This window comes from Schistocerca serialis, chromosome 2 (genome assembly GCF_023864345.2).
Source record: "Schistocerca serialis cubense isolate TAMUIC-IGC-003099 chromosome 2, iqSchSeri2.2, whole genome shotgun sequence".
Taxonomy (NCBI): domain Eukaryota; kingdom Metazoa; phylum Arthropoda; class Insecta; order Orthoptera; family Acrididae; genus Schistocerca; species Schistocerca serialis.
Window position 1 is genome coordinate 910,943,226 of NC_064639.1, and position 144,179 is coordinate 911,087,404.

At 40.7% G+C, this 144,179-nt stretch overlaps 1 protein-coding gene across 1 annotated transcript; it reads left to right on the forward strand.

Moving 5' to 3' along the window:
- Positions 1–15,439: 15,439 nt before the first annotated feature.
- On the forward strand, positions 15,440–99,451 carry LOC126458269 (esterase E4-like). Its single transcript, XM_050095195.1, has 10 exons — positions 15,440–15,777; positions 46,152–46,289; positions 56,496–56,658; positions 60,400–60,585; positions 65,779–65,969; positions 66,086–66,260; positions 66,387–66,565; positions 66,658–66,805; positions 67,091–67,226; positions 99,153–99,451. Exons 1-10 carry the CDS (start codon positions 15,571–15,573, stop codon positions 99,313–99,315), a joined length of 1,686 nt encoding a protein of 561 aa, XP_049951152.1. The 5' UTR covers positions 15,440–15,570; the 3' UTR covers positions 99,316–99,451.
- Positions 99,452–144,179: the final 44,728 nt, after the last annotated feature.

The following is a 144,179-nucleotide window of genomic DNA, read 5'->3' on the forward strand; positions in this document are numbered from 1 at the left end:
AGAAATTTGTTACCATCGAGTATAGATTTAAATGTCAGGAAGTCGTTTCTGAAAGTATTTGTATGGAGTGTAGCCATGTATGGAAGTGAAACGTGGACGATAAATAGTTTAGACAAGAAGAGAATATAAGCTTTCGAAATGTTATGCTACAGAAGAATGCTGAAGATTAGATGGGTAGATCACATAACTAATGAGGAGATATTGAATAGAATTGGGGAGAAGAGGAGCTTGTGGCACAACTTGACTAGAAGAAGGGATCTGTTGGTAGGACATGTTCTGAGACATCGAGGGATCACCAATTTAGTATTGGAGGGCAGCGTGGAGGGTAAAAATCGTAGAGAGAGACCAAGAGATGAATACACTAAGCAGATTCAGAAGGATGTAGGCTGCAGTAAGTACTGGGAGATGAAGAACCTTGCAAAGGATAGAGTAGCATGGAGAGCTGCATCAAACCAGTCTCAGGACTGAAGACCACAGCAACAACAATGGGACTTAACTTCTGAGGTCATCAGTCCCCTACAACTTAGAACTACTTAAACCTAACTAACCTAAGGACATCAGACACATCCATCCCCGAGGCAGGGTTCGAACCTGCGACCGTAACAGTCGCGCGTTTCCAGACTGTAGCGCCTAGAACCGCTCGGCCACTACGGCCGGCTGAAATCAAATGTTCTGCGAGTTCACACATTGACAAGTTAAAATGGTTCAAATGACTCTAAGTACTATGGGATTTAACATCAGAGGTCATCAGTCCATTAAACTACTTAAACCTAACTAACCTAAGGACAGCACATACATCCATGTACGAGGCAGGATCGAAACTGCGACCATAGCAGCAGCGCGGTTCCGGAATGAAGCACCTCGAACCGCTCTGGCACAGCGGCCGGCTTGACAAGTTCATCATATGGAAGTACACAGGGTGAATCACCTAAAACTTGCACTGCAGATGTTATGAAAAAGTAAAGTGCTATTTGTCGTGTCACCGCCAGGCACCACACTTGCTAGGTGGTAGCCTTTAAATCGGCCGCGGTCCGTTAGTATACGTAGGACCCGCGTGTCGCCACTATGTGATTGCAAACCGAGCGCCGCCACACGGCAGGCCTAGTCTAGAGAGACTCCCTAGCACTCGCCCAGTTGTACAGCCGACTTTGCTAGCGATGGTTCACTGTCTACAAACGCTCTCATTTGCAGAGACGACAGTTTAGCATAGCCTTCAGCTACGTCATTTACTATGACCTAGCAAGTGCCATTTTCAGTTACTATAATTACTATCTTCAAGAATGTATTCTGAACAGATAATGTTGTGAATCATGTACCGTCAAGAGCGACGTTCATCATTCATGGATTAAAGTTAAGTATCAAACTAATTATGTCCACTTTCTGAATTCTCATTCCTTGTCATGTTCCAGACCTCACGTCAGTATAGTTCTTCCCTCCTCACGCCACTAGGCGTGAGCTAAAACGCATGCATTTCAGCCTCCACTCGTAACACAGTGTTGGCTCTTCTCCTAACACAAAACTATTGAGGTGCGGTTTTCACATAATGTATTAGCAGTCAGGCGCTCGTATTGTTGACCAATAAACAGATTGTAATAATACTCAGACAGTGTATTTTTCATGCAAACATACTTTTATAAATGCAACAATGCCTATTGACGTTAACGAACTAAAAGTAAGGTAAATTAGTATGTCAATCGTGTTTGTTGCAGGAGTCTAGTGCGAGTCGTTTACGAGATATCGTATTGTCCAAAGTTTCCATACCGTCACTTGTTTGTGTCATTCAACCTGCGTAGCTGCTAGGTACGACGTTGTTAAGTTTGCTTAAGCGTGCTTGTGTGTTCCATGGGTGCACTGAGACGTGCTAGTTACTTAGTGCTTTACAGTCCAAGCAGTAGGGCAACAATGGACGATGGGATTTACCAGTGGAGGAAAAGCCGACATGTTCATGTTATATGGAGAGTGTAGGAAGAATGCAGTTCGTCCTTCTATGGTGTATGCGGCAAAATATCCCAATAGAGCCGGCCGCTGGTGGCCGAGCGGTTCTAGGCGCTTCAGTCTGGAACCGCCAGACCGCTACGGTCGCAGGTCCGAATCCTGCCTCGGGCATGGATGTGTGTGATGTCCTTAGGTTAGTTAGGTTTAAGTAGTTCTAAGTTCTAGGGGACTGATGACCACAGATGTTAAGTCCCATAGTGCTCAGAGCCATTTGTACCATTTGAGCCATCCCAATAGACGTCAACCAAATGATTCAAATGGCTCTAAGCACTATGGGACTTAATATCTGAGGTCATCAGCCCCCTAGACTTAGAACTACTTAAACTTAACTAACCTAAGGACATCAAACACATCCATGCCCGAGGCAGGATTCGAACCTGCGATCGTAGCAGCAGCGCGGTTCCGGACTGAAGCGACTAGAACCGCTCGGCCACAGCGGCCGGCAGACATCAACCATCTCGGCAATTAGTTATCAGCCAGTTACATGAAAGTGGCAGGGTTACACCTAGACAATGTCAAAGAATGAAACAAGTGACGACAGAAGAGGGGAAAATTAATGTTCGTGGCGCTGTTGCAGTTGATCCGCACGTTACTGTCCATGCAATCTCACGTGGAAGTGGCATGAGTCAGGCAAGGTTCCATCACAGTCACATCTCTCTCCATCAAAAGCTGCATGGAAACGATTCTGAAAATCGTGTTAAATCCTGTACGTGAGTACTAAGACGCGATACTCCAGATGCATCGTGTATCTTGTTTAGTGTTGAAGCCACATTTCACAGTCATGCCAAGTAAACCGCCGAAACCTGCATTATTGAACTGTTGACAACCCCGTTGGCTTTATCAGCGCCTGTGGCGTGTCAGTGGGTGGTTTGTGATAATCAACCATAGACCCGTTTTTCATACACGGCAGACTTAACCTGTACAAGTATCGCAGCCTCCTAGCAGACCATATTCCACGGGTGCTAGAAGATTGTCCTCTGCAGACTAGGAGAAATCTGTGGTATCAACATGTTGGCTGTCCCAACCATAACGCACGAAGTACTACAGTAAGTCTTCACGAATTGTTTCCAAGTCGTTGGGTTGGACGCTGAAAATCTGTACATTGACCGGTCCGTTCTCCGGTCTGTAGACTTTATGTGTGGGGGAAGCTGAAAGATGGTGTCTACAAGGACTTTCAAACTACACCCGATGATACGCAGCAACGTCATCGGTCGGGTATATCCTCTGAAATGCTAGCACGTGTGGTGCAGCAGTCGTTCCATACCAGACTCGAAAGCGTGTATTGCCGCTGTCGGTGGTGGTTTTGAACACAGTCTGTGATTCTCAGTTTTCTTGTTACTGGTAAGAATCGAAATGACTAGTTTATGTACTTGTGTTGTTATTCAGTGTTTGCTGCCACAGGTATTGAACAAGTGCCTTTTCAAGTACCTTTTCAAAACACGATATCTCGGAAAAGACTCGCGCTAGAATTCTGCAATAAAGACCACTGACATTCTAATTTGCCCTACTTTTAGTTTCTTAACGTCAGTAGGCGTTGTACCATTTAAAAAGTATATGTTTGCACAAAAATATCCTTTCTAAGTATTATTACGATCTGTTGATTGGCTACCAATTCATTCTGTGAAAATCGCACATCAGTAGCACTTTCCATTTCCGCAATATTTGTGGCGCAAGTTTTAGGTGATCCACTCTGTATATGAAAGCTAAGTAAAAGTTTCTTGCATCTGAAATAAATGACACATCATCAAACGAAAATTTATATCTCAAAAGAAAATTCTGTACATTCAGAAGTGTAGCTTCTTTCCAATCCTACTACAATAAGCTGTTCTCTTGGCAGACGAAATTAACCTCTGAATAATTTGAAAAGCGAGTGTCTGAAGTGTAACTGTATTCCAGCAGCACTCACATGATCGAATACTACACTTTAACATCTGCGATGTCCTGATTAGTTTAACTTTAAACTCTCTGGCACCTTCCAACACTATCCACCGTTATTATACGAAGGTTACAAATTATCTGTTTGTGTTGGGAACACATTTCTCTCTCTCTCTCTCTCTCTCTCTCTCTTTTACTTTCATTATTTCCCACACTTTCCAATTGTACAGATAGTGCGTGCCAATAAAAGAATATAAATTCTAAATTCAAGGACATATAGCTACTTTTATTTAACTTTATGATACAGTTTTACAGAGCGATCACAGAGAACATATAAAACGTAAAACGATACTGGGTCCTTTTTATTAATCAACACAACTAATGAACATCTAATCTGTTAATAATTGCATCAGGCGTACCATTAGTTTCGTACTGTTGAGGATACATTGTTTACCAATTAGTTCATTTCCTTGAACCTGTCGTCTTGATCGTATTTTTATCTTCATATTATTCATCTCCAATGACAATTCATTAATTCCTGGGCATCAAAATCATTTCAGGTTCATCTTTCCCACCAAAACCAGTGAAGAACCACTTTCTTCTTGCCACATGTTCATCACGCACACGTCTGCTGCACGGCAAAATTTTCAAATTATCTGTTTCGATATGCGTGCTACCCAGTCTCCACCAGTGAAATCGTACTGCATAAGCTTCTGTTTCAGTAAGTTATATAAGGTCAAAACAGGGTGACCAGACGTCCGGATTAATCCGGACATGTCCTGCTTTTTAGTTCCTTGTTCGGGGTCTGGGCGGATTTTTACAGTGTCCGGCTTTTTCGCAAAGTTGAGCGTAATACAGTTAAATTCACAATTCACCCCGTTCTATTGCTCTTTTCTTAAATACACTCCTGGAAATTGAAATAAGAACACCGTGAATTCATTGTCCCAGGAAGGGGAAACTTTATTGACACATTCCTGGGGTCAGATACATCACATGATCACACTGACAGAACCACAGGCACATAGACACAGGCAACAGAGCATGCACAATGTCGGCACTAGTACAGTGTATATCCACCTTTCGCAGCAATGCAGGCTGCTATTCTCCCATGGAGACGATCGTAGAGATGCTGGATGTAGTCCTGTGGAACGGCTTGCCATGCCATTTCCACCTGGCGCCTCAGTTGGACCAGCGTTCGTGCTGGACGTGCAGACCGCGTGAGACGATGCTTCATCCAGTCCCAAACATGCTCAATGGGGGACAGATCCGGAGATCTTGCTGGCCAGGGTAGTTGACTTACACCTTCTAGAGCACGTTGGGTGGCACGGGATACATGCGGACGTGCATTGTCCTGTTGGAACAGCAAGTTCCCTTGCCGGTCTAGGAATGGTAGAACGATGGGTTCGATGACGGTTTGGATGTACCGTGCACTATTCAGCGTCCCCTCGACGATCACCAGTGGTGTACGGCCAGTGTAGGAGATCGCTCACCACACCATGATGCCGGGTGTTGGCCCTGTGTGCCTCGGTCGTATGCAGTCCTGATTGTGGCGCTCACCTGCACGGCGCCAAACACGCATACGACCATCATTGGCACCAAGGCAGAAGCGACTCTCATCGCTGAAGACGACACGTCTCCATTCGTCCCTCCATTCACGCCTGTCGCGACACCACTGGAGGCGGGCTGCACGATGTTGGGGCGTGAGCGGAAGACGGCCTAACGGTGTGCGGGACCGTAGCCCAATTTCATGGAGACGGTTGCGAATGGTCCTCGCCGATACCCCAGGAGCAACAGTGTCCCTGATTTGCTGGGAAGTGGCGGTGCGGTCCCCTACGGCACTGCGTAGGATCCTACGGTCTTGGCGTGCATCCGTGCGTCGCTGCGGTCCGGTCCCAGGTCGACGGGCACGTGCACCTTCCGCCGACCACTGGCGACAACATCGATGTACTGTGGAGACCTCACGCCCCACGTGTTGAGCAATTCGGCGGTACGTCCACCCGGCCTTCCGCATGCCCACTATACGCCCTCGCTCAAAGTCCGTCAACTGCACATACGGTTCACGTCCACGCTGTCGCGGCATGCTACCAGTGTTAAAGACTGCGATGGAGCTCCGTATGCCACGGCAAACTGGCTGACACTGACGGTGCACAAATGCTGCGCAGCTAGCGCCATTCGACGGCCAACACCGCGGTTCCTGGTGTGTCCGCTGTGCCATGCGTGTGATCAGTGCTTGTACAGCCCTCTCGCAGTGTCCGGAGCAAGTATGGTGGGTCTGACACACCGGTGTCAATGTGTTCTTTTTTCCATTTCCAGGAGTGTACTTTAACTACTGGCACAGCCTTCGTGATAAACACGCACGAAGGTGGTGTTAGTAGGTGGCATCAGGATCGTCGATATTATCGTTGATAAACCTATAAGCGAATGCAAATATCAATTATTTAAAATTTTCGTAAAAAATATTGTTCTCGGAATCACCAACTGACCACCACTAACAATTAACTACTAGTTTTACCGGTAATTCCCGGCTGTCACGTGACTTGTCCAAAGCTGACGGGTGGTATCCTCATCTGCAGTTGACCCGTTTGATGTGTCCTCTTTTTTCTTCCTTTGTCCTCCTTTTTGAAGCAGTTTGTCCTCCTTTTTAAACAATTGCATCTGGTCACCCTAGGTCAAAAGATTTCAGTTCATTCGCTTTCTGCACTCGTAAAACTAACATTGGCACAGCAACAATTATAATGTATAGAAAGGAAATACTTCCATTTCTGAGTCGTATTTAGATTCTCAGCATCAGAAAATACTGTAGCTCTCGTACACTGAGGATACCTATGGTCTATGGTACTTCCATCTATCTGTAGGGCATGCAAGTGTCGGAATTTCATGATAGCTATAGTAGTACTCTAAACTGCAGGAAGGTGGCTCCGCAGGCGCCCACAGTCGTGTAAGGCATTATTTTAACAAACAGATCCAGCACACAGTCACAGTCGCTACAGCTCTCATTAAAATGTCTGAAATCGTGTTACTAAACTAAGTCATCCTTTTCTGCAGTCCGTCATCTTGGGAATATTTTATTAGCTGGCGTTCAGAAAGCTGAAATCATGCGGATCTTCTTCTCTGGTGGTTATTTATTTTCGAAACATGTTGATCCGTTCTGAACCGCTGAAAAATTGTTTTTCGGCTTAAATTTGTCTACCAAATTCATCTGTTCATCAATTAGGCGCACAGTAAACCCGGGGTACTAGCCACTGATTTGTTGTCTATCTTACAGTGTAAATCTGTACTTGGGCTTCAAATTAATCAAATTTTTTTCATCTCTTTCTTTGTAAGACTGAACAAAATGATCGCTGGGACTACTCAACGTAGGTGCATATGTATGCTAGAAAGTCTGCTGTTTATGAGTTGTATTTGGAGAGGCGGAAAACGGAGAAACTCATCTGCATAAATCAAGGACATTGCTGAAACGAACTCGTTTATGGGTGGAAGGAAGGAACTATTTTCGGCAAAGAACTGGAAGATCCTTAGTTTTCTGTTGCTGTGACTTATTTCCAGGAGTACCTGTGAGGTGGTAAATTTGTTACCGAGACTTAGAAAAGTTTTAGCAACTAGTTAAGATAAGAAGTCGGAACTGCTGGGCAATAATCAAATAGTGCTACTCTGAATTTAAATTTAATAGACTCACTTCACTCTAAATTTGTACTAGTGTGTCCTCATTAATAGTCAGACTTTTATTTCTTTAAAGTATTATCAGACATTTTTTGTTGTCGGTACATGAGAGTGCGGTCTTCAACATTTGTGTGCGGCAGATGTAAGTGAACCGAAGAGTTGTTCACTTGATTCGATTCACTGTTGTGCACTTTCCGGCGTTGATATCCCTATAGTTCGCCACTCGGGAGGCCCTGCTGAGTCGCAGCTAGTAAATTACCCTTGTCTCACGACGTCAACTTTTTGTATCGAAGCTGGCGACCCAATTATTTACAATTATCTGCGTTGGAAAGGTTAGTATTAAAGGCAGCCGAAAGCAATCAACTTTCCTTAGGTAACTAAGTAAAGGGGTAGTAAGTGTGAGTTTTGGCAATAAGAAAAATTTTAAGGCAGAAAGAAAGTCAGCATCGGTCATAATATCTTCTGGTTTTTTTTTTTTTTTCTTTGCAGACCTAGATTTCAACAAACAGTGCAGTTCTAATCAGTGCTATCAATACAAAAATAATACAGGAATCAGACATTGAAAAAGCATACTAACCAGAATCATTTCATAGTTGTACAAAACGCCAATTGCATCATTACATACGGCTATGGGCAGCCATGGAGACGCAGCATATTTATGACGACACGTGTTATAATATCTAACTTTGACATGTACAAGCATCAGTCAAACAAAGTGGGTATAAAATTTATAGGTACAGATAAAATGAATTCATATAACAACTACAGTATGTTACAAATATAGCTTATATGTCTTCCGACATATTTCTAATTTACTATAATTATTAAATGAATTCATATTCTTCGTATGTACAAATTTTTACCCACTTTTATACATGGACAATGGAAATAGATGGCGTTGATCATCCAACATGGAGCAAACCAAGGTTAACTGTATTGGTCTGTAAAAAGGATCATCAGTTTGACTGAAGCTTGTACATGCCAAAGTTATATTATAACATGTGTCGTTCTAACTATTCCCTGTCTGCATGACTTCCTATAAAGATATGCAATGACGCAATTGGCGTTTTGTACAACAGTGACATGGTTCTCTGTTAGCGTGCTGTTTCAAAGTCTGATTCCAGTGTTATTTTGTGTTTATAGTACTGATTATAGCTGCACTGATGGTTGAAATCTTGATCTGCAATTAAATTCAGAAGATATTACGACCGATTCTGACCTTATTTCTGTCCTGAATTACGTCACGGTCGTTGGACACAGTTATTCCGAAGGAATGAAACCTGATAAGAAAAGTTTAGATTGTGTTCTAGCTGATAAAAAGTTTATGTTTAATGAATAAAAAGTCCGGATGAATGAATGACAACACAGACGTCCAAATAACGAAGAAAAAGGCAGTGAAAATAAAGGAAACTAATGCTGGAACGAAAGTATATACACTACTGGCCATTTAAATTGCTACACCACGAAGATGACGTGCTACAGGCGCGAAATTTAATCAACAGGAAGAAGATGCTGTGATATGCAAATAATTAGCTTTTCAGAGCATTCACACAAGGTAGGCGCCGGTGGCGACACCTACAACGTGCTGACATGAGGACAGTTTCCAACCGATTTCTCATACACAAACAGCAGTTGACTGGCGTTGCCTGGTGAAACGTTGTTGTGATGCCTCGTGTAAGGAGGAGAAATGCGTACCATCACGTTTCCGACTTTGATAAAGATCGGATTGTAGCCTATCGCGATTGCGGTTTATCGTATCGCGAGATTGCTCCTCGCGTTGGTCGAGATCCAACGACTGTTAGCAGAATATGGAATCGGTGGGTTCAGGAGGGTAATACGGAACGCCGTGCTGGATCCCAACGGCCTCGTATCACTCGCAGTCGAGATAACAAGCATCATATCCGCATGGCTGTAACGGATCGTGCAGCCACGTCTCGATCCCTGAGTCAACAGATGGGGACGTTTGCAAGACAACAACCATCTGCACGAACAGTTCGACGACGACGTTTGCAGCAGCATGGACTATCAGCTCGGAGACCATGGCTGCGGTTACCCTTGACGCGGCATCACAAAGAGGAGCACCTGCGATGGTGTACTCAACGACGAACAGGGGTGCACGAATGGCAAAACGTCATTTTTTCCGATGAATCCATGATCTGTTTACAGCATCATGATGGTCGCATCCGTGTTTGGCGACATCGCGGTGAAAGCACATTGGAAGCGTGTATTCGTCATCGCCATACTGGCGTATCACCCGGCGTGATGGTATGGGCTGCCATTGGTTACACGTCTCGGTCACCTCTTGTTCGCATTGACGGCACTTTGAACAGTGGACGTTACATTTCAGATGTGTTACCACCCGTGGCTCTACCCTTCATTCGATTCCTGCAAAACCCTACATTTCAGCAGGATAATACACGACCGCATGTTGCAGATCCTGCACGGGCCTTTCCTGATACAGAAATTGTTAAACTGCTGCCCTGGCCAGCACATTCTCCAGACCTCTCACCTATTGAAAACGTCTGGTCAATGGTGGCCGAGCAACTGGCTCATCACAATACGCCAGTCACTACTCTTGAGCCGGCCGATGTGGCCGTGCGGTTCTAGGCGCTTCAGTCTGGAACCGCGTGACCGCTACGGTCGCAGATTCGAATCCTGCCTAGGGCATGGATGTGTGTGCTGTTCTTAGGTTAGTTAGGTTTAAGTAGTTCTAAGTTCTAGGGGACTGATGACCCATAGTGCTCAGAGCCATTTGAACCATTTGAACTACTCTTGATGAACTGTAGTATCGTGTTGAAAATGCATGGGCAGCTGTACCTGTACACGCCATCCAAGCTCTGTTTGACACAATGCTCAGGCGTATTAAGGCCGTTATGACGGCCAGAGATCGTTGTTCTGGATACTGATTTCTCATGATCTATGCACCCAAATTGCGTGAAAATGTAATCACATGTCAGTTCTAGTATAATATATTTGTCCAATGAATACCCGTTTATCATCTGCATTTCTTCTTGGTGTAGCAATTTTAATGGCCAGTAGTGTAATTATTTGAAATCGTTGTGTGCACTGCTAGAACTCGTCTGGAAAGCAGAAGACAAGCAGACAATGACGCTATTGGAGGGCTGTGGCCAAACCACAAATCGTAACAATGTTTAGGATTTCTCTGGGAGAAGGAAGCACAGCATAATCAATATCCACGGTATTGGGATTCAAAGGGCTCTGAGCACTATGGGACTTAACATCTATGGTCATCAGTCCCCTAGAACTTAGAACTACTTAAACCTAACTAACCTAAGGACAGCACACAACACCCAGTCATCACGAGGCGGAGAAAATCCCTGACCCCGCCGGGAATCGAACCCGGGAACCCGGGCGTGGGAAGCGAGAACGCTACCGCACGACCACGAGCTGCGGACATCCACGGTATTCCAACTAGGTATGGAAAACACCTACCGATTAAAACTGGTACCAGTATTTTTGTCCTGAATAAGCGATATTTTCCGGTATTTGTTTGATCTCGGTTATAGCAGGCTCTTTAATTTTTTTACTGATAACCGGGTAAAAAAATCGGCATATCAATTTGCCATAGCAGGACTGCTAATATTTTCGGTTTTTAAATAAAACAGTTTTGAAAAACGAGTAAAGTTTATTCGTAGAATTACCATTGCTTCGAATTATCGTGTTATTATAGAAAGTGGTCAGAATTCCGAGCGGGAAGGAGCGCCTGGTCCTCGGCACGAATCCGCCCGGCGGATTTGGGTCGAGGTCCGGTGAACCGGCCAGTCTGTGGATGGTTTTTAGGCGGTTTTCCATCTGCCCCGGCGAATGCGGGCTGGTTCCCCTTATTCCACCTCAGTTACACTATGTCGACGATTGCTGCGCAAACAAGTTCTCCACGTACGCGTACACCACCATTACTCTACCACGCAAACATAGGGGCTACACTCGTCTCATGTGAGACGTTCCCTGGTGGGGTCCACCGGGTGCCGAGCCGCACAATAACCCTGGGTTCGGTGTGGGGCGGCGGAGGGATGTAGTGGACTGCGGTAGTCGTCGTGGAGTTGTGGACCACTGCGGCTGCAGTGGGGACGGAGCCTCTCCGTCGTTTCTAGGTCCCCGGTTAACATACAATACAATGCAACACATACAACTGGTCAGAACTATTTCAATAACAACTCTTACAGTTAGACGTAGGCATTGTGGACCGTGAGTCCCCCATTCGGGGAAGTTCGGCAGCCGAGGGCAAGTACTTATTGCATTCGACGCCACATTGGGCGACTTCCGCGTCGGAGATGGTGATGAAATGATGATGACGACAATACAACACCCAGTCCCTGAGCGGAGAAAATCTCCTGTCCCAGCCGGGAATCGAACCCGGGCCCCTTGACGTGGCATTCCGCTGCACTGACCACTCAGCTAACAGGGGCGGCCAGAGATTGGCAATAAAGACGTGTCATATGACTCGGGACAGCATTGCAGAGAGAATAATGGTCGTGTTACCGTGTGTATGGCATGGCCTGATGATGGTATTCGTGTAGTGCAGTGTGCCAGACTTGGCCCCACCTGCCCTATACGGTAGTTTCTCGCAGTTGCAGAATCTTCAGGTTTGTTTCCATCAGCAGTGCTCCACGACCCTACTGATGAAACCCAAGATCGAAGGAACGTCGGTCGTAATTTTTTTTAATATCGATTGATAGCTCCACAGCAGCTGAAATCTATTTGCAATAAAGAGATTAAAAATTTACGACCGATTCTACCCTTCCACCGATCTTGAATCGTGTGGCAGAGTGGTGCCATCTCTAGTTTGCGTGCATTTTGCGAAGCACGGTAGAAATGTAGTACAATGTTCCATTTGCTTAAAAGTTAAAAAAAGCGGGAGAAGGCAGAACAGACTCGCAACACCATATACAGAGAAAAGGAGAAAACATCTACAATGTACCTTGGAAGGGAAGGTTTTGTAAACCCTAGTCGTCAGTTTTGTAAAGGCCTCGCCGCTACTGCTGTTGTGGCCGAGCTGCCACTGTAATTATGGTAGGCCGAGTTTGTGATTTCGTGAAACGGCTTCTCGTGCAGCTATGACGAGGGTCAGGTAACAGAATAGGAGAACGAAGGTTCTACAACACTCCAACCAATTAGTAACAAAGCCACACAACTGAGTTAAAAGGCGGGGTCAGGGATTTTCTCTGCCTCGTGATGAGTGGGTGTTGTGTGATGTCCTTAGGTTAGTTAGGTTTAAGTAGTTCTAAGTTATAGGGGACTAATGACCATAGATGTTAAGTCCCCTAGTGCTCAGAGCCATTTGAGTTAAAAGGTTTACTTATCTTTGTGTCTGGACGAATAAGAAATTCGCACCACTGCTTGTAATATAACACAAAAAGACCCTCAATAGTTAAGTGAAACAATCGTAGGTAAACTTCGCAGTACATAGCAAATGCAATTTACAGCAACTGTCTGCTCACTTCTAAGAGTTCACTAAACGACGTTCCCTGTGTAAGTCAGCCCTGGACGAGGATCTATAACCAAGTGCGTGAGAGCTGCTCTTCTGTCTTCCGAGTAGGCTTCTGTCCATTGTCGTCCGGTCGTTGGCGGATTGTACTCGGCCGGCAGTTGCCCGAGGCGATGTCAATATCTTCATCTTCAGCGCAGCCCGTGACCTTGTGGAACTCGACCAAGTGGCGAGTCTCTATGCACTGGCACCAGCTCGCATCTTCGCGCCTTTGGTGCTTTTGCCCTTGCTGTGTCTTGTTCGGACGACACAGCAGAAGGCAAATTCGATTGATAGACATACAACTTTATTAATGTGCTAAAAATTTGGGATTATAATTGAACCCTCAATTTTGTGGTTGCTTTGGGGAAAAAACTGATACCATCCAAAAGTGACGACGCAGGGAACAGCTTGCGACCTTTCAATCTCCTGTTGCCGCTCCGGTTTCCTTCGCCATCTCTGCTGGAGACAACAAGACTGCCACAGCCTCAATCCCATATCGACCGTGTTCCCCTCCTGCTTCACCTTCATCGGAATTTTTCAATCTTTGTTCGAAATCTACATTCATTATTGGAAGTAATACGAGTGTCACTCCAAAAGAGATACACACTATTTTTTTTTAATCCACCTTTTATTCTACATGTTTGAAAGTTTTACAGTGTGTAAATACATCCTATAGGAACAATATTTTCATTTCTCCATATAATTTCCATCCCTCTCAACTGCCTTACGCCATCTTGGAACCAGTGCCCGTATAACCGACGGTAAAATTCTGGACCAACTTGTGGGAGCCACTGTTTGGCAGCGTGCACAATGGAGTCATCATCTTCAAACCTTGTTCCACGAAGAGAGTCTTTCAGTTTCCCAAAGAGATGATAGTCACATGGAGCCAGATCAGGACTGTAAGGCGGGTGTTTCAGTTTTGTCCATCCGAGTTTTGTGATCGCTTCCATGGTTTTTTGACTGACATGTGGCCGTGCATTGTTGTGCAACAGAAAAATACCCTGCTTTTGCCGATGTGGTCGAACACGACTCAGTCGAGCTTGAAGTTTCTTCAGAGTCGTCGCATATGCATCAGAATTTATGGTGGTTCCACTTGGCATGATGTCCACAAGCTAGAGTGCTTTGGAATCGAAAAACACCGTAGCCATAACTTTTCCAGCAGAAGATGTGGTTTTGAATTTTTTTTTCCTTGGATGAATTTGGATGGTGCCACTTCATTGATTGCCCCTTCGTCTCTAATGAAAAATGATGGAGCCATGTTTCATCACCTGTCACAATTCTTCCAAGAAATTGACCTCCACCATTCTCGTACTGTTCCAAAAGTTCGCTGCATACGGTTTTTCTTGTTTCTTTGTGAGCCACTGTTAACATCCTGAGAACCCACCTGGCACAAACCTTTCTTAACGCCAACACTTTCAGTTCAAAATGGTTCAAATGGCTCTGAGCACTATGGGACTTAACATCTGAGGTCATCAGTACCCTAGAACTTAGAACAACTTAAACCTAACTAACCTAAGGACATCACACACATCCATGCCCGAGGCAGGATTCGAACCTGCGGCCGTAGCAGTCGCGCGGCTCCAGACTGAAGCTCCTAGAACCGCTCGGCCACCGAGGCCGGCTCACTTTCAGTATTCTGCAAACACTTCCTTCCCCTATCCCAACGTAGCGCGATAATTCGTTCACTATGATGCGTCTGTCAACAGTCACCAATTCGTCAACTCTCTGCAGATTGTCTGGAGTGTGTGCAGTACGAGACCTGCCGCTGCGAGGACAATCCTCAATATTGCGTGCCCGCTTTCATCACGTAACCTGCTTGCTGACCGACTAACTGCACTGCGATCGACAGCAGCATCTCCATACACCGTTTTCAACCTCTTGTGGATGTTTCCCACTGTCTCGTTTTCACAGCACAGGAATTCTATGACAGCACGTTGCTTCTGACGAACGTCAAGTGTAGCAACCATCTGGAAGACATGCTGTGACGGCGCCACTCACGGGAACAGGTTGAACTAAGTTTGAAAACAAGCGGGAAGGATGTATCTACAGACTGTAAACCATTTCACACATGCAGAATAAAAACTGTATTTTTACAAAAATAGTGTGCATTTCTTTTGGAGTGACCCTCGTAGCAAGAAATAGTCGAAAATCTGTTATTTGACAAACTCGTTATTTTGAGCAGTTTTACCCGTCAGGTTAAATCGGATGCGAGAAGAAACGGTGTAACGGAAAACCGGTTGTTTCAACATAACCGCCATCCCTAGTTCCAGCTCTGTTGTTTGAAATCAGTTCCAACAACTGCGGCACGTTTACTCACGTAATATGTTCGGTGTTCAGTTATCTGTACAAGGAAAAGATTGCACGTCTCTTCCGGCTGTTACTGGGTCGCTGCACCTCTATCGTGTAAACAGGCGACGCGGTTGCCCAACACCGGCAGAGTGACGCGGTCGTCGCCGCGCGGGACATCCCTGCGTTTCGGCTGCGGCTGCGCCAGGCGGCGCGGCCGGCGGTCACAGCACATACGCCGAGCCTTCAGTAGCGTCGCAGCCGCGATGGCAGTGCAGCTGTGGTGCTTGCTGTTCGGCGTGCTCGTCGCTCTTCCAGAGCGACTGAACGGTTCGCACCGCGACGACGTCGTGGTCGAAACGGATCTGGGCAGGCTGCGTGGCTCCATCATCAAGTCGCGCAGCGGCCGGGACATTTACTCTTTCAGAGGCGTGCGTTTCGCCAAGCCTCCCGTGGGCGATTTGCGTTTCAAGGTAAGGTATAAGGCTTTGAAATAGTTTTTCCTCGAGAGTTCCTCTCTTATACATAGGATTCGTCTCTTTAATTTTGCTGCTGTCTCAATCTAGACTGTGTCAATGTTTTCTGTAGTCAGATGACTTTCGTCATATAGAAAGTGATATTTGTCGACACATACATCATCTACATACGTAGTCTGCAAACCAGCGTGAAGTGCATGGCACAAGGTATTTTGCAGTGTACAAACAACCGGACATACCCTGAACAACGTTGAGGCCAATCTCTCAACGGCTGAATCTTCCACCACCATAGACACTACAACGCTATGCTCTAAACGTAGAATAACGAGAACACATTATTCAATGTGAAGTCGACAGCATATATCGAGAAATTCTGATTAAGAAAAATGAAACAAATCTACCAACCTTTCACCTATAGTCTCCTGTAAATTTGCATATTAGGTGCAAGAATTCTGCAAACCACTGTGAAGTGCGTGGCAGAGAGTATTTTGCAGTGTACATGTCATGGGTTTTTATATTTCAATGATGTATGAAGCGCCGGAATAAAGACTACTTAAAGCGACTGTAAGCGCTGTAATTACTCTAACCTTGTCTTCGCTATCGCCGGCCGGTGTGACCGAGCGGTTCCAGGCGCTTCAGTCTTGAACCGCGCGACCGCTACGGTCGCAGGTTCGAATCCTGCCTCGGGCATGGATGTGTGTGGTGTCCTTAGGTTAGTTAGGTTTCAGTAGTTCTAAGTTCTAGTCCCATAGTGCTCAGAGCCATTTGAATCTTCGCTATCCATACGGAAGAAGTGCACAGTGGACTGAGGTATAGTTGTGGATTCTTCACTTAAGTCTGATTCTACAAGCTTTGTAAACAATAGGCCTACTTCGCGAGATAGTTTGGGGTGTATCTACAAGCACCCGCCAGTTGTGTTTTTCAGTATGCTTTTCCCCACAAGTCAAACGCACCTGTTCGTGCTGCCCTTCTTTGAATACCTTCCGTATCCACTGTTAGTACCATATAGTTCGGGTCCCATACACTTGAGCAATACTGTAATGTAGGACAAGTGTTTTGCGAACAGTCTCACTTGTTACCTGAATGCGTTTCTCCCGCATCCTGCCACCGAACGCTGTCTTCTACCTGTTTTACACACAACTGTGCTATGTGATCATTTCATAGCCACACAAATTACTACACCAAGGTATGTGTGAAGTGACTGATTTTCATTGTTTTCATGAATTGCATTTTAACCAGTAGCTATTTATTTGTCCCATGTGTCATCTGCCGGTGTCGGTTATTAACCAGCATCCAGGATGTCTATCAACATCAACATTTAAAAAAATTATGAAAATACAGTGCATACAAAAGTAGCAAAACTCAACAAATGTATAGGTACAAAATTCCATTTGTATATTTAAAGGGTACAAGAGATTAGTTGAAAGCATCCCTTATTCCTTTGAAGCTGAAAAATACCGAAGATATCCAGTGAAATTTACAAACACCTGACATAATTTGTCTAAGAATACTGACAATCACACCTCACGTGAAACAGACAGACAGACAAAGTGAAACTTTAGAGTAACATTATTGCTTTTATTAAGTAACTTGTTATGCGCCCTGAATCAGGTGTCCACAGTTGTTGTAAACATATCTAGTTTCACCGATATGAGGTTCCACTCTTATCTTGTGACTGTTTTTACTGTAACTTTCAGTATTAATGTTTCTCTCTTTTTGCTTACGTTCGGCCAGTGATGTTGGTAAAGATGTTCTGTTCCTGCACTTTACCACTGATGCAAAAGTATGTTGTTATGTTACCTATGCAGTACAAATTTACTGTTTTTGATAGAACGTGACTGCTGAGGCATTCTTCCAGTAATTGTTCGTCTTGTTTTTTCTGGATGTCTATTTGACATGGGATATAACTGTCAGTATTCTAAGTCGAATTGTCAAGTGTTCTTACAATTTCATTGGATATTTTCGATATTGTTCAGCTTCAAAGGAATATGGGATGCTTTTAACAAATCTGTTGTCCCCTGTAAGTATACAAATAGAATTTTGCACTCATATATTTGTTGAGTTTTGCTATTTTTGTATGTATTGTACTTTCATAATTTTTAATGTTGATAGACATCCTGGATGATGGTTGTTGTGTCTAGACAAGACAGCCTAGACACAATAGAGGAAGCCGAAAGGCACGCGCTAAGCTAAAGCAGGATGGCGTGAGGTCTGAAACAGGATACGTAATGAATGCTATAAAGAAAAGTACTAGCTTCTGGAATACTTAACTTTAATCCATCCTTTTGGTACATCTGGAGATTGTGGCGATACAAGTGAGACTCTTAGATACATGCAATGTTACTAATGGCGCTTGCTAGGTCGTAGCCATGGACTTAGCTGAAGGCTATTCTATCTGCTCTGCAAATCAGCGAGGCTTCGTCAGTGTGCATCGCTAGCTACGTCGTCCGTACAACTGGGGCGAGTGCTATTCCGTATCTCGAGACCTGCCTCGTGGTGGCGCTCGGTCTGCGATCACACAGTGGCGACACGCGGGTCCGACATGTACTAATGGACCGCGGCCGATTTAAAACTACCACCTAGCAAGTGTGGTGTCTGGCGGTGACACCACAATGGTTAATATCTAAAACTGGTAGACGAATAATGGGAAAAATAAACAGCTAATGGTTAAAATGCATTTTATACACTTTACGACTGTAACATGATTTGTAGGGCGGGCAACCACAGCCAAACTTCGACATTTTTCCAAAGAAAATTTCACACTGGCTGTATCAATGATTTTTATTAAATCTGCGACCGCTTTCACCAGATGACGGTATATTGGACGTGAATGGTGGAGAGTGGCTACAGGGCAATGTTCAACGTCACCATGTTATAAATAACGTATATTGCCTGAGGATGCACTTTACGACTGTGTACAGGTACAGGTACAGCTGCCCATGCAGCTTCAACACGACACCACAGTTCATCAAGAGTAGTGACTGACGTGTTGTGACGAGCCAGTTACTCGGCCACCATTGACCAGACGTTTTCAATTGGTGAGAGATCTGAAGAGTGTGCTGGTAAGGGGCAGCAGTCGCACATTTTCTGTACCCAGAAAGGCCCGTACAGGACCTGCAACATGAGGTCGTGTATTATCCTGCTGAAATGTAGGGTTTCGCAGGGATCGAATAAAGGGTAGCGCCACGGGTCGTAACACATCTGAAATGTAACGTCCACTGTTCAAAGTGCCGTCAGTGCGAACGAAAGGTGACCGAGACGTGTAACCAATGGTACCCCATACCATCTCACCGGGTGATACGCCAGTATGGCGATGACAAATACACGCTTCCAATGTGCGTTCACCGCGACGTCGCCAAACACGGATGCGACCATCATGATGGTGTAAACAGACCATGGATTCACCAAAAAAATGCCGTTTTGCCATTCGTCCACCCAGGTTCGTCGTTGAGTACACCATCGCAGGCGGTCCTGTCTGTGATGCAGCGTCAAGAGTAACCGCAGCCACGGTCTCCGAGTGGATAGTCCATGTTGCTGGAAACGTCGTCGAACTGTTCGTGCAGATGATTGTTGTCTTGCAAACGTCCCCATCTGTTGACTCAGGGATCGAGAAGTGGCTGCACGATCCGTTACAGCCATGCGGATAAGATGCTTGTCATCTCGACTGCTAGTGATTCGAGGCCGTTGGGATCCAGCACGGCTTTCCGTATTACCCTCCTGAACCCACCGATTCCATATTCTGCCAACAGTCATTGGATCTCGACCAACGTGAGCAGCAATGTCGCGATACGACAAACCGCAATCGCGATAGACTACAATCCGACTTTTATCAAAGTCGGAATGGTGATGGTACGCATTTCTCCTCCTTACACGAGGCATCACAACAACGTTTCACCAGGCAACGCCGGTCAACTGCTGTGTGTTTATCAGAAATCGGTTGCAAACTTTCCTCATGTCAGCATGTTGTAGGTGTCGCCAATCTTGTGTGAATGCTCTGAAAAGCTAATCATTTGCGTATCACAGCATCTTCTTCCTGTCGGTTATTTTCGCGTCTGTAGCACGTCATCTTCGTGGTGTAGCAATTTTAATGGCCAGTAGTGTACATTCTCAGCAAAGGTCCCTACACTTTTCCCTCTGGGACTCCTGAAATCGATGACTTTCCATCCAGAAAAAACAAGTTGCATCCTCCCTATCATGAAATACACAAATTCAGTCACAAATTTCAATGCATGCCCCACACGATCGTTCTTCTGTTAATGTACATTGATTTGGTTCCGAGTCGAATGTTTTTAAAAAGTCAAGAAATACTGTATCCATCTGAAGAAAAAGCCACGTTGCCGATACTCAACCTTAAAAGCTGATTCTAGTTTTGCTTAAGTTCTTGGCTGATATCGAAAGTCGACAACCCATGCTAACGGGGTGACGATCGACCCTGAGATAGCCAGTTGGTGCCATAATCGTACAAAAAATTTGGCAGCTATATTGTAGGATTTGACCAAAAGAGAGGAGGACGCGAAGGCGGTGGCGTATTATTCCTCGTCATCAAATTGTAAACCAGCGTCCTGGGTTAAATTCCAAACTCTGTGCGCTGTGTTGAATCCATCCATCAGTGTCGTCGTTGAGCTCGTCAGCCTCCTTGCTGCTACTCGATACGAGTAGAAGGCAGACAGCGTGGTAACACCGGATTACAGTCTCCTCTTTCGTCATCACCATCACACCCACAATAAACTACACTGCTCCCGCTCTCTAATCGCCAGTTCTAAGTAAGCACAATGAGAGGCAAAAAGAGTGCCAGGTCCGAATAATTTGGAGTCCAAGAACAATGCACTGAGCGTGCCCAGGTTCAGAAGTTTCAGTGTTCAGAACTCCAGCAGTCTGTGGAGCTTACATCACAGCAAGGATACAGAATATGTCGATTGTCGATCTTCATTGATACCCTATGTAATCAAAAGTATCCGGACACCCCCAATAACATAAGTTTTTCATATTAGGTGAATTGTGCTGCCACCTACTCTCGGGCACTCCGTATCAGTGGCCTTTGTAATCATTAGACATCGTGAGAGAGCAGAATGGGGCGCTCCGCGGAAGTCACGGACTTCGAACGTGGGCAGATGATCGGGTGTCACTTGTGTCATACGTCTGTACGCGAGATTTCCACACTTCTAAACATCCCTGCGTCCACTGTTTCCGATATGATAGCGAAACGGAAACGTGAAGGGACACGTACAGTACAAGAGCGTACAGGCCGACCTCGTAGGTTGACTGACAGAGACCGCCGACAGCTGAAGAGGGTCGTAATATATTATTGGCAGACATCTATCCAGACTATCACGCAGGAATTCCAAACTACATCAGGATCCACTGCAAGTACTATGACAGTTAGGCGGGAGATGAGAAAACTTGGCTTTCATGGTCGAGCGGCTGTTCATAAGCGACACATCACGCCGGTAAATGCCAAAAGACGCCTCGCTTAGTGTAAGGAGCGTAAAAATTGGACGACTGAACAGCGGAAAAACGTTGTGTGGAGTGACGAATCACGATACACAATGTGGCGATCCGATGGCAGGGTGTGGGTATGCCGAATGCCCGGTGAACGTCATCCGCCAGCGTGTGTAATGCCAACAGTAAAATTCGGAGGCGGTGGTGTTATGGTGTGGTCGTGTTTTTCGTGGAGAGGACTTGCCCCCTTTGTTGTTTTGCGAGGCACTGTCACAGCACAGGCCTACATTGATGTTTTAACCACCTTCTTGCTTCCCACTGTTGAAGAGCAATTCGGGGATGGTGACTGAATCTTTCAACACGATCGAGCACCTGTTCATAATGCACGGCCTGTGGCAGAGCTGTTACACGACAGTAACATCCCTGTAATGGACTGGCCAGCACAGCGTCCTTACCTGAATCTTATAGAGCACCTTTGGGATGTTTTGGAACTCCAAATTCGTGCCAGGCCTCACCGACCGACATCAATACCTCTCCTCAGCGCAGCACTCCGTGAAGAATGGGCTGCCGTTCCCCAAAAAACCTTCCAGCGCCTGATTGAACGTAAGCCTGCGAGAGTGGAAGCTGTCATCAAGCCTAGGGGTGGGCCAACACCATATTGAATCCCAGCATTACGGATGGAGAGCGCCCCTAACTTGTAAGTCATTTTTAGCCAGATGTCTGGGTACTTTTGATCACATAGTGTGTTTAACTCACAGTATCATTTCTTTCGAAAATCATTACTCGAGCCCGTAAACACGGTTGAAACATAAGAATTCAACATCGGTAGAATTACTACAATGAAGAGCGTTTTACATCTGTTGCAATGGCTGATTGGATAGGCTGACGGTTTACGAACGTAAAGGGCGAGCCTTCGAATCTAGCTACAGACAACTGTCACTTTCTGTTAATTTAGACCTATGCAGCTAATATTTTAAACCTTAATTCGCTACAAATTGTGCAACTGTAGGTAGCTTCATGCAACACTATGGGCAGTGGCCTTTTGCGAATTGTCCGTATCCAACTGCCCATTACATGCAGTTCCCTTCGCTGTGTTCAGCTGGAAGCCGGTTGAGATGAACCAGGATTCCATTTTTACTAGTATTGAAACCGATTATCGTTTATTTATTTAATCGTATCAGAAACACACTGTCACTTACAAGAGATCAAAAACATAACAATAGAATGAGATTTTCACTCTGCAGCGGAGTGTGCGCTGATATGAAACTTCCTGGCAGATTAAAACTGTGTGCCCGACCGAGACTCGAACTCGGGACCTTTGCCTTTCGCGGGCAAGTGCTCTACCATCTGAGCTACCGAAGCACAACTCACGCCCGGTACTCACAGCTTTACTTCTGCCAGTATCTCGTCTCCTACCTTCCAAACTTTACAGAAGCTCTCCTGCGAACCTTGGAGAACTAGCATTCCTGAAAGAAAGGATATAGCGGAGACATGCTTAGCCACAGCCTGGGGGATGTTTCCAGAATGAGATTTTCACTCTGCAGCGGAGTGTGCGCTGATATGAAACTTCCTGGCAGATTAAAACTGTGTTCCCGACCGAGACTCGAACTCGGGACCTTTGCCTTTCGCGGGCAAGTGCTCTACCATCTGAGCTACCGAAGCACAACTCACGCCCGGTACTCACAGCTTTACTTCTGCCAGTATCTCGACTCCTACCTTCCAAACTTTACAGAAGCTCTCCTGCGAACCTTGGAGAACTAGCACTCCTGAAAGAAAGGATATAGCGGAGACATGGCTTAGCCACAGCCTGGGGGATGTTTCCAGAATGAGATACTGGCAGAAGTAAAGCTGTGAGTACCGGGCGTGAGTTGTGCTTCGGTAGCTCAGATGGTAGAGCACTTGCCCGCGAAAGGCAAAGTTCCCGAGTTCGAGTCTCGGTCGGGCACACAGTTTTAATCTGCCAGGAAGTAACATAACAATACTCCAAATTGATTCTTCAGCCTTCACACCTTTTGGGTCAAATTGAATCAGGTGCTGTAGTAGGTCCACAACCGATTATATTGAGATAGGGAACTAATGCTCAGAAATGCAAATTTTTTTGTGTTGTGGACATACACAGCGTACACTGCATAACAACAAAGTACCTCATAGTCCTTGTTAAAAGTGACGACCATCAGTCTCAACACATGCATGGCAATGGTGCATGAAGTTCTGCCACACTCTCTCGAAGACCATAGCGTCTGTTGTACCAGGAGACAGGCAGCTTTGATCCTAACAAGCAGCTCTTCATCCATTTCTATGGGGATTTCATACGCCAGCGACCTACATAATCCTAGAGGAAAAATTCCGGAGGTATGAGATTCGGCGATCGCGCTGGGCATGGAAAGGACCTCCTGTTCTAATCCAACGATGAGAGTACGGGTTGTTCAGGCGCTCACGGACATTAACATCCAAGTGGACTAGTGCGCTGTCGTAGTGGAACGACAACCTCTCGCGGACTATAAAGGGGTGCAGTCTGAAAGAACTGTGGCAGCACATCTCACAGAAACATCAGGTAAAGAGGAATAGTCAAACGAAGTAGTAGCAAATAAGGTCCTATGAGGTGATCATGGACAATGCCCGCCCATATGCTGACACAGTCGTTGCTGGCGGCCACCGATATGGGTGGCTAGGAATTCTCCTCACGCCATACATGCGCCGTTGCAATACAGCCATTGAGACTGCCTGTCGTCGCTTTGAACAATGACTATGAGCTATGTTGTTGTTGCGTGGTCTACGCTGTATGTCCATAACACACTAACTATGCATTTTCGACCATTGGTTCCTTATCTGAATATAGACGGCTGCGGACCTACTGTCACCTCTTCAATTTGACACAAAAGGTTTGACACGCCCTGTATAAGCTCTATAGTTTCTAACGAAGTAGGAAGGACATAAAATGTAGACTGGCAATGTCAAGAAAAGCGTTTCTGAAGAGGAGAAACTTATGAACATCAAATACAGATTCAAGTGTTAACGGATCTTTTATAAAGGTATTTGTCAGTAGTGTAACCTCGTATGGAAGCGAAAAATGGACGATAGATAGTCCAGACAAGAAGAGAACAGAAACTTTTGAAATGTGGGGCTACAGCTGAATGATCAAGATTAGATGGGTGGACCATTTAATTAATGAGGAGGTACTGAATACAACTGGAGGAAAATAAATTTGTGGCACAACTTGACTAAAATAATTGGCTAGTCGATCGGACACATTCTGAGACATTAGTGGATCACCAATTTAGTATTGGGGGGAAGTCTGGGGGATAAAAATTGCAGGAGGAGATCAAGAGACGAGTAAAGTAAGTAGATTCGAATAGGTGTCTGTTGCAGGAGTTATCGGAGATGGAAAGACTTGTACGGGATAATCACGGAGAGCTGTATCAAACCAGTCTTCTGACTGAAGAGCACAACACAACAAGAATGGAATCGGCTAATAGCGTGCTACACAAATACGTACTGAATATGGTGTGGCCACTATGCAGCTAACGCCCTCTCGGTAGTATGAATCAAGTCCTGGTGAGAGCATGTAGTTGGTTACTACCTTCAGACAAGCAGATGGTTCATCGTCTCTTTTTCACCACATTCGCATAATGCAGAGTCACTGGCAAATCCCCGTTTTCTGACGCTGGATTTCGTTCTCCCACTCCAAGGCGCAGTCTGTCGAACGTCTTCATTGTAGACCAATTTTCCTCCTGGGCTGAAGGGAGGCTTTCAGTAGGCAGCATTCATCCTGCAAGGCGGATGGGTCTGGAATGTCATGTCATGACTGAGGGCAGTACACCATCCCTTGTATACAGTTTAGAAAGTGCACGTGGGTACAGCAACAAATCGGGAAACTTCATTCACGGTCCGGTCATAGGCATGTCGAAAAACGATAGTTAATTTCTGGCAATCCGTCACGTCATATTGTTCACCCATCTTACTGCTTTGGTTCCACACAAGTCGCATCGCACACATGTGGCACAACTTGCCATGACATACGTCAGTAGTGGAGGGTCACATGACCGCCTGGTACTTAGTTCTGCAGCATCTTCAGTGCTCCAAGGTGACCTCTGGGCCCTTCAATAGTGGTAATTGATAAAAGAGGCAGTCAAATAAAAAGGAAACAGCGTGGTAGACGCTTTAAACTCAACTAAATACTTAGGGATTACAATTACCAATAACATAGTTGGAACGATCGCATAGATAATGTTGTGGGGAAATCAAGCCAAGGACTGCGATTTTTTGACAGAACATTTAGACAAGAAGAGAATAGAGGCTTTCGAAATGTCGTGTTACATAAGAATGCTGAAGATTAGATGGATAGATCACGTAACTAATTAGGAGGTACTGAACAGAATTGGGGAGAAGAGGAATTTGTGGCACAACTTGACTAAAAGAAGGCATCGGTTGGTAGGACACATTCTGCGGCATCAAGGGACCACCAATTTAGAATTGGAAGGCAGCGTGGAGGGTGAAAATCGTAGAGGGAGACCAAGAGATGAATGCACTAAGCAGATTCAGAAGGTTGTAGGTCGCAGCAAGTATTTCGAAATGAAGAAGCTTGCACAGGGTAGGGTAGCATGGAGAGCTGCATCAAACCAATCTCTGTACTGAAGACCACAACAGCAGCATTTAGAAAATGTAGCAATCTACTAAAGAGATTGCTTACACTACGCTTGTTCGCCGTCTTCTGGAGTATTGCTGTGTAGTGTGGGATCCGCATCAGATAGGATTGACGGAGAACATCGAAAAAGTTCAAAGAAGGGCAGCTCGTTTTGTATTATCGCGAGACAAGAGACAGAGTGTCACGGATATCACTAAAGAATTTGGGTTACAGTCATTAAAACAAAGGCGTTTTTCGTTGCAGCAGGTCCTTATCATGAAACTTCAATCACCAACTTTATCCTCAGAGTGTGAAAATATTTTGATAGCGCCCACCTACATAGGTAGAAACGATCATCACAATGAAATAAAAGAAATCAGAGCACCTTCGTAAAGATATAAGCGTTCGTTTTTCCCTCGCACTTTTTGAGATTGGAACGGTAGAGAATCAGCTTAAAGGTGGTCTGACGACCCATCTGCCAGGCACCTAACTGTGAACTGTAGAGTAATAATTTAGACGTAGATGTAGATGTTTATTGTTTCAACAGCACTGGCCACAGCTGTTAAAACATTTGTCCCACTGTGCGACAATACGCTCAATGGCTTCATGGAAAAATATTCATGGTTGCCAGGCGTGCACAACTTCGTCGGAAGCGAATCGACTGCCACAAATATCATTCTTCAGGGCACCAAAAATATGAAAATCGTATGGGGAGAGATCGTGACTGCATGGAGACTGCGTAAGGAATTTCCAGCGAAATTTCTGCAGCGTAATTGAAACAACATGTGGGCTCGCCAATTTTGCTTCGGACTAAGAGGTGTACCTCTGGGTACAATCATGGTTACGTAGGCAACTGGGAACATTTTTCCGTGGAGGCATTGGCCGTCTTGTCTCTCAGTGGGATAAATCTAGTAACATATGTGGTCATTACTTTTTAAATAATGAACAGTTTACTTATTTTTTTCCACCTCTCTCTTTTTCATTTCACTGACCTTATACTTTTCTGTCCAGTGAGCTTACTTGCTCCAATTGTAATAGACAGGAATAACACATGTAATGCAGAGCTGCTCTATCTCCACTACTGGCCATTAAAATTGCTACACCAAGAAGAAATGCAGATGATAAATGGGTATTCATTGGACAAATATATTATACTAGAACTGACATGTGATTACATTTTCACGCAATTTGGGTGCATAGATCCTGAGAAATCGGTACCCAGAACAACCACCACTGGCTGTAGTAACGACCTTGATACGCCTGGGCATTGAGTGAGACAGAGCTTGGATGGCGTGTACAGGTACAACTGCCCATGCAGCTTCAACACGATACCACAGTTCATCAAGAGTAGTGATTGGCGTATTGTGACGAGTCAGTTGCTCGGCCAGCATTGACCAGACGTTTTCAATTGGTGAGAGATCTGGAGAATGTGCCGTCCAGGGCAGGAGTCGAACATTTTCTGTATCCAGAACCGCCCGTACAGGAGCTGCAACATGCGATCATGCATTACCCTGCTGAAATGTAGGGTTTCGCAGGAATCGAATGAAGGGTAGAGCTACGGGTCGTAACACATCTGAAATGTAACGTCCACTGTTCAAAGTGCCATCAATGCGAACAAGAGGTGACCGAGACGTGTAACCAGTGGCACCCATACCATCACGCCGGGTGATCCGCCAGTAAGGCGATGACGAATACACGCTTCCAATGTGCGTTCACCGCGATGTCGCCAAACACGGATGCGACCATCATGATGCTGTAAACAGAACCTGGATTCATCCGAAAAAATTACGTTTTGCCATTCGTGCACCCAGGTTCGTCGTCGAGTACACCATCGCAGGCGCTCCTGTCCGTGATGCAGCGTCAAGGGTAACCGCAGCCATGGTCTCGCAAACGTTCCAATCTGTTGACTCAGGGATCGAACCGTGGCTGCACGATCCGTCACAGCCATGCGCATAAGATGCCTGTCATCTCGACTGCTAGTGATACGAGGCCGTTGGGATCCAGCACGGCGTTCCGTATTACCATCCTGAACCCACCGATTCCATATTCTGCTAACAGTCGTTGGATCTCGACGAACGCGAGTAGCAATGTCGAGATACGATAAACCGCAATCGCGATGGCTACAATCCGACCTTTATCAAAGTCGGAAACGTGATGGTACGCATTTCTCCTCGTTATACGAGGCATCACAACAACGTTTCACCAGGCAACACCGGTCAACTGCTGTTTGTGTGTGAGAAATCGGTAGGAAACTTATCTCATGTCAGCAGGTTGTAGGTGTCGCCACCGGCTCCAATCTTGTATGAATGCTCTGAAAAGCTAATCATTTGCATATCACAACATCTTCTTCCTGTCGGTTTAATTTCGCGTCTGTAGCACGTCATCTTCGTGGTGTAGCAATTTTAATGGCCAATAGTGTAAAACGCTGTATATAATGTTTGGCCGCTTCAGACGTTTCGTGTGCCTTATATCACATTTTCGTATCCTAAATACACTGCCTGACAAAAAGAGTGTCGCACTCCGTAGACATGGTCGGATATCAGTGTAACTAACCATCGGCGGGTATGTAAGTGACTAGAGCTGCAATTTTCTGCGACAGGTAGAACGCCCACCAGAGTTGCTTGGACTGCATTGCCGCCAAGGCCAGTCGTCAGTGGTAGGGTCAGTGGCAGGCCACTGCCTCCACAGCGCGCCAAACAAAAACACACGACTTCCGAGCCGCGTTGGACACGTTCCCAGTGCTTATCGGAGATCTTATTAGTCGACCGCAGTATCGTTGCACCGGGGAGTGAGGGCGTTTCGTTCGCCTTATCGTCGGTTTTTATCGTGAGTTTTCACGAAGACACACTGAACCACTTGATAGTACATGCACAACTGTCTTAAAATCATTCACAGTGCGATGCGTTTTCCTCAGTCACCACTGTACCTGTTTGCTGTAGCGTTACAGCGGGTTTCTGATAACAGCCACGGGAGGCCAAGTGTAATTTATCGTGGTCGGATAATAGTTTACCGTACGAAGCACATGCTCTTCTTTCACCGTATTATCTGTTTTCTAGCACACCTGTTGGGGTACATAGCCCTTAAGTCGTTATTGCACTCCACTGGACAAAAAGGTGAGGTGTATGTCCTCATAAAAGATGGCAACCAGCGGAAGATAGTCATCATTACTGCCCATATGGACGACGCCATCCAGTTGAATACCCGAGAACATTTCAAAATCGTCATACTCTGGGAAAGCCTACAATCATGCACACATCTTCGTAGTACTCGTTCGAGATGGCTTCATAATATATTGCAAGTTAAGTTGTTTGTAAAACGTGTTTATTAAACAAGAATTAATGATGACTCGCATAGAACAAGAAGTACAGGTTGGATACACTTAATCTTTCGCTACTTCGGCCAGTGTAGACGGAAAATTACACACATCAAAAAAAGTTTTGCATCACCCCGGTTCCGAGAGTTCCGGACGTGTATAGAAAATTGGAATAGAGATCAACATAAACATCACTTCTGCCCTTCCCATTGGTCATGAAAACCACACATTGCATGTTGTATCACCATACAGCGAGACCTTCAGAGGTGGTGGTCCAGACTGCTGTACACACCGGGCCGCGCGGTATTAGACGAGTGGTCTACGGCGCTGCAGTCATGGACTGTGCGGCTGATCCCGGCGGAGGTTCGAGTCCTCCCTCGGTCATGGATGTGTGTGTTTGTCCTTAGTATAATTTAGGTTAAAGTAGTGTGTAAGCTTAGGGCCTGATGACCTTAGCAGTTAAGTCCCATAAGATTTCACACACATTTGAACATTTTTTTGTACACTCCGGTACCTCTAATAGCTAGTAGCGCGTCTTTTTGCATTGATGCATGCCTGTATTTGTCGTGGCATACTATCCACAAGTTCATCAAGGCACTGTTGGTCCAGTTTGTCACACTCCTTAACGGCAATTCGGCGTAGATCCCTCAGAGTGGATGGTGGCTCACGTCGTCATTAAACAGCCCATTTCAATTTATCCGAGGCATGTTCGATAGGGTTCATATCTGGAGAACATGCTGGCCACTCTAGTGGAGCGATGTCGTTCTCCTGAAGGAGTCATTCACAAGATGTGCACGATGGGGGCGCGCATTGTCGTGCATGAAGACGAATGCCTCGCCAAAATGCTGCCGATATGGTTGCGCTATCGGTCGGAGGATGACATTCACGTATCGAACAGCCGTTACGGCGCCTTCCATGACCACCAGCGGCGTACGTCGGCCCCACATAATGCCACCCCAAAACAGCAGGGAACCTCCACCTTGCTACACTCGCTGGACAGGCATTCAGCCTGACTGGGTTGCCTCCAAACACGTCTCCGACAATTGTCTGGTTGAAGGCATATGCGACACTCATCGGTGAACAGAACGTGATGCCGATCCTGAGCAGTCGATTCGGCATGTTGTTGGGCCCATCTGTACCGCGCTGCATGGTGTGGTTGCAAAAGATGGGCCTCGCCATGCACGTCGCTAGTAAGTTGCGCTTCATGCAGCCTACTGTGCACAGTTTGAGTGATAACACGACGTCCTGCGGCTGCGTGAAAAGCATTATTCAATGTGGTGTCGTTGGTGTCAGGGTTCCGCCGAGCCATAATACGTAGGTAGCGGTCGTCCACTGCTGTAGTAGCCCTAGGGCGGCCAGAGCGAGGCATTTCAGCGACAGTTCCTGTCTCTCTGTATCTCCTCCATGTCCGAACAACGTCGCTTTGGTTCACTCCGAGGCGCCTGGTCCTTTCCCCTGTTGAGAGCCCTTCCTGGGACAAAGTAACAATGCGGACGCGATCGAACCATGGTACTGACCGTCCAGGCATGGTTGAACCACAGACAACAAGAGCCGTGTACCCCCTTCCTCGTGGAATGACTGAAACTGATCGGCTGTTGGACCCCCTCCGTCTAATAGGCGCTGCTCATTCATGGTTGTTTACATCTTTGGGCTGGTTTAGTGACACCTCTGAACAGTCAAAGGGACTGTGTCTGCGGTACAATATCCACAGTCAACGTCTATATTCAGGAGTTCTGGGAACTGGGGTGATCAAAACTTTTTTTCATGTGTGTATTTACCGTTTGAATACCCAACTGTGGACTATGCGCTGCAGGATTTATTAACACTGATACGGCGACGTAAGGTTAAAACACAAGCATCACTGTGCATTTGTGTTGCAGACAGTCAACATGGGTCTGGACAAGGTGTGCAGGCCTTTATTCGTAAAGATATTTTATGCGAACAACTGCAAACAGTGCTGCTGCTCTTCACAAGTGTCGACACATTAAGGAAGTTCGGAGAGATCCTCATTTCGCGCAGGGGTTCAAGAATATGATTCGGAAGGAACTGCTCCTGGGAGAGGCCGACAGCCTAATGCAACACAAATTGTTGAAGAAGTAACTGTTGCCATTGCTGAGAATTCCGGACGCAATGTGCGAGCTTGTGTCACCTCACGAGCTGTCTCACCGTTGTTTCGGGTAGTAGTAGAGCAGTTTTTTGTGTCCTTCCAGGTTTCATGGATACAGAAGGTTGTCAGATCGAGGAATGTTTGCAACCTAGAGCGTAAATATGGTAGGCAGTTAACAAATGTTACCCTCTGATGTGGGAATTAAAATGTTTCTTTCAATGGTTTATTCGCTATTTCTCTTCAGCCTGTCCTTACAAATGTTTCCGTGAAGTTTCATTGTTCTAGGTTCACTCGTTTTTCATGAGGGCGTTCCAAAGTCGCGAAAGTTTAATTATAACCACTCTGTACACCACACTCTCCCTATCGGTCCTCGAGTAATGTAGCCGACCACAGTTCATGAAGTAGCGTGTTTTTTAAGTCCTAATAAATATTCACGTCTTCCGCGTGTGGCGTTCGCTGTGTTATTCGGTGGCTTGGTATTTAACAAATTTGTAAATGGAAAGGATAATCTTATTTTATTACACTGAGTAATTACTAAATAATTTTTCTCCCGGCTAAAGATTTGATCAAGTTGCTAAAGAACTCCAAGTTAACGTCGTGTTAAAGTGTTGTGTGTAAGTTGTGTATCACTAAATCACAGTTCATACAGCTACTGATTATGATGGAAGCAGTTATCTTCAGCAAAATGATCATTAAAACCACCGAATATCAGCCGCGCACAACACTGACGTATGTTACCTGAAACAATATTCTTCGCAACTCGTGCGTAATTAATTTCGGTTCCATACATCAGCTAGAAAAGTTTGTTATAAGGATCGTGCTATGAGAACTGTTTTTAAATAACCAATCTGATTCGAATTATTTTCATTAAAATGAGTTCGGAACCACCGGTGCACATTTATTTTTACACATTTGTATTACGTTCGGCATTTATGTCTGCAGAGTTGCATAATTTGAAATTGCCGCTGAGATAATTGTTAAGATGGCGGCAGACAATTTATAGAGACTTTCTATTGTTATAGTGAATAAGTAAGTATTTGAAATGCTTATTAAACTCTATAAACTGTACTTTCGTATTGTGCACTATTTAGACTTCATCAGGCAAACATTTGATTTGTTTCTAAGGAAAACACAGACAAAAACGCGATACAAATCGCTATCAATAATTAACACAGATAATGCTTACTGAGAGAGGAATTAAAGTTACAAATAATTATTCACTCATATTTATAATAATAATGAACTCTATTCTGAAGTAATAATTAACAAATAATTACAATTTCTTAACAGACCTCAGTTTGACATGCGTCCGCAACCCACAAAAACCAACCAACATAAAGGTAAAAACAAAGGAAGACAAACGCAGATCATAAAAGGAATTTACAATTATCATTGTCTTTGTATGATACACATCGATATGTCCAATTACATCATAGAATATTATATAAATATTTATCATCGTTTTCACTATTTTTTTATATGTCGAATAGATAATGTTTATAATTGTTACAGGCATAATTTCCTCTCGTCGCACTGTAGCTAAAATTTATCTCGTGGATGTTGCACGCGACTGCAACATTCTTCGTTTTCGTGACAAGGCTGTATGCATAACATAATACACTGAGGTGACAAAAGTCATGGGATAGCTCCTAATATCGTGTTGGAGTTCCTTTTGCCCGGCCTAGTGCAGCATTACACTGACTTAACAAGTCGTTGGAAGTCCCCTGCAGAAACATTCAGCCACGCTGACTCTATAGTCGTCCATAATTGCTAAAGTGTTGCCCGTGCAGTATTTTGTGCACTTACTGTCTCATAATTGTACAATGGGATTCGTGTCGGCCGATCTGTGAGGCCGAATCATTCGCTCGAACTGTCCAGAATGTTCTTCAAACAAATCGCGATCAACTGTGGCCCAATATCGTGGCGCGTTGTGGTCCATATAAATTTCATCTTTGTTTAGGAAAATGAAGTCCGTGAATGGCTGCAAATCGTCTCCAGGTAGCCGAAAATAACCATTTGCGGACAATGACCAGTTCTGTTGGACCAGGGGACCCAGTAAATTCCAGCTCAGTAGCTCAGTATTATGGAGCCACCACCGGCTTGCACTGTGGCTAGTTGGCAGTTTGGCTCCATGGCTTCGTGGGGTCTGTGCCACACTCGAACGCTGTCGTCAGTGCTTGCCAACTGAAACGGGGTCTCATTTCTCCAGGCCACATTTTCCAGTCGTCTAGGGTGCAATCGATGTGGTCACGAGCCCAGGAGAGACGTGCAGGCCATGTCATACTGTTAAAAAAGGCATTTGCGTCGGTCGTTTTCTGCGACAGCCAATTAACGCTAAATTTCGCCTCACTGTCCTAAAGCATACGTTCGCCGTACGTCTCACGCTGCGATTATTTCACGCAGTGTTGATTGCTCTTAGCACTGACAACTCTACGCAAATGCCGCTGCTCTCGGTCGTTAAGTGATGATCGTCAGCCACTGCATTGTCTGTAGTGAGAGGCAATGCCTGAAGTTTAGTATTCTCGACACACTCTTGACATTGTGTATCTCGGAATACTGAATTCCCTAATGATTCTGAAATGGAATGTCCCATGCATCTAGCTCCAACTAACATCCCTCGTTCAAAAACTGTCAGTTCCCGCCGTGCAGACATAATCACTTCGGAAACCTTTTCACAAGAATTTCCTGAGTACAAATGACAGCTCCGCCAAAGCACTGCCCTTTTGTTCTTTGTGTACGCGATTCTACCGCCAATCTGTATATGCGCATATCGCTATCCAGTGCCTTCTGTCAACTCTGTACAGTTTCGTGTAAAAACTTTGTATCTCTGTGTTATTCTGACTTCTAGTTTTTAACGTCAGACAGTTATTTCAATTTTGGCGCAGATTAGAGCACCAATACATACATTGTTGACTCAAAACATCACCACCACACGCTTAATAGTGTGCTGGTCCAACTTTGGAAGGCAAAACAGCAGCGATTATGTTGGCACCGATTCGACAAGCCCTTGCTAGATTTCCGGAGTTAGGTCTGTGCTGTATCCTTAGTGGATAAGCAGAGCAAAAGTGTGGGTTCAATTCGAGGAAGTTTTCCAGGATGTGAGGATATGCAACACAAAGCAAACAATTAGTAATAACTTGTATCAAGAGAAATAAACACATTACATAACTTCTGATATGTTGAGCGAAGCAAAGTACAGGATACAATGTTCATAGATAACTGATTCTTCTCCGCTGGCTAGCTGGTGTACGTCTGCTGTACGGCTCGTCGTCTTCTCAGCAGGAAGACTCGGTGCTCTTCTTCTATTGGCTGCGGCGTGGCGGGGTGCCCTCGTGGCGGCCAGCAGCAACTTTGCTGCCAACCTGCGTTTCGTCTCGTGGCAGTCTCAGTATCGCAGCTATCGATACTGCAGTCCCATCTGCATTATGTTTTCAGCTACATGAATACTCTGCAAATCACACTTAAGCACCTGGCAGAGAATTCATCGAACCACCTTCACAATAATTCTGTGGTATTCCTATCTCGAACAGCGCGCGGATAAAACGGAAACCTATATCTTTCTATGCGAACTCTGATTTCCCTTATTTTATTGCGATGATCATTTCTCCCTGTGTAGATCGGCGTCAACAAAATATTCTCCCATTCGGAGGAGAAAGTTGGCGATTGAAATTTGGTGAGAAGATTCCTCCGCAACGAAAAAAGCCTTTGTTTTCATGATGTCAAACCAAATCCTGTATCATGTCAGTGACTCTCTCTCCCCTATTTCTCGATAATACGAAACGTGCTGCGCTTCTGTGAACCTTCTCGATGTCTACGCAGTTCTGCTGGAAGATAACATCACCATTGAGGACGACAGGAAGCAAGCAGAGATGCAGGTGGTCCGAAATAATGTTCGCTTAGTCTACAGCTGGCATGGTGCCTTCGATTACTATCACAGGCCCTGTCGAAGCCCGGCTGAACGTCCAACATGGGGCACTGCTGGTCCCACCGAGTTGCGTCTATGGGGTGGTGCCTGTTGCTAGCAACCGCTCGTCTAGGTGACGGGATGTGCAGACACGACAATCGACGCAGTTGAACGGGAAAAGCTATTCATCCAACGAGGCGACACATTTAAATTGATGCTTAGTCCAGTTTCGATATTCCCGTGCACACAGCAACCGTAATTGGTTGGTTGGTTGATGTGTGGGAGGGGACTAAACAGCGAGGTCATCGGTCCCATCGGATTAGGGAAGGATGAGGAAGGAAGTCGGCCGTGTCCTTTCAAAGGAACCATCCCGGCATTTGCCTGAAGCGATTTAGAGAAATCGCGGAAAACCTAAACCAGGATGGCCGGACGTAGCTTTGAACCGTCGTCCTCCCGAATGCGAGTCCAGTGTACTAACCATTGTGGCACCTCGCTCGGTGCAATCGTAATTCACGATATCGTTTGGTCGACATGGGAACACGTAGGGGTCGTCTGTTGCGTGGCGCCACGTTCAACAGAGTGCGCTAAACGGTGCGCTGTGGAACACTCGTGCCTGTACCAGCAGTGTGCTCTGTCGCCAGATCTGACACAGATCGCCCCAAGAACAGTTTACAGAGCGGGCAAGTGCCGGACCTCCATGTTCTGTGATGAGTAGAGCTTCCGTTTTTATGTAATTACATATCATTCTTCTTGGCTCTTATGCACGTGAAAATTGTATATGTTCATGAATTATGTTGCCAGCGTTGTATACGCGGTCTGTTCAAAAAATTCCGGAACATTCGTAATGGCGTCTTGTCACGGACGGAGGTTCGAGTCCTCCCTCTGGCATGGGCGTGTGTGTCGTACTTAGCGTAAGTTAGTTTAAGTTAGTTAAATAGTGTGTAAGCTTAGGGACCGATGACCTCAGCAGTTTGGTCCCATAAGACCTTATCACAAATATCCAAAAAACATTCGTAATTTCGCGCCGACGGTGTGTTGGAGCGAAATGAGGTTGGCACCACAGCATACGCCGGTGTTTAATGTGTAACTTCCTAAAGTTTCATTGTTGTATGTGATGATATACCTTCTATATTCATCGATATGATGATCAACTGTGGTCCTGAAAACGACCAAGATGATGTTTCTGGTGTGAAAGGATCAGCCGCCAGAGAAACCTGACGCCCAGGGTACGCCCGATTGCAAGTCTTATCTTGGCCGCAAATCATTTCAATCTTCGTGGAGGCTCCTTTCATGCCGAATATGCTTCTCCAGTCTGGTACAGGTCATCTCATGCCAGACAAGTAGACATTACTCTCAACGAAACCTGCAGGTTGACTACAGGTTGCTTAAGACCTACCCCAACTGATAAGCTCTACTGCCTGGCTGGAATAGCGCCACCATGGGTACGCAGAACAGTGGCTGCCAACAAGGAGAGACTGAAAGTGGAACAGGACAGTGCCCATCCACTGCACGGACATAATCCACCACAGCAACGGATGAGATCGCGAAAGAGCTTCCTGAGAACATCCGAGAAGCTCACCATTTCACCAAGAGAGGCAAGGCTGGAGTTATGGAAGAAGTCGACGCCTCACCTGCAGACGCCGGAGGCTGAAGAACTACCACCTGGACACAACAAGAGCTGGCTGGTGTGGAAATCTTTAAACAGATTACGATCAGGAGTTGGACGATCCAGAGACAACCTGAAGAGATGGGGCTTCATAACAGAAGATACGTCCTGTGATTGTGGACAGGAACAAACCACAAGCCACATGCTCCAGTGCCTTTTGTGCCCTACATCCCGTGCGAAGATTGATCTCCTGCAAGCCACTCCAAGCGCCTTGAAGGCTGCAAAGTACTGGGCACATGATGTGTATGGCTACTGTAAATTTGTATGTTTCTGACTCGAGAATTATAATTGTTGTATGTCTGTTATTGTTCAGTGTTGTATTGAGTAGAACGTTGTGTTGCACAGTTTGCGAATTTCGAGATCGCTGAGTTAGAGTAGCAACACGTCTGGATTTTCTTTTTTTTTTTTGTGAAATTCAAGAAAACCTTTGCAGAGACATACCAAATGTTTCAGGGAGCCTACGGTGATGAGTGCTTAAACTATACATGGTGTTACGAACGGTTCACACGGTTTAAAAATGGCAGGACGCCCTTCGACGTCTACCGACGACGCTCATGTCAGGAATGTGAATGAAATTGTGCGTGCTAATCGAAGATTGACTGTCAGAGAGGTTGCAGAGGAATGCAACGTTTCAGTTGGATAATGTCATGAAATCCTGACGCAACATTTTGAAATGCATCCTGTTGCCACCAAGTTCGTCCCACGGCTCATGAGTCAAGACCAGAAAGATCTTCGCCTCGCAATCTATGAAGAGCTTTTGGATCGCGCAAATGAGAACCAGATGTTCCTTCAAAGAATCATAAGTGACGATGAGAACAAGGTCCAATCTTCGCTATGGGTCGGGAGAGGTTCTCCAAGACCAAAAGGAGCTCGTCAGGTCAGTCAAATGTCAAAGCCATGCTGATAGTTTTCTTTGACTTTGAAGGATTCGTGCCACAGGGACAAACTGTTAATCGACGGTACTATCGGGACGTATTGCGACGCCTGCGAGAAAATGTGAGAACGAAACGATCTGAAATGTGGCGACAATTTTTCATCACGATAACGCACCCGCACATTCATTCTTGTTGGTGTGTGATTACTGCACAAAAAACGAAATCATCTTCCGTGTACTCTCCAGGCCTGGCACTTGCGAACTTTTCTTTTAATTTTAAATTTGAAAACCCCCTTGGAAGGACGAAGATTTGCAAAGATAGACGAGATAAAAGAAAATTCACAGACGGCGCTTCGCGCGATCCAGCAAGAGGCGTACCAAGACTGCTTCCGGAAGTGGAAACGGCGATGTATCAATAGTGGAGGAAAGTGTTTCGAAGAAGACCACGCACAATAAGCGTAACAAGAATTTTGTGAACGAAGTTCCGCAATGTTTCGAACAGATCTCGTATTTCATTTTAATATTACATATTCACTATAAGTACTCTATATGTTTTTACATATTTGAACTTCATGATGCATAAAATTACGTGTTACTGTTATATTACGTTTCTTCGTATTTTCCTACAGCCTACACCCTAAGTAAGCCACTCTCTCGGAAAAATATACGAGGACATCTTGAGTTGGATTATGAAGGCTGTGCTCCTACCTAATTTTTTAAGATTCAGGACTTCAGCTCTCAAAAGCAAAGCAGGTACAACAACAATAGCAAATGCAGCACTATGTGTAGTAAATAGGTTTGTGTACTTCGGGGTTGGGAGTGGGACAAACAGAAGGCCAATGACCCGAAGTTTTCCGCCTACTAGAGATCAAATCGTTCAAATGGCTCTGAGCACTATGGGACTTAACATCTGAGGTCATCGGTCCCCTAGAACTTAGAACTACTCAAACCTAACTAACTTAAGGACAACACACACATCCATGCCCGAGGCAGGATTCGAATCTGCGACCGTAGCAGTCGCGCGGTTCCAGACAAACGCCTAGAACCACTCGACCACCGCGGCCGGCAACTAGAGAACTATAGGGAGATTAAGCGCCAAGGAAAGGGTGTAAAGAGTTCAGGATTATTGGTGTTGATCATGCCCCCTGTTGCATCAAAATCATCATCTAAATTAAGGTCGTGGGTTACGATGGACAACGCTTTCACTACTGATGAACAGGTAGTCAAAGTTAAAGCGTGCAAAAAGCAGATCTGATACTCTACGAAGTCCCAACTAGCAACGCGTATCTGTTTCACCCACACACAAAGAACAAAGTAGTGCTTCGTATAAGCAGCAAATTTTATTGACGCAAATATGCAAAAGACTCCAAACTTCGCAAATGAATTTTTCTATGATATGTGCTTGACTTGTAATTGCGGATGTGCCCTGACTTAACAACAATGCCCTCTCACATTCAAAGTTTCGACCCACGAATCAAATTTACTAATGCGATCTGGCAGCAAAGAAATCCTAGAAAGTTGTTTAGGCAGTGAACGCCTACTTCATTAGCAGAACGATTCACAGTGCGCATAGAAGAGCAAAATTAAATTTAAGTGAACGTGAGCAATCACATCAAATATCTCACCACGCATAAAAGTGTTTAAGCGATTGTTACAATAACACACAAATACTGGGTGTCCCAAAATGAATGACCCGATTTTAACTTGTAATAATATTGAGACAAATGTCACTACGTAACTGAAACAGTGCTAGATGTAATCGGCATGGTCTACAGTATCAGAAAAAAATCTGCTAGATGTCGCTACGAGCGCTGACCTGGAGCGTGCAGCCAGTCTCGCACAATATGGCGTCCGCGCAACAGAAGGCGTATTCTGTTATTGAATTTAGTCGTACTCAATCAGTGATCGCAGTTCAGCGGGCGTTTCATATTCGATTTCGTGCTAAACCACCATCACCAAAGAACATTCGAGGGTGGTATAAACAGTTTGAAGAAACAGGGTGCCTCTGTAAAGGCGAAAGTCCTGGCTGGCCACGCGTTTCTGAACAAACAGTGTAACAAATCCGACGAGCAAATCTACGCGTCGTGCTAGCCAAGAGCGTGCGATACCGCACATGATAGTGTGGCGTGTGTTACGGCGTCGTTTAGCCCTCAAACCATACCAACTGGTACAGGCTCTTCGAGATACTGACAAAGTGAAGCGAGTAGACTTTAGCAGTGCTATTCTAGAGGACATGGAAGATGACACTTTTATGTCACAGTTGATATTCAGCAAAGAGGCAACTTTCCATATTAGCGGTAAGGTTCATTGTCATAATGTGCTTATATGGGGGCTCGAAAATCCTCATGAATCAATTGAACACGAACGGCATTCACCAAAAGTGAATGTTTTTTGTGCCATTTCGCAAAGCAAGGTTTATGGACCCTACTTTTTTGAGGAAGAAACCGTAGCAGGACAATCATATCTTGCAATGCTATGGAACTGGTTATTCCCACAACCTGACTCTGACAATTTCATCTATCAGCAAGATGGAGCACTGCCGCACTGGCACAACAACGTGCACAGCTTCCTCAATGCCAACGTGCCTCAAAGTTGGATAGGGCGTACAGGACCGCGAGACCAGGCTTTACACTCTTGGCCTCCTAGGTCCCCTGACTTAACACCATGTGATTTCTTCCTGTGGGGATATGTTAAACAAGGTGTTTATGTTCCTCCCTTACCTCCTGACATTGATGAACTAAGAACCAGAATATCAGCTGCTGTAGCTTGAGTGACAGAAGACACAATCAGTTTGGGATGAATTCAGCTATCAGCTACATGTCGTCCGTGCAGCCAATGGAGGACACTTTGAACATTTATGATGGATTTTTATAAACTTCTGTCTTTTCTGAGTAAGTTAGTGTGCATTTTGTTTGTGTTAAGGCCTTCTTCCTAATAAATAATTATATTTAAAATCGGGTCATTTTTTTTGGGGCACCCTGTAGAATGCAAAGAAACGTGAAGTATGTTATTCACAGTGATTGCAACGACAGACTATCAGATGCTACGAGTAACTGCTGAAGGCAAATTGTACATTTCACACTGTTTGATTGTGTACTGACTACGGAATAAAAGACAGCCTCATTTGTTTAAACAGGAAGATGAGTGGCAAGGAAAATTAAATTTAATGAATATTTGAATGTAAACTCATATAAATGACCTCTGAAAGTACTGATAAATGCTGGGCCTCTTTAAGGACAAAGTGCCATGCTGAGACGGATCCCAGAGGTGCCACGATGGTAAGATTTCTACACAGAACGTATCGCAATTAGTAGCCTGCCACTTCATGAGCCAGACTGAGAATGGCGCTCAAGTGCAAGATTTTTATACAGTGCGAATCACAATTAGTTGCGAAAACTGACTATGTCCAAGAGAAAAGGGAGAGGGGTGTGGCGCCAAATTATAAGTCGATTGTATGGAAAAATGTTCTCGAGCCGGTCCTGGGTAATGAAATCATAGTAACACATGTACTACAGGTGTCCGAGCAACACGTGACACACAGAGTTCCAATACGCAACAAAATCAGACAAACCAAGCTCAATACAAGTCCCAAGGCTTCTACAAATGGAAATGAAATGAGCGTGTGGCATCGTTGGCCGGGAGGCCCCATCCGGGGAAGTTCGGCCGCCAACTGCAAGTCTTGTTTCAGTCGACGCCACAGTGGGCGATCTGCACGCCGGTGATGAGGATGAAATGATGATGAAGACAACACAACACCCGGACACGAGCGGAGAAAAACTCCAACGTGGCCGGGAATCGAACCCGGGCCCACTTGCATGGGAGGCGAGCACGTTACCACCCAGCTAAGCAGGCGGGCGCATCTACAATGATTCATTGACAGGGAGGGGACGAAATTTCCGAGTTTTAATAGTGGAGGAACAAAACACTTTCACTGAACTTAAAAGCGAAAACACTGTTCTGTACATTCATAGCAACTTCGGCTTCTTTCCTGGAAGAATTGAACGATTAATATCTATGGGGTTGCCTTTGCAGAAATCATTATAAATGCTTCAGGACCGTATGCCAAATGCAAGCCGACTGATGTTAAAGATGATATGGAGCAGAGGGAAATGACTAGAGATAGGTTGTTCGCGAACCAACAGGTCCAAAGGAACGGTTCACCAAGATCAACGGAAGGAGCGAGGAACAAATCATAGTTCACTTCGGTGGCAGCTTTCTACTTGTAGTTCCTGGGAACGGGAAACGATCGGTCTCGTTCCCGCAACGGCACATCAGCAGGTCTCATCCAGCCTCGGTCCCGTTCCCGTCTGTCTCGGTCTTGTCTCGCTCGGCTGGACTCATCATTCTTCACGTGGCCACTCGTCGCAGTTCCACTGCCGACTGTTCCTATTTCAGTATCGAGTTGTTCGTTTCGTTCGCTGTGCACGCCCATTTCATTTCTGTTTCAAACCTATTTTGAACTCTGGACTTCTGGTTCTTTTCCTATTCTAATCAGCATCCACAAACGGTAACTAAAATGTATTTTATAATTATGTAAATTACATAAAAATTACGTGCTCTGTAATAATACATCTTTTCAGGTAACAAAAGTGCATATCAGCTTACTTCACTATATTAATAAACAGCAGAAGACATACTTATAAAAAGGCAAGTTGTTTTGTTATTACAAATGCAAAGGAAGTCGGCATGGCACTCACGAGTGGCTATTTTCCGCCTTTTTTTTTATCCAAGATAAAACGGCATGTTCATTTTTACAGAAGGCAGATCGACTTACAACCGAATGAAGCCCGCGCTCCATAATCAAGTGTATGGTGTCACATTTTGTAAAAAAAAAAAAAATACGATAACTTCTAAAATATTATTTCATTGGTACAGGGTGGCGCACGAAAAATCGGCCCCGAGCACTAGACTGCTCATTATCGCCCACCAATCGTCTTTTATTGTTTCGAAGTTGTTGCTTGCATTAGCTTATTTGTTATTTCTTTACTGGCTAATATTACGTGTTTATCTACTCTACTCGTAGCGGTCAACAAATCGTGCGTAATTGGCGAGTAGTCTGTTACTCGGGGCCGGTTTTTCGTGCGCCACCTTATATTATTTCACTGCAATCAGCCACGTAACACAACAGTGGCTAAATGAGACGTTTTGCAGAATCACGAATATTACTTTACAAGTGTGTGAGAATTCTGTAATGAATAATAACTCTGTACTCCAAAGGAGAGACAAGTGTCCCCTCTTGGCGCCTTCTATCTTCAGTCACCTATGCTACTAATTTTCCATTTTTCATAAGAATCATACAGCCTACCATGCACATATGAACGGTGAACGAATAAACATGAACGGTTCCCAAAAAAAGAGCGATCACCAGTGAACTAGTTCCCAAGGATCAACGAGTTTGCCCATCTCTAGTACGGAGCAAGCTTGACGCTGTTTTGACAAGAAATCCAGGCTGTTCGACTTTTGCTTCCGTCTACAATATCCTCAATGATCGGCGACGTTTTGTGACTGCAGAGAATTTAGAGAAGTATCTGTTTATTCATTGCGCTTCAAAATGAGAGTCAACGTATGGTAACTTTGTAATTTCACAGAAGATGGACATTTTAGTAAACGGAAATACCTAAACCCACTTAATTATTTTGTGTTAAATCTATATAAATAAAAATCAGTCGCCGCATGTGGGAAACATCTTCACTTGAGAATAGCTTGACAGCTTTTATTTTTGTCAGGACAATATGTGTATGAAAGAAAATTTTTGGAAAATCCAACGATAAAGTCGGAAATTAACATCAATTGCCGCATGTATGAAATATCATCAATTAAGAACGGTTCGACAGATATGGCTGATTTTTGTCTTTTCGCAAATGTCAGGATAAGGTTATACGAAAGAAATTTTTTCGAAAATCCACCCGAAAAAGTCAGAAACTAAAATCAATTGTTTAAAAAAAGAGAGCACAAGGAAAGAACGTACTTTGTCCACTGTTTGAAACCGAATTTCGTAGGTACTAATGGATAAAATTAATGAATACTAAAGTCATTTGTAAGCAAATATTATATACGTTAAATTTAATATAAACTCATACCTTAAATGTTCAAATTGTAGTTTTATTGGAAAGTAATGACATGCGTTACAAGGAAAAAACGTGTTACTTGTACATAGTGGAAGAGAATATTTGCAAGTAAAAACGCATTTTCTGTTAAACGTTAGGCGTCAAGTATTTCGCAATGAATAACAATGTTTGAAATAATAAAGATACTTTTTGTTAAATAATTTTTCTTTGCCATTTTAACATCATGTGTTAAAGTGGTAATAAGAATAAAATATATCACTTAATGCCAGCATGCCCTTTTCAGCCTAGCCCTTCTGGAGGTCCTGATACTTTCGATATTGCCAGAGGACCTGCAAAGACATTATTATTATTATTATTATTATATAAAATTATTTTTAAGTCATATTATATTTTTATATTTTACCACTGAACGCAAAAGATGGGTATTCTCCAGACAGTTATTCTTGAAGTCGCTGTGTAGCTCTCACCATCTACAAAATCCAAGCTCCCTATAAGTTTCTCGATGTTGAATGAGGTAGGTATGTTTTTTTGTGTTGACTATCTCTCTGATGGGCCTTGTTAGCTATGGGCATTTCTTCAAATATTGCTTTCCCAAGAATGACACCCACTGACTGGCCACCACAACATCAAAAAGCTTAGGTTTAACATCAAGCCTTAACCATTTCCTGCACCCAGTCCACTGGAATTTCTGCTACTGTTATTGCGTTAATCAGTCCTATATTCGTACCACAGTCCATAAAAGTGTGCCCTCTAAAAAGGAAAATTACTTTCACTGTCTCCAAAAGTTTCAGTTCACTCAGAACAGTGTAATTCTTGTTCTGGGCTCAGCACAAATCACAAAAAGCTTCAAAATGTTTAACTTTTTTATCCAATAATTCTGTCACAAAGTGATTTAAAAAGGAAGCAACTTCATTGGCCCCTTTTCTTCCAATATCTTCATTTTATGTGTAAAACGCTTAAGTTGCATTTGAAAGCTGGTAAATATTGAAAGAGTAAACAGACAACTGCCTTTTATAATAGACATCATAACATACTGAACTCATGTGTTCTGCCATTGCTGAAGCTTCTGGTGTAAGATCAATGTAAGTAAGACCTTGCTAATGTATCAGGTTTCTCTAGTGTGAATGAAAGCTCTGACGCACCCAGACACAGCCAATATCTCGACTTCTTTCCTAATCAATGAGCTAAATGACTTTCTTGTATAAAATCTCACTGGACAGTCTGTTTCATTGCTCATCATCTGTATTAAACCTACTTACAAAACTACAAAATATTCTAAACCAGCGTAGAAAAAACTGCAGAAAGCTAGATGCAAATTGGGGAAGGTTTGGGAGAGGGAGGACGCACAACTTCTTTAGTTCCAAAAGATCACAGGATCACTTTTTTAAGTTTCCAAACATTAAAAACATTCTGTTCATCACTAATATCGATTACAGCTCAAAGGCTGGATGGCTTTGCATTTCAGTTTCTGAATCTTTACTGATAGCACAGTTGTCATTTTATTATCCTCGACTGTTCAAAATGTACTTCTTCTCTTATTGCATAGCATAATGTGCACAACATATAGTCTGAACAGATTGTAGATCCCCAGAATTAATTTTTTCCAATTTTCTTTTCATTATCTCTATGCTTAGAAATTATAAATTTCTTTTGCATATAATGTGGCAGTTCAGCCCCCTGGAATTATTATATTTTATTATTTTTTCACCTGCTTGTGTGTATTGGATGTTCTGCATTCACCTGACTTCAATGTCCATTAATCTCTGCCTTCTTGCATTTTGTCATGGCCGCTGTCCTGTTTCAGCCTATCTGAGTGTCCATTTAGTCACTTTCTGTTTCACCTTTTGTGAGCTGCACTACATTTAAATTTCTTTGTGAATTGGCATTTCAGTGAGTCAAGTGGTAGAGGTCAGCTGACATCCAATTGTAGTTCTTTCATGAGCACCATGTACTCACTGTGTTGTCTGTTTTGTAGGAACACACAGTGTCTTGTTTTGGGTTGGCTGCATTGCATGCCAGCAGTATTCCCCCCCCCCCCCCCCCTCCCCCACCAACACCACCACCACTTCAATCTTCAATCTGTCTGTCACAAAGTGGTAATTTTAACTGGAGTATAGCTTTTCAATCTCCCTTTTTCTAATTTAGATCATGAAGACTGTGTGCACTGAAAGATCCTTTATTGCTTTATGCAGTAATTTGTAACTCTTTTACCTGTCTCAAGCTGCTTAGCATTGTTGACTTCCATCTTTGCTAGCTGTTTCATACCCAACATCATATTGATGGTTGGAGGGCATTTTCTGTCTTCTGTTTCTAAAGCAAGCCTTAGAATTAGTAATTATGAATGGTTACTTCATCTTAATTTTTGCTCTGTCATAGGCTCCTCAACCATTAGAACCATGGGAGGGCATAGTTAATGCAACAGAAGATGGATATGCTTGTCTGCAGCCAGTTCCTAACTCAATCATCAGGCCCTCATCTGAAGATTGTTTATTCTTAAATGTCTACACAACACAGGTATGATGTATTACATGATTATTCTACGTGTTAGAAGTAAACATATTTTGAAAAAGTAATGCAAGGTACACCACAAATTAACATCATAAACCAAGATATTTTATTACTGTAGTAATGGAGAGTTCTGGATGTAATTAAATAATAAGAAATTTTTTAGAACATTTCTCATGGAGAACAGTGGTGTGGCAAAAAGTACTTTAGAAATAGTCATAAACAGTCTTGACTACAAAAAGATTTATTTTGATGGTAACTGCTTTGTGTCAGCTTTTCACCATCCTCAGACCCTCATAACATGATGGTAGACAGTGGTGATGAATGGAGCAGATGTTGTAACTTCATGATCGCTCTTGGAGTTACAACACCCACTCCATTCACTGCCACCACCAACTATCATATTATGAGGGTCTGAGGATGGTCAAAAACTGACACAGACTGGTTACCATCAAAATAAATGTTTTTGTGGTCGAGAGTATTTATGTCCATTTTTAAAGTACCTAAGTAATGATCAGGAAGTCTGTACTCAGTAACCAAAAATTACTATTGACATGTAAAACTTTCTTTATTGGAGCAAAGAGAAGTTCAGATAAACAAAAACACATGTACACTACGTGTAACTAGTGTATGGCATGATCAAGGCTGAGAATTATGGGAAGGCAACATGTATGGAGGAAAGGTAGAAGTCATAATGGATTTGGTAAAGATTTGGGAACAGGGAGAGGAATGAGGCACTGTATAGAATACAGAATAAGGCCAAAAGCAAGTGAAGTCAGCAACTGTGTTTTCATAAGAAGAAAACATTGGCATAGAACAAACGAAGAAATGGAGAGCAACATGAAGAAAATAGATTAATCAAGATTAAATAAAATTAAGAAGAGACTGGTAAGTACAGAAATAAATGTTGATCTGGGCCAGGAGAGTAGTAATGGACATAGGGTATATGCTAGGAGAGTAGTAATGGACATAGGGTATATGAGAGGGACTAACACACTGGTAATACAGAATGATGTGCTAGAGGGAAAATTCTCACTTGCATAGTTCTGTGAGAATGGTCTCCATCATCATCATCATCTTATTTCGTTTTTTCTCTTTCTTTCTCCCGTATTACCCCAGTATTTACTACACTGTCTGGCATGTTTAGACTTCTACTTCATATTGATGGATTTCGTTTTCATATTCTCCTTTGTTATCACAAAACTTTTTGTACAAGATGAAAGTAAACCAATGTATGTAAACAATTTATCTGTTTTGTTGTACAGAACAATGTGTAATTTCCACCAGTAAAAATTGGATTTTCTAGATTAACTGTTAGAGAGATCAGAGAAATGATTAAACCATTGAAAAGCAGAAACTCCTCTTGCTATGGTGACATTTCAGCCAATGTATTGAAATCACTAAAATTGACTGTACTTTGTAATCGATTGATGAGTCAATATGCCTTTCATGAAAGACTGAAATATCCAGTTGTAATGGACATTTATAAGAGTTGAGATCAGCAAGTGATCTCTAGCTATAAATTCATCTCCTTCTTCCCGCAACTTGGAACTTTTTGAGAAAGTATATGAGAATAGAATATTGCCCAGTTCTCTGACAAAACCTTTTTACTACTCATTTCGGCTTCTGTAACAGATTCTCTTCAGAGAAAGCAAAATATAATCTCACAATCTAAGTTCTGGTAAAACTGAATATGAACATTTACCCAGAATGAAATTTTCTCTCTGCAGAGGAGTGTGTACTGACATGAAACTCATTGCCAGATTAAAACTCTGTGCTGGACCAAGACTCAAACTTAGGACCTTTGCATCTCATGGGCAAGTGCTCTACCAACTGTGCTACGCAAGCACAACTCATGACCCATCCTCACAGCTTTATTTCCTCTAGTACCTCATCTCCTAACTCCTAGGAGACAAGGTACTGGTCGAAGTAAAGCAGTGATGACGGCTCATGAATCATGCCTGGGTAGCTCAGTTCGTAGAGCACTTGCCTGCAAAAGGTAAAGGTTCTGAGTTTGAGTCTCAGTCTGGCACACTATTTTAATCTTCCAGGAAGATTCAACATTTACTCAGTTGGCATTTTATGTGACATTACATTTGAAAACGACGGTAACAAAATTCTTTCAGGGAAAGCTGTCAAAGTGGAGGTTTTGATGGTAACTGACAGGTTTGGACATACCGATGACAATTGATAGGTTTGATGTGAAGAGATGCACTGATGTAGCCATCCTCCAGTGCACGGGAAGTTCAGCATGAAAGATGGTAGCTTGTTGGATTAGGAGGATCAGGTAAAATGAACAGTAGAGAAGATGTTGACATTCTGGGTGAATGTGGATAGTGTCCTCACCCTTGGTTCATAGCATGAAGATATCATCAGTGACTATGAACCAGGTGAGAGATAATGGATGTGAGTGGTTAGGAAGGATTCCATTCGATTAATCATGAATAGGTTGACATAGGATAGCACCATGCGGATGTTCAGTGCTGCACTGTGGATTTGTTTGTATGTGATGCTTTTGCAGGAGAAGTAATTGTGGGTGAGGATATAGCTGATCATGGTGACCAGGAAGGAGACTTTAGGTTGAAAGTCAATCAGGTGTTGGGAAAGGTTTTGTTCAGTAGTAGAAAAGCCATGGGCATCGGTAATGTTACCCTTTGGCCAGTGTTAGGAGGCTATCGAGAATTGCAGGATGTCCACCTGCCTCCATATTAGGACTGACAAAAGGAGACGAAAGCTAAGTTTAATGTATTACTGCCCCCTTATCATGTTTCTAGTACCATTACTTGTTTTTGTGCTTGCATGAAAGCAATGATGACACAGGCAGAAACATAGGCAGCACTTCCAACTAGTGCCTGCTTTCTTTGCTTCACACCACTAAAATGAGTCAATTTCTTGTCACCAAACTGTAGTGTTGAGGGAAGCAACATCAACAATGATGAGCAGGGCACAGGGGGTAAAGAAACTGGTACTGTTGAGTATTGTCAGAGGAAAAACTCATAATGTGCAGTTACAAACAAATAAAATGTCTTACTGGTATGATAAATAAAGACTGATAAATTTTTTAGTTATCTAGACAGATAAAAAATTGAGGTGCCACCAGCATGTGGATAAGGTAAAAGTAAGATAAAGTTCAGCATTCAGGCCCTAGATGGACCATTCAGACCTGACCAACTACCATGTCATCCTTTGCCAACGGCGTCACTGAATGCAGTATGGAAGGGCACATAGTCAGCACACAACTCTCCCAGTCACTGTCAGGTTTCTTGACCTTTTAGGCATTACTAATCAGTCAAGTAGCTCCTCACTTGACCTCTACTGGCAATTAAAAACCAGGTTCTCGGCATGGCAATCACCCACCCTGGCTGCTCAGCTATGGAGGCAGACGGCATATGATGGATAAATTAATAAAAAAAAACAAATTCTATCTGATTTGCATTGAGAAATCTCTCTTATTACGTTGACCTGTATGCATGATTGTTGGCAAAATTTCATTCAGTACTGTCCTAAAGTCATAATCTTGTGTACTAATGTAGCTAAGCTCAAAAAAAGTATTTTGTACAGTAAGAAATTATCTACATCTACATCTATACTTGCAAACCACCATGAGGTACATGGCAGAGGGTACATCCCATTGTACCAGTTATGGTTTCTTCCTGTTCCATTCAGTATGGAGTGCAGGAAGAATTATCATTTGAATGGCTCTGTGTATGCAGTAATTATTCTAATCTTATCCTCAAGTCTCCTGTGTGAGCAATACATAGGGGATTGTAGTATTCACTAGAGTAATCATTTAAAGATGGTGCTTGAAACTTTGTCAATAGACTTTTGTGGGATAGTTTACATCCATCTTCAAGAGTTTGCCATTTCAATTCCTTCAGTATCTCTGTGACTCTCTCCCATGGATTAAACAAACCTGTGACCATTCATGCTGCCCTTCTCTGCATATGTTCAATATCCCCTGTTAGACCTATCTAGCACCTGTCCCACTACAAAGTATTTATACCCAGTGAGTCATTGATATTATAGTCATAGGATACGACTTTTGTTTTGTTTTATGAAGTGCACAATTTTACATTTCTGAACATTCAGAGCAAGTTGCAAGTCTCTCCACCCTGTTGAAATCTTATCAAGATTGGATTGAATATTTATGCAGTTTCCTTCAGAAAGTACTTCATTATAGATAACTGCATCATCTGCAAAAGGCCTGAGTTTACTATTAATATTATCTGCAAGGTCATTTATATACAACATGAACAGCAAGGGTTCCAACACACTTCCCTCGGGCACACACAAAGTTACTTCTACATCTGACAATGACTCTACATCCAAGAGAACTTTCTGTGTCCTCCCTACCAAAAAGTCCACAATCCAGTCACAAATTTCACTCGGGTACTGTAACAGGGAGAGGAAACATCATATTTACAGCACTTGTGTCCTATCAGATCCGAGTCTTAACTCTAAAAACAAAAAGTATCTCACATAGGTGTATTAGACTTTCATATAGAGTGAAACACATGGCTCTCAAAAGGAATTCAGAATAATCATCTTGAAGTTGAAGCTCTTTTGTCTGTGTTTGCTTTAACAATAACATATGTTTTTGGGTGGGGTCTGCCTTTAGCAAAACATAATTTTGTTAGTTGTCTCAGACATGTGTTTTGCTATAGGCGGACCACACCCAAAAACATAATGAATTCAGAATATAAGTTACCCATTTAAAAATTATTTTTGAATTTACCTTCATTCTTGGCAGATATATCCATTTTTAGTGTATTGAATGTGCCCAAAGAATTCTTTCAAGATACCTATAATTTCCACACACAACATTGATGGGTGTGTTTTTTTTTTTCCTCAGTCAACATCACTACCAGCTGTTCAGCAAAAAGTTGTGCAAACATATTAACTGCGGTACAGATAACTTCACCAAGCATCATTTTGAAAGTCGCGTAAGCAGTGTTACCAGTTTCCACGTGTGGAAATTTCGACTTGCATGTAATGCTACTGACGGGGGTTGCATATGCAAGTAATTCATGCCTGTGACAAACCCAGCTTTACATCAGGTGCCAATAATCAATAATTATACCTGGAGATCACTTGAAAATACTGTGTGCTGATTGATACAGAACTTCACATGCTTACTGCTGTGCACTGACTGACATGGTATGTCCATTGTTTGAAGGCTCATCTCCAACTGACGTGGAGATAATAGTGACTAACATGAAATATCACATAGTGTTTCTACTTCTTGACTGCCAGCTTCAGACTGACTATGGCACTGTACACTATGATGCCTGTTTAAAGATGCCTGGAGGACAGATATTACAAAATGTTGAAATATAAAGTTATTACATTTCTGTACAGAATACATAAACTCATTAGCTCAGTACAGTGTTTCTACATGAAATATTTGCACTACTGTAACCAGCAGACTGTAAATTTTACACTAAATAATAAAGTTTTGAAAAATACAGCTGTAAGAATTGGGAGATTTTGTATATTCACTGTGGGTCTACATGTAGAAAACAAAAAAAGGAAAAAAATATGTTTATTTATGGAGTGTGATTATAGTGAGTGAAGCTATCCTGGTGTGCTGCATTTCAGTGCCTACCACATGCAGTATTCAGAGTGATGTATTGATTTGCTAAAGGCAATAATACCTGAATTAGAAAGCAGTACAAATCACAAATTGTCATCAGAAAAAGATAATGACCAAAAAGCATCTCCAAAGCAAAAAGTAAAGCAGCCATGTCAGTTACAAGGTACTAAATGGTGTTTGATGTGTAGCCTCATCCAACACTGGAGACTGAGCTGGAGGGAGACTGTCAGGCTGTTGCACTTGGGTACTTAACAACATTACTCAGAAATGAAATATTACTACCTGAGCCGATATATGCACTGCTCAAGGAGATCATGTGATATTGACTGATCTCAACACCTGCTTCATATAATACTAAGAATGAGTGAATTTAAAATGAACTGTAACATTCACAAGCAAAATATTAGAATATTTTCTTGGTATGTGTTTTATACAGTAGACATTTTATATAATTTTATTTTTATGCAGTAGAAAAAGCAAAAATAATTTCCATCTAGAGTATGCATCCTTGTCTAAACTTCAGAATGAAGTTTCATGTTGGGGTTCAAAACTATTTGAATGCTTGAACACTCAAAACTAAATAAAAAAACCACACTTTCTGTAAATAAGACAGTATTTTACTCATGAGAGGTGTAAGTTCCATGTAATATCTATGTTCATATTTAACAGTTTTTGACTTAACCAGAATATAGACATCTAATAGTGTACTGTATAAAGCCATGTAGAAGCTTAGTGTGAAGTATTAAATAAAAAACATCGTAAGAGTGTAAGAGGAACAGCAGTGGCTTTTTTCAAAGTAATTGATTTTCATGTAATATTTATAGACTAATAAAATAGTTTAGGATTAATTCTCATAACCATAAGTAAGAATAGCATTTGTGTATGCTGCAACAGTGGTGTGCAATCAGTTCTTCATTCAATTCATGTGTAGTTTTACTCATTCCATAACCTTGAAGGCTCTCCTTTGTGGTGGGATTTATGAAAAATGGTGTGTGTGTGAGTGACTGTATACTTAAACAATGAAACAATGGAGAATCCAGGGTGGAACGTAACAATATTATGAAAAGGAAAGTTGCTACTCACCATGTAGCAGAGACGCTGAGTCCCAGACACACACAAACGCGTGCACGCATGCTCACACTCACACACACACACACACACACACACACACACACACACACACACACACACACACACACACGCGCATACATACCATACATAATCTCTCTCTCTCTCTCTCTCTCTCTCTCTCTCTCTCTCTCTCTCTCTCATGCGAATGCCACTCACACACGACTGCAGTGTGGTTTCAGTTGCCCGAGGCTGTAGTCGTGTGTGTGAGTTGCGTTTGCATTTTTGTGTGTGTGTGTGTGTGTGTGTGTGTGTGTGTGCACCTGCATGCGTGTGTCTATTGTTGATGTAGGCCAATAGCCGAAAGCTTTAACTGTGAGAGTCTTTTTTTTCTGCCTATCTGCGACTCAGCATCTCCGCTATATGGTGAGTAGCAACTTACCTTCTCATAATATTGTGACTGTATACTTATAAGCTTATACTTTAAATCTGTAATTTTGTTATTCTTTTTGCATTCCTTTTCATGTCATTCTTGTGTACCAATTCTTAAAATTTCAATTCTGTTGTCTGTAAATTTCTTTTTTCTTTCTTCTTTGTTAGAATCCATACCACATTTTCATACTGTCTCGGTTTTGAAAATTTTGTCATGATCTTTCTTCTTATTTCTTGTTTTACATTTCTGCAATGTGTGCCATCAACAAAATTGAATCATCCTATTTCAATTACAGAACCTACTCCTTCTAAGAACATACTGTGCATCTATCGAAGTTATGAGCGTGGAATGCAAAGTAATTTCCCCATCTTTGTAACATGAGGTTTTTGGAGGATATATTTCAACAAATGAATTGCAGATATAATTATTGTTAGATTGTGCTAATTAATTGGCAATGTTCACTTTTCCCCATAATCACCAGACAACTGAATATGCTTATGCCAAAAGTGAATGAGTTTTCTGAAATGGTCATAGAAGATGGCCACATACATCTTATCCTCACCAATTCTACGGAGAAACTCCTCATTCCTTATCTTATCAGCTCCTAGTTTTCAACACACTTCTGTAGCTCAACATCTCAAACAAATTGATTGTCTTTTGTTACGGCTTTCCCACAGTGAATGATTCACTACCATACAATGCTGTGCTCCAAACGTACACTCTCAGAAATTTCTTCCTCGAATTAAGGCCTATGTTTGACAATGGTAGCCGGCTGGTGTAGCCGAGCGGTTCTAGGCACTTCAGTCCGGAACCGCGCTGCTGCTACGGTCGCAGGCTCGAATCCTGCCTCAAGCATGGATGTGTGTGATGTCCTTAGGTTAGTTAGGTTTAAGTAGTTCTAAGTCTATGGGACTGATGACCTCAAATGTTAAGTCCCATAGTGCTCAGATCCATTTGAACCATTTGAGGATCATGCTCCTACTCACAAAGTAGTGTTATCAGGATTTTTAGTGCACATTTTTGTAACATGTTCCCATTCATTGCTTTATGATAGTCTGTAACTTTCATCTATTGCTATGAATAAAGAAATTTGAATTGCATGAAGAGGCACAAATGGTTATTTTGGAGAATTTCCAGATTTGCAACTCAGTAGTGGAATCTACTTCCTGCAAAAATGTTTTACAGACTTCATTGGTCTAAAAGTAGAGGTGTTGAAAAACAAGTAACTTTTGATCTAGATAACACTGTTGTACACTGCCAAACTGAGAATCTTTCAACTTACGATAATCTAAAACTTAAAGTATTGTGGATGTACTGAACCCTTGCAATACATTTAAATCATTTTCCTTATTAACATATTTCATTCCAGAAATGACTATTTATAAATGTCTGCACAAGCTATTTTTCATTTGTATGAGCTCTAGTATGACCCCCAAATGATCACTATTGACTTTTTTAAATGCTTTCATATAATGTATACATTAATTCAAATACTAGTTACCTGGAATCTGAGTAGTATGAAAAATAATATGCAGAATTCAATGTCTGATACAAGACATGCAAATAGTCATGGAGAAGATAGTACTTTCAAATATTATGTGAATGGCATAGATCACTAATGAAGTTCACGGTGGTGTGCTAGGCATTATACACCATGCTTCACAAGCCAGACAGTTACTTTACTGCCATTTGGTTTTCTTCTTAGAATGATCAGATTAATTTTGTTATTTACTAATGGCTTTCGTCTTAGAATGATAAGATTAATTTTGTTATTTACTGGTTCTGAACTTTGCATTATAGCGATTTTATCTAGCACACAGTTACAAAGTAAAGCAGGTAAACTGTTTCACTGTCTTGCACCAGTTTCTATTTCAATGGTTGATATGTTTCTCCCATAGATTTTACTGTAGCTGTTGAGTTTCACAGAAACTGATCCACATCTTTACAATACTACTTCTCCCATTTTCCTTACTGTCTCTCCATTTCTTACTCTGATTTTGCTCATTGTTTCAGATCTCAGTAAATGTTTTCAGCTAAAACAGTCAAAGAAAGGCTGTTTGTATTCATTTACATTTTTAAAATAGATTTTGAGTTTGGTTTAGTGGTCACAGATCAAATTTTTATGTATTCTCTTTGGATATGAGAAGTACCTGTGTTGAGAATTGGCATTAATAAAAACTGAATATTAAAATGTCACTGTTTTAGTTCATCTTATTTATGTTATGAGCAATTCTACTTGAAACTTCCTGGAAGATTAAAACTGTGTGCTTGGCTGTGAGTTAACCATGGCACTGTATCTCTTGTGGACATAGCATACAAAAGACAAGATTCTGAGTTCAAGTCCCAGTTCCAGCACATATTTAATCTGTCAGCAAATTTCCATAACAGCATACTCCCCTACAGAACAAAGGACTCATTCTCAAAACTTTTACTCATTAACGCTGTGTTCATATTAGTTTGGAATACTTCTTTGAATAACTGCCTGACAAGGTGGATTAAACTTTTGCTAGCAGCATGGCAATTAACAAAGCTCATTGTAAACGGGCATTTACAGTAGTCACACAGTATGACTGGTATCCTTCACAGTTACCCTGTACTCTCTTATTTATTTATTTTATAGGGCTAGTAAATCATTGTTAATAACTTGTTTGTACATATGATACAGAACCAGTCAGGGGTAACATAATTAATGTATAATTGCAGTAGTTGTTTGGTGACACTACATGATTAGCACAATCAAAGTATATAATAATATAAAGTGATGTACTACACTGTTTGTACATATGATATATGGCCCTCCTTTAACTACCATACCAGCAGTAGCAGATAACTGCAGCTACAAAGCAGTAAGCAGATTCCTCTTTACAATGTATTACCTTTCATTTTAATGACTTCTTCCAGATACCAGAAGGTTATGCTTCATGTGTGATATGCAGAACAGGATGAATGAATAAATGAATATAAGACGAATAGACAAATCATTCTTAATTCGAAACAAAATATAAAAGTGTGATTATACTCCAAAGCTGGAACAACAATGACAATGCACATGAAACTGACATATTCAATTTTCAGATCATTGAAATATTTAGAAATACATGCTAAATGACTTCTTTTTCAGCTGCCTCAAAAAGGGCACAAACATCCAAACAGGCCTGTTCTGTTCTTTATTCATCCTGGTGGATGGTACCAGTTTACTGCCATTAGCAGTTTCCTTGGACCACAATACTTTATGGATCAGGATATTGTGCTAGTTACAGCAAATTATAGACTTGGTGCTTTAGGTAAGTTTCTTTTATAACTGAAACATACTGTAGCACAATAAGTTAATGAACAAACTCTGGATAAGAAACAAAGAGTAATAATATGGTAGAGAATAAGATCTACATCATGACATTTTACGAGGGTCACTCCAAAAGAAATACACACTATTTTTTTTAAATCCATCTTTTATTCTACATTTTTGAAAGTTTTACAGTGTGTAGATACATCATTTAGGAACAATATTTTCTTTTCTCCACATAATTTCCATCCCTCTCAACTGCCTTACGCCATCTTGGAACCAGCGCACAGTAAAATTCTGGACCAACCTGTTGGAGCCATTGTTTGGCAGTGTGCACAAGGGAGTCATCATCATCAAACCTTGCTCCATGAAGAGAGTCTTTCAGTTTCCCAAAGAGATGATAGTCACATGGAACCAGGTCAGGACTGTAAGGCGGGTGTTTGTGTTGCCCATCTGGGTTTTGTGATCGCTTCCATGGTTTTTTGACTGACATGTGGCCATGCATTGTTGTGCAACAGCAAAACATCCAGCTTTTGCCAATGTGGTTAAACACGACTCATGCGAGCTTGAAGTTTCTTCAGTGTCGTCACATATGCATCAGAATTTATGGTGGTTCCACTTGGCATGATGTCCACAAGCAAGAGTCCTTCGGAATCGAAAAACACTGTAGCCATAACTTTTCCAGCAGAAGGTGTGATTTTGAATTTTTTTCTCTTGGGTGAGTTTGCATGCCACTCCATTGATTGCCTCTTCATCTCTGGTGAAAAATGATGGTGCCATGTTTCATCACCTGTCACAATTCTTCCAAGAAATTCATCTCCACCATTCTCGTACTGTTCCAAAAGTTCCCTGCATACCATTTTTCTTGTTTCTTTGTGAGCCACTGTCAACATCCTGGGAACCCACCTGGCACAAACCTTTTTTAACGCCAACACTTTCAGTATTCTGCAAACACTTCCTTCCCCTATCCCAATGTAGCATGACAGTTTGTTTACTGTGATGTGTCTGTCAGCAGTCACCAATTTGTTAACTGTCTGCAGATTGTCTGGAGTGTGTGCAGTACAAGGCCTGCTGCTGTGAGAACAATCCTCAATATTGCCGTGCCCGCTTTCATCATGTAATCTGCTTGCCCACCGACTAACTGTACTGCGATCGACAGCAGCATCTCCCTATGCCTTTTTCAACTTCTTGTGGATATTTCCCACTGTCTCGTTTTCACAGCACAGGAATTCTATGACAGCACATTGCTTCTGTGACGACGCCACTCACGGGAACAGGTTGAACTAAATTTGAAAACAAGCGGGAAGGTTGTATCTACACACTGTAAAACTTTCACACATGCAGAATGAAAACTGTATTTTTACATAAATAGTGTGCATTTCTTTTGGAGTGACCCTCGTAGTATGCATAGCAACTCTAGAATAGTTGCTCAATTCCATTTGTTCTCATTTGATCAAGTTACTCCATCATGACCTTTACTTGAAACAAAGTAATGTTGAATTACTGTGCAGTACTCATCTTCAGGAGACAACAAGTTTAGTTGTGCCAACAGATACATATGCATGTAAAAGTGATGAGACCATCATATCTTCTGTTACTAATTAGTTCCTCCTCGGTAGGAGAGAGGTATAGATTGGGGAATGTTAATGATGGAGGGCAGATCAGTCAAATGCCATGTTGAGAGGGACCCATGAACAGTTAAGATAAGGGCAAAAACAGACACATTTGTATCAAGAAAACTATTCACATATTCATGGATCCCATTTCCAACTGCTTGACTAGTCAGTATTCTGCTGGACACCAACATGGCAAGTCAGAATCCAGAGATAAGAGGAAGCTGAAATAGCAGCTCACCAGGGACACAATGCAGAAAAATATGCAGTGTCCTATGAGTTGTTTCTTTACTGTTTTGTCAGAGGGTTGTAACACATTGAGATGAAGAGTGGCTTTAAGTGGTGTAAATTAAGCTACAGTCACAGAGACAGGCTGGAGTGACATTGAACTACCTCTGTGCAGCTCATTGTCATCTTACCAGGGATTTCTACTCCAGGTGAGAGAATCCACCTGGAGTTTTCAATACACCACATTTTAACTGAGTATATATTATATTCCAGTGAGAGGGCTGCAGTAATTTTAATTCATGATGGATTGAGTGTAGTATACATTTTAAAACTTTGTGAGTTGTCTACACTCCAACATAACTCTTAGGTTGGAGGTTTTAGTGTGTTGTGGAGCATTCAATTTTATTGAGTTGTTTTATTTGATGAGGTTCAAACATGTATACAGTGAATCTAATTACATACTCCATTTAAAGATGTTTGCACTCCCTTGGTTGAATTTTCACAAAACTTTGGCATATGATTACTGACATAAATTCATGCACTCATGAGAACTACAACTGCAGTGGTTTGGTGGTTGCAGCCACCAGAGTATATTCTTAACAATAAAAACATTTACGAGTGTTATTGTCAGTCATATTTTAACTGAATTTTAAGCACACAGACTGATTGCAGAGTTATTGAAATGCACCAATGCAAACTTAATAAAATATAAACACACATTTTTCTGGCCGTAATTAAGTATATACAAAATATCAGCTTCAATTTCACAATGCACGTGTTTCTAACAATCATAAATTAACAGATTTTAATGGAACATATAATTATTTTTACCAGATTGTTACTAATATTTGTATCATAACTTTACACCATATGGAGTCATGTCACATTTTTGTGTCTATTTGGACCTAGGAAAATACTAGGAATGTAACAGCATTTATGGAAAAAATCGTATGTTTTACATAATTAAGTAAAAGTTAGGTTGATTATGCATACAAAACATTGTGATTAGTAATCAGCTTTAGTGAAAAATAAAAGTTGTAGTAGTACTCATTTGTGTACACAGTAAACGGTTAATATGATTACTAAAGTTGTGTATTGCATTCTTTAGTAGTACATCTTGATCTGTTACATTACAGGTTTTAGCATATATCCTTGTATAAAGTCCGACAATTTTATCAACAATCAATAATACAATAAAGATGAAACAGTTGTAGTTCAGGACATCTGTCAAATAACATAGGCTGATACAAAGTTTTTAAGTTAAAACCCACCATTTATTCTGCACGTAAAATTAGTTTGTGACTGATAGATCAGCCTAAGTGCTCAGTACTCACACAAGAGTTGTACAATAATAGACTGCATGCAGAAGTTCAAGTAAAACGTTCCTCTGATGATGCTGAAAGTTTTGTGAACATATGTGATCAATTCACAACTCATCCAGCACATGCACCTCTCTCAGCAACTCAGACACACATTGTCACATCCTGCATACAGGTATCTGAGCATCTGAGCAGCCCCTTCATTTCTCCCTGGAAAACCCACCATTTGAAACCACAAAGTTTATGGCTTGTAATGTCACAACACTGAACAGCTAAACAATAAAATGTAGTCCTGATCTTTGGTTTTCAGGATTTTGAGCTATTTATCCCTCCTTCCAGAATATAAAAGTTTTATCTTTTCCTATTTCCAATCAGCTCCTTTGTCATAGTGAAAGAACACTCAAAAAAACCAAACATAAAAAATTCAGCCTTTGTTATTTTAAATCTGTGTGTGTAATAGAAACAGCTCTTCTTTTTCAGGTACAGATAACATAATTTTAAAATTCATATTAATTTTATATTTTGATATTTGTGTTATGTGTTTCCATTAATTTTTCTTGGATTTCATTCATATTTTTGCAGGTCTTATAAGCACTGGTGATGGTATTTTGGAGGGAAATTATGCAATGAAGGATCAAGTAGCAGTATTGCGCTGGATAAATAAAAATATTCATTCATTCGGTGGAAATCCTTCAAGTGTAACAATTGGAGGCTACAGTGTTGGAGGAGCTAGCGTATTTCTGCATATGTTATCACCCATGACAAAAGGTTTGTATGTTATATACTAGAATGAAAATTATCATCCATAAAGGTGTACCTTATAGATCCCAAATACAAGAACATTCTCCTGTAATATTACAGACTATAAGGAGTGTAGTATGTTTGCTACTCCATGCTCTCTGTTCGTTATATTACTAATACTAATCATTTACTTTACTAATCTCTTGTCTTCTCCGGTATCCTCTATTTTCATCAGCATACAAACTGCATTCCTTTTCCAGCTGCATGTTTTTCTTCCTACAATAGTACCTTTTTGACAACTGATTAGTTATTTGTGTATGTTTGTGTTTGTTTGTGTGTCTGTCGACCTGCCAGCACTTTCATTTGGTAAGTCACATCATCTTCATTTTTAGATATATTTTTCCTACGTGGAATGTTACCCTCTATTTTTTTATATATATATATATATATATATATATATATATATATATATATATATATATATATATATATATATATATCTGTGTGTGTGTGTGTGTGTGTGTCTATATATATATATATATATATATATATATATATATAGGCCTACAACATGTAAATTAAACAATAAAATATTAGAAAATAATGATAAAATAAATAACAGTGTTAACAAAAGGAGATACTCTTAAGAATAGTACAAAATTTTTCAAAGATTAAAAATATTTTACACACATTTGCGTAGAACCACGACATGAAACGGACCAAATATTCCTATCTTTGTATACAGCAATTGAAGTGCACAAATATCTGTAACTAGTTGCATTGTTCATACTCCTACTTATTTAGAAAAAGACTGAAAAATACTACACTATAAGGAATACAGTTCTGAAAAGCAGCCTGTGACCACCAAACTGTACACACAAAACTCAGCATGTGTGTTGTGTTAATTTTAAGTGAATCTATATGATGACAGAAGTATAGTTCTCCAAAATGTATAATGTACAGACAAATAAAGTGTGTGGTCACAGATGTGCATTTCAGTTGATATTCACAGCAGTTGTGGATGGCTTTCTCATCGTTTAACTAGACACTTATATTCTCTGTCAGATTATGGTGTGCTGATTTAAGTAAACTACATACATCACTTTTTGTTGGGAATTCATATGTCAAAATATGGTGCCCCATTCAAGAGTTGTTGTAAAAATACTTACTTCTGCATGAGTAACTCAGAAGAAGTTAATACTACAGGGTCACTGGCTTCACCAAACACAGTTTGTAATACATGGCATGTAACCACTAATCATCCTATTAATACGTGACCCTTAAGTATTTTTAGTATTCTTTTTCCTTTTTAGTATTCTTTTTGTTTGTGCCTGTCTGTGACTCAATGCTTTATCTATGTCGTTAATAGCATTCTATCCTTTCCATAATGTTGTTATTCCATTCTGGACTTCCCATTGTGTAATTAAGGCATGATCAATATTATGAAAAGGAATATTGCTACTCACCATATAGCAGAGGTGCCGAGTCGCAGATAGGCACAACAAAAAGACTGTCACAAGTAAGTGTCCAGCCAACAAGGCCTTTGTTAAGAATAGACAACACACACACACACACACACACACACACACACACACACACACAGACACAAAAGGAACTCGCACATACATGGCTGCAGTCTCTGGCAGCTGAAGTCATACTTATGCATGATCGTTTGCTTTAGCAGTGCAGTGAATACTCAGGGGACACCACATTGTCCCAGAGAACGTCCTTTTCAGACCCTTTGCCCACTGCATCCACTCAGTCATTTCTTTAAACTTCCAATGCCCTGACTTTTGTGGACAGAGAAACAGATATCACATGATTACAAAGAGATTCAACAATCTGAAGCAAATGCATTTTGTGTGTGCTCCATCACTTGCAACTAAGAAACTTCAAGATAATCACTATTTTCTGGAAACTTGACAATTATTGTGTGTATCAGCTTAGAATCAAATGTGAAACTCAGAAACTTGGACTATCGAGGTATGTAATATATTGAGATGACAAAAGTCATGGGATAGCAACATGCCCATAAACAGATAGCAGCAGTATCAGTATTATGAAAAGGAAAGTTTCTACTCACCATATAGTGGAGATACAGAGTCACAGATAGGCACAACAAAAAGACTATCAAAATTAAAGCTTTCGGTCATTAAGCCCTTCATCAACAATAGAAGACACACTCATGCAAATGCAACTCGCACTCATGACTGCAGTCTCAGGCAACTGAAACGACACTGTGAGCAACAGCACCAGTGCATGATGGGAGTAGTGACTGGGTGGGGGTATGGAGGAGGTGGGACAGGGAGGGGGAGGGATATTATATTGTGGTGGAGGTGGCAGAGAGTGTAGTGCTGCAGGTTAGACGGAGGGCAGGTGAGAGATGGTGATTGGGGGTGGGGGGAGGTAGTGGCAATGGAGAGAAATAAAATAAAAAGACAGTGTGCAATGCTGGAATGATGGCTGTTTAGTGCTGGAATGCAAACAGGAAACAGGCTGTATAGGTGAAGACAGTGACTAACAAAGGTTGAGGCCAGGAGGGTTATGGGAACGTAGGATGTATTGCAGGGAAATTTCCCAACTGCGCAGTTCAGAAAAGCTGGTGTTGGTGGGAAGGATCCATATGGCACAGGCTGTGAAGCAGACACTGAAATGAAAGATATGGCAGCATGTTCAGCAACAGGGTGGTCCATTTGTTTCTTGGCCACAGTGTGTTGATGGCCATTCATGCGGACAGACAGATTGTTGGTTGCCATGCCTATATATAATGCAGCACAGTAGTTGCAGCTTAGCTTGCAGATCACATGAGTAATTTCACAGGTAGCTCTGCATTTGATGGGATAGGTGATGTTAGTGACTGAATGGGAGTAGATGGTGGTGGGAGGATGTGTGGGACAGGTCTTGGATCTAGGTCTATTATAGGGGTATGAGCCTTGAGGTAAAGGCTTGGGAGCAGGGGTTGTGTAAGGATGGAGGAGTATATTCTGTAGGTTTGGTGGACGGTGGAATACCATTGTGGGAGGGGTGGGAAGGATAGTGGGCAGGACATCTCTCATTTCAGGGCGCGATGAGAGGTAATCAAAACCCTGACGAGGATGTAATACATTTGCTCCAGTTCTGGGTGGTACTGAGTTATGAGGGAATGCTCCTCTGTGGCCGGACAGTGGGACTTTGGGAGGTGGTGGGAAACTGGAAGAATAAAGCATAGAAGATTTGTTATTGTACAAGAATGAGAGGATAATTACAGTCAATGAAGGTTGCAGTGAGATCCTCAGTATATTTTGAGAGGGACTGCTTGTCATTGCAGATGTGATGACCATGGTTAGCTAGCCTGTACAGAGGGACTTCTTGGTATGGAACGAGTGGCAGCTGTCAAAGTGGAGGTATTGTTGGTGGTTAGCAGGTTTGATTTGGACAGAGGTACTGATGTAGCCATCTTTGAGGTGGAGGCCAACATCTGGGATGGTAGTATGTTCAACAGCTGTCTTTGTTAGGACAGTGCAGTGAAATTTGTCATTAATGGGCGATGGCTCTTGGCTCGTGACCACATCGGTTGGACCCTAGACAATTGCAAAACTGGCCTGGTCAGATGAGTCCCAATTTCAGTTGGTAACAGCTAATGTTAGGCATTGTGTGTGGTGCAGATCCCACAAAATCATGGACCCAGGTTGTCAACAAGCCACTGTACAATTTGGTGGTGTTTCCATAATGGTATGGGCTATGTTTATGTAGAATGGAATGGATCCTCTGGTCCAGCTGAATTGATCATTTAGTGGAAATGGTTATGTTTGCCTACTTGGTGACCATTTGCAGTCATTCATGGACTTCATGTTCCCAAACGACAACAGAATTGTTATGGATAACAGTGTGCTTTATCACCAGCCCATAATTGGTCATGATTGATTTGAAAAACATTGTTGACAATTTGAGCAAATGATTTTGCTACCCATCAGACATTTATGTGACATAACCAAGAGGTCAGTTCATGCACAAATCCTGCTATAGCAGTACTTTCACAATTATGGACGACTATAGAGGCAGCATGGCTCAATATTCCTGCAGGGGATGTCCAACGACTTGTTGAATCCATGCCCCAGTGAGCTGCTGTTCTGTGCCAGGCAAAAGGAGGTCCAACACAATATTAGGAGGTGTCCTATGACTTTATCGGCACAGTGTACAGATGAATTAAAAATATGATGGGGTTAGTTAATATCCTTGCAGAGCACCACAACATACATTAACGATTTCTGGCATGATTGCATTGTGAAATGTGCCACAGACAGTGCTGAATCCAGTTTTCACATGGAGAAGGTGGATTTGCAAATTACATGACTGGTGGAACTGAAGACTCAATTTTCAATCAAACTGATATTTGTGCTATTCTGCAAGGCTCCATTCTAGGTGGTAATTCAAGCAAAATGTTATATTATTGTCCGGACAATATCTCCACAGTTTGTCAGCTTGTGAAGAACTTTGATTAGCTGTATTAACCCATCACAACATGATACTGAGGTGGGTAAGAATCTGTTCTCTAGCAGGTTTACCATGCTACATCATGAAATGCCTATGTGCAGAATGAATCTAAAGCATTCACTCTGAGTAATTTCATTTACATCAGTCAGGTGCACATTCTTATTAATCTGAGAAGAAAGATCATTTGCTGCCCTGAGGTGGGCCACATTATGCAAGATACACATATACTCATGTATCTTGTTAGAGATGTATCAATGCAGTCATTGTAATGAGTGATTAAATTCACATAATTGCTATTTTTCTTTCACATATGTAACATAAAGTAATCCCAAAAACAAACTTTTTATTTCGGTAAATAAAACAGAAACAGTATTTGTTTTTTTATATGTTAATGACACTGTGAGATTTAATATGAAGGGAAAGAACGAAGAGAGCAATAAAGAAGGCTAAAAGCAGAGAGTAAGAGAAAGAGAGGGGTAGGAGTGAATGCAGTTGATTCTGTTACTTTTAGATCAATAATGTGGCTCCTAGAATAATTGATACTCAATTTAATTGCATATCGTATGACAATACCTCATTATATAAGCAACCCTGAAAGATTTTCGTGTTTCAAAACTAACAAGAAAGAAAAAACTCTTATCAAAGATACAATTTCTGCAATAGGAAGCACTGCAAAAATAAATTAGAATTTTTTATGAATAGTTATAAAAATGTATTTGGTAAATCTCATTAAATCATTGTTTCCAGGTTTGTTCCATAGAGCAATTTCAATGAGTGCATCTATTGATACCAGGTGGGATATCGACCATGATCCAATAGCAATAGCAAGGAAACATGCCAGTTTACTTGGATGTCCTACTGCAACATCCCAACTGATTGCAGAATGTCTCCGTGCAAAACCAGCTAGAGACATTGCTGAATCAATTGGACTATTAAGGGTTTGTGTTATTTCAGTGTCAAGGGTTTTGCAATACAAAAAAAAGTTGCAATGAAGTCCTATTCCATTACCTATTTTATCAAGAGTGGTTATATTGACAAAAAAATTTTCAACTAGGAATGGGCTCGTGATCCAATTCTCAAATATTACCCAGTTATTGAGTCTGATCTACATGATGGGAGAGAGAGATATCTTACTGAAGAGCCTTATTTACAGCTGTTGCACAGAAATTTTACTCAGGTACCATGGCTAACAGGTTTCACTAAAGATGAATTTTCTTGGAGAGCATTGTGTAAGTATCAAAAATAAAAGAAAAAACATGTGTTCTATGAGCTAAAGTAAAACTGATTAATAATAGTACTAGTGTAAAGGAATATTATTTATACTTAACTTATTTTTAAACTTACACTATTTGTAGCTGTAACAATGAATGCAACTCTAGCCAATGACATGTATGAAAATTTTGAATTTGTTGCTCCAATTGCCTTCATGTATGAACGAGGAACAAATCAGTCACATCACATTAGCCAAGAGCTCAAAAAATTTTATCTTAAAAATCAACCAATTACCAACACTTCATTAGATGGGCTTGGAAAGGTAATATTGACTTCAATTTGCACAAATATACAATCACATCATGTCAGAAAATTGCCATCCACATTTATTTTCATTTTTATTATTTCTTGCAGCTTTATGCAGATGCCATTATTTGCTTTGGTGAAGATCGGGCCGCTAAAATAATAGCAAAAATTAGTAGGTACCCAGTCTACTTCTATAAATTTTCATATCAGGGCAGGTACAGCTTCTTTTATATTCCAGGAACAACTACACCATATGGTAAGTTTTACATATTACAGTCTAGTGTCTTACATCATACACTTATTTTTCTTTCTATTTCAGCAATCAAATTTTATTTATTCATCAATAGCCAAAATGTTATAAAATGCCTTAAAAATAAGACTATTTAGAAATAGCTTATAAAAATTTGTTGTCCTAAAAAACTGAAAAAAAAAAGAAAACGAAGATTGGCTAGTAAATGTAGTGAAATTAACCTGTTTCAAGAACTGGTTGTATTATACAGCCTAGCAGTTGTAAAAGTGAATTTTACATAATTTATTGCAGGTGTGGCACATCATGATGATCTCATGTACCTGTTTTATATCTCTTCTCTTGGATTTCCATTTTTCCAAGATGGTGAACCAGAAACACATGTCTCAGAAACACTTATTGCTATGTGGGCAAATTTTGTGAAAACTGGGTGAGTACTATTTTACTACTGTTTGAAAATCTTACTACCAACATTTTGTTTTTCATCTAAAATCTCTTAAGGGTATAATTTTGAACATGATTTACATGTCTTGTCAAATATATTAATCATCATATGATGTACGAAGATGTGTTAAGGAGGTGATAATCTTTTGGAAATACAGTGTAGACTTTACATAATTATTGAAGCAAATCAGATTTTGGGAGCAAAGATTCTTCTGCAACATTTATCACAGATTAACATGCTTTTGAATGCAGGAGGATGTACTCAAAGGTTGCCACGCACTTCAGTGGTAATGAGACACTTAGTCAGTGACAGATTGGATTTCAAAAGGGCTCTATACTGAGGAAGCTGTTTACATCTTCACTGACTACATAATAAAATTTTAGATGACTGTGTATCATTGGTTGGACTAACTGTGATTCATCAGAGGCTTTTGACTCTTTATTCATAATATTGCATTACACATTTTTTGTGGTGTACATGGGTCAATACATATGTGGTTGAGTTCCCATTCAAGAAGCAGGATGCACAAACTTCCAATAGGAATATCGATATAAACAGTGATACTATATCAACTTCATGGTGAGAAATTACAGTGGGCATTCCACAGGGCTTGATCTTGATTCGAAGTCTGTTCCTTGCTCTGTGTTAGTGATCTATCAGTTTATTTTAATGAAAGTGAAAAAATAGTCCTTTTTGCCAGTGATATGTCATTATTGTTAATCCAATCAAAGCTGCATCCACAGGGAAAATAGTAAGTTATTTGTTTGTGTATGTTATTAACTGGTTTTGCAGAAATGAACAAGATTTAAGTTTTGAAAAAACATAGCTCATCAGTTTTGTATTGTCATAAATACTCCACCTACTATAAATGTAGATTACAATCAAAAAATAATAAACAATGTGAAAGTTCAAAATTCACTGGTGTGTGTATTAATGAAAACCTAAATTAAGAACACCATTCCATACATGTGCTAAAACATTTAGGTTGTGCTACATCTCCCATGAAGCTAACTGTGAATTTTGAGGACATGCAGTCAGTAAGTGAACATAATTTTCATATTCTCGTTCACTGACATTCAACACTATAATATTCTGGGATCAGAAAAATATTCTGGGATTACTCCTCACTTATGCACAATGTATTCATTTTGTGAAAGATAGTAATTAAAATTGTGTGTGAAGTTTGTAAGCCATACTGCACTTTTTTTAATTTATAGTTGGTTATTACTTCTGAGCATATATGCCCCAGGACAACAAAGAAAAATGTGGGACTTTTTTCATCCAGAAAAATCAAGGAAAACCCAGGAATTTTTTAATACTTTTCACTTTTTAATTTTGTCTGGTAAGAACTGATGCTCTAATAAAGAATTTTACTTTAGCACACTACTGCAGAATAATATTGCAGCAATAAAACATAAGCAAGAGAATAACACCAAAATAAAACCTTAGTTGTAAATAAAATGTGCCATTTATAGCCATGAAGCACAGTGCACACACAAGCGTTTGCCAACAGCAAAATGTGTTGAAGGCTTTAGGACAAAGATTATGCAATATTTCAAAATAACAAACAGTTTTTGATGAGTGGACCATCACAACTGTTTACAGATCTAACAGGTCGCAGGAAAATATTGTGAATGGTGGTTTGAGAAGCATTACTTTTAAAGTAAATTGCCTTTTACGCAAGATGAGTTGTGTTACATGTGACAATGTGTGATGAATCTCTTAAATTATGGAGCATTTGACTCTCGCTCAAAATTTAACATGTTGAGGACCTGCCACTTAGAAACATTTTGGGCACTGAAGGCCAGCCATTTATGCCATTATTTAAAATTTTACTGGAACATTTGTGTTTGATGTATCTTAAGGGGTAACTTATGCTAAAACAGATCAAGCTTCAAGGTTAGTTTTCATATTTATTTCAGTTGTGTCATAATAATGATGGTAACAAGTGCAATTATCGAAGGTGAGCTCTTGAGCAGTTTCACACATAATTGGTTTTTCTGTGGAAAAGTCAGTGCTCAACAGATCATGCATTCAGCAATGTTCAGTGTGCAGCAGTGAGACTTATAATTGTGATTCTCAAAAATATTCAGCTGCTGCTATTTAAGCTGTGTTCTTAGGATCCTGCCTAACCACATCCTGAGGAAAAACAGCAAAAAAATTTTGACAAGCAGTTTTATATTTAAAAGCTTAGCTTTTCTTGCAGCTGTACTATATGTACGAGGGCTATCCACAAAGTACATTACGTTTTCGTTTGTGTCCGTTACGGGTGGGGCTAGCGCGGCCATCTTGGTGTCATGGCATTCCGCTGCTCCGTCGAGTTACTGTGACGGTTTGAAATGTCAGCGTTAATTGAAAATGCCGCGAAGTGTGAAGTGCGTGCTGTAATAAGGTTTCTGACTACAAAAAACTGTACACCGATAGAAATCTATTGGCAGCTTTGTGAAGTGTATGGGGACAACATAATCACTGAAGGTGGAGTGCATCAATGGGTCCTAAAATTTAAAAATGGTCGAACTAACGTTCACGACAAAGAGCGAAGTGGAAGACCCAGCATAGTGACTGCCAAACTTGCCGAAAAAGTCGATGTCACGGTCCGTGAAAACCGTAATTTCACAATAACGGAACTCTCCATGAGTTTTCCACAAATTTCATGAAGTTTGTCGCACGAAATCATTACTGAAAAGCTTGGTTATCACAAGTTTTGTGCAAGATGGATACCAAAAATCTTGACAGAGACTCACAAAAATCAGCGAATGGCTGCAGCGTTAACGTTTTTGGACGCTTACGAGAAAGATGGCGACTCATTACTCGATCGCATCGTTACTGGTGACGAAACATGGGTTAAGCATGTGAACTGCAAGACAAAATTGCAGTCAATGCAGTGGGGGCACGCAAATTCCCCCCAAAAACCCAAGAAATGCATGTAGACAATGTCGGCAAGGAAGGTGATGGCGGCTGTCTTTTGGGACAGAAAAGGTGTGATTTTTGTGGATTTCCTGGAAAGAGGCACTACAATAAACTCTCAAAGGTATTGCCAAACTCTGCACAACCTCAGAAGAGCAATACAAAACAAGCACAGGGGAAAGTTGGGCTCAAAGATCTTGCTGATTCATGACAACGCCCAGGCCCACACGGCAAATGCCACTCATGAAGTTCTCGAATCTTTTAAGTGGGAGTTGTTTCCTCATCCGCCGTACAGTCCTGACCTGGCACCAAGCGACTTCCACTTATTCCCAGCAATGAATAAGTGGTTGGCTATGCAGCGTTTTGATGACAATGCACAGCTTCAGGAAGAGGTAACCATGTGGTTGAAGGCGCAGGCGGCCAAATTTTACGACAAAGGAATTTCCAAGCTCGTCCATCGCTACGATAAGTGCCTTAATTTAAATGGCAACTATGTGGAAAAGTAGTATTTAAGTGTGGTTTTCATCTGTATATAATAAAAAATTTTCCAATTCTTTATTTATTTTTAATTCCAAAACATAATGTACTATGTGGATAGTCCTCGTATATTAATGTAAACCAAGTGTATGTGCTTCTTAACAGCAATGTTGCTGTTGGCTGACTGCATCTTATATCTTTTGCTGTGAATGTCTGCTGACATTGGCTGCTGAGATCATGTGACATGAGCTGTGACCGTGTGAAAATTAAAAAGCACATTGTGCAGCAAATGCTTCAGAAGCTAACAGTGTATTTGGTGGAATTCGTACTTATACTTCCATAATATGAAAATATGCAGTGCACATGTTTCTGCGCTTCAAAGATTTTTCCAAAATGAGTTGTTTTCTGCTGGGGTTCATTTCCTTAAGTTCTGAAAAGTTCTATCCCTGTGAACAAAACCTTTACCATTAAAAAGATTGATAAGTTTTACAGTTCTGAGGGAAAGTATATTGTCACCAAAAATGGAAAAAATCTACTTTCGACCAGGAAAATGTGTATTTTCACCCGGGAAAATTTCGGGAATTTGCCATCCCCCCATGTACACTCTGTACTTGCTATAGTCAGTGTTGTTGGAAAATTAGGTATCGGACATTCATAAGTAACCAGTTTTGGAGGACAAAATTACTCCCAAGGTACGTGCACTGAAAACTATAGTTCAGACCTTGATCCTACCCTGTCTATTCTCCCACACTGTTCTGTATTCATTCTCTTCCAAAATATTCTAACAATAATGAAGAGACAGTAATATGTGAACACTTTTCTATGATGTAGTTAATTTCTTCCACTTTAAATTCAACTATTATGTCTCCACTTGTACTGAGAGCACTCACACTACAATTGCAGCACTCATCTATCACAACCTTACACCAGGATACCTTTGATGATTCTTTACTTTACAATCAACATTTCACTGTATAACAATGCCCCCGATACAAATTAATCCTGAGCATCCAAATTCTCACTTTCCTCACACACATACATGTCGTACTCGTGTGATAGCTTGGGTGCATCTTTGTAAAAGATCTCCACAAAATATTGGTTTGATGTGTCAGTTCACTGCATTTTCCTATAAGTTTAATAAACACAACAGATACACATAACAGGACTTTAGTCATCATTAATATGTTCTCCTTCACTATTTACAACAGTCTGCCAATGTTGGGGTAACTTTTCGATTTCGTCACTGCAGAAGTCACGTGGTTTGGGCTGAAGAATTTGTTGAGCTATGATCAGAGCACTTTTTCATCCAGAAAGTAAGTTTGTTGAAGGTTGTTTGACAGAGAGCAGAAGTGTAAAATCAGGTGATTAAGGTGGGTGCAGAATAATTTCCCAACCCAGTTTCTGTATAGTGTTTTTTATCAGTGTAACAGAACACAGACGGGCATTATTATGGACTAGCAGTCTTCTTGGTTATTTTTCTTGGATTGCATCTGCAAGATGTCTCAGTTGTTGACAATAAATGTCAGCATTGTTGATTACACCTCGGGGAAGCAATTCATAGCACACCACATTGTTGCTGTTTGACCAGATGCATAGCATTATCTTTTGTGGATGCATGTAGGTCTTTGATGGGGACCTGCTGCTTTCTTTGGGTTGAACCATTCTTCTCTTTTCCTTATCAAACAGTGGAAAATCCAGGATGGAATGTAACAATATTATGAGAAAGAAAGTTGCTATTCACCGTATAGCAGAGATGCTGAGTCACAGATAGGCACAACAAAAAGACACTCTTAGTTAAAGCTTTCAGCCATTGGCTTTTGTCAACAATACACACACACACACACACACACACACACACACACACTCATGCAAATGCAGCTCACACACGACTGCAGACTCAGGCAGCTGAACTGGTTTCAGTTGCCTGTGACTACAGTCGTGTGTGTGTGTGGGGGGGGGGGGGGGGGGGGGCATATGGCCATCTGCGATTTTTGTGAATTTGGCTTAGAGCATGTTGTAACAGTACACCCAATTTTTGAATCATCCTCACTGCATGCAAATGTTGCACAACGGTGAAATAATTACAGTTCATCACATTTTACATCTCTCAGGTACACTGATGTGAATTAATGCATTTAAATGATCTTCATCAAACCCCGATGGTCTTCCTGAATGTGGAATCACTGATGTCAAACCTATCTTCCTTTCAACAAGAAAACCATATCATGCCATGCTCTGTCCAGTGGCATTATCCCCACACACAGTGCAATTTTTTCTGGCTCCCTCCACTACTGTCATTCCTCTACTGAACTCAAACAGAATATTATGTCAGAAATGTTCCGATTTCCCCACCTGGCACTCCATTTTCTGACATCCACGGTTCCAAACACTATCTCCAAATGACGTAATGACAAAATGTAAACTCAAATAGCAATACTAAATTACAAATAAAAATGACAATTGATAAATAAACCAACAGCAACCAGAATACCAACAAGGAAAACAAGAAAGCTATGAACTTATGCACAAACCTAATACTTCAGTTTTATGCATGATTACTGGAAGCACAGGCACACAGAGTCTGTCCTGCAGGCATGTTTGGCTTGACTGACTCACTCCTTCACCCCAGACAATTTCCAGATACCAAACTCTCCCTTCTAGAACTATGGGACATCACCATTAGCAGTGCCACGGTGCTGTAGCAAAGAAGCATAAGGGTAGATTCGTTCTTTTAAGTATAGGATCAATATCTGCACCCTTACAAGTTTGCACAAGTATATCTTGCAGGCATCTGTTATAACAACTGGGAATATCAACCATAGCCTCACACTATATTTACTCAGTCATGAAACTTTTTATTGATTATCCATTGCACTTTGAGAATAATAGAGATATCAGAAACACAGTAATAGAAGGAAAAATTATGTACACTTCCCTCTAGTTAATTTATATTTGGCACAGAAAAGAATGTAATATTTAGCCATAAAACTTTTGGATAACCTTTTCGTTGTAAAAGTATTTTAAAATGTAGATTAAAGTAGTTTCTCTTTAACTAATTCTCTGTAGAGCAATATTTAGCCATAAAACTTTTGGATAACCTTTTCATTGAAATAAAATATCTGAGAGACAGTAAAAGTATTTTAAAAAGTAGATTAAAAGTAGTTTCTCTTTAACAAATTCTCTCTAAGCATAGAACAATTTCTGAAAAGAAATAAGTAGTCAGTCAAAAATCTTTCAATGTTTTATATCACAAAATTTAGTGCCTACCATGAATATGAGCTACACGACTTGGAGTTAACTAACTCAAGGTTTCAGAAGCACTAGCAAACAAGTAGGGGGAGTGTGAATATATTGACACAGATATCTAAATGGAGTCAATGTAAAATTGGGTACACTGAAATGAAAGTAACATGAAGGAGAAGGACATTATAAAGAAATTCCTCAAAACATTCTGAAGGCCAGATAATTTAAACAGTTAGATAACTATTCTAGAAAATATGGGTTACAGTCTAGCACCTGCATTGTCTAAAAACTACAAATATGTATTTTTATCTTTTGTTATAATTCAGTGAAAGTATGTTTCTCAACAGATTGTAAATAAAACAAACAGGAAGCAACTAGAAAAATAGTTCAAATGATTGCTCTCATAAATAAGAAAAATATGGAATTTCATTTTATCTGATGTTAAAAAAAATCTTTGACTGAATCAACAGAGGTATTTGATGCTTGTTGTTGTTTGTGCGGTCTTCAGTTTGAAGACTAATTTGCTCCAGCTCTTCGTGCTACTCGGTCTTGTGCAAGCCTCTTCATCTGCATCTTCACTGTGCACAGTAAGAATGAGTTGTGATGAGAGTAATCAAACAGAATTATCACCTCTAGATGGTGACCAGATGGTTCTCTGAAATATTGTATCAAGATGCTTGTATGATTCAGACGCAGAAATAACAAGAATATTATCAAGAATGACTAATGATTCTTTCTGTCATTGAAGTACATAAACTAATTGTAAGATGCAAAAATTGGAAAATAAAGGAAACATTCAGTCATGTAAATGTGTTAATATGTTAAAGGAGGAAAACCAAGGAAATCATTACAGTATTGTTCAACTGCAGTAAGATTTGTACATATTCAGTCTATGGCTTACTTGAGATTTTTCTTATGAGCTACATATTTGGAATGAATCATTCTACAATTCCTGAAACCAGGAGAAATTTGCACTCAGATGATTAAACATGATAACCAGTGCATAACACTAGTATGAGGAAAGTTAACTACCCACCACATATGAGGGAATATTGAGCTGTATAAACGGACACATAAATAATGAAAAACATTCTAACAGATTAAAACTACGCTGTAAAGTGGCTCATCTCACATCTATCTACTTAGTAACTGAAGCATCCAGGTATGACCCTAAACACATTCACAGCTTCTAATTATCAGAAAGTTTCACAGCTTCTAATTATCAGAAAGTTTCACAGCACTGTCATATTCTGTAATAACCCTTTTCTCAGGACTATAGGTGCAGAATGGTATATGGGCAAGCTTCTATGGAAATTGAAAAGGATGAGCGAGGTACCGATGGAATTAAAACTGTAGGAGCTGTTTGTGAACAATACCCGGACAAGTTAGTTGTTTAGACTGTTTTTCATGAAAGCAAAAGTTTTATGTCAAGTACCAGATTGGCAGATAGTATCAATTGGTCAAGAAATCATAACACAGTCTGTTGCAGACTAAAAGATTCCTTTGTGACATAAATAAGGAGTTAAATATTATAGTAAAGATTTTGACAAAGACACATTTAGATTTACATGCACACATCTGCATCTACACACACACGCATTTGTGCACACTCATGTGCACGTGTGTCACACACACACACACACACACACACACACACACACACATATGCACATGCACACAGTAATTTAGAGTTTAAGAGTTCTTACAGACAGAATAATTCAGGTGAGATACTGATGTGATAAAGGGCAGGAGAGGGAAAGTCAGTATAGAGTTGCTGTCTTATCAAGTCATTTTTATGTTTAATAAATAGTTTTAATTGAGTGTATGGCTCTCTTCTACTTACATTTTGAAATTACACCATTGACTAAATTGCGATTTTCTGCTATTGCAGTATATATCAGTCAAAATATTAAGCAGACATATCATGAATCAATGCAGTTGGCATACTATTGATTATACCTTTTGCCTCCCATAATGATGTCACCAACAGTAGGATATTAAACATTAAATCCTCACATTAAGGAATATTTTAAGTTGTCATCAGCTAGACTATGCATTTGTTAGTTGAAAACTTACTATTGCGCTCAGATGCAATTGGGAAAATGCCTTATGTTATCCTGTAAATCACTGATCAAAAAGAATATTCTTTACTACCAGTAGAATATGTGGCATCATAGTGCTGAAAAACAAATATCCAGGATCAGCAGATTTGCCCATAGGCAGAAGTTAACAAATCACACTGAAAGTTGGGTGAAAAGTGCAGCATCTCATAATTACAGTAAGAACACTTTTTTAAAAATAAAACTTAATCTATCAAACTACTAATATATCTTAGAAGTTCAGTCAAATGTTGTTACTTAGAATTGTAGAGCACATGGTGGAGAACTTGGTGACAAACTTTTTTAGTTATTATGAGTCTTTATCAATACTGTCCTAAATACACTGCTGGAAAAGGAAAAAAGATTTTGCTCCTGGAAAGACAATGTGTGTTAATCCGATGATGGCATATGGCAACCTGGGGGAGAGTGTCTATACTGATAATGATTTCAACATTGTCAACCAACAGATAGAAAAGTTGCATAGCTATCAAAGCACCATCTTTGTCTCCCCTTTAATAGGGAATTCTCACAACCATAAAGCTCAGTGTAGTGCGAACATGTAAACCAAGCAGGCAACCATGCCTTGGAGACATACTTGTGCTTCCTACAGGCAACTAAGCAAGTTTGAAAGGGGTCAAATTGTGGGCTTCTGAGTTACGAGTTGGTCCTTGCAGAGAAGTGCCACACAAGTTGGATGTGCCTTGTCAGTTGTACAACAATGTTGGTATCAGTGGTCACGTGAACATTTTCACATCTGTAGATAAGATTATGGATGTCCACATAGCACAGACACCTGCCAGGATCATTATATTGCAAGTGGAGCAGTGGCACATTGTACAGCTACAACAGCACACATAAGAGGACTTATGAGGCCAGACATGTCAACATAAACTGTTGCAAACCAGTTGTTAGCAGTGGGACTATGAGCACGCATACCTCTAGCCTGTTTTCCTCTCTCATCACAGCATCGACATGCGCAGCCTGACTGGTGCCATCAGAGGATCACATGGAAGATGGAATGGTGCACCATGGTCTTCATTAATGAAAACAGATACTGCCCGGACACAAGTGATGGTCTTTTGTGCGTATGATGTCGACCTGGAGAGCATGGTCTCATAGATTGCATTCTTCCAAGACACACTGCCTCAAAACCAGTGTTTATGGTCTGGCCTGCAATAAGTTACAACTCTCATTCCCTGTTGGTGTTTCTGGAGGGGATGCTAACCAGTGCCTGGTAGTGCAGAATGTTGTTAGACCCATTCTTTTGCTGTTCTTTCAACAAGAAGGTGATGTGTTATCCCAACAGAATAATGCTGGGCCACATATCATCCACGAAACTCAATATGCTGTGTAATATGTGCAGCAACATCCCTGACAGCATAATGTCCGTAATTGTCTCCAATCAAGCATATATGGGATATTATGGGACGAGAAGTGACTTATGTGACTTATCAGCCAAAAATTCCTACAGAACTATGAGGACAGGTTGAGCGGGCATAGCATAACATATTCCAGGACATTCGTGATTTGTACAACTGATTGGAGCCATAGTCAGTGCTGCATTGCTGCCCATGGAGATTACATGACTCAATACCTGGTACCTCAGAACCATTTGTGCTGTTGATTTACAAATGTAATCATTTCATGTACTCCATATGAACTGTTCCAACAATAAATCTTGAGTGAAATGGATACCTCTGAAAGGGTGCAATTTTTTTGCTGGAAGTGTATTTCATCAAAATTTCATATCATCTCTGCAGTAATTGTATCAAAATTTGAAAGTTATCAATTACATCCCTCAAATAAAATAAAAATATCTATACCAGCTTCAAAGGTCAATGTTGTATTTAGCAAAATAAGTTTGAAGCCCAGCATCCAACTACAAACATCCTTCTACAGAAAAATAGTTGCTGTACAAGACAGCTGGCTTGCATGCTAGAAACTGACATGCTCACACAGCATACAATGAAAATTTCAGCCTTGAGTGATGAATGGCACATGGCTCTGTAGTTCAAGTCCTATGTGCGAAACTAAGCTAATACATTGAAAGAGAACTATGTAATGTGTAGAAGTTCAGTCTGGATTGATGCGTCTAACTGTTTATAAGTTTGACTCTGACTTAAATATCACTCAAACACATGGCATTTAAAGTTTGACAATCACTTGTTAACAGACATCTGCTGGAACTGTAGAGCGATGCAGGCAATGGACTGCAACTGTGTAAACTGCCCAAAACGCAACTGGGTGAAATGGAACTGTAGTTAAGGGCCTGCCAAGAGTGGCTTCTTGAGTGGTGAAATAATCTTGTACCTGCAACCTTATTGGAGAAACTGAATTCCAACTCAGATGATTCAGTTGCTGAACAGTTCAAAGAAACTTGAGTGTCATCTCAAACAGGTACCCCACTCATACAATTATATTTGTTGGTGACTTCAATCTACCCTTGATATGTTGATAAAAATACTTGTTCAAAGCAGGTGGTAGATATAAAACCTGGTCAGAAACTTTATTAAATGCTTGCTTTAAAATTATTTTAATCAGTTAGTTCAGGAAGTCACATCTAATGTAAATGGTTGTGTCAACATCCTTAACCTCGTAGCAACAAATGAGCAGGAGTGTATTGTGGTGGTCAGTGGAGCAGGAAACAATATAGATAGGGATCAATGGCTACAATATCGAGAGTGACCTGGTGGAAATAGATGCTGCATTGAACTTTATAAATGTTGGGTTGATGCCTGTATTCATGTGGTATGATTGGCCCCAACTGAACAGTTGTTGTTGTTGTTGTTGTTGTTGTTGTGGTCTTCAGTCCTGAGACTGGTTTGCTGCAGCTCTCCATGCTACTCTATCCTGTGCAAGCTTCTTCATCTCCCAGTACCTACTGCAACCTACATCCTTCTGAATCTGCTTAGTGTATTCATCTCTTGGTCTCCCTCTACGATTTTTACCCTCCACGCTGCCCTCCAATACTAAATTGGTAATCCCTTGATGCCTCAGAACATGTCCTACCAACCGATCCCGATGCCACAAACTTCTCTTCTCCCCAATCCTATTCAATACTTCCTCATTAGTTATGTGATCTACCCATCTAATCTTCAGCATTCTTCTGTAGCACCACATTTCGAAAGCTTCTATTCTCTTCTTGTCCAAACTATTTATCGTCCACATTTCACTTCCATACATGGCTACACTCTATACAAATACTTTCAGAAATGACGTCCTGACACTTAAATCTATACTCAGTGTTAACAAATTTCTCTTCTTCAAAAACGCTTTCCTTGCCATTGCCAGTCTACATTTTATATCCTCTCTACTTCGACCATCATCAGTTATTTTGCTCCCCAAATAGCAAAACTCCTTTACTACTTGAAGTGTCTTATTTCCTAATCTAATTCCCTCAGCATCACCCGACTTCATTCGACTACATTCCGCTATCCTCGTTTTGTTTTTGTTGATGTTCATTTTATATCCTCCTTTCAAGACACTATCCATTCCGTTCAACTGCTCTTCCAAGTCCTTTGCTGTCTCTGACAGAATTACAATGTCATCAGCGAACCTCAAAGTTTTTATTTCTTCTCCATGGATTTTAATACCTACTCCGAATTTTTCTTTTGTTTCCTTCACTGCTTGCTCAATATACAGATTGAATAACATTGGGGAGAGGCAACAACCCTGTCTCACTCCCTTCCCAACCACTGCTTCCCTTTCATGTCCCTTGACTCTCATAACTGCCATCTGGTTTCTATACAAATTGTAAATAGCCTTTCGCTCCCTGTATTTTACCCCTGTCACCTTCATAATTTGAAAGAGAGTATTCCAGTCAACATTGTCAAAAGCTTTCTCTAAGTCTACAAATGCTAGAAACGTAGGTTTGCCCTTCCTTAATCTAGCTTCTAAGATAAGTCATAGGGTCAGTATTGCCTCACGTGTTCCAACATTTCTACGGAATCCAAACTGATCTTCCCTGAGGTCGGCTTCTACCAGTTTTTCCATTCATCTGTAAAGAATTCGCATTAGTATTTTGCAGCTGTGGCTTATTAAACTGATAGTTCAGTAATTTTCACATCTGTCAACACCTGCTTTCTTTGGGATTGGAATTATTGTATTCTTCTTGAAGTCTGAGGGTATTTCGCCTGTTTCAAACATCTTGCTCACCAGATGGTAGAGTTTTGTCAGGACTGGCTCTCCCAAGGCTGTCAAAAGTTCCAATGGAATGTTGTCTACTCCGGGGGCCTTGTTTCGACTCAAGTCTTTCAGTGCTCTGTCAAATTCTTCACACAGTATCATGTCTCCCATTTTCATCTTCATCTACATCCTCTTCCATTTCCATAATATTGTCCTCAAGAACATCGCCCCTGTATAGAGCCTCCAACCTTTCTGCTTTCCATTCTTTGCTTAGAACTGGGTTTCCATCTGAGCCCTTGATGTTCATGCAAGTGGTTCTCTTATCTCCAAAGTTCTCTTTAATTTTCCTGTAGGCAGTATCTATCTTACCCCTAGTGAGAGAAACCTCTACATCCTTACTTTTGTCCTCTAGCCATCCCTGCTTAGCCATTTTGCACTTCCTGTTGATCTCATTTTTGAGACGTTTGTATTCCTTTTTGCCTGCTTCATTTACTGCATTTTTATATTTTCTCCTTTCATCAATTAAATTCAATATTTCTTCTGTTACCCAAGGATTTCTACTAGCCCTTGTCTTTTTACCTACATTATCCTCTGCTGCCTTCACTACTTCATCTCTCAAAGCTATCCATTCTTCTTCTACTGTATTTCTTTCCACCATTCCTGTCAATTGTTCTCTTATGCTCTCCCTGAAACTCTGTACAACCTCTGGTTTAGTCAGTTTATCCAGGTCCCATCTCCTTAAATTCCCACCTGTTTGCAGTTTCTTCAGTTTTAATCTACAGGTCATAACCAATGGATTGTGGTCAGAGTCCACATCTGCCCCTGGAAATGTCTTACAATTTAAAATCTGGTTCCTAAATCTCTGTCTTACCATTATATACTCTATGTGAAACCTTTTAGTATCTCCAGGGTTCTTCCATGTATACAACCTTCTTTGATGATTCTTGAACCAAGTGTTAGCTATGATTAAGTTATGCTCTGTGCAAAATTCTAACAGACGGCTTCCTCTTTAATTTCTTAGCCCCAATCCATATTCACCTACTACGTTTCCTTCTCTCCCTTTTCCTACTGTCGAATTCCAGTCACCCATGACTATTAAATTTTCGTCTCCCTTCACTATCTGAATAATTTCTTTTATTTCATCATACATTTCTTCATTTTCTTCGTCATCTGCAGAGCTAGTTGGCATATAAACTTGTACTACAGTAGTAGGCATGGGCTTTGTACCTATCTTGGCCACAATAATGCGTTCACTATGCTGTTTATAGTAGCTTACCCGCATTCCTATTTTCCTATTCGTTATTAAACCTACTCTTGCATTACCCCTATTTGATTTTGTGTTTATAACCCTGTAGTCACCTGACCAAAAGTCTTGTTCCTCCTGCCACCGAACTTCACTAATTCCCACTATATTTAACTTTAACCTATCCATTTCCCTTTTTAAATTTTCTAATCTACCTGCCCGATTAAGAGATCTGACATTCCACGCGCCGATCCATAGACCACCAGTTTTCTTTCTCCTGATAACGACATCCTCTTGAGCAGTCCCCACCCGGAGATCCGAATGGGGAACTATTATACCTCCGGAATATTGTACCCAAGAGGACGCCATCATCATCATTTAACCATACAGTAAAGCTGCATGCCCTCGGGAAAAGTTACGGGCGTAGTTTCCCCTTGCTTTCAGCCGTTCGCAGTACCAGCACAGCAAGGCTGTTTTGGTTAATATTGCAAGGCCAGATCAGTCAATCATCCAGGTTGTTGACCCTGCAACTACTGAAAAGGCTGCTGCCCCTCTTCAGGAACCATACGTTTGTCTGGCCTTTCAACTGATACCCCTCCGTTGTGGTTGCACCTACGGTACAGCTATCTGTATCGCTGAGGCATGCAAGCCTCCCCACCAACGGCAAGGTCCATGGTTCATGGGGGGGGACTGAAAACAGTAAGCTGGGTTAATGTGGAGTTAGATCAGCTGCTTTGGGTGGCTATTGGGTCAGAACATGGGTTTGGTTCCTGTTGATGCTATTGGTAGGTGGTATTTCACTAGGCATGACATACATCTCAGTAGGAAAGAGAAGGGTAAATTGGTTTGATTGATAGCAAAATCTTTACGGGGGGAGGAGGGGGGGAGGTGGCACTGAAACTCATGGGGGTACCTCACTTTTAGACTGAGATCAGTGTCCAGTAATACAACATTGAAAAGAATCTAGCTTAATGAGCTCAGACAGGCAGATATTAAAGATGTTAAAATATCACAAGATTCTCACAACAGTACAGTGAAAAATAATGTTAGTATGTTGCGTCAGAATATCAGGGGGTTAAAAAACAAAGTAAATGAGCTTTCCATTTGTTAGGAAGATTTAGAAGTGGAGGATGTTATAGATGTACTATGCCTGTCAGAACATCATATATTAATGGAAAAGGTGAATGTAAGTGGGTAAAGCTTCCAGCACATGTAAGTAGAAACAATATGTACAAAGGAGGAGTGGCCATATATGTTAAAAGTAATCCTGGTATGAAAACTTTAGAAATTAAAATTTTTTGTGTAGAGCAATATATGGATGTATGCGTCTGTGAGCTTAAACTGAATAATGGTACTTTTATTATTGTAACTGTATGTAGATCCACACTGGGAAATCGTCAGCTATTTCTGAGAAACTTGGATTCTTTTTCATGTTACCTGTCAGACAGAGGGAAGCAAATTATTATTTGTGGGGATTTCAGTGTAGATTTTGCGAAAGGGTCTGATAGGAAGAACGACTTTGAATTATCACTTAGTTCTTTCAATATGACATCAGTTACTGATTTTTCTACTCAGGTAGTACAGGAAAGCAGCAGACTGGTAGAAAATTTTTCATATACCAAGATAAACATTTATTCTGTTAAGAATAATCTTTCTGATTGTGATGTACAGCTAGTTACAGTATATTACATAGCTCCACACATTAATGCAAAACAGTCCCCCAAACTGGTGTATTCAGTTAACAATTTAACAACTGAATTACAATTTAACAATTGTAATTTTAGAGTAATCTTGCAGCAGTTATATTGGGATAGAGTATACTGGGAAACTGATGTTAACGTAAAATATAATTTATTTCATGATATGTTTGTGAGTATATTTGAAAACAGTGAAATATAATCGTAAGAAGCCATATTAAAAACCATGGATTATTGAAGGGATAAAAATATCTTGTAATGGGAAAAGAGGAATGTATCTAACAGTAAGAAAGAGTAATGACCCAGAAACAGTCAGATATTATAAAACCTACTGTATAGTATGAAGGAAAATTATAAGTCCAAGGTATGTGTCTGGGATTAGCATCCCTGACAGTAAAATGAAAACAATTTGGAATATTGTTGAAAGGAAAACAGGACAACCAAAAGCACAAGAAGACTGTATTACCATTGAACTGGATGAAAAGTCAGAAGTAGAAAATATTTTTAATAATCAATTTTTAAGTGCCACAGAGAAAACAGGATCCAAGTGCTCATTAGAAAAGGCCAAGATGTACGTAGGGAAGAGACAATACCTATGCAATTTGATACAGTTGAAATTGTACCCACCCTTCCTTCTATAATTGGGAAAACAGTAAACTCACTCAAAAGTAAAAGTATGCATGAAATTGGTGGTATTTCCAGCACAGTACTAAAACCTTGTTCGCAAAAGATAAGTAAGAATCTCAGCCATAGATCTATTAGCTCACTGAAACAGAGCATTTTTTTCTGATAGACTGAAATATACTGTTGTTGAGCCATTGCATGAAAAGTGGGATATGTCTGAGGCCAACAACTATTGCCCAATCTCATTTCTGACAGCTCTATCCAAAATTCTTTAAAAAGAAGTAAATTAAGTAATGTATTCCAGAGTAGCTCCACATAGTTGAAAAAAAGTACTAACTAAATATCAGTTTGGTTTTCAGAAAGGTATTTCAGCAGAAAATGCAATATATACTTCAATGATCAAATATTAAAGCCTCTGAATAACAGAACATCACCAACTGGGATTTTTTGTGATCTCTCAAAGACTTTTGACTGTGTGAATCATTAAATTTTTCTAGATAAACTTAAGTATTGTGGTATGAATGGGGACAGCGCAATATGGTTTAATTGATATTTTTCTGGAAAAGTGTGGAAGGTGGAAACAAACAGTTCACATAATGTGCAAACCAGCAGCGTATTCCTTGAACTCGAGAAGAATTGGATACCACAGGATTCAGTCTTGGGTCCCTAACTGTTCTTAATATACTTGTGTATTAGTGACACGCCACTCTGTATTCACAAAGATATATAAAGCTCATTCTTTTTGCATGTGATAAAAGTGTAGTAATCACACCAAACGAAAAGAATTAGTGGAGGAGATTGTGTATCATGTCTTTCAGAAAATTATTAAGTGGTTTTATGCAAATCACCTCTCATTAAATTTGGATAAAACACGGTATATACAATTCTGTATAGTAAGTGGCATAACACCATACTTTGAACAGAAATCTCTAGCAAAGGCAGTACATTCAAAAATTTTATATATGTGCATTAATGAAAGATTGTTTTGGGTGAAACACATTGATGATGTGGTGAAACATTTTACTTCAGCTGCTTATGCTATTAGAGATATTGCAAATTTCAGCAAGGTTTATTGCAAAATTTTGGCAATAAACATAACAGTAAATTAGCTCACTGTGCCTCATTTCATGTACTGCCTTTGTGTGGCACCATATTGTGGGATAATTCATCATTAAGTAAAAAAGTACTCCCACAAAAGCATGTAATTCGAATAATAGCTGGAGCCCACCTAAGATGATCTTGCAGCATTTATTTAACGAACTACGGATATTCGCAGTAGCTTCACATCATGTGTATTTCCTTATGAAATTTGTTACCAATAACCCATTCAAATTCAAAAGCAATAGCAATGTGCATAGCTACAACACTAGATGCTCTTCATTATTATGGGTTAAATCTATCTTTGGCACAGGAAAGGGTGAATTATGATGCCACAAAAATCTTTGTCAGTCTGACTGCTAGCCAACCAGCATTTAAAAACAAATTCAAAGAATTTCTGAATGACAACTCCTCCTACTCAATAGATAAATTTTTAGATATAAATTAGTCATTTTACAATCATTAAAATAAAGTTTAAAAAATTACGTTATGCCATGTAAAGAAAAAAACTGACACCTGTGCCACATCATCACAAAGTATTTTATTCATGATCTGTGGAACAAATATTAACCTAGTCTAATTCTGAGCAAATAGAGAGCATCTTGACAGATACAGAGATTAGTGACCACAAGGTCGCTGTAGCGAGACTGAACACTACACCATCCAAATCCACCAAAAGTAAATGCAGAATACATCCACCTAAAAATGCAGATAAAAATTCACTTGACTGTTTCCACTCTTTCCCAGCTGACTATGAGTGCAGACCAGATGTGGCTTAAATTCAAGGAAATACACTGACAGAAAAAAAAAATGCTGCACCAAGAAGGAGCTGTGCAAGACACAAAAATTGGTAGGCTAGTGTAAAAATTCGTTGTGCGTGTCTGAGAAAAAGTGTGAATTTTGCCGTGAAAAAGAAAAATTGTGACAGTTGTAAGGATGAAATTACAAAGCTCAGTGAACGGGTGTCTAGTTTACAATTTATTATCAGTTCCTTGAAGATGGATATCAAGAAACTTAAAGAAGAAAAAAGTGAACGGAACATGAAAAACTCGCGCCATGAAAGTACGAATATGTCGGAGAATTGGACGGAAGTGAAGTACAAAAGACGCAAACAGATAATACAAGATACAGAAAACGGCGAAAGAAACATAAATATAGTGAACGAAAATTACTTTCAAGCTCTTTCGACTACGGATTGTGAAAGTGAAGTTAACAGTGCGAGTGTACCATGTGGAAAACCAAACGACTTTGTGAATAAGGTAAAACAGGGAATATTTCAGCAGCAGTTAAGTAAAAGATCATATGCGAAAGTGCTCACGAAAAATCTTCCACCGCTAAGCTGCTCTACTGAGACAATATCGACATGTGTTAGCAAAAAAGACACAATAAATAGTGCCAAACAAGACTTTGCTTACTGCAAAGATAGGCAGGAAACAGGCAATCTCGGAACAGCAAGTACCGGTAAGATTGAACTGTATGCCGACGGCCAAGGACGAAATACAGCCGCTGAATTTCGGCGTACAAGTAGTCAGAAGTTTAGTTTTAACTGTACAATAAAACCAGGAGCAAAATTCAGTGCTGCTACGTCAATGAGTCAAGAAAAAATTTCCTCATTGAGCAAAAAGGACTTTTCCATCTTCCTGGTGGGATCAAATGATATAGCTAGGAACGAAAAAAATGATCTCTTAATCGCGCTAAAAAGAAAACTGTATGAGCTGAGAGGAAGAAGTGTTACTGTTTTTTCAGTGCCACACCGTTATGACTTGATAGAATGGTCCTGTGTAAATAAAGAAATTGAAACAGCAAATAAAGAGATGCAAAATATTTGCAAGCGGTTTGAAAATGTAACATTTGTGAACATCAGCAATTTAGGGAAAAGATTTCACACAACACATGGTTCCCATCTAAATGTACTTGGAAAAAACGTAATAGTAACCAAAATTTTAGAACTTGTAAATAAAATCTCAAATGTGCAGTGTGATGATAGAAAAGTCATACCTCTCATGGACTGGAAGTGTGTGTATCCTGTAGAATCCAATGTGAAATCTGCTATCAGTGAAGCTACACCTCTCCAAGACAAATGTGAAATTTTATTAATGCAAGTGAACACTCCAAATGTTAATAATTCACAGAAAGGCACAGCAGTTATGGAACAACAAACACCAGAAATAAGTGAAACAGCAGCAGCACCATCATTATCAGCAGAAGCAGCAGTAGTAACAGAACCAACAACGACTGGAGCAGCAACACAGCAATGCTTAAGGAGGAGCCAAAGGAAAAATACATCTGTGTCACTCAGTGATAATTTTTTATGGTTTCAAGCCAAGAAGAAAATAAAAATGTGAAAAACCAGCCTGCTAACTCACAGATAAGTCACAACAACATCCTATTTTTAAACATTCAGGGTCTTGAAAATAAAGTTGAAATTCTGGATGAGTCATTGCCACAGAATAAGTATTCTTTCTTATGTCTATCAGAACATTGGCTTAAACCAGAACAAATACAATACTATGTACCAGAAGGTTATAAATATGGAAACAGTTTTTGCAGATCTCAGTACCATGATGGTGGTACTGTTATCTATGTTTCAAATGAAATAGAGTGCAGAGAACTAGATCTTAATTGGGCATGTGTAGAGGAACACTTTGAAATTACCGGGATCATATGTGATATAATGAAACTTATCATAGTATGTATCTACCATTCCCCTGACTCAGATGATAAAACTTTTTTAGGTAATTTAGACAGTGTACTCTGCTACATAACGAAATGGAAACAGTATGTAACTGTAATTGGGGGAGACTTTAATTCAAGCTTTGATGTAACATGTAACAAACCCAGTGTAAATAAGTTACTGAACATCCTAAGGCAGCACAACTTCCATCATGTAAATTCAGAACCAACAAGACTACAAGCGTGCTTGGATAATGCTTTTGTCAACTGTGCTCGTGATATGTACTCCACCAAGGTAAAGGAGTTTGTTTTCTCAGACCACTCCATGTTAACAGTAAAGTTAAGACATTTTATAAAAGGGGATGAGAGCAAGGCTGAACAAAAGTTAACAAAATCTAATACCTTAATATTAACAAAACACAATCTCATAAAACTAACACACCAGTTGAGCATAACAAACTGGGACAAATTATTTCAAAACTGTGAGATTCCAGTGCCCAAACAGTTTATGAAACATTCCACAATTACTTAACAGGTGTTTTAAAAGCCCATCTTGTTCAAAAGAAATACCATAAAACAAGAAAAGGTAAATTTTGGTACACCAAAGAACTGGAGAATCTAAAAAATAAGCTACTGCTGTTGAAGCACCTTGCCAAAGTAAACAATTCTAATGAAATTAAGGATCTCGAAAAAATCACTAAGAAACTGTATAAGAAAGAGTTGCAATTAGCGAAACTAAGATACAACACAAATTTCATAAAAAATAGTAAAAACCAATGCAAAACAGCCTGGTCAGTAATTAATACTGTTAAAGGTGAAGTCAGAAACTTCGACAAGACAGTCCCAATACCAGCAGATACATTCAATAAATATTTTGTAAGCTGTGCTGATGATATCAAAAAGCTGATCAGTAAACCCAATGTAACATGTATAGATTATCTGAAGAGAGCAAACCTAAATCATAATAGGGCCGGATCATCATTGAAACACTTCAAAGAGGTATGCCAACATGAAGTTCTTAAAATAGTCAAAGAAATGAAAAATTCATACAGTACAGATATTTTTAATATTTCAAACAATCTATTGAAAGGAATCATACATTACATTGCAGCACCATTAACATATTCTATAAACCTGTGTCTCATAGAAGGGTTTTTTCCTGATCCTCTCAAACTATCCAAGGTAACTCCAGTCTTTAAGAAGGGTGTCAAATCAGATCCTGCAAACTACAGACCAATTTCACTAATTCCAGTACTAGGAAAAGTCTTTGAAGGCATAATATATAAGCAGATGTATGAGTACCTAGAACTAAATGGTATGTTAAGTGCATCACAGTTTGGTTACAGAAAAGGAAGGTCAGCTATACATGCCATAGAGCTCTTAGTCAGAGACATCCTAGCAGCATTTGAGGACCATGCGCACACACAGGTAACCTTATGTGATCTGAGCAAAGCTTTTGACTGTGTTGACCACTCACTTCTGCTCTCTAAACTTGAGTACTATGGAATATGTGATAAAAGTTTAAAACTCATCAAATCATACGTCAATAAAAGGAACCAGGTGGTGAGTTCAGGAAGTCATCTGTCAAACATACTCGAGGTTCAACATGGAGTGCCACAGGGATCTAAATTGGGACCACTTCTTTTCCTTGTACACATAAATGACTTACCAGGAAATATAGATGTAAAGACATATATGTATGCAGATGACACAACTTGTCTATCTGTAAACCATGTACTTGATAACCTTGTAAGTGATATGAAATTGGCAAAAGAAAATGCAACATCATGGTCTGCTATTAAATGAGGAAAAGACCCAGAATATGTGGTTCAGTCTATCAAAGACTACAAAAATAGAAAAAAAGGCAAAGTTTTTAGGTATTGTACTTGACAACAGTCTAACATGGAACTCTCATGTTGATCACATAGTGGTTAGGTTGTCAAGAGTTATATATTTGTTGAAGAGACTGATGTGTTGTGTGACATTTGAGTACGTAAGGACAGCGTACTTTGCCTTTTTTCAATCTGTTTTAAGGTATGGGTTAATACTCTGGGGAAACAGCAGAAAAATAAATGAAATTATGGTGATCCAGAAGAAAGCAATCAGAGTAATGGCTAAGGTAGATAATAGAACACATTGTAAACCATTGTTCACTAAATATAGAATTTTAACAGTAATTAATTTATATATTCTTGACAGTGTTAACTACATACTTGCTGAACTACCTAATTTAAGTGTAACAAATGAAAGACTGGCTACTATACAAGAACGTGTACTTCTCTGCTGTTGCCACAAAATAGATTAGCTAAAACTAACAATAGTCATAAGTATATGGCAATTAAAATATATAACAAATTGTCTAAAAATGGGTCAATCAAGCCTGACAAATTATTTAAAGACAATGTTCATAACTTCTTGTTAACTAATCCATTCTATTCATTAGAAGAATTTTTAGAAATGCCCAATATCAACTTAAATATGTAAAATTTTTTTTTTTGTAAAATTCATAGGTTAAGTGAACTGACGAAGTCTATTGCATGTAACAATGCTGAATGACTAATAAAGAATCTGAATCTGAAAGATTATGTATATTCAGATTTAGTGCCAGTTGCATAAGAATGGTGCTAGTAGCACCACTGTGAGTGTGCAAATAGGATTTGCTTTAAATAAATGCTGTAACAATCATGAGCGTTTGTTACCTATGAGATTGGATGTGGTGAATCAATGTTAGTCAAGAATGCCTTTAAAGTGACAAAGACACCATTATCAACACCTAACTTTGTTTGAATTGGGTAATGTAACAGGCCTGCAATATTGAAATGAATATTGGCATCAATATAGCCACTGTATATGATTGCTGACAGTAGTGGCCACAAGAATGTATGGCGCAAGGAGACCAGTCTCCACACAGTCATGTGGCACTTCCGATAGGGAAGACCATAGTTTTTGTTGTATTGCTCTGTCACATCATACTGCATCTGGATCAGCAATTTGAGCAGCAGTTGACACTACAGTGACACAACTGTCACAAATCAGTTACTTCAAGGAAAGCTTCGAGCCAGTTTCCCTGTAGCTTACATTCCACAAACCACCATCATTTGCGACTTCAGCAGTGTCAAGCAAGAGCCCATTGGAGGGCAGGGTGAAGATCCATTGTGTTTTCTGGTAAAACCTGATTCTGCCTTGGTGCCAGTGACAATTTTGTGTTGATTGGAAGAGGACTGTAGCGGGCCTGCAACCAACCCATCTACATGTTAGAAGCACTGGACCTACACCTGGAGTTATGGTCTAGGGTGCACTTTTATATGATAGCAGGAGCAATCCATGATTATTCCATGCATGCTGATTACAAATTTGTGTGTCAGTATGGTGATTTGACCTGTTGTGGTGATGTTCATGTGCAGAATTCCAGGGAGTGTTTTCCAACAGGATAATTTTCAGCCACATACTTCTGTTGTAACCCAACATGTTTTACAGAGTGTCAGTATGTTGTCTTGGTCTGTTGAATCACCATATCTCAAGGGTGGGCTTACTGGTGGGCAGAGGGTGGGCTTACTGGTAGTTGGGAGCTCCAACGTCAGGCGCGTAATGGGGCCCCTTAGGGAAATGGCAGCAAGAGAGGGGAAGAAAACCAATGTGCACTCCGTGTGCATACCGGGGGGAGTCATTCCAGATGTGGAAAGGGTCCTTCCGGATGCCATGAAGGGTACAGGGTGCACCCATCTGCAGGTGGTCGCTCATGTCGGCACCAATGATGTGTGTCGCTATGGGTCAGAGGAAATCCTCTCTGGCTTCCGGCGGCTATCTGATTTGGTGAAGACTGCCAGTCTCGCTAGCGGGATGAAAGCAGAGCTCACCATCTGCAGCATCGTCGACAGGACTGACCGCGGACCTTTGGTACAGAGCCGAGTGGAGGGTCTGAATCAGAGGCTGAGACGGTTCTGCGACCGTGTGGGCTGCAGATTCCTCGACTTGCGCCATAGGGTGGTTCCTGTGAATTATTATGGGTGGAGGTTACACTAAACAACCGAACTAGGTTAATAATTGGCTCCTTTTACCGACCTCCCGACTCAGCAGCATTAGTGGCAGAACAACTGAGAGAAAATTTGGAATACATTTCACATAAATTTTCTCAGCATGTTATAGTCTTAGGTGGAGATTTCAATTTACCAGATATAGACTGGGACACTCAGATGTTTAGGACGGGTGGTAGGGACAGAGCATCGAGTGACATTATACTGAGTGCACTATCCGAAAATTACCTCGAGCAATTAAACAGAGAACCGACTCGTGGAGATAACATCTTGGACCTACTGATAACAAACAGACCCGAACTTTTCGACTCTGTATGTACAGAACAGGGAATCAGTGATCATAAGGCCGTTGCAGCATCCCTGAATATGGAAGTTAATAGGAATATAAAAAAAGGGAGGAAGGTTTATCTGTTTAGCAAGAGTAATAGAAGGCAGACTTCAGACTACCTAACAGATCAAAACGAAAATTTCTGTTCCGACACTGACAATGTTGAGTGTTTATGGAAAAAGTTCAAGGCAATCGTAAAATGCGTTTTAGACAGGTACGTGCCGAGTAAAACTGTGAGGGACGGGAAAAATCCACCGTGGTACAACAACAAAGTTAGGAAACTACTGCGAAAGCAAAGAGAGCTCCACTCCAAGTTTAAACGCAGCCAAAACCTCTCAGACAAACAGAAGCTAAACGATGTCAAAGTTAGCGTAAGGAGGGCTATGCGTGAAGCGTTCATTGAATTCGAAAGTACAATTCTATGTACCGACTTGACAGAAAATCCTAGGAAGTTCTGGTCTTACGTTAAATCAGTAAGTGGCTCGAAACAGCATATCCAGACACTACGGGATGATGATGGCATTGAAACAGAGGATGACACGCGTAAAGCTGAAATACTAAACACCTTTTTCCAAAGCTGTTTCCCAGAGGAAGACCGCACTGCAGTTCCTTCTCTAAATCCTCGCACAAACGAAAAAATGGCTGACATCGAAATAAGTGTCCAAGGAATAGAAAAGCAACTGGAATCACTCAATAGAGGAAAGTCCACTGGACCTGACGGGATACCAATTCGATTCTACACTGAGTACGCGAAAGAACTTGCCCCCCTTCTGACAGCCGTGTACCGCAAGTCTCTAGAGGAACGGAGGGTTCCAAATGATTGGAAAAGAGCACAGATAGTCCCAGTCTTCAAGATAGGTCGTCAAGCAGATGCGCAAAACTATAGACCTATATCTCTTACGTCGATCTCTTGTAGAATTTTAGAACATGTTTTTTGCTCGCGTATCATGTCATTTCTGGAAACCCAGAATCTACTATGTAGGAATCAACATGGATTCCGGAAACAGCGATCGTGTGAGACCCAACTCGCCTTATTTGTTCATGAGACCCAGAAAATATTAGATACAGGCTCCCAGGTAGATGCTATTTTTCTTGACTTCCGGAAGGCGTTCGATACAGTTCCGCACTGTCGCCTGATAAACAAAGTAAGAGCCTACGGAATATCAGACCAGCTGTGTGGCTGGATTGAAGAGTTTTTAGCAAACAGAACACAGCATGTTGTTATCAATGGAGAGACGTCTACAGACGTTAAAGTAACCTCTGGCGTGCCACAGGGGAGTGTTATGGGACCATTGCTTTTCACAATATATATAAATGACCTAGTAGATAGTGTCGGAAGTTCCATGCGGCTTTTCGCGGATGATGCTGTAGTATACAGAGAAGTTGCTGCATTAGAAAATTGTAGCGAAATACAGGAAGATCTGCAGCGGATAGGCACTTGGTGCAGGGAGTGGCAACTGACCCTTAACATAGACAAATGTAATGTATTGCGAATACATAGAAAGAAGGATCCTTTATTGTATGATTATATGATAGCGGGACAAACACTGGTAGCAGTTACTTCTGTAAAATATCTGGGAGTGTGCGTACGGAACGATTTGAAGTGGAATGATCATATAAAATTAATTGTTGGTAAGGCGGGTACCAGGTTGAGATTCATTGGGAGAGTGCTTAGAAAATGTAGTCCATCAACAAAGGAGGTGGCTTACAAAACACTCGTTCGACCTATACTTGAGTATTGCTCATCAGTGTGGGATCCGTACCAGGTCGGGTTGACGGAGGAGATAGAGAAGATCCAAAGAAGAGCGGCGCATTTTGTCACCGGGTTATTTGGTAACCGTGATAGCGTTACGGAGATGTTTAATAAACTCAAGTGGCAGACTCTGCAAGAGAGGCGCTCTGCATCGCGGTGTAGCTTGCTCGCCAGGTTTCGAGAGGGTGCGTTTCTGGATGAGGTATCGAATATATTGCTTCCCCCTACTTATACCTCCCGAGGAGATCACGAATGTAAAATTAGAGAGATTAGAGTGCGCACGGAGGCTTTCAGACAGTCGTTCTTCCCGCGAACCATACGCGACTGGAACAGGAAAGGGAGGTAATGACAGTGGCACGTAAAGTGCCCTCCGCCACACACCATTGGGTGGCTTGCGGAGTATCAATGTAGATGTAGATGTAGATCTCTCTCCAATTGAGCACATAAGAGACGTCATCAGACAACAGCTCCAGCTTCCTCCACCAACAGTATTAACTGTCCCTGTATTGACTGACCGAGTGCAACAGACATGGAACTCCATACCACAAACTGACATCTGTCACCTGTACACCACAATACATGTACATTTCCATACTTGTATTCAACATTATGGCAGTCCCATTGGTTATTAATGAACCACCATTTCAGGTTTATAACGGTTTATATTGTACTGGTATTAACTGCTGATCTTGGTATGTTAATCACTTAATTATATTACCTAGACAAATGTATTCCCAAAATTTCATTATTCTCTGTATATTATGTGTGGTGCTACCGATTTTTTTTCCCTATCTGTATAGTATCTGTGGCAATTGAGAAGTTTATATTAAATAAATTAATAAAAGATGATACTGATACCCTATAGTACATAAAACAAGTCAGAGCACTGTTGCAGAAACAACTAAAAAGCCTGCCAAATTTAAAAGCACACAAAATCTACCAAGACTGGCAATATTTTACTCAAAACTTACTGCCAAATTTAAAAGCACACAAAATCTACCAAGACTGGCAATATTTTACTCAAAACTTACAATTAGCACAGACTTCAATAAAAGATGCTTTTAACAGCTTCCAAAATGAAATCTTACAGAAAACAAAAGGGATTTTGTTTATATGTAAAGTACACCAGTGCCAAGATATGAATACCTTCGTTGTGTAATGCCAGTGGTAATATTACCAATCACAGCATCACTAAAGCAAGAAGAGTAAATAGGAATAATCCACTGAATTACACATGCAGATCACTGGCATCAATCTGTGATTTGCAGTAGGATTTTGGAACATGTACTGTGTTCAAACATTATTAGTTACCTGGAAGAAAAGGATTTATTCACAAATAGCCAACATGAATTCAGAAAGTATCATTGTAGTGAAACACGACGATTTCTTTATTCTCATGAAGTTATGAGTGCTATTGAAAAGGTGTAACCTAACCATTTCCTACACAAGTATGCTCCGGCAGCTGTGTCCTGATGAATCTGGCTGAAAAGAGGTTGTCAAAAGTAGGCTATTGTCGATGATGTAGTCTACACCAAGATTACAGTTCAAACACTGTAATTGCCCTTTGATTGCTGAATGAACTAATGTTTATGTCCAGTTCATGTCTTCTCTACCTAAATTATGACAATATTATGAGAAGGAAAGTTGCCACTCGCCATGTAGAGGAGATGCTGAGTTGCAGATAGGCACAACAAAAAGACTCTCACAATTAAAGCTTTTGGCCATTAAGACCTTCATCAACAATACACACACTATGCACACACACACTCACACAAACTGCAGTCATGTGTGTGTGTGTGTGTGTGTGTGTGTGTGTGTGTGTGTGTTTGTGTGTGTGTGTGTGTGTGTGTGAGTGTGTGTGCATGTGCATGTGTCTATTGCTGACGAAGCCTTTAATGGCCAAAAGCTTTAATTGTGAGAGTCTTTTTGTTGTGCCTATCTGCAATTCAGGATCTCCACTATATGGTGAGTGGCAACTTTCCTTCTCATAATAGTGTTACATTCCATCCTGGATTTTCCATTGTTTGATTTCTACTTAAATTATGAACAGATAAACAGTTAGCCACATACTACACTTGGTTGATATCCTATAATCTGATTGTTTGAGTGCAGTAACCTAACACTGAAGTAACTATTCACAAACATTCATGTGTGGCAAACAGTTACTTAACAGTCACTGTATGAAATTTTTAATACATGATCTTCCAGATCTAGCAGTCAAATCTGTATAAACTCTACATGCACATTAATTATCATTGTGAAATAATACAGTTCACAGTGAGATACTATTGTCATAGATTGCATTACTTTACTTATCACTGAATGATTAACACAGTTCATAATATTAATTAGAAGTTCACAGTCAATCATTAAAAGTAGTCAACGAACATGGGGTGAACTCTTGGAGACAAAACTTAGAAAATCACAATACATTTTCTGATATACTATATACTACCTTGCCTGCAGTACATTTCTCAGTATTGGTTGACAGAAGTCATGCTCTTTCAAACGTACCACAGACTGACTTAAAATGGCTTCCAAGTTTATAATAATTAAAACTGAATTTACCTGTTGTTGTTTATTGGATCTTGATAAATTACTATTAAAGATTTACATTTCCAAATAACTGAATAGTGGATGGAGATTTGTTTTGAACAGAACTATTAAATACAACAATAATTTCTATTGAATTACACTGGCTAGTTTGTCTAAATGTGGGATTCTTTATCAGTAACAGTGTTTTAACTAATGATCTTAATTATTTTGGAATTAAATGAGTGCATGTGTTGCAGCATGTTTTCATCATTGGTTGTAAGAATACATTCCTTATTTAAACGTCTCATCTACTTTATTAGGAAGTCAGTAATCAGGTATATGTTTACAAACGAACAATGACAGCAGAATTTTATTACTGGTGATATGTAATTAGCATGGTTTTTAGGTATATTAGCTAGCTCATCAACTCCTCACAACTGAAGGAATGTAATCTTTATATGGCAATGTTACAACTGACTGACTCACATTCAGTGACTCGACATTACCCAGCACCAACCACTAGGGACAGGAACTTGAAATCTGGAAAAGGTCTTATATTGTAGGTGTTGTTTACGAAGGCATTTTTTGAAATTCCGTCCCTAAGGGAGTGAAATATGAGATGAAATAATTTTTGAAAACATGCTATTAAGGCAATTTTGAAGCTATACCCATTAAAACTGGTATCTGGTTTCTCAATCAGAGAAAGATATTTTTTTAAGCTACATCTATGATAATTGGTATTTGACTTCTCAGTTACAAATAATAAAAATATGTTTCAGTGTTTTTGGAAATTCAGTGTGTAAGGGGGTGAAATAGGACAAAAATTTTTAAGAACATATTTCGTTATATTAAAAAAAATTTAAAGCTACATCCGTGAAAACCATTATTTCACTTTTCAGTTAGATACAAAGAAATATGTGCTAGAGCACAAAAGTTTATATGGAAATATCTCCACAAGAGTGCAAAAGGCATGATTAACTAAACCTTGAACTCTGGCTACCAGAATTGCTTATTGATCAGAAGTACATTCGGAAAAGACTCTGCTACCAGGGCATCAGTTAGCATGAAAAGCTTAGAAGGTATTGCAATTTGTGAACAACATAAAGATTAGATTTAAAAACAAACAAAGATATCTGTGCATCCTATACAGTCTATGTGAGCAAAGCAACAGGCTCTAAGCTAACAGATAATAAAGTTAAGTCGGTTAAACCCTGGGTCAATATTTGGAACTTTAGGTACTGTGCAAATGTCATAAGAATAACAAGGCTGGAGACATCATGAAAATTGAGGGAAAAAACAATAAATATGGTGGGGAGATAACATAACAGTTAGAAGAATCCACCTGCTTCATTACAAGAGGACCTCAAATTGTTTCTATATTCTTGATTTCCAAAACGATTTTGACACCATTCCTCAAAAAAGATTTCTAATCAAATTGCATGCCCATGCAAGAATTGCTTCAGTTGTGGACTGGATTCATGACTTGCTGTCAGAACTGTCACAGTACTGTTTGTCCGTGATAAAATTATTGCATGTGCTGCCAGAAGCAGAGAAAAGCGGCACTAATCGAAAGATATTAATTTATCTCCAAGTGCTGCCTACATTAAGCTACCCCTAGAGGCAAAATATTACTGTGCACATTTTTAATGGTAGCAGTGCCTGGAGTGCAGCAGGTGACAGATGGTGTCTTCCCATAATCACCCCATTCCCCTTGGCAGTTTTAATGCGACAACAAGGAATGTCTTCTGCCATTCCTGACAGTCACTCCCCTTATCATTTTACATGCACATACAGCACATAGTAATTGACAGAAAATCGAAAAAAAACAGAAGTGACACATGGCATTCTCCAAGGAAGTGTTATAGGACCTCTACTGTTCCTAATCTATATAAACGATTGAGGACACAATATGAGCATCCTTATTAGATTATTTGCTGATGATATTGTCATTTGCCATCTGATAAAGTCGTCTGAAGATCAAAACCAACTGCAAAATGATTTAGACAAAGTATCTGTATGGTTCAAAAAGTGACTTTTGTGTGAGGTCATCCACGAGAGTACAAAAAGAAATTACTTAGTAATTACATTTTCAAACATCTTAAATTGGAACGATCACACAGATATGTGGTGGGGAGGTTAAGCCAGAGGCTGCATTTTATTGGCAGATTACTTCGAAGATGCAACAGGTCTACTAAAGAGACTGCCTAAGGTATGCTTGTCTGTCCTCTGCTAGAGCATTGTTGTGCAGTGTGGGATCCTTACCAAATAGGGTTGATGGAAGACATCAAAAAAGTTCAAAGAAGGGCAGTCCGTTTTGTATTGTCATGAAACAGGGGAAATAGTGTCACAGATATGGCAAGTGAGCTAGAGTGGCAATCATTAAAACAAAAGAAGTTTTTCACTGGGACGAGATCTTTTCACAAAATGTCAATCACCAACTTTCTCCTCTGAATATGAAAACATTTTATTGTCACCAGTCTACTTAGGGAGAAATGATCACCATAATAAAATAAGAGAAATTACAGCTTGAACAGAAAGATTTAAGTGTTCATTTTTTCCAAATGTTGTTAGAGTGAAGGTGGTTCATAAAACCCTCTGCCAGGCCCCTAAGTGCGTAATGAAGATTAATCTTGTAGATGTAGGTTCAGTTGGCATAATCATAATTAGGTGGCAACAGATCAGAACAGAGCGACCCTTGGCACGGAGTGTGCTTGTGAGGTGGTGCCCCCTGGTGATACATTGCTGTGAACAATGTGACTACATACACAGCAGTTAGGCTTAGTTGTTGGTAATGGCAGATGAATAGCCTGCTCAAAGCAGTCACTTTGGCCCTCTGCTCCTTAATTGTTTTAATTTGCAGTTTCATTTTCTGCATTACCTCTAACTAAGGAGTATTCTGAGGAGCTGTTTGCTAGCAGATGCTTAAATTTTTTAAAAACTTTCTCTTGTAGACAGATGAATGTGGTTAAATGCCTTTTGCAGTTCTTTTAGAAGTTGTTATTTAAATACATGAAATAAGTTCTTCTGAACTTCTATGCATGATGACTAATGCAGTCCATGATTATTGTGTCTCAGAAATCCTACACCATCCAGTTCTTCAGTCACAAGTAACATTACCTGGGAACCTATGAAACCAGAAAAACTAACATATCTGGATATTGACTCCCAATTGGTATTGAAGGAAAATCTATATCAAGAGCGAATGGAAGTCTGGAGCAGATTGTTTCCATATCAGTAGTAATGATAAGCAGCAGCAGCAAGAAATGTGATTCAGTAGATGGTAAAAAGCAAATAATATTCTTGTTCAATAATTTTCATTTAATTTTGAATGATCATAAATTTTATTTTAAATAAACAAACGTTTTCATTGACAACTGTGTGCTTTTTCTTTTTCTCTATTTTTTTATTTGTGTTTAAACTGAAGAGATGCATGTAATAACTTGAAAACCTTATTTTGATTTCATCAAAGGTAAGCAAAAGGCATGATCACAAAGAATTGTAAAGGCTTAAAGTTATAAACAAAATTTAGAACCAACAGTGCAATGCCTTTCTGCATGACCCACTAATGCCAGTGCTATTGTGACAACAACACAGAGAAACAGTATTTAAGGACAGGCCGGCCGCTGTGGCCGAGTGGTTCTAGGTGCTTCAGTTGGGAACCACACTGCTGCTACGGTCACAGGTTTGAATCCTGCCTTGGGCATGGATGTGTGTGATGTCCTTAGGTTAGTTAGGTTAAAGTAGTTCTAAGTCTAGAGGACTGATGACCTCAGATGTTGTAGTGCCTAGAGCCATTTGAACCATTTAAGGACACATGAACTAGCTTGTCATCTTCGAACAGCAAGGCATCCTGTGGTAATCTGCACCACACCGAGTACGCAGACACTTCTGCCTCACCCAGGACATGAACTACTGCCTAAGCATTTGGGCACCAGGGGCAGCCATCATTCCAAGAGTAGGGCATCTCAGCCCACACCGGGGTGTCAACAGAAGACCACTACACTCTGAGTCCAGGAGTGGGACGCAACCTGACCTCCTTGCAAGAACAGCTAATGACCACTCTGTCACCAGGAGCACAGCAACACAGTGGTGGAGGCATGCAGTCAGCAGCAAATATTTGCAAATTATTCACTGCACCACACACTAATCATTGTAAACCAGCCTCAATGGAGAAGTCATTGTAACCACCTTCTCCAACTACACCATTGTTATAATTGGTATCAGAATGACTGCTGAGAATGAACATAAAGAAGAATATGGACAGCCAGAAGATAGCAGGCAGAACCATGAATCTTCTGGATTTCTGAAGGGGGGTCACTAAGTTACAATCATCACCTTAAAAACATAGTTATATAGTTAATTTTTTGTTTGTTTATGTGTATTACAATCTCATGACTACCCTTTGTACTGTCTTAAAATTTTAATTTAAAAAAAGCACGTGAGTGGACTAAAAAAAAAACATGCAACAACTATTGAAATGCAAGCAGTACTGGAAAAGCATGTTTAATTCTGTGGATACATTCATAAACATCTCAGAATAACTTCACTCTAAAAGTTTCAGCCATTTGTAAATTAATGTATATTCATTTTTAATAAACTCATATGGCTTTTCATGGATGGTATAACTACATGTGTACAAGCAAGGGTATGAGTCAATACTAACATAAGCATCTTACTGCCGGAAGAAAGATAATTTGCTGCTGGTAAGGGAAAACACCCCACTGCACCTCCCCCCCCCCCCCCCCCCCCACACCCCTCCTCAAATTTAATTGTAAAATGGCCAGGTGGATAGGCCATCAAAAACTGAACACAGATCACACATGAAATCAGAAAGAAGGTGTACTGAACTGTGAAAAAAAGAAGCAAACTAGGAACAGTGAATGGTCCAATCTGAAGACGTGTAACATCAAGCATAGTGTGAAAACCAGTGCATCATGATTCCATGATCATGATGTTGAACTGTAAAGCAGGAGATTCTTGTTGATATCTCTCTCATTCCCCTTTTCTTTTTTCACAAAATTATGAACTATGCGTCTGGTCACTAACATGTCCGCTCTCTTTCTGTAGTCTTGGCGATTATCATACTATACATTGGTTTAGAATATGTCATATGGTAAGAATATGTATTACCATCAGCTGAAAGCAAGGGGAAACTACTGCCGTAATTTTTCCCGAGGGCATGCAGCTTTACTATATGGTTAAATGATGATGGCGTCCTCTTGAGTACAATATTCCGGAGGTAAAATAGTCGCCCATTCGGATCTCCGGGCGGGGACTACTCAAGAGGATGTCGTTATCAGGAGAAAGAAAACTGGCATTCTACAGATCAGAGCGTGGAATGTCAGATACCTTAATCGATCAGGTAGGTTAGAAAATTTAAAAAGGGAAATGGATAGGTTGAAGTTAGATATAGTAGGAATTAGTGAAGTTCGGTGGCTGGAGGAACAAGACTTTTGGTCAGGCGAATACAGGGTTATAAATACAAAATCAAATAGGGGTAATGCAGGAGTCTGTTTAATAATGAATAAAAAAATAGGAGTGCGGATAAGCTACTACAAACAGAATAGTGAACGCCCTATTGTGGCCAAGATAGACACAAAGCCCACGCCTACTACAGTAGTACAAGTTTATATGCCAACTGGCTCCACAGATGATGAAGAAATTGCAGAAATGTATGATGAACTAAAGAAATTATACGGATAGTAAAGGGAGACGAAAATATAATAGTCATGGGTGACTGGAATTCGGTAGTAGGAAAAGGGAGAGAAGGAAACATAGTAGGTGAATATGGATTGGGGCTAATAAATGAAAGAGGAAGCCGCCTGGTAGAATTTTGCACAGAGCACAACTTAATCGTAGCTAACACTCGGTTCAAGAATCATAAAAGAAGGCTGTATACATGGAAGAAGCCTGGAGATACTGACAGGTTTCAGATAGATTATATAATGGTAAGACAGAGATTTAGGAACCAGGTTTGAAATTGTAAGACATTTCCAGTGGTAGATGTGGACTCTGACCACAGTCTGTTGGTTATAAAATGTAGATTAAAACTGAAGAAATTGCAAACAGGTGGGAATTTAAGGAGATGGGACCTGGATAAACTGACTAAACCAGAGGTTGTACAGAGTTTCAGGGAGAGCATGAGAGAACAATTGACAGGAATGGTGGAAAAAAATACAGTAGAAAAAGAATGGGTAGCTTTGAGAGATGAAGTAGTGAAGGCAGCAGAGGATCAAGTAAGTAAATTTAATTGATGAAAGGAGAAAATATAAAAATGCAGTAAATGAAGCAGGCAAAAAGGAATACAAACGTCTCAAAAATGAGATCGACATGAAGTGCAAAATGGCTAAGCAGGGATGGCTAGAGGACAAATGCAAGGGTGTACAGGCTTATCTCACTAGGGGTAAGATAGATACTGCCTACAGGAAAATTAAAGTGACCTTTGGAGAACCACTTGTATGATTATCAAGAGCTCAGATGGAAACCCAGTACTGAGCAAAGAAGGGAAAGCAGAAAGGTGGAAAGAGTATATAGAGGGTCTATACAAGGGTGATGTACTTGAGGACAATATTATGGAAATGGAAGAGGATGTAGATGAAGATGAAATGGGAGATACGATACTGCATGAAGAGTTTGACAGAGCACTTAAAGACCTGAGTGAAAACAAGGCCCCCGGAGTAGACAACATTCCATTAGAACTACTGACGGCCTTGGGAGACCCAGTCCTGACAAAACTCTACCATCTGGTGAACAAGATGTATAAGACAGGCGAAATACCCTCAGACTTCAAGAAGAACATAATAATTCCAATCCCAAAGAAAGCAGGTGCTGACAGATGTGAAAATTACTGAACAATCAGTTTAATAAATCACAGATGCAAAATACTAACGCGAATTCTTTACAGACAAATGGAAAAACTAATAGAAGCCGACCTCGGGGAAGATCAGTTTGGATTCTGTAGAAATATTGGAACACGTGAGGTAATACTGACCTTATGACTTATCTTAGAAGCTAGATTAAGGAAAGGCAAACCTACATTTCTAGCATTTGTAGACTTGGAAAAAGCTTTTGACAATGTTGACTGGAATACTCTCTTTCAAATTCTGAAGGTGGCAGGGGTAAAATACAGGGAGCGAAAGACTATTTACAATTTGTATAAAAACCAGATGGCAGTTATAAGAGTCAAGGAACATGAAAGGGAAGCAGTTGTTGGGAAGGGAGTGAGACAGGGTTGTTGCCTCTCCCCAATGTTATTCAATCTGTATATTGAGCAAGCAGTGACAGAAACAAAAGAAAAATTCAGAGTAGGTATTAAAATCCATGGAGAAGAAATAAAAACTTTGAGGTTCACCGATGACATTGTAATTCTGTCAGAGACAGCAAAGGACTTGGAAGAGCAGTTGAACGGAATGGATAGTGTCTTGAATGGAGGATATAAGATGAACATCAACAAAATCAAAATGAGGATAATGGAATGTAGTCGAATAAAATCGGGTGATGCTGAGGGAATTAGATTAAGAAATAGACACTTAAAGTAGTAAAGGAGTTTTGCTATTTGGGGAGCAAAATAACTGATGATGGTGAAAGTAGAGAGGATATAAAATGTAGACTGGCAATGGCAAGGAAAGCGTTTCTGAAGAAGAGAAATTTGTTAACATAGAGTATTGATTTGAGTCGTTTCTGAAAGTATTTGTATGGAGTGTAGCCTTGTATGGAAGTGAAAGGTGGACGATAAATAGTTTAGGCAAGAAGAGAATAGAAGCTTTCAAAGTGTGGTGCTACAGAAGAATGCTGAAGATTAGCTGGGTAGATCATATAACTAATGAGGAGGTATTGAATAGGATTGCGGAGAAGAGAAGTTTGTGGCACAACTTGACTAGTAGAAGGGATCGGTTGGTAGGACATGTTCTGAAGCATCAAGGGATCAACAATTTAGTATTGGATTGCAGCGTGGATGCTAAAAATCGTAGAGGGAGACCAAGAGATGAATACACTAAACAGATAAAGAAGGATGAAGGTTGCAGTAGGTACTGGGAGATGAAGAAGCTTGCACAGGATAGAGTAGCATGGAGAGCTGCATCAAACCAGTCTCAGGACTGAAGACCACAACAACAAAAAACATATTACCATCACAAGTAAATGTGATGAATAGTGAGAACAAATGAGATGCCACATAGACCTCTCATGGAAATGAAAAGAACAAATAAACGGGTACAAAACATGTTATAATATGAGTCAAAACTTCCAAAATGGAATGCAAGAGTAAGAAGAACATGGTGGTACTTACGTAGAACAATTAGGCGGTACATGCATCTGGAAGTCCCTCCATTCTACCTGGACCTCCCCTTTTGCAGACCAACACCATGACCACAGAACCACGATGCCATGCCTATTCAGATTGCTTAATGCTGCACATGTTGAGCTTGGAGCATTCACTGTTTCTATTTTGCTTCTCTTTTCACAGTTAAGTGCATCTTCTTCCTGTTTTCATGCTTGATCTCTGTTTAGCTTCTGACGGGCTATCCTCTGGGCTATCTTTCCATTAAATCTGAGAGGGGTGCAATGTGAAGGTATCCTTGAGAGTAGAACAGTTCATTTTACAGCCATCTATGGCACATACAAGGTATTCCTGTATCTGCCAATTTGTGAGTGAATAAATTTAATCTCTCAAGAGAGTTTTCTGTTAACATTGTTGATCTTCAGCTTGCTTTGGTTCTTTAGCTCGACATGGAAAAAAAAAATTCTTCAAATAATGTATAAGCATACAACTTGAGAGTGCGCTATTATTGGCCTGTATAATGTTACTTTTTGATAACCTTCTATAATTTCTGGCAGATGGTGGCAAAGATTGGTTGACAACCTTCTCTTTGCTTATTGTCAGCCATTTACTCAGTCTTTTTGCTACTACACACGCTGGCCCTCCATTCAGAAAGGTGACTCCACTTAAGACTTTGGTTTGGTACCCAGTTTCTAAAGATGACTTTTTCTGTATATTAGTCTATAACACTATGATTTGACATGTGACCAAATGTGGTATACTGAAGTTTATACACACCTTTGAAGCTACTTACAGGGAAGAGGACCCTGTCTGTGCCACAATCATTTTAGTGTAAGATATTATGCTTGGTGGTGTTCCTTTCTAACTCCAATCAGTAAATAAACCAAGCCTATCAGGAACTCTTAAATTCTTAAAGCACCTGAATGACGAGAAACTGATATACCATATACAAATAATTAGTGTGAATTCAGCTGGTTGACATTGTTGACAACATTTGATATTTTGACAGGTGCACATCCTGTCATTTTCAAGGTAAAACTGCAGCAAGTAAGCACTTTGCAAGGGAATTCAAAACCTTGGTTGGCTATGCAAACCAAGAGTTTCAGTCTCCTTGTACATCAATTATTTTCTGCAGTTTTGCCTCAAAAATGACAGGATGTGCATCTGTTGAACTGTCAACAGTTGTTAAACATGCCATCCAGCAGGTCTCACACTGAAGTACCATTTGGTTTGTTGCATGTGACACTCAATTTCTGTGCACCACTACAGTCTTATCTCTTCCTCCTGCCTCATGCACCCTCTGGGAGCTGGTGACTTTTTGTCTTCCTTGTCTTAAACATTTAACCATCGTTGTGTATTATCCACTACTCTTAATTGCTGAAAAATAAAACATTCTATGCCACTCAGAACAATATAAAGAGTCATTGGAGAAAAGAGGAAACTAGTCGTCATCAGGGAAATTGTAACTGTGTAATGTACACTTAAATAAACATTCTGTCAGATGCAGTAAGAGATCTTTCATCTATGCAGATGACACAGCACTAGTTTTTAAAACTAAAACTTTTTGGGAGCAGCACTTAAACTCATAAATGATGATGTAAACCATGTGAAGTCCAACCCTGTCAGAACTCAAATATTTGTATACCTCAGAGAAACATAAAAGTCAGTAGGAAGTGGAATATTACCTGGAAAGCTGAGCTGATGTATTATTGCATTGCATCCAATAAGTAAAAGTTGACAGTAACCTCATTTTCAAAGCTCACTGCATTGACATGAAGATTAAAGTAAGTGCCAGGAATAAAATCTTCTACAAGCATACTAGATGCATGCAGCATTTGTACCTGTGTCATATTTATGATGACCCTTGCCCTACATTTCTCCATATCAGAATATATATTTTCCTTGTGGACATGGCACTTTTTGATAACAGTGAAGAGTTCAAGAAGACAACAGAAGAAAATGACACCAGGCAACCCATTCTTCATGACTATGAAACCCATCTACCAAGCATCAGATCAAGAAAATCTTTCCTGTAGATGACAGAGCCTATTCTACCTTATCTTTAGTCCTGCCAAATATGGCTCTGTAGAAGTACTCTATCTGTAAGTCAGTCTGGGAATGTCAATAAAGAACTTACTGCTGGCCGTGACATCTCAGTACAGCATGGAAGATGATAAACAGATGAAGGACTGATGTATTGCAGTGCAAGGACAACATAAGGCAACAAGGATGCACACTGGAAATTTTTGGAATTGCAAGATGCACAACACCTCTTTGTCTACAGGAACTTTGTACTGTGGGCAATCTGCTCTAAGCTATTGGAAGAGCTATTCAAACAGCTGAATTTAAGGCCATACAATCAAATTGATCTCTCGGTCTCAGTATGATCTATATACTGCACATACTGTATTTGGTAACATTATTTGTATGTTTGATCTCATATGTTTGTATGCTGGGTCTTATTTGTTCACATTGCATATTGCACCTACTACATTTGTATAATTGTATATTCTTCACCCCATCGCATAATTTTGTAAACTAATATCATGTAAACTACAACAACAATAATAACAATACTTTATTCACTCCTGTTACAAGGACATATTGTGATTTTTACCCTCCACAGCATACGTTTCCTACATGCAGCTGCCTGCTGCCCGCTTTGGTATACACTGCTGAAACAAGTACCTAGTGGGAGTATCTACCAATAGTAAAAATAAGTGGTGTAGTTTTGGCAGTTGCCAAATAATAGACAGGTTGTAGAGTATTTTCTGTGCTCGGATACTGTAGACCTGGTGTGTGAGAATGTGTGATGTTAGACATTGAGAACTGATTGATAACTAATTCCAAGAGTGTATTTTGGTTATGAAACATGTACCTCCTCCCCTAGATAACACAAGCTTGTGACAGTGCCTACCTGAATTGCCCAAGCCCTCAGAACCTAGGTAATCAAAGTTTTGTAGAACAGTTGGAAATTGATTTCCAGGAATTGTAACAATGACATACACTAGACAAATTTCCAAATATGTGGCTTTCTCCATATTTATTATCACTATATTGATTAAAATGGGCAGGTCCAGTTTCATATCGTGTTTATGCAAGTAGGTACTTCCACCTGTCCACTTGTCAGTAAGCCAATGGTAGAACAATTACATTATAAAGTTACATACTTATTGAAAACAAGAGCTGTGTGGAATAGAAACAGAGAGTAATAGTTATGAAACTGGTTCAAAATACTATTAATCCACAAATAAAGTCATCGAAAGAAATTCATGTAAAACAATACACTTAATCAAAGTTCACATATTGAGTTAAATGTATATATTGAGTGAACATTACTGGTGGCAGACTTCTGTATAATGATATGAGCACAGACTCTTTTGACTATGTTAGACTGTTGCTGCTCATTTAATACCTAACTGCAGACTTATTATGCTCAGGCATTGCTCATTTACTAGTTCAACTGAGGCTGTCTGTTTTGTTGTGGGGCTTAGTCTTATAAAGACTGGGTTAAGAATATATTATGATTTCAGAAACTTCATCATGTTTTGAAAAACACCTAGATCAGATTTTAATAATTTGGATGTACCATATGTTATAATAATGTGGTTTATGAAATATCTGCAGAAGGTCATGGAACCATTTTACCCATCTTTGTTGGAAATAACTCATTCACAAGTACAGCCACCATATTAAATTTATAATCACTGATGCAAATCTGTACACGTTCTTGATAACTGGCTTAATTATTGAAAGGTGTCGTGATTCGGAAAGCAAGAAAAGTATAATGATAAAAAAATGGAATCTAGCAGACATAATGGTACAAAAGGCCAAATTAGTTTTGTGTGTATTTGAACATTTATTACAATTATTGTCTAAGTTAATTGGTTACAAAGAAATCAAAGTAAATTACTGAAAAGCTGAGGTGCCAGTCTTTTCAATTAGCGGTGAAACTATGTCTATAAATACATATTAGCTCACCTGAAATTTGAAAGTCAAGCCGTAGTAATAATTTAAATTCTCAATCTTTCTTAATTAACACAGTTTTCAGTGAAACTAATGTCAGCATGGGTCTCAATATAGTGATCATTATTGTTTGTGTAATAAATCCGAATGATGCCAAGTCTGCTCATTCATACTTGAAAAATTACCTTTTGGGAAGAAATTGTCTTACAGCCTCCGTAAATGCAGATTTGTTATCAGATGAAATTGCCTTACAGCATCATGAACATGGACTTGTTATCAAACTTCCATTTAATATATGTAGGGAGAGCATTATAAACTCTTGTGCATACCCTTCTGCATCATTGTCAGAGTTTTACAATCCTTATGTAACCCATGCTTTCTCCTTGAATTCTGTTCATGGTAGTCACTATTTCTTTTACACAACTCAGTAGTTTTACTAATGGGGCACATAGGTGAATATATGTATTGAGAAGTAGTATTAAGAATTTTTAGTTTCCAGAAGAGGGTTCTACAACTAGATCTACAAACTACACCATCCATCATTCTTACAACTCATTTTTGGGCCAAGAATATTTTCTTTACCAGTGACTGGTTCTGCCAAAATATAATTCCATATGTCATTAGAGAATGGAAGTATCCATAGCATGCTAATTTCACAGCATTGAAGTTCCAGCCCTCAGAGATAACATGTAGGGCAACACTCCATGAGCCAAGTTTCTTGTGAAGATTTATTATATGATGAGACTAGTTTACTCTGTAGTCAATCATAACACCCAGGAACATTGTTGTTTCATATCGTTCTGTTGTCTGTGCAGCACACTTAACAGTTATGTCTTCCTTAGTTTTGGCAGTTGCATTGTTGAATATAGTTGGTTTTATTAAAGTTTCTTGAGAGTCCATTAACACTAAATCATTTTGCTAAATCAGTAAGAATATTGTTAGTAGTTCTTTGAAGATTTCCAGATGTATGACCATCAGTCATGATTGCCAAAATGGTAAAATTGCACCATTATTTTGTACATTGTGATAGGTCATTTATAAATCAAACAGTAAGGGACCGAGATTCGATCCTTGTGGTACTTCTCATTTGATGCTTCTCCATTTTGATGAAGCCAGACCACTATAAAAATCATCTATACTATCTAACACTACTTTCTCTGCTTCCTATCTTTGAGGTGTGACTAACCAAGTATTTGATACACCACTTATTCTTAAAAGGTTAGCTTTCAGTAATAATATTGGATGCTTTACAGTGTCAAAGGCTTTTGATAAATCATAAAATAATCCTGTTGTCCCATTTTATCATTTAGTGACTCTAGAATATTATTTATAAAAGCATAAATTGCTTGTTCAGTTAACAGACCATTTTGGGAAACAAACTGTATTTTGCTGAGAATATTGAATATATCTAGATGTTCCAAAATTTTTGTACACATGAGCTTGTCTAGTATCTTAAAAAACAGTTGGGAGAGAAATTGGTCTCTGATTTGTAATTTCTTCTTTTTTTCACTTTTCTTGATGAGGGGTTTTCCAAAAGCATATTTGGATCTGTTGGGCACAATTCCTTTTTTTAAGAACGCATTACAAATGTGGCTAAGTACATCACTTACTGAAACTCTGTAATGTTTCAGCAAATTGTTGGAGATTAAACATGGTAGATGTTCATAATAAGTAAAGGTATATGGTTTACATTCACAGAAGTGACAGAACAAAAAAATCTGCTGCCTGATCACCACACCCCTCCCAACATTAATCCTAGTTCTCATACAAAATGGTGTCACTGTCCTCCAACCCTTCCAAAGTCTTCAGAATAAATCTGCACATAGTGTCAACTGCCAAAGCTTCATCTGTAACTGTAACCTGTTATTAATCTATCACACAATGTAAAAAATGTTAACCTCAGCAGCAATAGTTTAATCTGTGAATGTAAGATGATCCTGTATTTTTTGAATGACAAATTTGGCAAAACCCTCATGTTTTTGGATAAATTTGGTGACTGTATATTGCAGGACTAGCACTTGACATTAACTACAGAGAAATGGCTAACCATAGCCTGAGGTTCTGTTTCCAGGATGACTCTTTCATTGTACAGCAGAACATGTACTGTTTTGAAACTTCCTGGGATATTACAAGCTGTTTGTTGGACACGAGCTTTAAAAAAGGAGTTTGACTTTTTTGGGAGAACGCTCTTAGCAATACCTCTTTGGATATAACTCATGACACATCCCCACAACTTCTGTTCTGCCTTTACCTCTTTCTTAGTTAGCAAAGTTTACAGAAGCTCTCCTGCACACATTATGCACCCAGCACTCCTTGAAAAATTTTATCATGGGCAAATGGCTCTCACTTTACAAGCGAATGTGTTTTGAAAGTTCAACATGCTTTTTACTGACAGATGTTCTTCACTTGGTTGATGTGGTAATAATGTTTGTAACAGATACTTTGTATCTGTCAAAAACAGAAATCATTGAACTAAGAGACACCAAAATGCAAAAATCAAGTTGCATCAATCCTAAATGAACAAATATGTTAAAAGTCACTAAATAAGATAACACAGATAAAAACAAAATACCATTCATACAGGCAAAATTAGGTTCAAAAATTTCCTACACGCGTCTGCAGTCTCAGAGAACTGAAACTACACTGTGCTCTTTGAGACTGCAGACGTGTGTGCAAGTTGCATTTGCATGAGTGTGTGTGTGTGTGTGTGCGTGTGTGTATGTGTGTCTACTGCTGACAAAGGCCTTTTTATTGTGCCTATCACGACTCAGCATCTCCACTGTATGGTGAGTAGCAACTTTCCTTCTCATTCCATCCTGGATTTGCCATTGTTTGGTTTATTATGTCTAAATTCTTGGGAGAGGCTAGAACTTCAGGGGTTATTGCTACTGAACAGTACAATACTCTAGATAAATTTAAAGAGGCGTTTTTTAAAGAATATTGGGGCAAGCAAAAACAAATCGAGTTGCTAAGTAGTTTCTTGGCTGACGAAAAGTTTAATCCCAGAAAGGAAAGCATAAGAAAGTTCGCATTAAAGTGGATGACAAATTTGTCATATTTAAACAATAAAGTCAAGCCAGAACAAATTGTTATGGGCCTGGAAGGTAAACTACCCTTGAACTGGTGAAACAAAATTATTGCAGCTCTGAGGGATGACGTTCATAAATTCATTAGTTATTTGGAGAGAGTTGAGAAGTTGTTGCATGAGGAGGAGCATGCAAATCGTAATGTCAGACCACCAAATAATGCAGAACCATGGCAGAATGTAAATGTTAACAGTATTGGCATGGACTGTGGAAATAACGTGAGCAGAGATGCCAATAGGCGAAATAATGAGGAGCAGGTGCACAGTGATTGATTGTATTCTCCAGTGCAAGAGGATGATGTTGCACCAAGGTAACAGCAAATGGGGGTAAACATAAGAATTGGTACAGAATCCTTCAAACTAAATGCCATCTGTGAATGGACTAACGTTTACAAGATGGAAAGCAGTAATTTGAACCAGCCAGCAAAACCCTTTGTACGTGTTAGCACTAAACAGACGAGGATTATAAGTGAGGAGCAGAAGAAGGTAGTAACAACAGACAAAATGAGCCACATAAAAATCTATACTTTTAACGGAGGTTTAGGGAATTTTTTGGACAGATGTAAACAAATTAAGCACTGTATTTGCAGACAAAATGGGTGGGTATTAGCAGAAAATGTGACAGAACGTGTTTGCCAGAAAGTCTTTTGCAACCAAGTTGAGTCAAGTCATGTTCTGGGGAAGGAGAAAGTACAGAAGCTGCAGAATTACTGGAGATAAGTGATATCATTGTAGAAGAAATACTGGTGCCTATAAATGATGACAGTTGTGAGGCTATAAGGGAGAGCCAGGAAAATGGTGACCAAAATGGAGGTCAGTCAATTAATTATGGGAAAATGGAAGAGAGAGATGAAAGGGAGAATGGCCAAATGCTGGAAAAAAATTTTGACCTGTCATTAGTGAAGAGAACAGTTAGTATGAGGGAGAAAAGTGATGAGGGTAATTATTCAAAAATGTGTGTAATTTCTGGAAACAGGGAAGGTTTTGATAGAAGGGAGGTTGTGAATGATTTGTTGGAGGAGGGTTCTGACACTACCAATGAAAGGAAGGTGTTGAGTTGAGTCAGGCAGTAATTGTCCGCAAGTGTGTAACAAAGAAGTACAGTGTTTAGCAAATAGTGGCAATGATTTATGTGTTGTGAGTAAAAGTTGGTTAGAATCATTGCCAAACAGAAATGAGCTTGTAAAGATGCCAGTAATGTGAGTGCAGATAATTGTAGCTACAGGAAAAATTAAAAAACCCGTTAAACACGAAGTTCTGTTGTCAGTGAAAATAAATTGTGTGCAAGTACCCGATAACTTCCTTATAATCCCTGATCTAAGTATAAAAATGCTAATTGGCATAGATTTCTTTAACCAGTACAAAGGAAGAATAAATTTTAACGAAAATGTAGTAATTTTTAAATAAATAGTAAAGATGTGATTTACCATTTTTTTGTAAAAAATAATTTGAACAAAGAAGTAGTAGCCAGTATACCAATTAGGTTATTGTAGAAGGATGGAAGATTTAGAGGGCTACAATGAGTATGGAGTGATGTGGGGGTGGACCCTGAGGAAATGAAGGTAGTACAAGAAAAAATAGCAAAGGCTCCACCAACGAATTTCCAAATTTGATAACTGGTACTAGTCAAAACAAGGGAAAAGTGAAAAAAGATTACTGGAGAAAAGAAAAAGTTTATGGGTGAATATATGGGTCCATTTAGGATTACTTAAAAACCACACCCAAATGTTTATAGGTTAGTATACTGGAAATTGGCGAAACCATTGGGCTTAAGAAATGTTATCGATTTGAAAAGACACATTAGTCCAGAGTTAGATGTGAGTTAAGCTTGGAGGTCTCAGAGGGCATTGCAACCTGTCAATGCTAGGTGTTTGACGAACACCAGGTGCTAGAGTTATCAACAATGCTATTTCAGTTCCTTTACGTGTTGTCACTCTTCCTCTTCTGTCACTCTGAGCTGAAGCTATCATCTTTAGTTTTCTTACCTCTCAGTGAAGGTAAAGTGTTTGAGAGCTTTGTAGGGTGTTATGGTGTCTTATGACAAAATAAATTTTATGGTGGGAGAAATGAGGGTCAAATTGTAATGGAGTGAAGTGATGACATAAGTATGTTGACATAGGAAAATAATTAAGATGCAAAGGTGATGGTATAAAGCGAAAGTGGAACAAGGGTGCATTATCCTGCTGAAAGCTGACAGTAAGGATCGACTTTAGTAATATGAGAAGTTATTCCATGGTATGTGGAAGTGTATGAAGCATTAATGTATCAGTTAAAATAATGGCAGATAGGAAGGAATATCCTGTTGGAATACATTGTAATAAATTGGAGGCGGAGTGAAATGTAGGGAAATGAAAGTACCCAGATTTGACATGCAGTTAATAAAGGAGATTTCGATGATAAACATTAATGTGTAGTGGTCAGGAAAAGGTGTGTTGTAATGATGAAATGGGATATACAGTGGCTGTATAGTTAAAAGAAGTTTAACAAATATGATGAAAAATATACCTGGATGAAGCTGAAGAACATCTATTATGAAAAGAATATGAATGAATGTGGAGATTATATATATGATGATGATGAGGTCCCATACTCCGAGGAGCATCGGGGACGATGTGGGAGACCCACACCGCCGACCAGGCAAGGTCCTAGTGGAGGTGGTTTGCCATTGCCTTCCTCCGACCATAATGGGGATAAATGAAGATGACACAACACCCAGTCATCTCGAGGCAGGGAAAATCCCTGACGCCATGGGGAATCAAAACCTCCCCCCCATGCCGTGGTAAGCGAGAATGCTACTGCAAGACCATGAGCTGTGGACATTTTATATATATATATATATATATATATATATATATATATATATATATATATATAGGTGGATGGCGGAAAGACACTCTTGGTGGAGTGGGGAGGATTTCATGAAGGATGGATTTCATTTCAGGGCAGGATTTGAGGAAGTCGTATCCCTGCTGGAGAGCCACATTCAGAGTCTGATCCAGTCCTGGAAAGTATCCTGTCACAAGTGGGGCACTTTTGGGGTTCTTCTGCGGGAGGTTCTGGGTTTGAAGGGATGAGGAAGTGGCTCTGGTTTTTTTATATATATATATATATATATATATATATATATATATATATATATATATATATATATATATATCTAAAAACAAAGATGATGTGACTTACCAAATGAAAGTGCTGGCAGGTCGACAGACACACAAACAAACACAAACATACACACAAGATTCAAGCTTTCGCAACAAACTGTTGCCTCATCAGGAAAGAGGGAAGGAGAGGGAAAGACGAAAGGATGTGGGTTTTAAGGGAGAGGGTAAGGAGTCATTCCAATCCCGGGAGCGGAAAGACTTACCTTAGGGGGAAAAAAGGACGGGTATACACTCGCACACACACACATATCATGGATATGGAAGAATTGTGGGTCAGGATGAAGCTGGCTAAGGTAATGAGGAAAGAGGTTTTAGGTAGGGTGGCAGGTGATCGGCGTGAAAGGAAGTGCTCCATCGCAGCGAGGCCCTGGACGTGCGGAACATTTTTGTATAAGGAAGTGACATCAATGGTTACAAGAATGGTTTCCAGGGGTAACAGACTGGGTAAGGATTCCAGGTGTTCGAGAAAGTGGTTGGTGTCTTTGATGAAGGATGGGAGACTGCATGTAATGGGTTGAAGGTGTTGATCTACATAGGCAGAGATACATTCTGTGGGGGCTTGGTAACCAGCTACAATGGGGCGGCTGGTATGATTGGGTTTGTGAATTTTAGGAAGAAGGTAGAAGGTAGGGGTGCGGGGTGTCGGTGGGGTCAGGAGGTTGATGGAGTCGGGTGAAAGGTTTTGTAGGGGGCCTAAGGTTCTGAGGATTCCTTGAAGCTCCACCTGGACATCAGGAATGGGATTACCTTGGCAAACTTTGTATGTGTTGTTGTCTGAAAGCTGACACAGTCCCTCAGCCACATACTCCCGACGGTCAAGTACCACTGTCATGGAACCCTTGTCCGCCGGAAGAATGACGATGGAACGGTCAGCCTTCAGATCACGGATAGCTTGGGCTTCAGCAGTGGTGATGTTTGGAGTAGGATTAAGGTTTTTTATGAAGGATTGAGAGGCAAGGCTGGAAGTCAGAAATTCCTGGAAGGTTTGGAGGGGGTGATTTTGAGGAAGAGGAGGTGGGTCCCACTGTGACGGAGGACGGAACTGTTCCAGGCAGGGTTCAATTTGGATAGTGTCTTGGGGAGTTGGATCATTAGGAGTAGGATTACGATCATTTTTCTTCGTGGCAAAGTGATATTTCCAGCAGAGAGTACGAGTGTAGGACAGAAAATCTTTGACGAGGGCTGTTTGGTTGAATCTGGGAGTGGGGCTGAAGGTGAGGCCTTTGGATAGGACAGAGGTTTCGGATTGGGAGAGAGGTTTGGAGGAAAGGTTAACTACTGAATTAGGGTGTTGTGGTTCCAGATTGTGTTGATTGGAATTTTGAGGTTTTGGAGGGAGTGGAGCTGGAAGTGGGAGATTGAATGGGAGAGACTGGGTTTGTGTGCAATGAGAGGAGGTTGAGGTTTGCTGGAAAGGTTGTGAAGGGTGAGTGAGTTGCCTTTCCGGAGGTGTGAAACCAGCAGATCGTATAGTTTTTTAAGGTGGAGGGTGGCATGCTGTTCTAATTTGCGGTTGGCCTGTAGGAGGATGCTCTGAACAGCCGGTGTGGATGTGGGAGAGGAAAGATTGAGGACTTTTATTAAGGATAGGAGTTGACGGGTGTGTTCATTGGCTGAGTTGATGTGTAGGTGAAGGATTAGGTGGGTGAGGGCAATGGATTGTTCAGTTTGGAACTGGTATAGGGACTGATGGAAAGAAGGGTTGCAGCCAGAGATGGGAACTTTAAGTGTGAGGCCTTTGGGGGTAATGCCAAATGTCAGACAAGCCTGAGAAAATAAAATATGGGAGCGTAATCTGGCTAGGGCGAAGGCATATTTGCGGAGGGAATGTAAATAAAACTTAATGGGGTCGTTGTGGGGGTGTTGTGAGGGTGACATGGTATTAGAAGGTGGAAAGTGTAACATAAGGCTGAAATGAAAATGAAAATAAAAATATATGGGGAGAGATGAAGGTGAACTAGAAAGCAACTGGAGATCTGGTGTGAAAAAAGGCGAAAAAGTGTTGGTTAGAGCTGGGCTATGTTGATCCTGTGGTGAACTTGTGTAGGTAGACAATGATGTGCATAAAGGTTAGGTGGTTGTGTTGACGCCAAAACACGTTAAAGGGTGGAGAAATTCGGGAAAATTTCGAAAAAACTACGTGTAAATGTATTAAAAGGAGTGGTTTTGTGGTGGCAGATTATGAAAATGAGGCTAACAATTGTCTGACAAAGAAATAATGACGTTAAAATCAGTGGGAAGCGGCTAAAAATGATCAGTGATGTGAAAAAAACGGAAATGGAAATAAAGCAAAAGTTTTTAGAACTAGCCGAAATGGTTGTTTAATAGGTGAAAGGAACTGTTTGTGAACTAGGAATGGTGGATTTTATAGCAGCGGTAGTGTTGAAAGCGGAAAAAAAAATTTTTTTTGGTTATGGTTTGGAAGTGGGTTATGTATTATTACGTATTATTGAGTATATATCGGCAGGATAAAATTGTATAGTAGATTACGGTAAAAGGGAGAAGGTGAATACAAAGTGAAACTACCGGCAAAAACAGAAAGAGAAAATAAGACGACAGTATATATATATATATATATATATATATATATATATATATATATATATATATATATATATATATATATATATATATATATATATATATATATACATACATAGGGAAACATTCCACATGGGAAAAATATATCTAAAAACACAGATGATGTGACTTACCAAACGAAAGCGCTGGCACGTCGATAGAAACACAAACATACACACAAAATTCAAGCTTTCGCAACAAACTGTTGCCTCATCAGGAAAGAGGGAAGGAGAGGGAAAGACGAAAGGATATGGGTTTTAAGGGAGAGGGTAAGGAGTCATTCCAATCCCGGGATCGGAAAGACTTACCTTAGGGGGAAAAAAGGACGGGTATACACTCGCACACACACACATATCCATCCACACATATACAGACACAAGCAGACATATCATAGTCTGCTTGTGTTTGTGTTTCTATCAACATGCCAGCACTTTCGTTTGGTAAGTCGCATCATCTTTGTTTATTTATATATATATATATATATATAACCATACGAAAGTGCTGGCAGGTCGATAGAAACACAAACAGACACATACATACACACAAAATTCAAGCTTTTGCAACAAACTGTTGCCTCATCAGGAAAGAGGGAAGGAGAGGGAAAGACGAAAGGAAGTGGGTTTTAAGGGAGAGGGTAAGGAGTCATTCCAATCCTGGGAGCGGAAAGACTTACCTTAGGGGGAAAAAAGGACGGGTATACACTCGCACACACATATATCCATCCACACATATACAGACACAAGCAGACATATTTAGACTCTTTGTCTTTATGATATGCTCTCTAGTATTACGGGTAACTCTAAAATATTTCTGTTTGCTGATGATACTAGCTTGGTAGTAAAGGATGTGATGTGTAACACTGGTTCACTTTCAAATAGTGTAGTTCATGACATTAGTTTATGGCTTGTAGAAAATAAACTAACACTAAATCACAGTAAGGTTCGGTTTTTATAGCTTCTAACACACAATTCAACAAAACCTGCCGTTTTAATTTCATAGAATGGGCATATGATTAGTGAAACTGAACAGTTCAAATTTCTAGGTGTTCAGATAGATAGTAAAATGTGGAAAACCCACATTCACTGCTGCCATTTTAACTATTCAAATGGTATCTGAAGTGAGTGAAATTAGAAAATTAGTCTACTTTGCTTATTTTGATTCGCTTATGTCCTATGGTATTATATTTTAGCATAACTCTTCCCATTCTAAAAGGATATTTTGGCTCAGTGGTTTGTACAATAAGTGGTGTAAGTTCACGAACCTCTTGTGAACCCCTGCTCACAAGTCTGGGTATTTTGACATTGGCCTCTCAATATATACAATATTAGCTTGAGCCCAAGAATAGGTAGCTTCCACTCAGTTAATACTTGGCAGAAATCAAACCTGAATTTGGATCGGACTTCCTTAACTCTTGTGCAGAAAGGTGTGCATTATACTGCTGCATCCATTTTCAATAAGCTACCACTTGAATTCAAAAATCTTAGCAGTAATCCACACACTTTCAAATTGAAACTGAAGAGTTTCCTCATGGGTCACTCTTTCTATTCTGTTGAGGAGTTCCTTGAAAAATTAAGCTGATTCTTGTTGTATTGTTGATTACTTAAACCTACGACTTGACTTTTTTCGGGTTCATAAACATATTATTTTTATTTGTTATTACTTTTATGTTGTAATTTCATGTACTGACACGTTCCATGACCTTGGAGATTTGCTCCTCAAATTGGTCCTACGGAAAGTTATGTGTAAATACAACAATACCTATGTGAGAAAAATGACACTATACAACAAAGTATACGTGCAGTGATGGATGAACTCACTATTAAAAATTCCCACTTGGATAATATTATGACAGAATAACCTCAGCTTTCTGTTTCCACCTACTTCAATGAAGCAGTACATGCAGAGTGTCATGTGGCAGGGACATCTGTGATGGGAGTACCCATTTCAACAGCTGCACCACATGCAGCCTAGGTTAGCATGGTGCTCTGTGTTCATGTTCCTTCAGCACTGACTGAGCATATTGCCCCTCCCACTGTGCATCTGTGAGTGAAATTTACTCTCAGTGCTATATAAAATGATAAAAAACTAAACGCCGCCCAAACAGGCCATGAAGGACAATGGTACCGACCAGCCGCCATGTCTCCTCAGCCCACAGGTGTCACTGGATGTGAATATCGAGAGGCAAGGCGCACTCTTCTCCCAGCCGTACGTCAGTTTATGAGACTAGGGCCGCTACTTCTCAATCAAGTAGCTCCTCAGTTTGCCTCACAAGGGCCGAGTGCACCCTGCTTGCCTTCCACGCTCGGCAGACCTATCCAAGTGTTAGCTCAGCCCTACAGTGCTTAACTTAGGTGATCTGACAGGAACCGATGTTACCACTGTGGCAAGGCCATTGGCTATACGAAACAATATTGTCCATAAAATTACCCACAGCCCAACACCACATGTGGAGAGTAGCACTGGACAAACTTCACACAGATAAAGCAGCTGATGAAGTGCTATTACGAACCAAAATCATGAGATCTTCCAATAATCCATAGCCTTCACCTATGAAACTGATGCTCAAGGAAGACAGCACAGTTAGGCTATGCAGCAATTTCCAGGTCTTGATCTCCCACATGATCCCAAACATGCAAGATTTTACCCACAGTTTAGCAGATGCCTCAGTGTTCAGCACACTGGATTGCAAAAAGGAATTTCAGCAGATCACAATAAGTCAGAAGAACATTCAAATGACAGCCATTATCACACCCTTTGGACTATATGAATTTCTGTACATCTTACAGCCTGAAAATTGCAAGCCAGATGTGGCATAGTATTCTGTTCAAAGTTCCCTTCTGCTATGTGTATATTTGGATGACTTTCTAATTTTCTCTGGCTCAGGGGAAGATAATGTAGCACATCTCAAACAAGTTCTCATTTCTTAAGGACTGTGGTGTCATTTTCAACGACAGTAACTTGAAGTTGTCTTCCTCAGCCATTTCGTCCATACAACTGGCACTAGACCTATGGCACAACGAACCGAGTTCCTTACACAACTACCTTGGCCTCAGGACTTCCATGAATTCCACCATTTTATCAGTATGATTAACATCTACTGTCAACACCATCCTAACCCAGCTGTCATTCTGGTTCCACTGAATGTAGCAGGAAAGAACACAAATGAAAAGTGTAAGATCTAATGGATTCCATGAATGCAACACATTTTCAACCAAATTAAGGATTATTTTGCACTTACTATGACATTAGCATACCTACTACCTAATGCACTACTGATGGCTGTCTCAGATGCGAGTGACTTTGCCAGTGAAGAGGAGTTGCAGCAAGAAGTGGCAGGCAATCAATGACTCCTACACTTCTTTTCTCACAAGCTGATAGACTCTCAGTCCAAGTGCTCAGGCTGTGACAGAGAACCGTTGGTGGTGTATGAGGCAGTCTGCCAGTTTAAAGATAACACAGAGGGCAGGCCTCTCTTCTTCATTTACACAGATCATCAGCCTTTGGCAGACACTATATGCAACCCATCAGAAGTCCTCTGCGCCCCCCCCCCCCCCCCCCCCCCCGTTGCCCCCAACAATCCTGCTATGTGGACTACATAGCATAATTCACAAGGAATGGACAATGCCTTACGCAGACTAGCTATCTGTCAAGAATAAACACCCTTTCTGTGCGTACCGACTATGACAAATTAGCGGAGGTGCGGCTGTATGACACACAAATCACAGATCTTCTTTGCGACACTACAACTAGTTCATGTATAGAACAATGTTCAACCTCTGTATCCACTGTGCAAGCATTTTGCAATCTTCCATATAGTCAGATCTGACCTCTTGTGCCTACATCCATGAGAAAAATCGTATTTGACCAATTACACAACCTGTCTTATTCCAGCATTTGCCCATTAACATGACGTATCGTCCAACATCAAATAAGACTGCCAAGTGTGGATGCAAATGTGTATGACTCATCAGCGCATCAATGTTCACCAACACGTAAAGTGCCACTTTGTAGCTGTAGGATTCTGAAATGTTGATTTCAGCACATCCATCTCAATGTGGTAGAGCCCCTCCAAGAGTCTGAGGGCTTTTGTTACATAATGCCCATAATTACCTGTATGATGCACTGAGTGGAAGCTGTGCCCCTGAAGGTTACAAGGTGGAAATGATGGCAAGAGCATTTGTTGATATATGGATATCCCACTTTGGCTGCCTGATCTCTATTACCACTGACCAAGGGTGTCAGTTCAGATCAACACCATTTAATGAAGTGTCTAACCTTTGCAGCATACAGCATTATTGCACAATGGATTAATGTAGTGTTGGTGCTGTAAACTTTAGGCTGCACTTATATGTAACTGTGGCCACTGGACTGTCATTACCTTGGGTACTGCTAGGCGTACGCTCCAGTTACGAAGAAGATCTCCGCACCACCCTAGCAGAGGTTCTGTTTGGCAAGCTGCTTGCTTGTCCCACATGCCAAAAAAAACCACAAGAGACCGTTGAGCTCCTGGTAGTGTAAAATAAGTTAAACAGCACGCTGCAGGGCTTAGAATATCATCACCACAGATGCACAGTCCAGTGAAAAATTTTTTTCATAACACACTGGCAGACTGTGACTACAGCATGTCTCAGGATGACGCTGTCCAACTCACACTTTAGCAGTCTTACTCTGGCCAACACAAAGTCATCAAATGGGGTAACAATATTTCCAGTATGTTCCTCCATGGAAAGTATACAACTGTGGCTGTTAATCACCTTAAACCAACATGGATCTTGTGCAACATAGCTCATACGATGACATGGAGGCCACATAGAGTGACGGCAGCACGCAAGTCATTTCAAAACCCGATGGCACATTGGCCACTCCAAACAATGACAACATGATCATGGTAAAACTCAATGTACAGCAATTTCTGCCAGATGACATCCAAATCAAGCTGGTAGATAGCTTCCTCATAGTTGAAGGGAAGCATGAGGAATGCAAATTCAAGAACAACTTTATCACTAGACATTTCACTGGCAGGTACAAACTCCCCAGTAATGTAGATTCAGCTGCAATTACATCCAGTTTTTTGACTGAGAGGTTTCTTTCCATTATGGCCCTAAGAGCATCACGATCATCTACTACCATTCTTATGGATGCTAATATTAACTGCTCTCTCCACCTCACTGCACCCACAAACTGACTCTGCTCCAGACTTAACTGTCACAGATCATTCCCGCTATGGTTGCCCATGTTGACCTCCACCACAGCTCAGCCAATACCAACTATATTCAATAAGGTGACGTAAACATTGTCATTCTCTCTCTCTCCTTGTTCACTGAGATGCACTCCAGTCATGCCCTGCATTGCTGATTCTTATTTCCCTTTGGTACAGCATTTTAGACAGAAGATGGGTAAGGTTATCGCACTCCCAAAATGAAGACCTTTCCACAAGACATTCATGTATTTCCCTTCTGCATGAGTATGCTCCAACAATCCATCCTAGGATTTCATGCTTATAACATGATCTTTCCAAATGGTTTGTATTTTGCACCAAGCACACCACTCTGAAATCCCTATTCTTGGTGGAGACGCTGTGTTGACCAAGAAAATGTGGCAATGGTGCCATGATCTTGACGCAGAAAATTTTTCTGAACAAGAGTGTGTCATGAAGCAAGCTGGGATCACTTCCTTTCTTATTTTGCCATCTGTCTCCTCAAATTCATTTTATTTTCATTTTTGCCTAATTACCATTAACATACGTGAGTATAATCTGCATTTCCATAAAAGAGAAAGGTTGGCCCTCAGTCATAAGGAATATAGCACCAGGTCTAATTTTGTACATGGTTTTCTGTATGTAATTAATTTCCTAATTCATTTTGACCATTCCTAGCTAATACTTTTGTTACAGAGTGAAATCAGCAATTGTTTAGTGACTTAAACGCTATTGTTGACTTATAAACAAATATAAATTCTGTACTAATTATAAACATTTGGAAGAAGACCTACTAGGATTCTTAAAGTATTTATTTGACTCTATTCAAAAACATGTTAGCAAAGCCAGCCCTTAATTAATTCCAAAATAAGTACCAGTTTGTCAAAAGCATTGTTTACATAACTATATCTGTTAATTTCATTATTTGAACAAATAATTCAGCCTAGCCTTTGTGATAGAACTATGGGAACGAGATATGATTATCAGTTGAATGCAATAACTATCCCCATTAAATTCCACATGGAGATATATTTCGTAGTTAGTCATAAACGTGTACAAAGCTTGAGATACAGAACAGAACTAAAAACTACCATGGAGGCTCGGCATAGCAAAAAAGTCCAAAGATGGTGTTAATCGTGGTCGATATGACCTATCGACGCCACAGAAGAAACTGTAAAAAGAGGGAGTTTTTCTATATATTCAGTTAATTGAATGAGTTATGTTTTAATTGTAATTTCTGTAAATTAAACATTGAACAATGTATAGTTTCAGTGTCTATTATTGTAAGGATATATTAATGCCCGATTTTTGGTCCCGAGGCAGTCAGTTCATGGCCGATTTTCAGGTGGGAAGTCTATATCAATTAGAGTAATGTGTCAACTGAACAGTGGAATGAGTGTGTGCTGAAACAATGACGGTGTCCAATTTATTTGAGAAATAGTGAACTGTGTACTTAGGTATTTACTGCTCAGAGATGTTCAACAGCAAACTATTGTTGCAGTATGCTGATGTTTGCCTGCAAACTATTAATGAGGCTTATCAAAAGTTAACCAATAGTGAGGCCATATAACTGTGTAATATTGGGGGTTGTGAACTGAAAGTAAAGAACTGTGGAACACAACTGTGCAACTGTCAGCTATATCAATTACAGCAGTCAATGTTGAACTTCCACTCCTCCATTTTTCAGCCCGTATAACATTGCAGTACGTCAACACTGAGGACTATCAATGAAGAATTAAAGCAGGCAAACATCACAAGTGGCTTGACACACCAGCATACAAGTTAGAATATGTCAGGTATCACAGCAATTCATGGCACATTTATTCTTTCATTCATTTCCAACAGAGTGCCACTTCTTCATCAGCCACAACTTAGTAAAGACCAATGTCTCACAATGCTCAGTTCAAAGACTTCTGGAAATGAAAGCATTGTTAGTTATAAAAAGCAAAGTTCAGATCTGGAATTCAACAAGGCAATACATAACACAGACAGAACAAATGTCTTGAACTGCTAATGGCACGGTGCTATGGAGTGCTATGCTGATGAGCTAGAATTTAAGTGTCATCTGAAAATAAACAAAAAAAAATTGGTCATCACTATAAATTTTTGTGGCTGGTTACAAAGCTTTTTTTTTTTTGTTGTTTTTAGCATGGAACGTACAGCCATGAATGCAATCTTGACAAACATGAGCACATGTGAAGTGGTTATCACAAACTTTGTCCTGAGCAGAGCATTAGTACCATAACCAAGGGCACCCATATGATAGTTTGTAGGGGGGGGGGAGGCTAGACCTGGAGTTTGTGGTATTTTTAATATGTTTGAAGATGAATGGCAGCTTGTAAGTAGCCATACAATAATTCCTTTTCTGACCCTTTTGAAAACATGTGCAGTACTGACACCTAATAATTTTCTTGAAAGAAACACACCTGATTGCACCATATTTCTTTTGCTTTCCCTGGGAGCTGGGGGCAGGGGTAGCCCTGCCCTTGCCCCCACATATGGGCGCCCTCACCACAATCATTGACAGTGACAGATGTCATGGTGGGTGGCCATTTATTATCAGAACAGTATTACATCTGCTACTCTTGGTACGTACAAACTCAGCAAATGACAGAGATGTCACTATCTAGTCAATCAATTCTTGCTCTTAAGAACACATAAACTGTCAACTCACATTAATGTGACCATTGCTTGCATTCAACAGCAACATGCAATAGTCAATCACAGACTGCAGGTGGCAGCACTAGCAGTGGAGGGTATATAAGGGATGTGGAAAATAGTGCAGTCATTCTCTTGTGGAAATGAAGCGATCTATCTGTTGCCCAAAAGAGCATGATCATTGGCTTTCAGGCCAAGGGTGTAAGAATTTCTGAAATGCTCAAGTCTGTAAACTGGTCACAAGCTGCTGCCATGTTTAAAGTAAATTGTTCATGGCAAAATGGTGATATCCAAAACTGGCATTGAGGCAACTGTGGCACACCACAGGCCATAGATGAAAAGGGTGAACAGATGCTTTAGATATGTGTACAGGCAAATAGATGTGCAATTGTTAAGCAACTCACTGCCCAGGTGAACCAAGGGGCTATCAACAATGTCTGCTCGATGACTGTTTAGTTAAAGTTGGTGTGTATGGACATCTGCAGGAAGCACCTGGTTCATGCATCTACGCTGACTGCTGCTCACTGGTGATGAAGGCTGGAATTTGCACACCAGTATCGCAACCAGACAACCACCGAGTGATGACAGGTGGCCTTTTCAAATGAATCATTTTTGATGCTCCATCAGACAGATGGGTGTTGGCGTGTATGGCGAGAAGTGTCTGAAAGCAAACATCCTGCAACAATCATTGGAAAGGCCAAGGTTGGAGGGTATTCTCTGGGTGATTTCGTTAATCTGGAAGGTACGGTGGATCAACAGGAGTATGCATCTATCCTTCAAGACCATGTCCACCCCAACATGCAGTTTGTTTTTCCTCAGCACGCTGGCATCTACCAGTACAACACTGCAACATGTCACACATCTTGTGGTGTACATGCATGCTTCAAAGAGCAGCAGGCTGAGTTTACCATACACTCCTGGGCACAAAAAATCCCCAGATTTAAACCCAATTGATATTCTGTGAGACCACATCGACTGAGAAGCTTCGCATAGCTGCCCATGGCCCTGGAGCTGGCATGGCTTCACATCCCTGTCAGAGCCTCCCAGAAACTCATTGGCTCTTGTCCTGCACATCTCATAGCAGGCCATGCTGCACAAAATAGTTGTTGAGGCTTTTGACATGTGGCCAAATCAATGTGACTGTACAGTGTATAAAAGTATTTTTTTAAATGTATAGGCCTACTGGTTTTTTAAAGTTTTTGTAATCTGACATAAAGAAAGACTAAAAGCTGATGGAAACTGTGAGAAAGATAATGAACAATAAATAAAATAGTTATCTGACAGTCAAATTGTTAACTACTGGCTTTGATATCAGAGAAGCTGTACCTGTCAGAAACTCCACAGCTTAGCAAGCTGCTGGAGAAGAAGCTAAATACCTCATCGTCTCAACTCCATTACCTTTAGTAAGCAAGCTAGTGACAGAAGGTGTTCATTTACAGAATTCATCTTCAAAGAATGGGAAGAATGGTGCATTGTGTCATTTGCACTTGACCCATGTTTACCAAATTTATACTTACATCACACTACAATTGCATTATCATTAAGACTTCTAACTAAGTGAAATTCAGAGCTTTTATCTGAAGACTTGTGAGGGACAATGTCTTCACAGATGGACTGTTTCACTTTGTGTGAACTCTTCAGTAGGAAGGGAGCTTCAGCTGTTTGTTGGTCTTCAGTGGGTATCTGAAGTCCTACTAACTGCTCCTCTTGCAGAGAACCTCCAGCGACCACCTCTGCTGGCTGAATGTTGCTCTGCCTCCTCCACTGGATGCCAATACTAGCAGCTGTCAGAAACAGCACAGCAAACATGATGAAGCCTACAGCCCAGAACCTGCAACAAAGATAACAATTCAAAATGCTGTTATCAGTATTCTGTGTTGATTCAAAATTATGGAAAGGATAAAAGTAATCAGGAGATATACTTTGCTATCCCTGGCCAGTTGTTCATTGACCGTAACAGTACAGGGCTAAGTGTCACTAAATATATACAGACATGCTGCTTGAGGTTCTCTAAACTCCGCAGTTTAAGGAACCTAGACTAATGCTCCAGATTAATATTCTGAGAACAAGGAAACCATAGCAGGTCTTAAGCTCACCATGCTGACAAGTTGGAATCATTGCCTGAGGGGATTATCAATTCGTACTAACAAATATCATGGGTACTTTTTTATGCTTGGAGTATCAATTGGCAATGTTCAGACGCATGTATCGGTGGCACGAGGGCCCTGTCATTCAACATGAGTGCTATTCTAAATTAAGCTGCTAATCAGTGATAACCATTTACAATACATGGTATAGCATAGTATGCATGAATCTTATGGGAAAAAAAACTGAATTGATAGGCAACGACAGTTAGGGCCTACACCTATTTTGTTGTTCTTCACTCCTTTCAAATGCTGCAACTAACAAACACATCTACTCTACACTATGTGCCTAACACATGCTCATAATATGCTTGAGTAACTTATGAGAATTATGTGACTAATTTTCCTTAATGGAATTAGAATCTTCCATCTACCACCTATGCAAAAAGTGAGGTTCGAATCCCATTTCCTGAACTAGGTCTGTAACTGGTTTAATGAGCGCTTGGGTGTACAACATTGCAAATGGTTTTCCATCGTAGAACTTCCTAAAAAGAAAGAAGATTATGCTTCTAACATTTCTGATTCTTATCGAAACACGCGTTAATTTCAAGTAGGATGCACACTTAACCAGCTAATTTTTAGCAGATGTCTGGGACTAAGTAAGAATAAAGAATCAGCTAGTGATTTTTTTTTACATTTTGTTATTTGTTGATTTATTAATAAACAAAATGCTACCTTTCCAACATTGTAGGGCTGTGACAATCTAAACTTGCATCTACAGTAAATGACTCATTGTAAAAAACTGCTAACATGCTCTATATAGCTACAACTGTTGTCAAAATACTATTGTGATATGTACAATCATATGACTACTTCTACCATTGAGTCATTCCATGTCAAATCAACACACTTTAAATAAAAATTTTACCTCACCCTCTTAGATTTTGCTGAAAGTTGGTATACTTATAGCGGGTGCTGAAACTAAGAAAAATACCAAATTTCAATTTTTTACCTCAAACCATTCCTGAAATATGGTCATGTAAACTTTTCAAAAACTGGCCAAAAATGTGTGAACAGACTTCTTTTAAATTGCCCTAGGAGCTGCCCTAATTGAGCAAGAGAACTGGGAAAGGTGTCATTTTGCATGCTCTTTCCAGGGATATACAACAAAACATAGCTTCTAATTAATAATCTTTTTCAAAATGGTAATTAATATTTTGATTTAATTTTTTTACAAAAAGTACATAATTGAAAATTTTCAAAATATTTCCATAACTCCTTCATACTGTTGTAATGGCAAAATATAAATGTGGGATGATGATGGGTTCATTGTTAAAAAAAATTATTCCGGACTCTTGTTTTTCACTAATGGCCCTAGTTGGACCAAACTGACCTTTAAGGTAGTACGTCAGTAGAGGACCGTATACATAGGGCTTGATGTCTGTACAATAATTCAGAGACTGGAGTCATTGTTGAGATGATGTAGTCTGCATTGTTAACTTCTACGGCTTTGTGTGCCTACAGCATTATTGTGCACTGTGGTTTTAGTGCAAATCAATTGTTACCTCTGTATTGACCAGTCTGTATCTAGGCCCGACAAGACACCTCCTGAGACGCGGCAAGGTAGGAGTAGGCAAAATGCAACAGGGAATAACAATATTAATGTGCTAATAGTAAACTGCAGGAGCGTCTATAGAAAGGTCCCAGAACTGCTCTCATTAATAAATGGTCACAACGCCCATATAGTACTAGGGACAGAAAGTTGGCTGAAACCAGACGTAAACAGTAATGAAATCCTAAACTCAGATTGGAATGTATACCGCAGAGACAGGCTGGACAGTGAAGGGGGAGGCGTGTTTATAGCGATAAGAAGTGCAATAGTATCAAAGGAAATTGACGGAGATCCGAAATGTGAAATGATTTGGGTGAAGGTCACGGTTAAAGCAGGCTCAGACATGGTAATTGGATGTCTCTATAGGACCCCTGGCTCAGCAGCTGTTGTGGCTGAGCACCTGAAGAATAATTTGGAAAATATTTCGAGTACATTTCCCCACCATGTTATAGTCCTGAGTGGAGATTTTAATTTGCTGGATATAGACTGGGAGACTCAAATGTTCATAACAGGTGGCAAGGACAAAGAATCCAGTGAATTTTTTAAAGTGCTTTATCTGAAAACTACCGTGAGCAGTTAAACAGAGAACCGACTCGTGGCGATAACATATTAGACCTTCTGGTGACAAACAGACCCGAACTATTTGAAACAGTTAACGCAGAACAGGGAATCAATGATCATAAAGCGGTTACGGCATCGATGATTTCAGCCGTAAATAGAAATATTAAAAAAGGTAGGAAGATTTTTCTGTTTAGCAAAAGTGACAAAAAGCAGATTACAGAGTACCTGACGGCTCAACACAAAAGTTTTTTCTCAAGTACAGATAGTGTTGAGGATCAGTGGACAAAGTTCAAAACCATCATACAATATGCGTTAGATGAGTATGTGCCAAGCAAGATTGTAAGAGATGGAAAAGAGCCACTGTGGTACAACAACCGAGTTAGAAAACTGCTGCGGAAGCAAAGGGAACTTCACAGCAAACATAAACATAGCCAAAGCCTTGCAGACAAACAAAAATTACGCAAAGCGAAATGTAGTGTGAGGAGGGCTATGCAAGAGGCATTCAATGAATTCGAAAGTAAAGTTCTATGTACTGACTTGGCAGAAAATCCTAAGAAATTTTGGTCTTATGTCAAAGCGGTAGGTGGATCAAAACAAAATGTCCAGACACTCTGTGACCAAAATGGTACTGAAACAGAGGATGACAGACTAATGGCCGAAATACTAAATGTCTTTTTCCAAAGCTGTTTCACAGAGGAAGACTGCACTGTAGTTCCTTCTCTAGATTGTCGCACAGATGACAAAATGGTAGATATTGAAATAGATGACAGAGAAACAATTAAAATCGCTCAAAAGAGGAAAGGCCGCTGGACCTGATGGGATACCAGTTCGATTTTACACAGAGTACGCAAAGGAACTTGCCCCCCTTCTTGCAGCGGTGTACCGTAGGTCTCTAGAAGAGCGTAGTGTTCCAAAGGATTGGAAAAGGGCACAGTTCATCCCCGTTTTCAAGAAGGGACATCGAACAGATGTGCAGAACTATAGACCTATATCTCTAATGTCGATCGGTTGTAGAATTCTGGAACATGTATTATGTTCAAGTATAATGACTTTTTTGGAGACTAGAAATCTACTCTGTAGGAATCAGCATGGGTTTCGAAAAAGACGGTCGTGTGAAACCCAGCTCACGCTATTCGTCCACGAGACTCAGAGGGCCATAGACACGGGTTCACAGGTAGATGTCGTGTTTCTTGACTTCCACAAGGCGTTCGATACAGTTCCCCACAGTCGTTTAATGAACAAAGTAAGAGCATATGGACTATCAGACCAATTGTGTGATTGGATTGAAGAGTTCCTAGATAACAGAACGCAGCATGTCTTTCTCAATGGAGAGAAGTCCTCCGAAGTAAGAGTGATTTCAGGGGTGCTGCAGGGGAGTGTCATAGGACCGTTGCTATTCACAATATACATAAATGACCTGGTGGATGACATCGGAAGTTCACTGAGGCTTTTCGCAGATGATGCTGTGGTGTTTCGAGAGGTTGTAACAATGGAAAATTGTACTGAAATGCAGGAGGATCTGCAGCGAATTGACGCATGGTGCAGGGAATGGCAATTAAATCTCAATGTAGACAAGTGTAATGTGCTGCGAATACATAGAAAGATAGATCCCCTGTCATTTAGCTACAAAATAGCAGGTCAGCAACTGGAAGCAGTTAATTCAATAAATTATCTGGGAGTACACATTAGGAGTGTTTTAAAATGGAATGATCATATAAAGTTGATCGTCGGTAAAGCAGATGCCAGACTGAGATTCATTGGAAGAATCCTAAGGAAATGCAATCTGAAAACAAAGGAAGTAGGTTACAGTACGCTTGTTCACCCACTGCTTGAATACTGCTCAGCAGTATGGGATCCGTACCAGATAGGGTTGATAGAAGAGATAGAGAAGATCCAACGGAGAGCAGCGCATTTCATTACAGGATCATTTAGTAATCGCGAAAGCGTTACGGAGATGATAGATAAACTCCAGTGGAAGACTCTGCAGGAGATACGCTCAGTAGCTTGGTATGGGCTTTTGTTAAAGTTTCGAGAACATACCTTCACCAAAGAGTCAAGCAGTATATTGCTCCCTCCTATGTATATCTCACGAAGAGACCATGAGGATAAAATCAGAGAGATTAGAGCCCACACAGAAGCATACCAACAATCCTTCTTTCCACAAACAATACGAGACTGGAATAGAAGGGAGAACCGATAGAGGTACTCAGGGTACCCTCCGCCACACACCGTCAGGTGGCTTGCGGAGTATGGATGTAGATGTATTATATTTAATAGTTCATTTTCAAGTAAACCTATACAATGAAGGACAGTTTATAAGTGGTTTTTGTTTAAATATGGAACCAAGTAAAAAGTGCAGTGCCGTAAGAGTGCAGAGTTGTAATCCATTGAAGAAGTCAAATCATTTTATTAGAGACAGAAAAAAACTGAGAAATGTCACAACATGGATGCCCAAATTATTTCCTCAAATACCAAGTGGTGCCAAGATTTGTGATAAATGTAGGAAAGATGTAACCAAATTGAAAGATACACCAGAGCCCATCAGTGATGAAAGTGTTGAAGAAGAATCTTCTGGATCAGAGATAATCATCCAAGACCAAGACCCTGACTTGACTCCAACTTCAGTAGCTGTTAAAACATTTAACACAACACTTCAAGAACTAGGTGAGTCCCCAACTGACAAGAGAAAACTAACATCTAGGCATTACGCCAAATCAAAAGTGAAGAAAATCTCATCAATGACATGTAAACTTTTTGTTGCTCCTGAAACTTCTTCATCAGATACTGATACTGATGACTCCGTTCTTGAAAATCTTAAAAGAAACTTTAAAAATTCTTTAAGTAGAGCAAAAAAACTAATGATTCTTACAAGTTTACCTGAAAAGTGGAGTGTAAGGAAATAATGAGGGAATTTAATGCTCCTAATTACATTGTTCGGCAGTCCAAAAAAATTTTGAAAGAGAGAGGATTCATGGAAGGTCCAAACCCAAAACCAGGGAAGTTTTTACCAACAGAAACTGTCAAAACTGTACATTCATTTTATGAAAATGATGAAGTTAGCAGGGCAATGCCAGGTATTAAAGATTGTGTGACAATTACAGAAACAAGTGGAAATAAAACAAAAATATCAAAAAGACTTATTTCATGTAACCTTAAAGAAGCTTACAAACATTTTAAAGACAAGTTTCCTAACATAAAAATAGGTTTCTCTAAATTTGCTGAGTTGAGACCACAACATTGTGTATTAGCTGACCAGAGTGGCACATACACTGTCTGCATGTGCACAACTCGCTAAAACATAAAATTAACGATAGAAAATGCCAAACTAAATACAGTAACAAACAGCAGCTTAAACAATTATAAGCAGTGCATTGCAAAAATGCTTTGCAACCCATCATCAGTTGATTGCAACATGGGAAACTGAGAATACTACCCAGGCGAAACTGTCATATGTAAAATTTTAAAAGACTCTTTTCATGAAAACTTAATTGAACAAGTTCAGTTCCGACAGTGGATGTCAGTTGATCGATGTAATCTGGAAATTGTTCAGAAAACTTCTGAAGAATTCATAGATTTATTTTGTAGTAAGATGCCGACTTTGATTCAGCATGACTTCATTGCCAAGCAACAATGAACATCCCTTAACTCCACAAGAGAAAACCTTATGGAATCTGAATTTGTTGTCATATGTGATTTTTCAGAAAATTATAGTATAGTTCTACAGGATGAAGCTCAGAGTTTCCACTGGACAAGACAACAGATTACCATTCATCCTTTTGTTATATATTGCAAACAGGAAGACAAAATTGTGCATATGAGCTTTGTCATTGTTTCTGATTGCCTGGAGCACAATACAACTGCGGTTTACACCTTTCAAAAGAAGCTAATTTCATATCTAACAAATAAATTTCAAAAGATTCCAAAAAAGATATACTATTATTCTGACGGTTCTGCCGCTCAGTATAAAAATAAGAAAAACTTCCTGAACCTTTGCCTTCATGAGGAAGACTTCAACATAAAAGCTGAGTGGCACTTTTCAGCCACAGCACATGGGAAAGGGCCTTGTCATGGAGTAGGGGGTTCAGTAAAGAGACTAGCAGCTCGTGCAAGTTTGCAAAGGCCATACCAAAATCAGATCCAAACCGCACGAGATCTATTTGAGTGGGCAGTAGATAATATCACAAATGTTGATTTTGCATATTCCACTCAAGAGGACTATGCTGCTTCAGAAATATTCTTAAAAAGCCGACTTGAAGAGGCATTGACAATCAAAGGAACACAGCAATTCCACACTTTCATTCCCAACACTACATCAAAATTAATAGTCAAATACTTCAGGTGATATGCAGGGTTGGGAGAGGGAAGTAACATCACCAGACAAACTGAAGTTACAAGATGTATCAGGCTATGTCACCACTGTATATGGCAGAAACTGGTGGCTTGGGTACATTTTAGAAAAAAAACAAAGAACTTGATGAAGTGAAAATAACTTTTCTTCATCCATGTGGGCCAGCTAAGTCATTCTCTTATCCTGCACATGCAGATGTCCTGTGGGTGTCAGTTGTGGATGTTCTCACAAAAGTGAATCCATTTACTCTGACAGGGAGAACATACACTCTTAATGAAAGTGATGTAAACCAAACCCAGTCAGCTTTATTAAAATGTAATATATGAAGTTCCAAGACAATTTACTGGGAAACTGCTTTCAACTCAAAACTTAATTTGTGTCTCAGGTTAGTGTTAATGTATATTTTATAGAAAGTTGTTTCAAAATTATTGTTAGTACCTATTGTGTTAAATTTAGCTATGTAGAGATGCCTGTTACTCAAAATCAAGCATTACGTTTTTAATTTGTTTAATAGCTCCATTTCAAACATCATGGACCAGAACTATTATGTAAATACTTGCACTTATTCATACTTTATTTCAGTTTGTAGTTAAATGCTCAATTTCTTGTTTTTGTTGTATTGGTTAATATACTGTTAGTGTAGTTGTATGAAATTAAAATAAGCAATCAACTTAATTATAAAATATGCTGATAAGTTTTGGTTTAATAAGGTGATGTTTTGATATTTCTAATACTTTTTTACTTACCTTTCAGTATATTCTAAAGAAATTCCTGTTTGTTAAAGGTCAATTTGGTCAAACTATGACCGTTTTTAATAATTCAAGTGCCTTATTTGTACTGGGGTTAGCTAGTGAAACCACGTAACTATTGACCACTGATGCCTGCAAAACTGTTTCACACACAATCGAGAGAGCTACTTGACAATAAATGAGTCTGCCACAAACTCATATTTAAATAAACAACTTGCAGTGTCTAAAAGTCTCAGACCATTTCTTTACTAATCGCTACCAATGCCAGACAATACATAAATAAATTCCAGCTTCAATCAATCAGATTCCATTCAAAGCACTCTTTTTCACTTCAAGTTGCAGCCATACTGCAGGCATTTCATTGTAAATATTAAATGTCATACCGGTATGTGTAAAAATCCATTTTAAAAATGTAGTAGGGGACAATTAACTTAGTTTGCTTATGTCATACAATTCAGACTGCTGCCTCAATGCTTCAATTAATCTTTCGTCACTTATTATAAGTTTTGACAAAAGAAATAACGAAGTGAAACAATTTTGTTACATATAACAAACAAAATGCTACCAGTATTAACCGCAAAAACCGTAACTAAACGAAATATGGTGATATGCACATGCTTTATATCGGAAGGAAATGCGCTTGGGTCTTTTGTGATCAACAATAGACGGATGACGTCAGCTGTCAAAACCTAGTGGCCAAGAAACCTTGATTGTGCCTTGAAGTGCCGTGACAGGACAGGACAGCCAGTGTGAATGCTGTGCAGAATGTTTTGATGCGACGGGACATGACGTGATGTGACATGATGTGACGGGTAGTGTGAATTGGCCTTTAGTGGACCTGTTCTATTTTAGAAGTGTTTTGGCAATAAATCGCAGTCTTTCGTTCATTTTCCCCACATTGTTATCTATATGAGCGTTCCAAGTTAAGTTATTTGTAACTGTAATTCCTAAGTATTTAGTTGAATTCATAGTCTTTAGATTTGTGTGATATATCAGTCAACCGAAATGAGTACTCATGTGGGTGACTCCATACCTTTAGTTATTTAGAGTTAATTGCCACTTTTTACACCAAACAGATACCTATCTTGTTTAAATCATTTTGCAATTGGTTTTGATCATCTTGTGGCTTTACACGATATTAAATGACAGCATCATCAACAAATAATCTAAGAGGACTGCACAGTTTGTCTCCTAAATCATTTGTATAGATCAAGAACAGCAGAAGGCCATAACAGTTCCTTGGGGAAAGCCAGATATTACTTCTATTTTACTCAACGATTTCCCGTCAGTTACTACAAACTACGACCTTTTAGACAGGAAGTCACGAATACAATCACTTTACTGAGGCGATACTCTATAGGCACGCAATATGATGAACGCAGTAAATGTTCCAAAATCCTACTGCAAATTAACGTTAGTGATCTAGGTCTATAATTCGGCGGATTATTCCTATTTCGTTTCTCGAGTATTGGTTTGACCTGTGTCACTTCTCTGTTTTCAGATATGGATCTCTTAACAAGCAAGCGGCTGTAAGTGATTGTTAAGTACGTAGCTGTGAAAGGTACGTAACTGATATACTATCTGGAGTGGAAGACTTTCCTTTATAAAGTTATTTAAGCTGCTTCACTACACCGAGGATTTCTACTTCTAAGTTACTCATGTTAGCTGTTGTTCTTGATTCGAATTTTGGAATATTTACTAAATCTTCTCTGGTTTAAGGAATTTCGGAAAATCACGTTTAGCAACTCTGGTTTAGTGCCACTATCTTCAGGGACTGCACGAACATACGATCAGAATCTCTTTGGATTTTCTGCCAGATTTAGAGACAAATTGTTTCGTTGTGGAAACTATTAAAAGCATCACCCATTGAAGTTCACGCCAAATTTCGAGCTTCTGAAAAACTATAGAGTCTTGGGGATTCTGCGTTCTTTTAAATTGGCATGCATTTTTCGCTGGTTCTTCAAGAGTGTTCTGATTGTTCTGTGTACCGTGGGGGATCAGTACCATCCCTTATTAATTTATTTGGTATATATCTCTCCTAATTGCCGTCGATACTATTTCTTTGAGTTTGAACCACATCTGGTCTACACCTACGCAGTGTTTTATGCCTACGACTTTAAACATGCATTTTCGCCAACATGTCGAGGGTAGATTGAGGCCATCACCAACTATAATTTTGTGAGTGGGTTACTTATTTGATATGACACTCAAGTTTAGTTTGAAATGTTCAGCAACTGTATCATATGAGTGGGGGGGGGGGGGGGGGGAGGGGTCGCTAAAAGGAAGAAATCATTAATTTATTCCGGTTGTCAAGTATAAACTCTTTCCATAATAACTCTCAGGAACTATCTGCTTCAATTTCCCTACAAGATAAACTACTTCTGACAGCAATAAACATTCCACCACCAACTGTATTTAATCTATCCTTTCTGAACACAGTTAGGTCCTTTGTAAAAATTTCAGCCAAACTTATTTCCGGCTTCAGCCAGCTTTCCATACCTGTAACGATTTGAGATTCAGTGGTTTCTATTAGCTTGAAGCTCTGGTTCTTTCCCAGCACAGCTATGACAATTTACAACTACAATGTCGATTGCTGCTGGGTCTACCCTCGTGTTTGCCCTACACCCTTTTAGACTGACGCCCTTCCTGTAGTTTCCCGAGACCATCCAACTTAAAAAACCACCCAGTTCCATACACACAGTCCCCACTACCCATGCAGCTGCAGGAAGGAAGGAAGGATGGAAGGAAGATTGGCTTTAACGTCCCATCGACATCAAGATCATTAGAGACAGAGCATAAGCTCGGATTGTGTCAGGGATGGGCAAAGAAATCGGCCCTGTCCTTTCAAAGGAACCATCCCGGTATCTGCCTTGAGCGATTTAGAGAAATCACAGGAAACCTAAATTTGGATGACCAGGCGCAGGTTTGAACCATGGTGCCCCTGCATGAGAGTCCAGTGTGCTAACCACTGCACCCACTCGCTCTGTCCATGTAGCCGCTTCCTGTGTATAGTGGACCCTGACATACTAAGCGGAACCTGGAAATCCACCAACCCTATTTTTTTTACAAGTCAAAGAACTCGCAGACCGTCCACTTGGAGTTGTACCCGAGGTTCTGTAGTCAGCGCTATCGCCAATGTTACATGTTGTAGGCTCCGCCGTCATATCGCAAACAAGACTGACAGTCTGTACAACTTGAGCTAGCTTCCGATCCAAAGTGACATACATCAGTAGTACCAACATAAACCGCAACCTGCAGATGCCTGCACCGTGTCCTTCTTGGCATCTCAAAGCATCTGTTCCACATCTGTGACAACTCCACCCAGTATGCACATAACAGTGCACACTGGATTCATTCCTCTTCTTGGTAGCCATATAAATAAGGTGCCCCATTACGTGCCTGACATTGGCATTCACAAGTGCCAGTAATCCCACCCTCTGTTACCACCCCAATCTAGTAGGCCGAGACGCCTCCCTTGGAACAGGGTAAGCGACTGCATCCTGTTCAGCATATTTATCAGGCACAGAGAGCACCTAAAACCTGTTCGTCAGACAAACCGGAGAGGGCTATTGATCAACATCCCAAAAAGTCTTTCACTGCCTGCCACACATGGAATGATCTCCCACTCGACCACGGTTGAGGGGTCAACTTTAGTGGGCAGTATCCAGGGCAGCCACAGTAGTGGACCTGTTTGGAGACATGTGGGATACGCTAGACATCTCTTGTATCTGCACATCTGACCTCCCACGGTGATGCCCACTTGCAACAGCATCAAGCTCTGTGACCAAAGCGAGCACTGTCTGGAACTGTGAGTGGAGGGTGATCAACTCAGCTCGTATCTGAACACAGCAATCGCATTCCCTACCCACAGTAGAGACGGCGGAAATACACTGTAGACAGTTAGTAAAATGCAGAATTTTGCCTGATAAATACAAAAACACGCAGGAAATTTTTAAAGTTTTTTACTGATGAGCACAGAGGAAATTCAAAACAAGACGCTTCTTACGAGGAGTCATATCGACTTGCAAATCAAACTGCGTGCTTGAATGTGCTGCTGAGGTGAGGGAAGCTGCCACTCAACTGAACCGTGACATTTTGCGTGGAGAGTCACTGAAAGATGTAGAAGAACCTTCAGGTGTGTTCCAGGGAAATGTGCTAGGGCCCTTACTTTCATGTTGCGTATTAATGTCCTGGAAGTAAACATTAACAGCAACCTCATACTTCTTCCAGACGATGCAGCTATCAGCAATGAAGCACTGTCATTAAAAGCTCCAAACATACTGGATATATTGATAAAATTCCGAAGTGGTGCAAAGACTAGCAACTTGCTTCAGTCGCTCAGAAATTTAAAATTATGCACTTCATAAAACGAAAAACAGGTAGTATGCTAGGACTATATCAGTGAATCACGACTCGAATCAGTCAACTTATACAAAGAACTGGGTATAACAATCATTTGGGATATGAGCTATAATGATTTGATATAAAAGCATAGTCGTATGTAATGCAGATGAGAGACTTCGATTCATTGCTAGGATACCTGGAAGATGTATCAGTGTACAAATTAGATTGATTACGAAACACTCATGTGACCCGTCCTGATTATTGCTTAAGTGTGTGGGACTAGCATCAAATAGGATTATCACAGATAACTGATCATATACAAAGAAGGCTACTTACAAGCTTTCATCAAAGCATACGTAAAGAATCTAGGACTATACTACAACCCCTGCTTATAGCTTCCGTACGGACTGCAAAGGCAAGACTATACTAATTACAGTGCACACAGAGGCATTTAAGTAATTATTCGTTCCCCACTGCATATGCGATTACAACGGGAAGAAATCTTAATATGTTGGTAAAACGGGAACGCCGGAAATATTTCGTGTGATTTGTATCTTTACTGGGCGTATTCTGCGAAAATATTGACCTTGTTTCATGCATCTCTGTTATCAAAGCATACGAATGTATCATTAGGAAGAGCAGAAAACTTGTTATTTTAACTACTAAGCACGCCAATGATAAACTATTGCTTGAAATATATGACGTTATGCACTGCATCCCTCTGTGACTGACGTGACTGGCAACATAAATGCTGGTACCGTATTAAATGCTTCAGTTCAGGTACTAAGTACGTACGAGGGGTGTTCAATAAGAAATGCAACATACATTTTTTCTGAAAGCATCTTGGGTTTATTCAGTATTCCAATACACCGTATTATTCTCCACTCTTCTAGCTATAAAACCAATTCTTTCAACACAATCTCCATTCAATGTGATCGCTTACGCTACCTTACTGGAAGACCCAGTATGCCGCATGATACCACTACTGGTCGACATCGGAACCAAGGTTTGCTGCATCAATAACCTCCCCGTCATCCATGTACTGCTTCCCGCAAAGTGCAACCTTCATTGGTCCCTTATTACTATTTATGGTCTTCTGTTAGGCAGCGAGGAACCCAGAGGCACAACCTTTGAGTACACAAAATTGTGGGCCAGTATGTCAACACTACCAACAGAGACGTCTAGTTGTGCACTGAGGTGTATGATTGTGATCTGTCGATCACCTTGAACGAGAGTATCCGCACATTCCAACATTGCAGGAGTCGCAGATGTGTGCGGCCAGCTGGCACTCGTGATACCGGATAGGTTGCACATCCTTGCTGCGATGATAACAGACGACTCGCCCGACTCGCCGTGCATTTGAAGCGCCTATGAATATATGGGATACTCTGGTTCTCCACCAAAAGAAAATGATAGCTCTTTGCTTGGAATGCACATCCGCTAAAGGCACCATTCTGAAGAATACGTATAGCGCTGCCACCTATCGGAACTTCATGAAACTATAGGGAATAAAACAAGAATATTCCACGATGCCCCATACCAGATCTTTCATTTTTCAACCAAAGCTGCCTTAGTTATTGAACGCGTCCCGTAAAAATGTACACTCCTGGAAATTGAAATAAGAACACCGTGAATTCATTGTCCCAGGAAGGGGAAACTTTATTGACACATTCTTGGGGTCAGATACATCACATGATCACACTGACAGAACCACAGGCACATAGACACAGGCAACAGAGCATGCACAATGTCGGCACTAGTACAGTGTATATCCACCTTTCGCAGCAATGCAGGCTGCTATTCTCCCATGGAGACGATCGTAGAGATGCTGGATGTAGTCCTGTGGAACGGCTTGCCATGCCATTTCCACCTGGCGCCTCAGTTGGACCAGCGTTCGTGCTGGACGTGCAGACCGCGTGAGACGACGCTTCATCCAGTCCCAAACATGCTCAATGGGGGACAGATCCGGAGATCTTGCTGGCCAGGGTAGTTGACTTACACCTTCTAGAGCACGTTGGGTGACACGGGATACATGCGGACGTGCATTGTCCTGTTGGAACAGCAAGTTCCCTTGCCGGTCTAGGAATGGTAGAACGATGGGTTCGATGACGGTTTGGATGTACCGTGCACTATTCAGTGTCCCCTCGACGATCACCAGTGGTGTACGGCCAGTGTAGGAGATCGCTCCCCACACCATGATGCCGGGTGTTGGCCCTGTGTGCCTCGGTCGTATGCAGTCCTGATTGTGGCGCTCACCTGCACGGCGCCAAACACGCATACGACCAGCATTGGCACCAAGGCAGAAGCGACTCTCATCGCTGAAGACGACACGTCTCCATTCGTCCCTCCATTCACGCCTGTCGCGACACCACTGGAGGCGGGCTGCACGATGTTGGGGCGTGAGCGGAAGACGGCCTAACGGTGTGCGGGACCGTAGCCCAGCTTCATGGAGACGGTTGCGAATGGTCCTCGCCGATACCCCAGGAGCAACAGTGTCCCTAATTTGATGGGAAGTGGCGGTGCGGTCCCCTACGGCACTGCATAGGATCCTACGGTCTTGGCGTGCATCCGTGCGTCGCTGCGGTCCGGTCCCAGGTCGACGGGCACGTGCACCTTCCGCCGACCACTGGCGACAACATCGATGTACTGTGGAGACCTCACGCCTCACATGTTGAGCAATTCGGCGGTACGTCCACCCGGCCTCCCGCATGCCCACTATACGCCCTCGCTCAAAGTCCGTCAACTGCACATACGGTTCACGTCCACGCTGTCGCGGCATGCTACCAGTGTTAAAGACTGCGATGGAGCTCCGTATGCCACGGCAAACTGGCTGACACTGACGGCGGCGGTGCACAAATGCTGCGCAGCTAGCGCCATTCGACGACCAACACCGCGGTTCCTGGTGTGTCCGCTGTGCCGTGCGTGTGATCATTGCTTGTACAGCCCTCTCGCAGTGTCCGGAGCAAGTATGGTGGGTCTGACACACCGGTGTCAATACAGGGAATGAAAAGCTATATACACTCCTGGAAATGGAAAAAAGAACACATTGACACCGGTGTGTCAGACCCACCATACTTGCTCCGGACACTGCGAGAGGGCTGTACAAGCAATGATCACACGCACAGCACAACGGACACACCAGGAACCGCGGTGTTAGTCGTCGAATGGCGCTAGCTGCGCAGCATTTGTGCACCGCCGCCGTCAGTGTCAGCCAGTTTGCCGTGGCATACGGAGTTCCATCGCAGTCTTTAACACTGGTAGCATGCCGCGACAGCGTGGACGTGAACCGTATGTGCAGTTGACGGACTTTGAGCGAGGGCGTATAGTGGGCATGCGGGAGGCCGGGTGGACGTACCGCCGAATTGCTCAACACGTGGGGCGTGAGGTCTCCACAGTACATCGATGTTGTTGCCAGTGGTCGGCGGAAGGTGCACGTGCCCGTCGACCTGGGACCGGACCGCAGCGACGCACGGATGCACGCCAAGACCGTAGGATCCTACGCAGTGCCGTAGGGGACCGCACCGCCACTTCCCAGCAAATTAGGGACACTGTTGCTCCTGGGGTATCGGCTAGGACCATTCGCAACCGTCTCCATGAACCTGGGCTACGGTCCCGCACACCGTTAGGCCGTCTTCCGCTCACGCCCCAACATCATGCAGCCCGCCTCCAGTGGTGTCGCGACAGGCGTGAATGGAGGGACGAATGGAGACGTGTCGTCTTCAGCGATGAGAGTCGCTTCTGCCTTGGTGCCAATGATGGTCGTATGCGTGTTTGGCGCCGTGCAGGTGAGCGCCACAATCAGGACTGCATACGACCGAGGCACACAGGGCCAACACCCGGCATCATGGTGTGGGGAGCGATCTCCTACACTGGCCGTACACCACTGGTGATCGTCGAGGGGACACTGAATAGTGCACGGTACATCCAAACCGTCATCGAATCCATCGTTCTACCATTCCTAGACCGGCAAGGGAACTTGCTGTTCCTACAGGACAATGCACGTCCACATGTATCCCGTGCCACCCAACGTGCTCTAGAAGGTGTAAGTCAACTACCCTGGCCAGCAAGATCTCCGGATCTGTCCCCCATTGAGCATGTTTGGGACTGGATGAAGCGTCGTCTCACGCGGTCTGCACGTCCAGCACGAACGCTGGTCCAACTGAGGCGCCAGGTGGAAATGGCATGGCAAGCCGTTCCACAGGACTACATCCAGCATCTCTACGATCGTCTCCATGGGAGAATAGCAGCCTGCATTGCTGCGAAAGGTGGATATACACTGTACTAGTGCCGACATTGTGCATGCTCTGTTGCCTGTGTCTATGTGCCTGTGGTTCTGTCAGTGTGATCATGTGATGTATCTGACCCCAGGAATGTGTCAATAAAGTTTCCCCTTCCTGGGACAATGAATTCACGGTGTTCTTATTTCAATTTCCAGGAGTGTAGTTTTAGACTGAGAAGTACCGGTAGGTGCCCATGCGCTTTTTAACGTCAGTTTATAGTTAACCTACTTCCTCACCTATACTCTGCACACCAATGTGAAGTGCATGGCAGAGGGTGCGTCTCACTGTAACAGTTATTAGAGTTTCTTCCTGTTCCATTCACGTATGGAGCGCGGGAAGAATGCGTGTTTCAATGCCTCTGTGCATCCTGTATTATTCTAATCTTATCCTCACGATACCTATGTGAGCGATACGTAAGGGGTTGTAGTATATTCCTAGAGTAATCATTTAAAACCAGTGCTTGAAAGTTTGTTAATAGACTTTCTCGGGATACTTTACGTCTGTCTTCAAGAGTCTCTCATTCCATTCGTGCTACCCTTCTCTGTATATGTTCAATATCACCTATTATTCCTGTCTCGTAGGGGTCGCACACACTTGACCAATATTCTAGGATGGGCCGTACAAGTGATTTTTAAGCAACCTCTTTTATAGACTGATTGCACTTGCCCAGTATTCTGCCAATAAACAGAAGTCTATCACCTGCTTTACCCATAGCTGAGCCTATGTGATCATTCTATTTTGCAACCCCTCAGTGTGTTACACCCAGGTACTTGTAAGAGACGGTTGATATTATAGTCATAGGGCATTACGTCTTTTTCGTTTTCTGAAGTGCAGAATTTCACATTTCTAAATATTCAAAGCAATGATTCAGTTATCAGGGAAAGACTCTGGGAAGAAATGAAGAAGACAGATATAGAAGATGGATACATTAATGTAATAAAGACAATGTGCAGAGGACACAATTGTAGAATACTTCAGAATAGGACAAAGACTTGAACAAGGAAGTATTCTATCTCCTGCACTTTTTAATGTTGTGGTGGAGGGAGTGAATAGGGCAGTTAAAATGTAGCAAAAGAAAGAGACAAAAAGATGATTTTTGCAGATGATATGGTAATATGGGGTGTTAAAGAGGTAGATGTACAGTTACAACTAGATGCGTGGAAGGAAATAATGAAAATGTATGGATTAAAAATAAA

Bases quoted from the DNA above. Each gene is read 5' to 3' on its own strand.
- LOC126458269 (XM_050095195.1), top strand. From the start codon at position 15,571: ATGGCAGTGCAGCTGTGGTGCTTGCTGTTCGGCGTGCTCGTCGCTCTT. The intron at 65,970-66,085 runs GTTTGTGTTATT...ATTTTCAACTAG, and splicing joins AATCAATTGGACTATTAAGG to GAATGGGCTCGTGATCCAAT. The intron at 67,227-99,152 runs GTGAGTACTATT...ATTGTGTCTCAG, and splicing joins GCAAATTTTGTGAAAACTGG to AAATCCTACACCATCCAGTT.